The sequence below is a fragment of the Manis pentadactyla genome, chromosome 3 (genome assembly GCF_030020395.1).
Source record: "Manis pentadactyla isolate mManPen7 chromosome 3, mManPen7.hap1, whole genome shotgun sequence".
Lineage (NCBI taxonomy): Eukaryota > Metazoa > Chordata > Mammalia > Pholidota > Manidae > Manis > Manis pentadactyla.
The window spans coordinates 203016080-203144290 of record NC_080021.1 but is presented as its reverse complement, the minus strand read 5'-3'; the positions used below and the strand labels follow the sequence as shown (position 1 = coordinate 203144290).

General features: G+C 45.3%; 1 protein-coding gene and 1 long non-coding RNA gene across 2 annotated transcripts; one reads left to right on the top strand and one right to left on the bottom strand.

Moving 5' to 3' along the window:
* Positions 1–5135: 5135 nt before the first annotated feature.
* LOC130683197 (uncharacterized) lies at positions 5136–7082 on the bottom strand. The gene is made up of 2 exons (XR_008996813.1): positions 5629–7082; positions 5136–5388 (listed from the first exon to the last, which is right to left on the bottom strand). It is a non-coding gene; the product is annotated as an uncharacterized LOC130683197 (long non-coding RNA).
* A 27267-nt stretch (positions 7083–34349) lies between these two features.
* Positions 34350–95811, top strand: TNC (tenascin C). Its single transcript, XM_057498977.1, has 27 exons — positions 34350–34876; positions 37395–38804; positions 40109–40372; positions 41355–41470; positions 42215–42371; positions 45730–45999; positions 46780–46965; positions 47199–47288; positions 48606–48869; positions 56505–56777; positions 57312–57584; positions 58211–58483; positions 61026–61298; positions 63470–63742; positions 71052–71324; positions 72873–73145; positions 77447–77569; positions 78695–78838; positions 81399–81518; positions 83137–83280; positions 83966–84096; positions 87314–87446; positions 89043–89194; positions 89872–89968; positions 90840–91001; positions 93199–93362; positions 95118–95811. Exons 1-27 carry the CDS (start codon positions 34420–34422, stop codon positions 95226–95228), a joined length of 6606 nt encoding a protein of 2201 aa, XP_057354960.1. The 5' UTR covers positions 34350–34419; the 3' UTR covers positions 95229–95811.
* Positions 95812–128211: the final 32400 nt, after the last annotated feature.

The following is a 128211-nucleotide window of genomic DNA, read 5'->3' as shown; positions in this document are numbered from 1 at the left end:
GCAATACTATACTAGCTCAGAGGAGCTACTGGTAGAATACACTTCAAAGCAAGCACCACTCAGCTGGTCTTCCACAGTGCAGCTGTCTCACTGATTCATCCTGGCCCCCACCCCCTCCTGTCCATGGGGATCATCAAGGCTTCACCATAATTTCCTTATAAAGTATTTTCATGAGGGAAATCTTCTATCATCTGCCTCAAACGATGAGTCATGCATCTACCGTAACTAAGAGCACTCCCCATATATCATTCATCTGCAAGTCGAGTCCGGTCCTGGCCTGGGCAGGTGTTCCAAGGAATTTGGAAAGACTTTGCACATCCCCTGTGGAGACCTTCCTCTCAGACAGTGTCTGAAAGACTTGCTTAGTGTCACACTATGGGGCTCCTTTGGTCCCTGGATCTCACAGCCCCATCTGGTGAGGACACACGGGAAATGGAAACCTGAGAGACGCTGAAGAGAGAGAGACAGAACTTGCAGATAACCCACAAAAGCAGGCAAGGATCATGGTGCCTGACATGGGTCCACTTGTTCCCCTTACTCATCTTCTGATGTCTTTTCTAAGTAGAAGCAGCCCAGTCCGTGTGAAGGATTTTTTTGAGCAATAAAACTTTTCTGATTTTTGTGGGTCTTACAGAAATCTAGACAAGTTGATTCCTCCATGTGAACCATCATTCCAAGAACAAGTGGATCTGGATTTTAGCCCCAGCTGACCACAGGTCACTGTAGGCAATCAGGCAACTGCACTGGCCTCCTTTTATCTCCCACTTGAACACGACGAGCTTTTAGCTCCTTTCAACTTGACAAAGTGTGCTGGGGATGAGTCCTCCAAGTTACAGATGAGCAGCTACCCAGATAAGCCTGACACTTACGAGAGTCAGACTGACTCTGGAATGATAAGGACGTAATGTTTAAGTCCAGTTTTACTCCTCTCTCTGGGCTAAATCACTCAACACTTTAAAGCTCCCACATCAAAAAGCCACTTCAAAACTGTCAGGCTAATGGTGGAGTTTGCAGCTCCCTCCAACTTCCTTTTCTTTCCCTGTCTTCCAGCTCATATCTAAAAAAGTCATATTACAGAAGCTGCAACCAGAAGATACTTGAAAATCTAGAGAGACAGAATTACCATTTTTAAGGTTCTGTTGTGCACAGGCAGAGGCTGAGTCCTATTTAGTCCTTGGGTCAGTTTCCTGTGGCTGCTGGGACAAATTAGCACAAACTTAGTGGCTTAAAACAACAGAAGTTTATTCTCTTACTGCTGGAGGGCAGAGTCCAAAATGAGTGTTATGGGGATAAATCAAGTTGTCCACAGGGCTGGCTCCTTCTGGAGGCTCCAGGGAAGACTCTGTTCCTTGCCTCTTCAACGTTGGGTAGCTGCCAGCAGTCCTTGGCTTGTGGCCACCTCACTTCAGTCTCTGCTCCCTGATCACGTTGCCTTCTCTCCCAGAGTCAAATCTCCCCCTGGCTCCCTCTTACAAAGCCACTTGGAATTACATCCAGAATAATCTCCCTATGCCACAGTCCTTAACTTGATCACATCTGCAAAATGCCTTTTGCCATGTAAAGCAACAGTCACAGGTTTTGGGGATAAGAAGGTGGTGATCTTGGAGGACTTTATTCAGCCTACCATAGCCCCCCTGTTGACTGGATCAAGTGAGTAGTCTCACTCCCATTTTACAGGCAAAGGCACAGATGGGGGACATGGGAGTGAAGGAATTTGAAACATTTCATGTGCTAATAAATGACAGAGCTGGGATTAAACCCAAGTCTATCTAGTTTCAGGTCACTGGCTTCCTCTGTTATACCACTGTATATCCTCTTAAGTATGATAAAATAAAACACTCTTTGTAGATGGTTTCCACCCTGGAAACCAAAGAACCCAGTGTTTGGCATATGGAGACCTTCTGTCATACCCCACATTGGCTGCATGACTTTAACAAGCTTCTTGACTTCTCCTCGCCTCAATTTCCCCAACTGTAATACTCAAGGAGCCTTTTGTGGGGACTGAAATCATGCTAATGCCTTGTAATGTTATTAGCAAGTGTGAGTGGGTATATTTGCCACCACTCCTGCTTGGGGAAGGCCTGGGGTCAGGAAGGAATAGAGGCAAGGCTGCCCAATCAGGACAAAGGCCAGCCCCAAGGAGGAAAGTAATTCCCACACCTCTGTGTCACCAGCCCCTCAACCTCTAGCCATGCCGAGGGAAATTCCAGCTCAGGGACAGGTGATACCATCCAGGTTACTCCAAATAGGAGAATTTTCCAGCATGACCTGAAAAAATAGAATGTGCAAAGATTTGGGAACAGTGGGAGGGCAGGGCCTTAAAGCCCACTATTAAATAGATAGCCAAATGTAGTTCACTTTACAAAGGACATCAATAACTCTCCCAGATAAATAATCTCTCAGACCAACACTAAACATCCCTTCAGAAAAATCCTCATTTCAGTGAGCTCACGTATGTGGGTGATTTGCAGTGCATGGCAGGGTGGGGGAGAAATCTGTGAATGATCTCTGAGTAAATAGATGAACCAGGACACTCAGTTGGGTTAACCTGGGACTCTCAAGGCCTGTAAAAAAAAGAAGCTCTATATTTTTCATATGCTTATACATTTTTTTAAATTAACCCTTTTGATCTCACTGAGTACATTTCTAGAACATAGCTCTGAGACTGTCTTTTCCATCATTTAAAGATGAAAAAATAAAGGGCCAGAGTAAGTCACTTGCCTATAGTAGCCAATGGCACCATTTTGAGATTAGAGTGTGACAAGCATGAACATTTCACCAATTGTATTTCCTTTAGTCCTAAAATACCTCTAAGAAGTATTGACTATTATGCCCATTTTACAAATGAGGGACCTATAACAAGGATGTAATTTTCCCAAGGTCCCATTCCTTTTCTAACTAGTTAGTAGTTTAATTAGGACGGGAGCCATCTCCATGCCAGGTACCTTCACTGTTCCAGCATTAGCACACACAGAGATAAGATACCAAACCCTGCTAGCCTCCGCAGACTTCATGCACAGACTCTGTAATTACTCATGGTGGTTCACGTGAGTCCAAGAATGCCACCTTTGCCTTTGCGCAATTGTTAAATTAAATACATATGGAAGCACCCCTCTCCCCAAATAATAGGAAGTTGGAGACAGAGTCTACAAACTGGGTTTGGATTATCTTGCTGCCTTCTTACTAATGTGACCTAGACAATTTACTTAACCTCTTTGTATCTCAAAATCCCCATTTTCAAAATGGGAATAGTGATAGTATCTACCTAATAGACTCATTGTAAAGAACTTTAATACATGCAAACATTTTTTAATTTGCCCAAATAGTAGGGGCTACTCAATAAATGTGCATCACTGTTATCCATCATTGTCCACAAAAAAAATCTAAGTATAAACAAGGAGAGAAATAAGGAAAAGGGATAAATTAAACTTCCTCACAAGTCTCTAACTCACCTATGGCAAATCAGTCAAAGATATTCAATCTGTATTGACTTCAACATTGTGTATTCCCCTCTGTGAACTGCATAAGCCTGAGATGGTTTGACTCACCTACGTTCGTCACTGCAGCCTGGGCTCGGCCCAGTAAATATGGCCAAAGCCACTTCCCCAGCCCTCTGTAGGAATGCACAGCTCCAGACCTTCCAGCTTAGCACTGGTCACTGCTGATCTTTCGAACTCTCCCTCTTCTCCTTTGGCCTCCAGCTAAGAGGTAGTCTTTAGAAAGTATTAGTAGACAAGACAGTGCCAGGTGGCTTCAACTCTCTTAGCCGTGCTAACTCCTGCAGAAATACTTTAGATAAAAGCTAGGGCTCATGCTCCTGTAAGCACAATATAACTGTGCCAAGTGTGAGCTTTTGACTGGGATTTGGGGGGGAAGAAATGATAGGTCATCATTTAAAAAGTCTGCAGAAGTCCTCACAGTTTACTGAGCACTTTCTCTTCCACTCTCTTACTTAATCTTCAAACTAACTCTGCGAGGTAGTAGACGGAGGGATTTTTATCTGTCTCACAAATGAGGAGTGTGAGCTTCAGGTTCATGATTTCCTCAAAGTAATTCACCTTGTAATTCATAATTTCCTCAAAGTAATTCATCTTGTAAATGGTCAAGCTGACTAAACCCAAAAGGACTTGTGCCAATCTTACACCTTTTCCACCTTTTCCGTCTTTCAGCCAATCAGCTGTCAGTCAGTCATTTCAAGGGTACACTGATTGACTTCCTGTTGCTCTGGGATGGAAACCAAGGGCCTTGTCCTCAAGTAGCTGTCACAGACCCACTGGGGAAATGGGTGAGTAAATCAGTGATAACAATAACAATAAAGGCTCTAAACATCTAATAAATCATTTCAAGAAGGTTTATTGTTTACCCCCAAAATCTACTATAGATCTGTGTATTCCAGAAGCTGTAATATGTAGGAATGGTGTTCAAACTAATTAATATGTAGGTAACAAGATGCTGGCTATAAACAGACCTGTTAATAAGCAGATGAAAAGGTACAGTGCCTACCCTCGAAGTGTCCACAGTCTACTGGGGTCAGCCAGCAAGTGTGCAATGTGCTAACAAAGTCTGGATGAGCGTGGAGGAGGGGCCCTTCTCTCTAAATGTAAAGTTATGGAAACTTTCTTAGAAGTACTATAAAGTAAATCTCAAAAATAATACAGAAATTTGCCATGTGGGAGGAGGATTATTCTAGGGATAGGAAATTGAATGTGCAAAGGTTCAGAGTCCTCTAAATAATTTCTTTGAATAAGTTGCTAAGATCCTTAGGGACTGCTCGTTCGCCAACCAGGACACTGAGAGCCAGGAAAAGGAAGGGAATCGTCCAAGGGCACCAGCCAGTTGGTGCAGCATCAGGACTTGAACACACTCTGAACCAAGCTCTTTCCACCCTGCTGTGCTGACCAGACAATCTACTTATTGGTTGATTACGCAGCTGACTTGCCCTATTCCACCAGGCAGGGAAGCTCTCCTCTATCTTGCCACTCATTCAGTGGTGCCTTTGAGCTTTTCTGTCCTTTGTCATCTAGAAAACTGTAAAGAGATGAAGAAGGAGAACACTGAATGAAGACTTGCAGACATCAAGTTGGGGAACCTTGACCCTAAACAAATGCATCTAATTGAATCACTGGCCCAGTGTGTTGGATGAGAACCACTTCATTGCTTTGGGAGAGATTTCTGGCAATTACAGAGCCACATGGGACTTTCAGAGTGGAGTTAGCACATTAGATGAATCCCAGGAAGAGGAGGTTGAGAGTGGTGAAGGAGTAGGTAAGCAGGGGTGGGGAGCAAGGGGTCCCCTGGAGAGTGGGGGCCAACTTCTCAAAGAAATGGTGCTAGGCTTCCTCAGATAGGGCTAGTTCTGGTCACTACTCCACTCACTGGCTGATCTATCTGGAAAATAAAAAGAACATTACATATAACAGACCTTCAAGGAAAGGAGAATGATCTCACCTGCGGGAAAACCCCATGTTCCCTCAGGCCCCCAAACCACAGCCTCCACTAGCAACCCAGGAGGTAGGATTACAAACAAGCAGCAACAAGATCCACAAAACCTCATCTCTGGCTGAGAACTCCATGCAGAGGTGGTGTTTACAAGTATTCACTTTGCCCTTGTGTGCAAAAAGTGCTTACAGGAATGGGAAGGACACAGCCGTAAGAGATCAGATGCCAAGAGGTGCAGCTCCTGCTAAAGAGGAGGAGGAATTGTTATTAAACATCCTCTGCTGTGATGTCTAGTGTGGGCTGGTTGCTCCGTTCTGACTGGAATGACTCTCTGTGTGGAAAGCAGCCAGGGTGGCCTTGGGCAAGTCATTTCTTGGGCTGTGTTAGACACGATAATCTAGTTTCCTTCTCGTGTTCTATGGGTGAAAAAGCAATGATTTAATTATACACCACAGCATATCAACCATTCACTCATTCCTCCATTGCTGCATTCATTCATTAAACATTTACTGAATTTCTACAATACCCAAGGCTCTGTGCTAAGCACAGAAAAATCAGGTGTGATCCCTGCCTTCTGCAAGCCTAGACTGTAGGAGGAAAAATTAGGGATACATATGTATGATTATACCACAGAGAGATAAGAAATGTCCTAACAGAGTTATCAGTTGCTATGGTTTATGGAAGCACTGCTTGTGGGAGAAATCTGGGAAGCTCCATCAAGAAGTTGGGTTATTCCTAGAAGAAACCATATTTATTACCCAGTTTTCCAAGCTTTGTTTCTCTTATCTCAGTTAAATACACACATAATTGCCAGTATATGTTCATTATATATTATATGTACATGTCATCTTCATGCTATGTGACATGTATTATATACTATTCTAGCATTTTATTCCACAAACCAGGAGAGAAGCTCGGTAGGCTTTGAAAAGCCAAGAGGCATGGGAGTGTTCACTACTAGTTGAAAGACACAGCCTCGTGCTACTGCAATATGCTTTGGCTAAAACACAGAATTAAAAACTTCCAAAACAATCAACATTTGGATCAGCCAAAATGGTTCAAAAGTTCAAATGAGCTGTTTTATGACATGACTATTTATGGACTTTCTTGCTGTCTGGGAGGGATCACATAAGCAGAGAATCCTAGAATGCCAGAGCCAGAGGGACCCGAGGAATGACCTAATCTTGTCCCACTTTTTCCAGGAGGAGAAACTGAGGCCCACAGCAATAATAATAAGTGTGGGGATGATACCATTCACTATTGAAAATAAGTGGATAATTAACACCCCCTTACTAGTAGTTAATTAAAAAGCTCTCCTAATTACTTCTATGGAACAAAAACTTTATTTTCTGTGGCCAAATATGGCAATGATTTTTATACAAGTAGTGTTGTAATCAAAGAGGGCATAAACCATCACATAAATACCATCTTACAGTACTCCTGGGCAGAGATGTGGAATAGAAAGAACTCTGGGGCCCAGTGTTGCATTCTGAACACTTCCCAGGTGTATTCTCTCAGTGGAATCATTTTATTTCTCTGGACCTCAGTTTCTTCATCTGTAAAAAGGGGACAACTCTTGGGCCTATCCCACATGATAGTTGCAAGGATGTAATGAAATAATGTCTGTAAAGTGTCTTACACAGCACCTAACATAGACTTAATAATGGAGGGTCCAGCCATAGCTTTTTTACATAGATTGCATGATGCCTCATTGCCCTTCACTATCACAAAACTGTCATGTGCTATGACAAGTTTAAGCATGGGTGCCATGCCCTCGCTTCTGCCCACTCCTTCAAATGCCTGTGTGGTGTGTGTGCCCTGCGGATACTCAACGCATGCTAACCACCAAACGAATGGATGACTCAGAGCTTGGAGAGAATCCACAGCAGGCTGGAGAGCAAAAGCATAGCTTATGTCTCCCAAAGATTAAGTTGTTTTAGCCCCTTTTTCTTTCTTGTGGTGGATACCTTTCAGCATTGAAAAGAAACCCGAGACCTTTCCCCCGGAGGGCAGTTTAGAAGAATGAACCACGCACAGGCACGAACAGTATCAAAAAGCTGCTCCCCTGTAGGGCACCGGGGCTGGGGCTGCTGGGACAGTGACGCCTCCAGGCAGCTGGGCACGGCTTGCTCCCGCAGAAAAGCAGCAGGGCGCTCTGTGCTCCTAGCGCCGTCCCCACCTGCTGGGAACTAATCCTGGGTTATCTCTCTGCTGGCCCAGAGAAACCCAACACGCCCCCAGCTTTTGAAGGTCTTTATCTCCTCTTTCCAGGAACTCGGTTCAGCCCCTTTAGTTTCTGGGAAGTGCCACTGAGCAGCTGCTGCCCGGAGCCCTGGCGAGTCCTGGGTAGCATTTCCAGCCCGCCCCGAGTGGCAGATGCAGAGATGCAGATCCTGTTAGAAAATACGTTTGGGGATCAAATCAGAAATCACACTTCACTAACGGCTGCTCTGAGTCGGTACAGGAGGCAAGGGAAGCAGGAATTCCTACTTTCGCCTAAATTGTATGCAAATGGGTCCCTTTCCTGGCAAAGAGCAGGGAGTGAGTAGCCTTTCAGGAGCTAACCCTGTTCCGCTGGGAGGGCTGTGCCTTTAATTCACCAACTGAAAAAGTGGGAAAGGATGTCTGGAGGCGAGGCGTCCCATTACAGAGGAAAGAGCTCACTATATAAGCCAGGCAAAGCTGGCTGCTCTGGCCACAGGCTGCCTACTGTCCCACGCGCTCCCGCGCAGACCCACACACACCAGCCCCTCCTGCGCACAAAGACGGTGAGGGCGCGGAGTGACGCTGGGGGGCAGCGCACGTGGGGGCCCCGCCGCTGCTCACCTCCAGGTACCCAGTCCGTGGAGCTGCTGGTTCACTCAAGGATCTAGGTCTCTCCCAACTCCGGAAAGGTAAGTCTGTTGCACCCCTATCACCAAAGATATTATGATACACTGTTTGCATTCCTAGTACCAAATGAATTGTAGTTTCATAATATTAAAACTTTTGCTTCATCTTGGCTGCTGGCAAAGTGGGGTATTTGTTTTAATCAGATGCACCTTGACTGTTTTCTACTTCCCTCCCTCCAGTCTGGTAGAGTTTTGTCTGTTTGTTTTAGTTCTATGAGTAGTCACACATGGAAGGAACTTCTTGTCAAGTTTTTATCTCTGCTGTTCTTCAGAGGAAAGTAAGAATTTTCTCTTACTCCCTGCCTGGCTGATTCACCTGTGAATACTTTTGTTTTTGGCTTAGGGAAGTAGAGTCTGAAAGTAAAGTTTGTTCATGGTCTTATTTGGGGGAGATTGATAGAGGATTGTAGAGAGAACATTTTACATCTAAGCAGCCCTTACCTTACAGTCTACAAATGAGTTTTGTATCCATCCCCTCATTCCGCAACAATCGCCCTGTATTCAGTCATCTAAAGGGGTGAGGACTGGGGGCCAGAAAAGAGCAGGTGACTCCTAGGGACAGATGACCAACTACAGACCCCAGGATGGGAATGCTGGACACCAGCTTCTGTTTGGAAGGGCATGGGGACCCCCTGATCCTCAGTCTGGATATATGTCCATGGTTGGGGTGCTTAGAGCCAGCAGTTTCCCATATCTTTCTAGAATCATCTCTCCCTCTTCACCTGTCATTCCAGAAAGCCCTGAGAAACAATTTCCCCCAGGAATGGGAAATGCCGCCTGGCAGAGTAGACAAGGCGTAGGGTTCCTCTCTCCCATCAGAATGCCAAGGGAGCCAGAAGCTCAGGTGTTGAAACTTGGGGTCACTTTGGCATCCCCACCACCACCATCAAAGATGTGACCCTGATGAGAATATGTAACCTCTCTGAGCCTCAGTTTCTACCTCTCTAAAATGGGGACAATACCCACCGTTGTCAGTATGAGCAGCAAACAGGGTATAAAGGGTTTGGATGAATGAGTGTTCCACCAACTGGAACCACCTTGGAAGTTCAAAGAGGCATTCAGCCAGTCTTGAATTGTTTCTCCCACCGTCCTCACCCCCCATCCCTACTCCCCTTCTTTTTAATCTCACCGGGTCTGAGGTGTCTCACCAGGCTGGCAGGTCAGAGCCTTGGCTGTCTTTTACAACCATGAGGTCTCGTGCTGGCACCAGTGGGGAGAAAGGGGAGCAGCCTGAGGCTGGATGCAAATGTCGGGTTCTGATCCCAGAGTGCGTGAGGTTTTGAGTTTGGGCATTTGCAGATTCTAAAGCTGTCGACTATAAAGCACGATGCTGCCGGGGAACTCTGGAAATGCTTTCTGTCCAGAGGCAGAGCAGGACAGGGAGCGCCACTTGAAGAATGAATGCCTCTTTTTCATGTATTTGTGGACCTTTTTTTCCATTTTTTATGGAGCTTTCCCTTATGTGCTTTAGAAATAAAACCTGCCACCCGCCACAGCCAGCTGCCCACCTTGTCCTGTGATATGGGAAGCCCAGCTCAGGACTGGGGGAAGGTTTGTTCAGTGTGAAAGAAACTTGGGGAAAGTTTGCTGGCATTGCGTGCATCTGTCCCCTTTGCAGGGGGGTAAGCGAGTGTACTCTGACCCTGTGCATTTCAAGGAGGGGTGGCATTTGAGGGGAGAAAAGGGGGCTTAATATGAATATTCTCTGGTTTGCTCTGTAGGGATTGGATAAGAGTTGGAAAAGGTGTTACTAAGCTCTACAGTCTTTTAAGGTTTTTTCCTCTGTTCTGTTTTAAAAACCTAGCTTCCTCATCTCATCTTTCACTCACTGCCCCCTGCAAAGAAGTCACTGGTCTTCCAGCCCTCAGCTTTGTCAACCACGTAAAGAGGATGACAGTCTGTATCTCCAGGGCTCTTGTGACATTCAAATGAGATAATGCCCGGCAAACTCTTGACATACAGTAAGGGCTTTTCTTGGTCTTCCTGCTTATCAGTTCACAAGGACTTATCCAAAACCAGTGTTCTAAGACGGTGGCTTTCAAACTTATTTCTGGTAGTGGAAATAGTCACTAAATCAAATTGAGAGCAGAATCCCAATATGTGACACGGTAAATGGGGGCTGCTCTGGTTGAAGTGGCGGAGGACAGTCCAAAACTCACCCCATTGCTCTCAGCCTCTGGAGCTTTTCTGCAGAAACTTGAATGACACAAAACACAGTTAAAATGGAAATCAGAAAGTGAGGCAGTGAGTGATCAGGCTTCCGTTTTGCATCTCAACAGCCCATTGCCCCTCCGACTCCCCACCTGCAGTGAGTGTCAGAGTAATAAATACCCTGAGTGGTACAGTAGACAGGTATATATGTAGAAAGTTTAAAAGACCTAATGAAGGATGCTTATTTTAATTAATCTTAATGGTAACAATAGCCAAAATATACAGAAACCCTACTCTAATCTGTAAATTCTTTGTGCGCATCATCTCACTAAACGTCCACAATGGCTCTGAGAAGGGAAACATGCCTATTGGACAAACACATAGCTTCAAGAACAGAGAGGAGGAGACAGTTCTCCGGAGTCCTAGAACTCAGAGTGATGGAGCCAGTTTTCAGACACAGGTCTCCGTGACCCTCAGATCAGAAGCACAGTCTACCATGTTCCTTTTGTACGTTGCTGCTTCTTGCACTGCCTTTAGAAGGAAAAAGCTTCCTTTCTCCCTAAATCTGCCCCTCCAGCCAGACTGCGGCCACCCATAAATACAGTGGTAGACTGATCATATAACCAGAATGGAATTTGGAAAGGGAATTCAAGCTGACGGAATGAAAAACATACCCCCCTTAATCCTACCCTTTCTAACGCTCACAATGAACTAAGGGCATCTATTCTCTGCTCTCCCTGGATTTCTATAGACATACAGCCATGTTTTCTTATGGGAAAGAACATCTAGCTGGTATAAAGCACAAGTACTTCCATACTGAAGTCACTTCAGTCTGAAAAGTAGAAAGTAGGTGAACATATAGTTGATTCTAAATACACAATCCCTTTGTGATGATAAAACATACACGCACACAGTAGTTACTGTTGAGGGCTAACTGTGTGTCACCTATGTGATAGAAGGGTTTACCTGTGGCTTCTCATCTATTTCTCACTCTAACACTGTAACTTATAAATTACCAGCTTTATTTTATGGACAAAGAAACCAAAGCCCAAGGAAGTTAAGTGACTCACCTGAGGGCTTTCCATAAGTGAGGAGCAGAGTTGGCTTTGAATCCAAACTTTGACTAAAGCCCTACTCTTCTTGTCACTATGCTGCATTGCCTCCAAAGTCAGCCTGGGCTGGCCTTCTATAGAACCTTGAATGATGTCTTTCAGTGATTGGCCAGGATGGTTGGAAAACCCCCATCCGGCATTGGTGTCTATTGATTTTATGGGATAGCCGGCATATTCCATTTTTCAGTGTTCAGGAAAGGTCAGCTCATGGTGGTGCAGTTCTCTGCCTGGAAACAGAGAAGTTCAAGTTTCAGCCCTGGGAGAGAATGACACCAGAGGTAGAAGTCAGGTCATTACTGCTGATCTTCATTCCAGAAAAGCAGGCACATGCTTCACAGGGCTGTACAGATGGGAGCTCTGAATGGAAAAGCAGGGCTCTCCCTGTACCTGCACGCTCTCTGAGAGCCAGATGAGCTAAGCACCAGGCTTTAAAAGGGCTGTTTGAGAGACAAAGTAAAAAGTGGTATGCCCAGCCTTGGGGCAGTGAATCCCAGGACGACCGGAAAAAGACTGTAGGCTCTGACCACAGATACTCCTGAAGTCTCAGAGATGAAAGTTATGGTTCAATCACCTCTCACTTTGAGGAGATCTCAGGGAATCCCCTTGAATCTAATCCCAGGCCAGTCTGAACACTATCAACATATGGGAAACATTAGATGAAAGCTCCTTTCCAAGGAGGAAAAACCCCTCAACTCCCGTGACCTCCAGGCACTAATTCCATCCAACACAAAGACAGCAGTGACCTTACCTACCATAAAGGACCTTACATACCTTGTGACTTCTTGGTAGAGGACAAGAGTCTACGTGCCTCCCTGATTCCAACACTGGTGACCAGGCTGAACTTTCAGTTATGCCCTTAAGCCTAGGAACCCTTTTTCTATTTCCTTCTCCCTTGTCTCATATTTCTGGCCTCTATTTAAGTTCAGCAACAACCTAGTTCAACACTATCATTGCTCCCTTTGAACCTGCCCCCCAGCTTGGAATAAGAGCAAAATGCCCACACTGAAAGCAGATTGTGAATGGAAAATCCCTTCTGTGTGTATTTTTAGTCTATGTGTGAGTGGAAATGAAAAAAGAAAAAACCATTTTGTGCCAACCTGTCTCAGATTTTTGAAACTCCTGAAATGTACAGGTCTTTAACTCTTCAGCCATGGTAGCTCAAATAGCTTCTTTGGGTCCTTTAATCCTCCCCAAATACCCTATGTCAAGAGCCAGAGGTATTTTGTAAACTGTGAAAGATAAAGCTTTACTTCAGAATTAACCCCTGACCGACTCTTACCCTGGAAGAGGTGAGTTGGCTATTACTAACTTCTACATGAACATGCCCAAAAGGGTCTTCTAGGAGGGGCCGAAGGGATGATGGTAATAGCTAACATTTATTGAAAACTCTATGATCGTTATGCCATTTAATCATCAACCATTGCCCCCCTCATTCAAACACAGGGAACCTGAGGCTGATAGAGTTTAAGTAGTTTCCCCAACACCATGCCAGTTAGTGATTGCTGGAGCCAGAACTCAAACCCAGGTTCAAGCCCTCAGCAAGTGGTTATAGCCATTAGGGTAAAAGCAAGATATGCTCAGAACCATAATTCCCTTCATCTTCTGATCATAGAGGGCTAGACACAGCAAAGCTAGTCCTCCAAAGCTCGTCTCTAAGACCCTGATGTGCTCTCAGCAGAGCTGCCACCGTTGCCATCTCCAGCTTGCTCCTCCGCGTTGCCCTTCTGGAGGAAACCGCAATGAAGTGATTAGTGTATAATTCCTAGTGTGATATGCTTCCTCTACGGGGCTCTAAGCTGCAGGAGGGCCAAGCCTGATCCACAGCCCACCTCTCCCACCAGCCTGAGACTGAAGCGGGGACGCCCATAAGCGTAGGCAGCAAGTGCGGCCTGGGCGAAGTGGTGCCTACTCTGCAGGCTGGTTTAAATAATCCTCTTTCCGGTTCCCATTGAGCCTTCCACCTCTCGCACTGACCACCATGTATCATAATCACTCTGGCGAGTGCCTCCCCTGCCCCGCGGGACTGCACACCATCAAGGACGAGAGCATCAGGGAGGCAGGCACTGTGTCTGCTGGAGCTCGTTTTCCCCAAGGCCTAGCCACCTGCCAGCCGGGATCAGGCCCTCCGTAAGTTACTGTGGAAGAAACTCTCTGTTGTTCCAAAGGAAATGGAACACCAGCGCACCGCTTTGCTTCTAAACTGCGTTCTATGGTTTATGAAGCACTTCCACAGGCAAGATAAATTTTTACTAAGTAGGATGGTCATAAATTTAGAAATGAATAAAATAACTTTTTTGTATGTCACTCTCAGATCATCCCAGCAGCTCCACCTTATTTTACAGATGAGAAAATTGAGGCTTAGAAGTGTTGTCACTTACACAAAATAGGAAGTGGTGGCGTTCGGCATCTTCCCCAGGCCCAACTCCCAGAGCTGTGCTTCTTTCACTGTTCCACTCAGCACTCAGTTACTGTTCCCATTTTTTCAGATAAGGAAAGAGGTTAGAGACAGCAGGTTCCTTGCTAGAGGAATATTTATACTTGTAAAGGGTAGTTCAGGAAAAAAGGCAATGCTTAACACAAATAAGAGAATCGCCAATGGTGGACTGCAGACAAGGGGCTACTCTGGAGGAACAGGAAAGCTTGAATTTCATCTCCTAGGAATGTGTTCAGGGTAAAACCATACTTGGGAGGTGGGGAAAAAAGATGGCAGAGACTACATATTAGATGCAAGTTAGTGTATTTTTGTTCAAAACCGTAAGCCGACAAATGCAGCATAAGGAAATCCTGGCTAATAGTGCACAGGGAAACTTTGCTAGGCATGCAGTACATGAACGTATGCAACCTCACTGCAGAAGGGGCACGCCACAGCCAGGACAGGAGAGCCTAGAGCAACACTGCTCTCTCTGCCAGCCAGAGAGCCTGGGAAGGCTGCACCCAGTGTAGGCCCCAAGTTACAAAATAACAGCGATGACAAAATAATAATAAAGCATGGTAGTACATCCAGACAAGAAAGCCGTGACTTTCCTCCTATGGAAGGGACTGTCTGAGAGAGGCAAATGCCTAAGGAGAGTGAATGCTACAGAGGGAACCCACCTCTTGGGGGGCGCAGGAGGTCAGAATCAGCTCATGTTGGGCAGATGCATCTTCGGTGCTGCCCCCAAGGGAAGTGGTCTGCTCTCTGAGGCACTTATGCCCTGGGTCTTGGGATGGTCATACACCAGTAGTTTGATGGAGAGACGTCACAGTAGTGTGTTCTAACTTATAGGTAGATTGTTTAAAAAAAAAAAGCAACTCCCTACAACCCAAAAAATGTTGAAACTAATGGACTCATTGCAGTCTCTAAACCAGGGGCTTAGAGACTAGATTGAAAGGTCTCTGAGGTTATTTGGGGGCTGCCATGGAGAGATGGGGAGACCAGCCAGGGGCTCCACTCAACCTTATTTCAATAAAGCCCCTCCACCTTTATCTGTTTTGTGCACTGAGCTTCCTCATGAAATGTCATTTGATGAAAGAGTTCTGTGGAAAAAAAAATGGTTTTATAAATTGCTGGCCTAGTTTAACTCTCCTCATTTTAAAGATGGTGAAACTGAGACTTAGAGAAGGCAGATGTCTTTCTAAGATCTCATGCCAGTTGGCAACAGGGTCAGAACGGAATCTGAGGCCTTCTGACTCTGGCTCTTGGAAGCCAGGGACAATATAAAAAATGTCAGAGTTGATACTCTTAAAAAAGGAAAAATTAACAGTAGCTTTCGCACACAGTTGAGCCAAGGAGCCCTCCGTATTAGTTATCTATTATTATGTAACAAATTACCACAAAATTTGGAGGCTTAAAACAACACATTTATCTTAAAGTTTCCACAGGTCAGGAAATAAGAACATAATTTAGCTGGATTTCTACTTCCTGGTCTCTCTCATAAGGCTATAGTTTTGGCCATGTGGGGGTCTCATCTGGAGGGTCAACTGGGGAATGATTAACCTCTAAGCTTGCTTATGTGACTGTGAACTGGATTCAGTTCCTGAGGACTGTTGTCCTAAGTCACCCTCAGTTCCTTGCCACATGGGCCCTTCTGACATGGCTGTTTGCTTCACTGAAGCCAGCAAGAGAGAAAGAGCCTGCAAGCAAGACAGACATTGCAACCCTGTGCGGCCTGACTGTGGAAGTGGCCCCCTATCACCGTAGCCATAGTCTGTTGGTTAGAAGCAAGCCACTAGGCCACTTCACTCTCAAGGGTGGCAATGTGAATCGCAGGGGGCAGTATCACTGGGACACGTCTTAGAGTTTGTCTGCTGCTGCCTCCAACAACCAAACGTCACCAGTTTCTGACAACTTCTTATCAATGACCAGTTCACCCAACCCACCTGCACTTCTGTTGATGAGGAATCAATACCTATGGTAGCTACTACGGCAGACTGTCTTATTTAACCTTCCCATCCACTTAGAGGTGGAGCCAAGTGTTGGCATTAGTTCAGTAAGGAGCCATAGCTTCTCTTGAACATCCCAGAGCAGGATCTTCCAAGACAGTGATTTCAAATGTACTGCATTCAAAGACAAGACATTCAAAGTGACCAAACTGAAAGCCATGCATTCCCCCCGCCTCCCTAACCTATTCTTCTCTGAGAAGATACAATAAAGACTAAAATCTAGGGTTAAGTCCTTCTCCCTTTCTGCCTTTTCCTTACTATCCCACCATATACCAGCTCTTGGACTTGGCTGCATTGACAAGTACAATGCCTCCTAAATCAGTTCACTGCCTCCCCCAACTCCCTAGATCAGGTCATAGCATCTCAAAGATGGAGCACTGCAACAAGGGACCCCCAGGCTGCATCTCACCAGCCCTCCCCTTCAGTCTATCCCTCAACCTTGGGTTACAGAAGTCAGCATTCCTAGGCTGAAATATTTTCAAATAGTTCTCTTCCGACCATAGTAAAAATTTAAATTCCCAGCCTGGCAGTCCACTTTTTTCATGATCTGGCTCCTGGTCTCCAAACAGACCTTGTACTTCAGCTGTAATTCATGATCTCCACTCTAACCATTTCATGCTTTTAAATGCCTCGGCAAATGCCATTCCCTCTTTCCTAGAGTGCCTGTCCCTGTGTTATTTCCCTACTCATATTCTTCTTCCAAAATTCAGCTCAGGAGCCACCTCCTGTATGTAGATGAAACTCCTCTTATCTTTTCATTCCATCCCACCCCATATTTTTCTCTGTCATCACCCTTATCATCCTGAAATTGCCTGCCTGCTCATATATCAACTCCTCCTGCCAGTGAGGTCCTTGAAAGGAGAATTTGTATTGGGTTCATCTGAAATTGAGCATGATTGGAATGAAATTAATCTTCAACAGCAGACAGGAATCCTTGCTGTGTCCCCAATTTGGACTTCCCCTTCCTCATCAGAGTTCATTCAGAAAGACCAGAACTTGAAGTTGTTCCCATGCTTTGCCCTCTAAGCTCTTAATTGTGCAGAGTGATGGCATAATATGGGACAGGAAGAAGCCAACCCAGTCCTGGGACAGGAAATTGCCTCGGGACACAGACTTCAAGGAACCATCTTGCTTTCAGAGGTGGCTCCCAGGACCAAAGCAGGCATTGCCTGGGATTTTGAAAAACCAGCACCAAGAACAGAGGAGGACTGTCTTGGGATTTGAGGCTGAGTTACAAGTGATTGGAAAGTCTGGAGGTTTTAATAAGGATGAGTCTACAACTAGCAGCAGAAAGGAAAGGGCTCAAGGGAGGGATGGAGTCAAAGGACTCTCCATTTTAGGACATGGAGAAATTCACAGCCCTGAGAATGAACTGGAACTTGGTTAAGAGTATGGCTTTAACACCAGAAAATTCTGGATTCAAAAGCTTGCTGTTTGCAATGTGATCTTAGCCAAGTTACTTAACTTCTGTAAGTCTTGTTTTCCTGGTCCATATTAAAGGAAAAATAGTAGCATCTACTTCGTAAGGTTATGTGATGAAATGACACAATGCAGGTGCATTGCTTAACACAGAAACTGGCACTAGGGATAAATGTTTCATTGTCCCATGGTTGCTTCCTGTTGGTGAAATGGTTCTTCGGTAATAAGACTCCATTAGATGAGCAGTTCCCCAAAGTGTGTCCTGTGGAACAGCATTCTCATGAGATACACCTAAAAAAAGTGTTCTGTGGCCCAAAGAGGGGAATGCTTGGCACCGTGTCCTGTTCCTGGAAATTCATAGCTTATATGTCCACTCAGTACATAGTTCTAAGAGCTGGAGAAACAGTAGGAAACAAGACATGTAAGATCCTTTTATTCACAGAGCTTACATTATGGTAGAAGGTACGTGACAAAAAGGAACCAAACTTATAATGAAAATTCAGGTAGATATTTTCTGAGAACACAGTAAGGAAACAGGCAATCACTGGTGCTGGGGAAGGGTGCTTTTTTAAGTAGGGTGAGACATAGAGATGACAACTGAGCAGAGATCTGAATGAAATGAGGAAATGACCCTCTGTAGGCTAGGTTAGGAGTTTGGATTTTATTCTGAGTGTGATTAGAAGCCATGAGGGATTTGGGGTAGAAGGGTGCATGATCTGAGAAGTCCTGTAGCAGTTCATCTACTCACCTTTGTTTAACCCAGTATCCCCAAAGTTATTTGACCACAGATACCATTTTCCCAGGACATGTACCTAAAAACATTTTGAAATATAGTCTGGTAAATTCTGCACGAGAGCGTAAGACTTCAATGATTTTAAAAGAGCTGTAAACTTGCTCTCCCTCACCTAGACCTACAGTTAAAAGCTAAAGAAGCCTCTTGGGCTGAAACAGGCATGCTCAGAACAGGAAAACCTAACTCTAGAGGTAGAGACAAGCAGGGTGTCACCCTAATTAGCAACTCTTTTTGGCTAAGATAATTAATGAGCACAGCTCGCTTTCAGCGGACTCTGGAATCCCATCTCAGGCCAAAGGAAACTTGCCAGCATCTGCTGCAAAGCTACCGAGTGTTTGCAAACAGTACACCTTGGCTTAAGCATTCTCCAGAAGGGAAGTGTCTAAAACTTGAGGTCCAGCCAAAGGCTCGAGGAGAAAGACAGGTCACATATTTCTGTACTTACACATGGGTGGCCACCTGATTGCTGCTGAAGGCCTAGGAAATGGAAGGTGAAGGTGTCTGCTTGGGCTCTGACCTGTCTTGCTAAACAGTGCTCATTTAAGTTTTCGCCTTATTTGAACTACTGGGAGTTGCTTGATGAGTCAGTCCAGCATAGTAGGAAAAGCACACATTTGAGAGTCACAGACTGGGGTCCAAGAGCTAGCTTGTCCTTGTAAGCCAGTTGCTGAACCTCCCTGAGCCTTGATTTAACGTCCAGATAAGATGGTATTACTTATCCCACCAGCTTGTCATGACCAACAACAAGATAAGTGATAGCACATATGAAAAGCATCTAGTGTGTAAGACTTGGCACAAGTAACTATATGGTAGGCTCTCCACAAAATATTAGTTTCCTTCCTGTCCAGTTTGATCTCTATTTGGTTTTAAATAGTAGCTGTCATTTGTTAACTACCATATTCCTGGAAGGATCCGCAAATTACTGGGTGGCAGACTATTTTTGTAAGTGTTAGTGGAACACAGCCATGCTCATTCATTTATGTCATATCTGTGACTACTTTCTCTAATAGTACAGTTGAGTATTTGTGACGTAGACAGACCATCTAGCTGCAAAACCCAAAATATTTACTATTGGTTCACTTCAGAAAAGTGTATTGACTCTTGCCATTCAGTGTGCTAAATTTATACACAACCTAGCAAGATAGATATTATTATGCTTACACATATAGAGAGATGAGAGCAGAAATAACAGCTCACCTACTAAGTCCCCTCCCAAAAACATAATGCTGAACTCTATAACTGAAGGAACCTTCAAAGAATGAGAGAAGAGTTACTCGTTTGTATGATTCATCCTCAGTTTACCCCCGACTACCTCCGACTTTTATCTCTCAGGCTAACTTTCTTGACTTTCCTGCTATATGCTGAACTAAATCTTTCTAGAAAGGATTTCCCTTCCCCTTTTCTTTCTTTGTTAATATAGGTCCTTTCTTTCATACATGAAAATTGTAATTTCTAGGTCCTCTAAAAGGCTCTCAGGCCTAATTTCTTGGAGGCCATCCTTTTGTTTTTAGATAGTGCATAGCAACAGGTCCAATTTTCCAGAAAAAAAAAAAAAGAGACTTTTTAAGCTCCTCTGTCTGTCTGATGCTTCTCACTTTATCTTTGTCTCAGTCACTCACTTTCTTTCTAGGCCAGAGTAGGCTGTTTCCAGGCACTTTAAAGATTTGCCTGAGACCGATATTGTAGCTCATCTGGCTTTGTGCCTCCCCTCAAGTTCAGTTCAAAACTGTAAATAAAATGCATACAGGTACCCCAGCTCCCCATCACCACCATCCCAAGGGGCTATGTTTCAGGAACCCACGACTCACTTGCGTCAACTATGTTGGATTTTCCTCTGATATTTATTGCATAAATACTCATTCTTTAAACTGAAAAATGAATCTCGCTTCAAAAGATAGCTTGGTGTAGCAGAAAGAGCAGACGGTTTGGAATTATATGACTGGGTTCTTAATTCTGAGTCAGCTACTGACTGGCAAGGTATTTAACCTTCTCAAGCCTTCAGTTCTCTTAACAGTAAAATATGAACAATTCTTCCTGACTCATAAGGTTGGCAGCACAAATAAGTGGTATCCACAGAATGCCAGGGACAGAATAAATGTTAAACTATTTGCCTCGGTCTTGGTTTATATCACTAGAGCCTCCGTCCTGGAACTTCCCACTTTTCAGAGACTTGATCATAACTAGGTGGATCATTATTCCCATCTACTATGTAAGGAAATGAAAGGGGAAAGGGTCGAGTTTTTTTTTCCAAATCTGCACTCAACCCACCCCGCCCTTGTGTGCCATCAAACCTAATCCTGTAATGTACTTCAAATGCTAAATAATCCAGTAAATTTGGGAAAGAGTCTACAGATTTTCCCCTTCTTGGCACTTTCCAGGGAACACAAACACATTAAAGACCCTGGAAAATCCTGCAGTAAAGAAAGCTCTGTGATTTGTTTGGTTTAAAATAACATTTGGTTTGAAATAGCATTTTACAAACATGTTTAATGAAGAAATCTTTTTTCCCTTGCATTAATGCCTGTTAACATGTTGTCAATTGTACTTTAGAAAATGCTACTTCTTAAAGTCACACAGCTATTGAACCCAAGTCAAGGGTTAGAAATATCTCTATTTGTCAGGCTCACGTGCAGCTTCTCCTCCTGTCTGTGTAAGTCATAAAGGTCTTTCATTGCCAGTAGTTGTTCTGGACCCTGACCACTGGCCCTTTTAAGCAGTCCTTTTAACTTAGTCTTGGAAACTACCCGGTGACATCCTTAAAGGATGGCAGCAAAGCTGATGGTTAGGAATGGGATTTCTGACTCATGAGTCAGTCCACCTGAATTACATTCCTGCTCTCCCTTCTAGCTGTGTGACTTTGTGCTGTGTGGGCCTCAGTTTCTTCATGCACAAACTGAAAAAATAAAATAAAGGTAGCTACCTCAGAGGCCTTGGTGAGGATTCAATGAGAGGACCACACAAGATAGGTAAAGCGGTTCCTGGCACAGATGTGTTCAATTACTTACTAGTTATGGTAGCATTTGAATGGCCCTATTTTGAGAAAGGGCAAGTAGACAGTGAGCAAATGTTTGCCTTGCCTAGGATCGTACCAACGAGTCACTGGAGTTGGTTTTCCCTGATAGTCCAGTTTCCAGCTTCCAGTCTTAGAGACTCGTTTTCATTTCAAGAATCAACTTCTATCAAAATATATCAAACTTTACTGAATTTGACTCATTCAGGCTTTTATAATTGTCAGAGACCCCATTTGGGTCCTTCTGACACAGGCCTCAGTCAAGCAGCATTCCATTCACTTGAGTATCAGCACATTGGGTTGGAAAAGATTGCCAAAGCTATCAGGTCTTGCTGTACCAAGTTTTGGTACACTCGCCAACACTCCTTCACTTCTGTACCCCTGGCAGACTTTGCTAATAATCCATCACAGCACCTTTTCCCCTTAATTCCAAAATGTGGCCATGGAATCTTTCTCAACGCAGCTCCAGGTAGCTTTATCAGCTAAAGCTGACACATAAACAGAAATTTAATTGCCATCCCAAACCTCATAATCAAGTTTGCACCAACTGTCCAATAGTATTGCCGGTTTTTAATACGACCAATGTAATGGCATTTCCTAACAGAGGAGGACATGAAGGAAAGAAAAGGAGAGAAATGGAGAACAGACACTAACATTTGGTTAGCATTTAATATTAATATGCCAAACATTTATAACTCCATTATTCCATTCACTGTCTTCAAGAACCCTGGGAAGATTCCTATTTTACAGTTGAAGAAGCCACAGTTTAGATAAGTTATAGGACTTTTTCCAAGGCTCCCTAGCAGGTAAGAAGAATTTGTTCTCAGTTCTTTCTGAGTCTAAAGGCTATGTGCTTCTCTCTCCCATCACAGCACCTCCTTAGGAGTTTTAAAAATCTTTCAAGGCAACCTATCTGGCATTAGGTGGCTGATAACATGTCATAGGGCCCTTTTCAGAAGGTCTCCTATTTAGGGTTGAGTTATGAGTCAGTCTATAACCTGTCCTTCCTAGATAAATCTCTTTAATTTCTGTACCTTGGCTCAAGAGCTCAAAAACCACCTCCCAATACTTGTGAAAGAGACAATTTGATTTCTTGAAATTCTGGATCAGGGTAAAACAGAGGAGCTCATTGAGATACGAATTTAAATCTATGTTTGAAACAATTTTCCAGAATTTTACAGGACACTATATATTGCTGCCCCTTGGTCAGACCCACTTTTTCTTTTCTTTTCTGTCTAGGCAAGAAATCGAAGAGAGAAAGCAAGTGCTCTGCAGAATTTTTATTTCAGAAATTGAAACCAGACCACCCTAGGGCAGTTTGTGGTCTGAATATATCAATGGATCTAGTCATATTTCATCTGAGCTTTTCTTAGGTATACAAAACCACAAATATGAATCTCATTATTGTGTCTGGATGGAAATATTTTATGGATTAAGATTTGTGGGCTCAATTCGGTTGGTAAGGAAACTTCTGTTTGGGGGATGGGCGGGAGGAAGCCACAGAGCTCCACCAGGACTCAAGCCAGACAAGCAAAGAAAGAAACGGTCAGTGTTCGGGGGGGGTTTTGTACTTAATATTGGCCACCTGACTTGGATCTAAAATGAAATCCAAAGTGAAGGTTAGCAGAAATCTTGCCCAATTAGCAATGGCCCACAGGTCACTAGAACCAAAGAGACTCTAGGATTGGAGCCACACACTCTTGCTCATTTTACAGGAGGATGGATGTGACTTTGCCCAAGGTCACACAGCTAGGGGCTCATCGGGGTTCATCTCCTAGCTCTTCAAACTACTGTACTTTCTACTGCACGGCCCCATGAGTGCCTCAAATCTCCAAAACTTGAAAATAAGTCATCAACAGTCAAAATTCAAAAGGAGAGAGAGTGACCTAAGTGTAACCAACAATAAACACTGCAATGAAACTGGAGGGATCCCTGGCTAATAACCCATGACACTTCCTTCACACTGAAACCAGTTTCACACTGAATATCCCACAGGCCTGGCCAAATCCACCTCCTACCAAAGGTCCAATTGAGTTTAATTTGGTCATACAGAAAGCTGGTCAAAGCAGACAGTCCTGGGCTTTCCAGAACCCTTGATGTGTGGACTAGAATCTACTGGCAAGCAGCTTGATACATCTTGACTTAGAAGAGATCACAGGAGAACTAATTACATTAGAGCCATTAGGGAAATTTGTTCATCCATTAATTCCACTAATCTGAGCCCCTATTATGTGTAAGTTCAAATCAAGAAATATTTTCTGCTTTATTTTATTAAAATATAAATATATTGTGCATTCACTCTGTTTAGACTCAGAACCTGGCATAGAGTAGTAAAAGATGAGTGACTCAGGTACAGTCCCTGCCCTCATAGAGCTTACAGTCTACATCCACTCTAGATGTATGAAGTCTGACCGCTTATAGTCTAACATAAATACAAGATAGAATTTGCTTATTGCTCTGAAAGAGGAAGATATATACATACATATATATACAAAGTAAAGTCAGCCAAAATAGTTTTTAGAATGACATATGATGGAAATAATATCAAATTAAATTGTACTCAGAGATTCCAAGAGGGAAAAAGTTACCTAAGAAAACTTCTAATAATAGATTTTTTTAAACTTTATCTTGAAGGACAGATTGGCCCACTTGGAGATTGCAGAAGGGCTTTTTTGTAGCCTTCAAGGCATCTGGAATCCTCTCCCAATAATAACTGAGCATCATCGCCTTATCTGTGTTACTATGCTTCAACTCCATAGCATTCACAGGCTGTCTAGCATTGTAAGGCCGTAATTCCAGGGCATTGATAGTATTCCCTTTTAAGTCAGGTGTTTGAAAGTTATACAGACAGAGCTTGGGTCTTGTCTTGAAACATAACTCCTTTCCTTCTCCCTGCAGCACAGAAAGCTATATAAGATGGTGGTTCAGAGCTGTTACTTTGGACTCAGATGGACCTGGGTTCAAATCCCGACTCCACTACTTAATAGATATCTAAACTTGCACAAGCCACTTAATTGTTCTATGCTGCATCTGCATAGGTATTATAGAGGCTCTTAACAGAGAAGCTCTCCGAGATCCCATTGCTGATAATTATTGCTCATCTGCAAAATTGGAGTAAAGATACTGCCTCATATCACTGTGAGAATTTAAAATTGGAGATTTACAATGCTTAGCACAAACTCTGAAAAAGTAAGCAATCAATGAGTGACAGTTGAGGATATCTTTATATCTTTTGTTGTTATTATTATGATTTCAACCTCTTCCCAATCTTCCAAGGCCTCTTCAGTCACTATTTGATGATTCTAAGCCCTTCATCCTCCAGGAAGCCCTCTGTGAACTTCCAAGCCCTCTGTGACACTTTTTTTCTCAGCTCCTTCACCTGGACCAATACTGCTTCTGAACTTTGCTTGTGTATGCTTCTAGTTTCTGAGATATCTGGAAGCAGAGAATAGGTCCTTACTCTGCCTTGTCACCTCAGCACCCCACACATTGTGCAGCCCATTGTCAGTAAACAGCAAACATTTTTTGAAAGAATCTTAATATTTATATCCTTGCTGTCAGCTTGGCAGTGCGCACCATGTCCCCAAACTGCAGTGACACCTAAGGATATCACAAGCACTAAATCCACAATACACAGATTTAAAGTCAACTGCACTTTGTGACCTTTCAGGAGGAAATTATAAGTTTTATGATTAGAACATGCCTATCTTCTTCATTGTTCTTCCCCTTGTGCTTAGGGCTTGGCACATGGTAGGTCTTAATGAGTATGTACTGAAAAGGTGAATATCTGGATGGATGGATGGATGGATGGATGGATGGATGGATGGATGGATGGATGGGTGAAAAATTGAGAAACACTTCAGGACCAAGAAACCTGGGGCTCTCTAACATCCCATTGCTGATATTTCTCTCTGGGGACCTTTACTATGACCTCAGCCTAAGATTACTAGAAGCCTTTCATATGCACTTATTTTTGAAGGCCTCCCAGTGGCCTGGGGGAAGAGATAGACTTCGATCAAATCCACCAACCTAGAGACAGAATCTCTGGGTCTTAAGTATCAGCTTCTCCACTAATTAGCTGGTGACCCTCTCTCAGTGTTTTCAGTTATTCTCTTTGATGTCATGTACTATCTCTTAGTCGGATGTGGCTGCCCGGAGTGATATATTGATTAACAGTTCTGAAGGGGGGCTCCACAGAAGTGTGTAGGTATTGGTTAGCACTAGCAGTATGTGGGGGTGAGGGGCACACATTCACCACCTCTACACTCAGTGACCTTCCACAATTGCTTCTAAGCCCTGCCCACGTTTGATTTTGAGTCTATGGCCTGATATCTGTCAGTGTCTATGGAAAGTGCCGAGAAGCTAAGCCAAATGTTTCCCGTTAGGAGCAGCATCTTGAAAGGCTAAACCACAGGCAGCCTGTTCTGGAGAAAGCCCTGGCAGAGCAACACGGACACCATCCCAGTAGCAGCACCGCCTCTTGGCCAGGGTACTGACCTCCCAGAAAAGAGCCCCACCCCAGTCTCATGGACTTGCTTTTCTTGCTGCTGAAAGAGAATACAGGCTAGGAAGAAAACCAGAACTATAGCACAGCCTCCTCCCATCCCTTAAGAGTTCAGAGTACCCTTGTCACTTGGCCAAGCAAGACACTGAGAATTATAGACTTCCATGAAAAAGCAAGAGGGAGCAAGAGGGGCAAAATCCCAAAATTTCCTTAGGAATCCCTCATTTTCAGAGATTAGCCTTCCATTGACTGCCTTCTGCAAATAAGACATAAAATCATCACACAATAGCAACACACACCAGTTACTAAAATCTCCCTCCTGTTAGGTACCATCCTAAATATTTCCACATATTACCTCATTTCATCTCATTTTCTCCCACTTGCAGTTGGAAGAACTTTGTTGTGGGGTTGATACTATTGTTGCCATTTTACAAATAAAGTTGAGGCTCAGAGAGGCAATGTTACATATCCAGGGTCACAGCTGCTGGGTGGAACCATATGAAGTTGCCCCTATCCAACCATTTTTGACCTACGAAAATGGCAATTCCATACAGTTCAAACTAGTAGCAAGTGACAGACCCAGGATCCAATAGTATCTGACTGATTCTAGAGCAGATATTCTCGAACACTGCACAGCCCATCCTTGGAGATCTGTCAGTTGTAGCATTTATCATTCTTCCCCGTAAGTATCTGTTTCCATGTCTGTGCTTTACTGGACTGTGAATTCATTAAGAGCAAGATCTGTATCCATTACGGGTCTCTGAAACACCTCCACCTGGTCTTAGCATTCATTCAACTCATGTCTGTTGAATACAAGAATGAATGGCTTCAAAGATGAATTAATTCTCAGGGCTCTGGGATGGCTGCTGGCACTATGAGCTTCCTAACTGGGCCTCAGTTAAGCCACCATGCTACCTAAATGGATAAATATTTTTTTAATGCTGGAATTCAAACATCTAGGGCATGGAGGGGCTTTGGCTTAGCAGCCAGAATTTTTTCAGTTCGTTTAAGACAGGTTGTGCTGGACTCACTCAAATGTAAGGATCGGCTGTCCTTGGAAAAAACCCACACTTAAGGCTCTTTCCTGGCTCCTTTTTCTTCCTGACACATTCCAAGAAGGAATTTATGGATGTTGGGAAGAACAAGGAGTGAGGAATTTCTAGAACCTTTAAGAACGCCCATGTAAGCAACTCCATGCTTAACTGACTGTGCACAATAAAATTCTCTTGCCTGTAAGCAAGAAGAAAAATATGGTATGAATTGCCTCGTGTGTTGCCAAAATGATGTGGAAAGAAATTCAATTTCATTTCTAAATAGTAGGAATCCTCCTTCTTCCCCCAAACCTAGGATATCTCAGTACATGCCTAAGTCAACAAGATAAATATATTCCGTAAGTTACTAAAAATAAAATCATAAGTAACTAACTCTGAAATATGATTCTAGCCAATTGGAAGTCTTATCTTTATCTAAAAGTGAAATTGTTTATTCTCCAGCTGTGACCAAGGAAAAATTAAAAGACTTGATTCCTTCATCTAGCAATGGTCTTTGTCTCACAGTGAGGTGCCTAAAAATAACTAAGTTTATTCCATGCTGCTTCCAAAAGGTCAGCTACCAAACAGCTCTACTCAAGAAGAAAAAAAAGGAAGTTTTGGTAATAAGCCGAGAGGCATCTTAAAGAATAAAATTATTAACCAAAAAGCCCTTGGGACATGGCTGCCATGGTACTGACCATTTCCTCACCTGTTAAATGAAGTGTCAGAGTCATGTTCTGAATAAAAATCTGTAATGCCAAAATCTGGAGAACCCTACACAGGCAACATCTCATACTAAAGAAATTAAAACAAGAATATTTTATCTTTCATCAATAATGAAGCCCTAACATTTTAACACCCTCCACAACTATAAAAAAAAAATTTTTTTTAAGGCTTCAGGACTATTGTTGTCTGTTAAAAAAAAAATTTTTTTTGTAGGGGGCAGTCATCATATATGTGCAAGGTATTTAGAAACCAAGGGACTAAATACAGAAGCCTGTGTGTTGCCTAGTCCTCTCCACAGGTGGCGCTCTGAGCAGTTAGGCACCTAGCCTCAGATACGACATTGCTTCCTGGGCTCAGTACCCATTAAAAGCCTCACTGACCTTTAATGCTGTCCTCACTGTGGTTCTGCCAACTCTGTGCACCCCTTCCTCTCCACTCCCCTCATGTCTTTCACACCCCAGCAGAGCTAGACCTTCAGCATTCTAGACATGCTACCCCACCTGTGCCCCTGTCAGGCAGCCACAGAGGGGAGCTGCTATTGTCACTGTCATCTTTATTTTCCTTGTCACCCATGCATACCAACTCCCTTGCCTTTTCTCATGCTGTTCCCTCCATAGGCTTCAAATTCTACCTTCCCACTACAGTTGTATCCATCCACTTTTCAGAATGCCACCCCTCCTTCAGGTCCATGTCAGATGGCATTTTTCTCAAGCCCTGTAAAAGGAAATATAACCTACCTTAATAGACTTAGGTGAGCCAATCTCTTTTATCACCTATCTGATTATTCTAGTGATGATGTATCTTTCTGATTCTCCCGTCCCTTCTAGATGCAAAGTTTTCTCTCTGATGTATTCTCTATTTGATGAGTGTTTTTATTGCTCCTATTACCATTAGCTACCATGTATAAAGCACCTAGTATATGCTAGGAGTTCAACATACATCTTAACATACATGTTCTCATTTCGTTCCACCTTCCCAAAACACTATGAAATAGATCTATGTAGAGCTATGTAGGAGATGAGGCAAGTAAGACTCAAAGAGGAAAGTAAATGTCCACAGGTAGCAGCTACTAAGTGGGAGAGCTGTATTCTGACACAGGTCTGTTTCTCTCCAAAGACCAGGCTCTTTTGCGCACACCCAAGTGCTTCATCAGCAGAATTTTTTATATTGCTGAAGTAAATGCACTGAGTCACCTCAAAAACTCTGCAGCAAAGGAATGCAGGGTCAACAGAAGAAGCAGAGTCATCAATTATCTTTGACAATTTGTACCATCTCCCAAGAGAAGGGTGAGACAGAGCAGGACAAGATATTAGGCAGGGCCAGAATGGTTCCTGGGGTTACTTTGGTTTGATTTGAGGAGAAGCAGCTCATGGAGAATGTGGGACCCTAAGGTATGCAGAGAAAGGAAGAAGAGACAGTTCCTATCCCATAGGAAGAATGTGGGGAAAGGCTAACCTTCAGTGAATGACCTTTCAGCTTTGAGGAGGACAGTAGACACAAGGACCATCTCTCACTTGTACCCCGGTATGTATGAACATGTAGTGTTTAAAAATGCAATGGAAATGACAGTGCACATACATATTCATTTATGTTTAGGTGAGTTACTGAAAAAACACCATCTTCTCTCCCTAGTCTCCTGGCACCTGTATCAAAGATATTTACCCATTTGCATTAGACATAAGAGAGTCTCAGCAATAGCATAACTTTCGTATAGACTCTCTCACCTCTCTGAGCTTCGGTCTCCTTATCTGCTAATACCATACCACTAAGCAACCCTCTAAACTAGTACTGCTCAATAGAACTTCCTGCAATGACGGAAATATTCTTCATCTGCACTGTCTGATGTTATAGCCAGTAGCTACATGTCACTAAAAACAATTGAAATGTGGGTGTTACAACTGAGGATGCAATTTTTAATTATACTTAATTTGAATTCATTAATTTTGATGACCACTTGTGGCTCATGGCTACCATATTAGACAGCACAGCTCTAGACTGGTGAATTTTAAGTTTTCTGTCTCATGGGGAAATCTTTACAGTAGATTTTTTTTTCTCCAGATTAATTATGTTTTGAGAAGTTAATGGACTGGAGTGGAGACACCTAAAGAGTTTCACAAAAACAACGAACAGCCATTCATTTGGCTCTAAAAATTACTTTTGCTAAAGATAGAAAACAAAGTCTGACCTACATGTGCGTTTTTCTTCACATGCTGAGTGAGGGCACAGAGCAGGGCAACATATTTAGCTTGGAAATAGCCTCCTTGTCCTACATGTGTGACCCCAACAGCCTATGTACTGAGCCAATACAAAGACTATGACCCTTCTAGCTGCCCTCCTTTGCAAACATTGACTTACCAGGTCTGTTAATCTCACAATAGATAGATAGATAGATAGATAGATAGATAGATAGATAGATAGATAGATAGATAGATAGATAGATAGATAGATAGATGATAGATAGATAGATAGATAGATAGATAGATAGATAGATAGATAGATAGATATAGATAGATGATAGAGAGAGAGAGAGATGATAGAGATATTATCTGTATTATCGATATCTAACCCATATCTGTAGTCTCCCAGAACATACTTGCCTGGGAACACTGAGAGAGAAAAGTTGCTGCTTCACCACGGAGCTCTTACCCTTGCTTAAAAAACAGACCTGCAAATGCCAAATATTTCAAGAGTTAGGAGAAAGAAATCCTGGGCAAAATGGTAATTGAAGTCCATACCTTTCACTGCAGAAGCTGCCCTTTATTGCACTCTTCCTGCTGCCAGACTGTGCCATCCCTAGGACAGCTTGTTTTAGGCACTTTTCACAATAACCCTACAAGGACGCTCATCCCATTTTAATGCAGACATGACTCCGGCCCACCATAGCATAGTACCTTGCCCAAGGAAGAGGAAGTGACTGAACAGTGCCTCAAACCCAAGACTGTTTGTCTACAAACACACTATTCTATTTACATTTCAGCACCTTGGAGCTTGCTATGGTCTCAGAGAAGCCCTTTCTATTGGATAATTCCAACTAGAAAAGTATTTCTCCTGTTGTGCTGAAATTTGCCTTCTTGTACCCAATCCTCCTCCCCACTCCCAACATACACGTGTAACACAGCACTTGTTCTGTCCTTGGGGGCCGCAAGGGACAAGCCCTATCTCCCCAGGGTTTATGCGTGGTAGTCCTGCTCCTCTTAAAACTGGCTTTTTTGGACTACAGGATAAATACCCACAGGCGAGCACTCCTTCCCCCTACAAGATATTTTCCAGACGTTTTCTTGCCTGCTCCCTACCTATAAAGCTAAAAATCTGCTTGTGCTTTAAAGAATCCAATAGAATAAATTGTTCATTCCAAAATTTTTAAAGCCCTACCGTCAGAACATGACCCTTCATGTCTAACCTAGATACCAGAAACTGGAATCTAAAGTAATTATCCCTAGGTCTATCCTCAGAGGACACATTAACCAGTTGTCTGCATGAGAATGTTTTACATTCTTAAAGGTTATTATTTGCTCCCTGTCTTTTTCCTCTCTGGTGTAAATATTTCCAGTTCTAGTAAATTTATCTTCATAAGGTTTAATTCCTCACCCATCAGTGATTTCTTCAGTGCCTCTTTGATCTGGATTCAAATTACTCTTGAGTTTAAGACTGGATTCAGTGGGGAGGTGAAGCTCAAACTTAAGCAAATGGAAGCTATTATTGTGGACTCACACTAAGTTTTGTTCCTAAGCGTGTAACAAAATAATGGCTATGTTTTAACATGTGCCTACTGTGGGCCTGATACCATGCCGGCTGTTTTCTGTACAGATCTCAAATCCCTAATTCCCTCTGGAAGGATTTTGACTCCCATATTACAAACGAGGTCATAGATTGGAGAGAATAAATAGGGAGTGAGTGTGTTAAACCCAGGTGTGTCTAATTCCAAAGTGCAGGCATTTTTCGACATAATGGGTCTTTTCCAACGTACAAAACATCGGCCTGCCTTCAGTTTACCCCAACAATGAGAAATACAAACTTCCGTGAATCACAATTTCTCCCTCCAAACAGCACAACATTTGGCTGTGACAGTACACAGTGAAAGACTCACTAAACCCATACTGTGGTCATTGTTACCTGAGACTCACTGCCTCGGAGTCTCAACCAGCAACTCCAGTGGCCTTTCAGATGGAAATTTAAGTCATTTAGCAACACACACAGAAGTGTTGGATAAAAGTCCAAAAGCATTTCAAGCTTGGCCCGTGGCCCTTCCTCATAAAAAAAAAAACAAAAAAAAAAAACTAAGAATTGATGGGAAGAGGGTGGGAAGGAGGGACTTTGTGGAAGGCAAAGAGAGTTAAAGAAATTGCAGTGGGTGTGCAATCAATAAATATTTGTCCGGTAAACAAATAAGATGGGCTACGCTGGTTTGAAAGAGAACTTGGCAAGTTCTCGTCTTCATAATAATTTTCATTCACTAGGCTTGTCTACGTCACACATCCACAAATCCCTATTTAGGAAACCAATCTGAATGAGAAAGCATACTCAAAAGAATTTTTTTGTTTTAGCTTTAGTTTTGTTTTGTGTCCTGCCTAACCATGGAGTAGATGTCCTAAGTAGATGTTACATGTATGTAGTTGGTAAAATATCAACTATGGATATAATTAGATGTGGTGGGAGTATGGATAGAAAGTTCTTGATTAAATGCATAGTGGGTGCTTTCTAGGTCCCCAGACCCATACTCAGTCCTATAGGCATACTTGTCAGGTCAGTTTTCCCTGCCACAATCCCTCTCCAGATTTTGCAGAGACTCTCTGTCTTCATGAAGGAGGCAATCATTTGGGATCATGTTAATGAATTCTATCGTTGGGATAAGAGCTTCCTGGAAAAAGAAGTTAGGAAACCTCTTACAAGATAAGCAATCCAAATACTGCATCTAATTGAATAAATAGTCAACTTAGAATGCGCAAGTGTAAGAATAGCATTGGCATGGGAAAACGTGTGTTTGTGAAAGGACTGATCTCAACTGTTTTCACAAATTACATTCACATGTATTTCCTAATTACAGAGGACTGTGAATCATTTCATACCCTGTATAGATCATTCTCACATGCATACCAGGCATGTTTTAGTCAATATTATAACAACCTAAAGTTTAACCATGTCTTCCTATATTTACTCAGGAATTTCTCAAGTGCCTTTGACAATTCCCCTTTCCTCTGCTTACCTGATTGCCCAAACAGGTAAACAGCCCCAAGACAGAGGCATAAGACTACTCGGCAAAGGAGGAACTGCCTCACAATGGCATGTTCTCCTCCATACTCTGAACCTAGTCCTTTTCACTCGTAAGGGCCATCCTTTCCAACAAGCCATGCAGTACCAATATTTTGAAAATTCTTTTTATTTTTCTCAAACTCCAAAAGCAGTTATAATCTATACCACAAAATAAATAATTTGCATTCTCCCGCTTTGCTCCTTAAGGATTGGATGGACAATCCCATTTTCTTCTTAATTCTACTGTTAAGCCCTCTGAAGGTAGGCACTTGGTCTTACATTTATTTCCTTTCATCCACAGAACTCTGATCTTGGTGGAAAACTTGGTGTATTAATTTGCCTGGACTGCCATAACAAAATACCACAGACTAGGTGGCTTCAACAGCAATAATTTATTTTCTCATATGTTGTGGAGGCTTAGACATCCCAGATCAAGGTGCTGGGAAATTCAGTTCTATTGAGTCCTCTCTTCTTGGATTATAGGTGGCTGCCTTCTCACCATGTCCTCACATGATCTTTCCTCTATATGAGAGAGAGAGAGAGAGAGAGAGATCTGGTGTCTCTTCCTCTTCTCTTAAGGCCATCGATACTAACACATTAGGGCCCCATCCTACCCTACCAGGTTAGGGCTTCACCACATGAATTTGGCAGGGGAGAGAGGACATGATTCAGTCCACAGCATTCAGGAAGAAAAATGTTAAGTACTTGTTCATTGGAGAAGACATTCTTTCTGAGTCATACTTTGCCCTGGATCATAATTTGGACAACTGGTTCAGGAACATTCTCACAGACTCTTCTAAAAACTTGACTTTTCAAGGTTTTAGAAATAAATCAAGGAGAAGAGAAACTGAGGTTCAGAGAGGTAGGATACAATTCCAACACACACAATAGTAAGAAGCTCAGCTGGAATTAAAACTCAGTTTGCTTTCTGGAGTCGTTCATTTTAACCTCTGCTTCCCCTAGCAGAGGAGAACCAGCAGATGGTGTTAACCTCAGATTGGAGGGCAAATAATAAGAGGGAGGGGTTACTAAAGGTCTGCTGGGACCATGACATTTGTATCACTGTGACCCAGCGTGCTCATCTAGTAAATCTCATAATTATATGGGTGATGTCTACTTAATGTTTTTACATACACCATTATGTGAATGTAATTAGCCACTGTGATCTTCATTGTACAGAAAGTGAAATCAGACAAAGAAAAGTGATATGACTTCCTCAAAGGCCCAGAGCTGGAGCTGAGAGCCAAACCCCCATCTGGTCTGTCTTATTCCAGAGTTTTACCCTTTCCTCTAGACCCTGCTGTCTCCCCATATTTTCAGAAGTTGACTAGTGAGTGAAATCATCCCTTTAAGATGGCAAAATTCTTTTATTAGAGACCATTTTATGTTTAACACTACAGTGCATACTAAAGGAACATCAGAAAAGCTTCAAACACAGGAGATATAAAATCAAAATTCCCTTGGAACTGCAGGTATTTAGTAGATTCAAGTAGCAGTAGAGACTAACAAGCTTGTTCTTTTCCATTGTTTACTCGTAGAAGAGAAGTCTTTCAAGATCAGGGACAACTGTTTGGAGTCTATTCTGTGCTTCCAGATCCCCAATTCTGCTCGAAAGTGAGACATCCTAGGACCCCAGAACCCCAGAAACATTCAGCCAAACCCGCCTCCGCCATGGGGGCCGTGACTCCGCTGTTGGCGGGCCTCTTCCTAGCTTTGCTCGCTCTCCCTACAGAAGGGGGGGTCCTCAAGAAAGTCATCCGGCACAAGCGACAGAGTCAGGTGAACGTCACCCTGCCAGAGGAAAACCAGCCAGTGGTGTTCAACCACGTCTACAACATCAAGCTGCCTGTAGGGTCCCAGTGCTCGGTGGACCTGGAATCAGCCAGTGGGGAGAAGGACTTGGCTCCAGCGTCAGAGCCCAGAGAAAGCTTCCAGGAGCACACCGTAGACAGGGAAAACCAGATCGTCTTCACGCACCGCATCAACATCCCCCGCCGGGCCTGTGGCTGTGCCCCGGCTCCGGACGTCAAGGAGCTTCTGCGCAGGCTGGAGGAGCTGGAGAACCTGGTGTCGTCCCTGCGGGAGCAGTGCACGGCAGGAGCAGGCTGCTGTCTCCAACCTGCTGAAGGTACAAGCCGGTGGCGGGCCCAGCCCCTCCCTGTGCAAATGGGAGAAATGATGAGCCCAGCAGGGTCCATCAGCTGTTTCCGAAGTGGGTTCCCGGCAGAACTAGCCTCACGAGGTTGTGCGTTAAAAGGAGGTTTTATGGTCAAATAAACGAGAAGTACGTAACCATCTCTGCTCTTGGAGAGTCTTGGTGACAAATGTTTTTCAGAGGCCTCTGAGAAGTCTGGCTCTGAAAAACCCTGTTGCACTTTAATTACAATTTTCTAAAATTTACTTGACCATGAAATCTACCCATTCTCAACCCCAAAGCCTATGAACATATAATGAAATTCCAAAGATGACTCTCTGAAAGATCCTGATATGTGATATAGCCCCATCACCTCACTGTACAAATAGGGGCACTCAAGTCCAGAGGAGGATAGGATTCTTCAAGGTCCTGCCCTAAGTGGCTGATAGAGGGCTTAAACCACAGTATTCCACACTCTAGTATTCTTACAAAGGTACGGCACTGCCTGTGATGATACAAAGGCTGTGGGAATTGGGAAAAATATTCCAGTTTAATGCCGATAATGCTGATGATCAAATTGAGCCCCCTTTACGTAGCAGGCACTGTAATTCATTATCTCATTTGATCCTCCCATCAACCCTTCGAAATAAGGTTGAACACTCCCATTGCACAGATCTGAGAACTCAGACCCAAAGAAGTTAACCAGCTGGCACAAAAATGACACAAAGGGCGACGAGAGATGGGCGCTTTGAATGTACCTGTGTGTCTCCAGCACTCACACTCTCCCAGTGATCCCCTGTCTCCAGGAATATTCTTTTCTTAGGAATTTTGCAACTTTGGAATTATGTCCTCATCTCCATTTCCTAAGGCTGATAGAGCCACAGGAGTTTTCAGTAGCTTCAAAACAAAGATGAAAATCACTATTTCTGCCACTCAGAAAAAAATTACCAGAAATTACTTCAACAAATTATTTCAAGAATAGACCTAGTCAGCATAAGGGGAGAGTACTTTAGGACATGCTCTGGGTTTCTGAGGCAAAAAAAAAGTCTTTTTATGTACAAATCAGTTAATCTTTCACTCTGTCAGCTCTCTGGCAGAATGCAGATAGGAGTTACACAGTAGCATTAATGCTAAAGAAGGGGTTGAGATAATTGTTTAGTGCAATGCTGTCCAATAGAGAAAGTGTACCATACTTGTAGTCTTAACTTATCTAATAGTCACATTAAAAAAATGAAAGAGAAAGTGGTAAAAATAATTTAAATCACCTACTTTATTTAACCCAATATAACCAAATTATCCATTTTTCAGCCTAGAATCAACACAAAAATTACTAATAGATATTTTAGATTCTTTTCTTTTAGACGAAGTCTTTGAGATCCAGGGTGTATTTTGCACTTACAGCACATCTCACTTCAAACTAGGCACAATTCAGTTGTGTCCAGTGGTACCATATTCAACAGCATAGATTTACATTCTAACTTTTCAAACCAACTTTTTTTTAATTGTCTCCCCTCTGGCTGTCAGGAAGGAGATAAACTATGTTAATACAACTGTATTCAGATGCAGAGAAAATGGAGTGAGCTTTGCCCCTCTCCAGGGAGACTACACCAGTTACTCCTGCAAGTTGAGCCAAGATATTACATAGACTTCAAAGAGCTGGAGTCGTGTCAGCACTGACCATGTTTCTCAGCATCACCCACCCCTACAGCCTTCAAGATAGGAAAAAAGAAAAAAGATAGAGGCACAGGAATTGTATGAGAATGAAATCAAATTGAAGTTTGTCCTGACAGAGTTAGAAAGCCACTCCTTAGTCACCTCATTTCAATTATGAGAAAGTAGAAAGTTTTGGCCACATAAACCGACATACCAACTTGAGTCAACCCAAAACACTTTTCAAGAAAACAACAGTAGATTCTTCATGTCCTCATTTAACTCTGATATACCCAGGGAAGTAGGCTATTGGATCAAATGAAGAAACTGAGCTCCAGAAAGTCTAATGTGGTTGAATTCCCAAATGCAGCACCACTGTTAAACCAAAGAGTCAGAACTGAGTTCAGTTCAACAGCTACTCCTTGAGAAATAGTTACCCCCTTATGTACCTGACCTTGACTAGGTAACGGGAGAAAGAACATCATAGCCCAGCATAATGCATTTCACAAGTGGTCATTCATAATCATCGGGGTCATGGGAATACTTGAAAATTTGGTGAAAACTGTGGATCCTTTCCCTGGGGGTGGAAACACAAACATGCACACACACACAACGACACACATGAACACACAATCTTGGCACTTGAGTCTACAATTTCGGAGAGCACAGGTTAAGAATTCCTACTTGCACGAATTCATTTTGCATCCCATCTGATTCCACACACTAGGCAAATGGTCTCCAAGCCAGATAGGACCTGAGAGTACATCCCATGCTCTGACTGACTGAATCTAGTTTTTGCAAATAGAACCAAGAAGCTGGTCTGCTTGTGCACAACTGAGAGCCTTTGTTCTTTCCATTGCAGGTCGCCTGGACACCAGGCCCTTCTGCAGTGGCCGTGGCAACTTTAGCACAGAAGGATGTGGCTGTGTTTGTGAACCTGGCTGGAAAGGCCCCAACTGCTCTGAGCCTGAATGTCCAGGCAACTGTCACCTGCGAGGCCAGTGCCTCGCTGGACAATGCATCTGTGATGAGGGCTTCTCTGGGGAAGACTGCAGCCAGCTGGCCTGCCCCAGTGACTGCAATGACCAGGGCAAGTGCTTGGACGGGGTCTGCGTGTGTTTCGAAGGTTATGCAGGGGCTGACTGCAGCCAGGAGGTCTGCCCGGTGCCCTGCAGCGAGGAGCACGGCCAGTGCGTGGATGGCCGGTGCGTGTGCCACGATGGCTTCGCGGGTGACGACTGCCGCGAGCCCCTGTGCCTCAACAACTGCCACAACCGTGGGCGGTGCGTTGAGAATGAGTGTGTGTGCGACGAGGGCTTCACTGGCGAAGACTGCGGCGAGCTCATCTGCCCCAACGACTGTTTTGACCGCGGCCGCTGCGTCAACGGCTCCTGCTTCTGTGAGGAAGGCTTCACAGGCGAGGACTGCAGCCAGCTCACCTGCCCGAACGCCTGCAGCGGCCAGGGCCGGTGCCAGGTGGGCCAGTGCGTGTGCGACGAGGGCTTTGCGGGCGCGGACTGCAGCGAGAAGAGGTGTCCTGCTGATTGTCACCACCGCGGTCACTGCACTGACGGGCAGTGTGAGTGTGATGATGGCTTCACAGGAGCCGACTGCAGTGAGCTCCAGTGTCCCAACGGCTGCAGTGGCCATGGCCACTGCGTGAACGGGCAGTGTGTGTGTGACGAGGGCCACACTGGGGAGGATTGCAGCCAGCTGCGGTGCCCCAACGACTGTAACAGCCGGGGCCGCTGTGTGCAGGGCAGGTGTGTGTGTGAGCAAGGCTTTCAGGGCTATGACTGCAGTGACATGAGCTGCCCCAGTGACTGCCACCAGCATGGCCGCTGTGTGAACGGCATGTGCGTCTGTGACGACGGCTACACAGGTGAAGACTGCCGGGACCGGCGATGTCCCAGGGATTGCAGCAGCCGGGGCCGCTGTGTGGATGGGCAGTGTATGTGTGAGGATGGCTTCACTGGCCCCGACTGTTCAGAGCTCTCCTGCCCCAGTGACTGCCACGGCCAGGGCCGCTGCGTGGATGGCCAGTGCGTGTGTCATGATGGCTTCACGGGCAAAGACTGCAAGGAAAGAAGGTGCCCCAGCGACTGTCACGGCCAGGGCCGCTGTGAGGACGGCCAGTGTATCTGTCACGAGGGCTTCACTGGCCCGGACTGTGGGCAGCGCTCCTGCCCCAATGACTGCAGTAACTGGGGGCAGTGCGTCACCGGCCGCTGCATTTGCAGTGAGGGCCACACTGGGGAAGACTGCTCTGAGGGTAGGTACCAGTGCCCCAGGGGGCTGATCACAGCCATGACTTCATGCACACACAGTTCTCCAATACTTTGTGTCATATTAAAAACACATGCATGCACACTGATTCTTTGAAGGGGCCCTGGTCATACACCTGTTACAGGGTTACCTACTTGAAGGCTCAGTGGCTCAGAGAGGTTATGAGATTGTCCCAAGGACACACAGCTAATACATCACAGAGATGGTATTTGAGTGTGCCTAACTGGCCTACGCTGAGTTTAACACCCAGTGCCTAAGTTGAAGTAGATGAAATGATAACCTTCCTTTTGCTAAACATCTACCTTCTTTCCTACTCCCCTGAGACCCCGTAATAAACTAAATCCCTCTATTTGGATGGAAGTAAAAATTCACCTAAATTGAGTGGACAGTGAGGTTACATAAAACAAACTTGTAAATGCACACTCCACAAAAACTGAATGATAATCACCTGTGACACAGACCCCCACAGACCCCCCTCTTGAATCATCTTCATTACTGTCTTTGATCCCCAGGATTGCAAGCTCTTTAGAGGAGCACCATCCTAACAGCACAAGCCACGGTATACAGTAAGCACTCAGTAAACATGGAGTGAAAACACAGCAAAGAACGATAATGTTCGTGTTTAATGAGGATCTTCTTCGTAATTCTCCCATCCACCCATATTAGACTTGTCATAATGGAGAATTTCTGCCCCCTGGCTAAAGTATTGGGAGAGAAAGAATAGATCGATGGCTCTGTGTTTAACACAGCCAAAGCAGGGAAGCCTGGTTGGAAAGAACACCAGGCTGGCAGGGAGGAGATGTGAGTCCCAGATTTGATGAAATAAGCAATGTTAGGCAAGTCCCTGTGCCTTGCTCACATGTGGAAAGTGGGAGTTGGGCCACATAAGCCTAAACCCTTCCAGTGCTAAGGGTGTATGACTTGAAGTTCAGAGCAGGGAGCCAGGCTCAGGATGCACTTTCCCATACAAATGGCCTGAATCTGAACTAAGGCCCAGGGAGTGGAGAAGTCAGAGCAACCAGGTCACAGAGAACCCTGAAGGCCTCTCTGCAGCCCTGGAACTTTAGCCTCAAGGCCACCAAAGTCTTTAAAGTTGGGTCATAATAGGGGGTCCTTGACGAGTTCTGCATTTTAGAAAATGAGGCTGGATTTCAGGCCTCTGAGACTGGCAGTAGAAGAGACAGGCCAAGGGGAACAAGCAAATGTTCATTCAACAAACGTTCTAGTTTAGAGTATAGAGTACCTTACCGACACTATCTGACCCACGCTGTCCTTTCTTATTCCTGCCAGTGTCCCCTCCCAAAGAACTCATCGTGACCGAAGTGACAGAAGAGACCGTAAACCTGGCCTGGGACAATGAGATGCGGGTCACCGAGTACCTCGTCATATACACACCCACCCACGAGGATGGCCTGGAGATGCAGTTCCGTGTCCCTGGGGACCAGACGTCCACCACCATCCAGGAGCTGGAGCCCGGCGTGGAGTACTTCATCCGTGTGTTCGCCATCCTGGAGAACAAGAAGAGCATCCCCGTCAGCGCCAGGGTGGCCACTTGTGAGTGCGCGGCCTCAGCTGCCCTCCACTTGCCCAGGGCAGGGCCTGCCACCATGAGTTACCACCGCATCTGTGCCCCGTATCTCTTAGCTGTCCTTGCAGAGCTACACCAGTTAAGACACTAGAATCTAATCCCTAGAAGCCCACTGAATATATTTTTAAAGAAACTTTTCATGTATTAACTCATGTAACTCACAATAACTGTTGAGGTAGGAGCTATTGTTAACTCATTTCACAGATGAGGAAACTCAGGCTGAGTTTGAGCATCTCACCCCAAATTACACAGTCAGTAAGTGGTGGAAACAGGATCTAAGCCCGGCAGTTTTGCAGATTTATGCTCTTAATGACTCTGTTCTACCACTACCTTTCTATGGAGCTCTCTCTCTTTCTACACTGTTTTTTAAAAAGTGGAAATATTAAGGCTTAAGTTACTCCTCTAGGAGTCCAATAACATTATAACCATCTTTCTACCTAAAAAGCAACTTGTGGCTCAAAACTGGTCCTTTTTGCTTAGTAATAATAACATTGGCTGCCATGTATTAAACTTGTGCTACATGCCAGGAGCCATACCCAACATTCTGTAGAATATATCATTCAGTCCTCAAAACATTCCCAAAGGCAGGCTTACTTACCTCCTTCTCCTGAATATAGATACTGAGGTGTGGGACATTTTGTGCAATTTGCCCAAGCACACAAAACTGTAACAGTGGAGCTTACATTCTAGCCCAAGTCTGTTTGATTCCAAACCTTGTGTACATAATAGGTTTAACCACAGGTGAAACTGCCAACATTAAAGCATATGGTTGGTCCTAAAATTAATTTTCATACAACCTCACAGTAGAGAGCATCCTGGAAGAACGCTTAAATAGACTCTAGCTGGGATGGGGTCACGTATCCACCGTTGGGGTTTAGTGGAGTCGTGGCTATGTCGGCCCACCACACATACAGCCATCCTTCCTTCCTCTCTTGTTCTTCCTGACAGACTTGCCAGCACCTGAAGGCCTAAAATTCAAGTCCATCAAGGAGACATCTGTGGAAGTGGAGTGGGATCCTCTGGACATTGCTTTTGAAACGTGGGAGATTATCTTCCGGAATATGGTAAGGAGCAGGCTTATTTCCGTGCAGGGATCTGAAAGATGGTCACAGGGCTCTATAGACTTTTGTATTTACTTTCTTTCCTTCGCTTTTGGTGGGAGACAAAGCCTGTTTAGCCCCTGTGTGTTTGCATATGTGTTTTCAGTGATTGTTATAAGTCAATAAGCATAGCACTTAGGGCTAAGATCTTAGACAAATACATGTTAAGTCATCTCTGAGTCCTGAATGTTCCCTGTAATCTTGCAAATCTCGTCTCAGAAGCAAAGTAGAGAATGAATGGTCTCGGTCTCAAAATACTTCTAGGTATGTCTGAGATTGAGTATCCCCTCTCTCTGGGCCTAAAAGAAGATGTGAGGCAGGGAAGTGGGTTCCTGAATTTAAGCCCAGCCTCTACCCACGAACTAGTTGTGGGGACAACCACCTGATGTCTGTGATGCTAGCTTCTTAGTCCATCAAAGGAGGGATTGAGTTAGTGGCTCCAGAATCGCTTCAGCTCTCCATTCTGTCACTTGAGTTGAGTGTCAAAGGAGTGAAGAGAGGGGTTTACAAGAGAGAGAAACGAACTTGAGAAATGTCCTTAGCATCTCTGTATCCTTAGCACCCACCATACTGATCTGATGCCTGGTAAATGCTCAGTGACTTCCTAAAAATATGAAAGAGGAGGGAATGAATGTAGAATGAATGAATCACATAAATGAAGAGGCTGGAACCTCCTTTAGGTCTCACCAAGGTGCTCCTATCCTGCAGAATAAAGAAGATGAGGGAGAGATCACCAAAAGCCTGCGGAGGCCAGAGACCACCTACCGGCAAACTGGCCTTGCCCCGGGGCAGGAGTACGAGATATCTCTGCACATCGTGAAAAACAATACCCGGGGCCCAGGTCTGAAAAGGGTAACAACCACCCGTGAGTATCACCTTTCCTACCACTGACACAATGCTAAAGCCAATTGTATTCTGGTTGATAATATTACCTCTTATATACCATCTGTATCCATGAGCTTTTGCTATATAAAAAAGCAAGTCCAAACTTACCGGTTTAAGACAATAATTGTGCACACTGGTGACTTGGGGTTGGCCTCAGCTGGGCAATTCTTCTGTCCTTGACTGGGCTCACTGACGCCTCTGTGTGGGCTGAGGGCCAGCTAACTGAGGGGGGCCTCAGCCAGAATGGTGTCTCTCTGCTGCACATGGTCTCTCAACCTCTACGATGTTCACCTGGGACTCTCACATGGCAGCTGAGCTGACTCAGGACTGGCACCATATTGCTCCTGTCAAAGCAAAGCACAAGGCCAGTCCGGATTTAAGGGGAGGGGAAACGGGTCCATCTCTTGATGAGAGGAGCTTCAAAGTGACATTTCAAAGGGACACAGATACAGACAGATAAATGCATGAGACCATTGCAAATAATCTACCACATCATCTAATTTAATACTGTACCTGTCGTGTGAAAGAAGTAGGGCAAATATTAATGTTATTATTTTTCAAGAGTAGAAACTGAGGCTTAGAGAATCTAAATCAATTTGGTGAACACCATGTGGTGAATATAACCAGAGTCACAGTTTTAAGCCAGCGTCTGGTTTTGTGACTTGAGACCCCGTACTGGTAGCACTGACTAGGCCCTGGTTTCTGTGGAAAGGTGATTCCATGTCTTCCACAGAAACCCAAGTAAAATATCACCAGTACTATAGATGTCAGAACTTCTTGGGGGAAGAATAGGATTTGGCACTGCTAGATCATTTGGTGGGAGAAAAAGTCTGAATTTGGAGTTGTTCTACCAGGAAGCAAATTTTTTTAAAGCAAGTAAACAAATAAAAGTATTTTGCTTGCCATTTATGAAAGCCTCTCTATCTTCTTCAAGTTAGCATATGAGCCAACTCTTTAAGGAATTAACTCTTCTTGGCAGGGGGTTATTGGAAAGTTAAATCTGTTGACTAATGACAAGGCAGAACATCTTGTATTTAAATATTTGCACATTTTGCCTAGCTCAGAGCCAATTCATAGGATTGTCTCCTTTATAAGTGTTTTCCATCATCCAAACAACATCCCTCTGTGGTAGGTAGAAGGCAGGTACCAACAGGAAAAAAATCCAAAGATCATCAGAAAGGCAAAGAACAGATAAAGCAAATGCTTATTTGCTATAGAGAAGGCTCACCGAAACTGCAATAGACATTTCTTTTATCTGCCCTTCCTTTTTAATCCAAATTTTGGGATTAGCTGCTTTATTTTCTTTTTATTGCAGGACAAACATCCCAACATTTACAAAAGCACATAAATATCAACATTGAGAGGCAGATATTTACCTGTTCATTTGGCTGATACCTGAACTTTTTCCAGGTTTAAAGGACCTTAAAGTTTTGGTGCCAAAACCTTTTTGGCTCTCCATTTACAGGTTGTATCACAGTCATTTCTGGCATATGAATGGTTTTGAGAAACATCCTCATTTACAGGAGAAAGAGCCTGGGCTTTGGACCCAAACAGTCCTGAGTCCGAATTCTAGCTTCACCACTCACCATCACCTGGAGCAAGTCCACTTCCTTAAGCCTCTGATCCACCATCTGGAAAATGGGTTTATAGTATCCTCCCTATGGGGTTGTCATGACAGTTAAGACATAAATGATAAAGATGTGCTTGGCACATGGGAAGCCAAAGGCACCGTTCCTCTTCTCTAATCACGGAATCCCAGGTTCTTTAATGGAAGGCCTGCTGAGGAAGGCAGCAGGTATGGTAGGGGTGCTTGCTCACACCTGTAAGAACACAGGATAGGTGGGCCTCACTGTTCAACAGCACCATTTCCATTGCACATTTTATGGGTCCATTGTCCGTGAGCTGAGACTGATGTACCAACACCTAAAATTCAAAACATAGACTGTAGGAGGCTCATAATTAGCCACGAATTCGTCTTCCTTCTCATTCCCTGTATAAAGTTAAGTTCCTTTCATCTCATCCGGTTTCCTCAATCAATGCTGAAAACAGAAACTTGACTATTTTTAAAAACGAAGAAAGAAAGAAACATTGGCTAGATGCCTTCACAGCTTAATCTGATGCACTTACTAAGTGCCTGGTATGTTTTAATGCTTGCATTGAAATTATTTACATAATTAGAAAAGAGAAAAGAGTTGAGATATAAATGACAAAACCTTATGCTATGCCAAGGACTTCAAGAGTTCAAAGATCCACTCTCTAAATGAATGAATGACCCTATCTAAAGTGAAAACTAGTTTGAATAAACTGTAGGAAAAATGTGTGCTACAGAACAATGTGAAAAGTAAAATAGTAGGATGTTCTTATTTTTAATTGTGGTAAGAGCACTCAACACAAAATCTCCCCTCTTAGGTTTTCAGGTGTACAATACAGTACTGTTAACTGTAGGCATGGTGTTGTACGGCAGATCTCCAGAACTTAAACATCTTGCATAACAGAAACTTCATACCCATACAGAAGGGAATGTGTGTTTACCTGACTGCAACAGGGTCAAAGAAGACTTTTGTTGGGAAGTGACACATAAGTGAGATTTTGAGGGATGAATAGGAAAATTTTAGAAGGCGGTGGATGGGGAGCAATCTCAGCAAGAAGAAACAAAGGAACAGCCAGTGGAAAAGCTAGGAGGTAAGAAACAGTAGGATGTGCTCTCAGAGCCCTGAGCAGCCTGCTGGCAAAGCACGAAACACAAGGGTGGATGGGGCAGGAGGGGAATGACAGGGCAGGAGGAAGCCTGAGAGGAGGACACAAAGACAGGCAAGCCTTGAGGTAGCCATGACTTTCCTACCTGAATTCTTTTCATCAAACTCACTTCCGTATGCTACTGTCATTGATCTCATTCAGCAGCAGAATTCTAATAGAGAAGTTATTGACCATCCAGGGAGTATTGCCTAAGTAAAACACCAGAGGGACTACGTCAATGTCTTTTAAATGAAGTAGCCCCTAAGCAAGTTTCTTCAATTTATGAGAACAGCAATGATAATAATAACAGAGTAATGTCCATTTGTCATGTAACTCTGTGTTCTTGCTCTGTGCTTGATGCTTTGCAAGCTTTACCTCCTTCACTGTTTGAAAAGACAACACACCCTATAAGGGAGCTGTCATCATCCCTACTTATGGCTTGTTGAACAGGAAAATGAAGCTCAGAGAGCTAAAATACAGTCAAGTGGTCAGTATATGCCTACATGTACACAAATGGATCCGGAGGCTGCAAATCCTCTCTCTGCTCAGCCCCTGGCACTGGTCACAAACTCTGACACCACTCTGTCCTCTGCCCATCCCAGGCTTGGATGCCCCCAGCCAGATAGAGGTGAAAGATGTCACGGACACCACTGCTCTGGTCACCTGGTCCAAGCCGTTGGCTGAGATCGACAGCATCGAACTCTCCTATGGGATCAAAGATGTGCCGGGCGACCGGACCACCATTGATCTCACACACGATGAGAACCAATACTCCATCGGGAACCTGAAGCCAGACACTGAGTACGAGGTGTCCCTCATCTCCCGCAGGGCTGACATGTCCAGCAATCCGGCCAAAGAGACCTTCACAACAGGTAATGGGCCTTCCCCTATTAACAGCACCAGAAAAGAAAAGAATGCAAGACTTTCACCCCAGTCCATGTTGGGGTGTCTTCCAGCTCCTTTTACAGTAGGAAAATGAAAGGGAGTTTTCATTCCTTTAAATTTTATTTTAAAATATTGTAGCAGTTGATTAATTTTTCAAAGAAAAAATACACCCTAAATAACCTTCCAAAGCAAAACATATGTAAATATATTTGCATACATAGAAGGTGCTAGTCTCTCAGACAAAAGTTTTGATTAAAATAAAACTCAAAATTTTTAATAATAATATACAGAACACGGAAAACATGAATTACAAAGTTGTATCCTTCCTCTTTGCCTGTGGTGTTCTTTTAGAAGCACCAAACGGTTAGTCATTCACTCAATAAATATTTTTTCAGAGCTCAGTAAGCACCCTATGAGTTACAAGAAATACAGTGATGAACACAACAGACCAGTTCTTCAACTCACAGAGATTATATAGTTGTTTCTTTTTACTATCTATAGTATAGTTTTCTAAGCACAACATCTGAGGCAAACATGAATGACTAAAGTATCACACACATTAACATTTGAGAAAGGTGTCAGGTACATAGTCTTTGTTTAGATTTGTTCACCAGCTTCTGACCTTGTCATGAAACAAGGGCGTCAGGGCAGTTCGGTCATGCTTCTCCTATGGCAGTCGCCTTTCCCGTCTCAGCTGGAATTGTCAGACTCCTGCACCCCTGGTGCCTGCTGTTGCCTACACAAATGTCCCTCCGTCTCCCACACAGGCCTGGACGCCCCAAGGAACCTCCGCCGCATCTCCCAGACAGACACCAGCATCACCCTGGAATGGAAGAACGGCAAGGCCGCCGGCGACACTTACAGAATCAAGTACGCACCCATCTCCGGAGGGGACCACGCTGAGGTTGAGGTGCCAAGGAGTCCCCACGCCACAACCAAAACCACGCTCACTGGTGAGCTCCACATCCCAGACCCAGGCAGCCCCAGAGGACGTATCCCCATTGAGCAGCTCTCCAGAGAGAGAAGAAAAGTGCAGCTCCCAGCCCCCCCTCTCACTTGCACATCAGTGAGTCAGTCTGTAGAATGTTCCAGACACGGAGAAATCATGGTCTCAGGGCCACGTTCATGATCCTCAGACAGTCTTTCTGGTTTGGAGCTAAAGTTCAACCTGCATATTCTCTCTTAGGTCTGAGGCCAGGAACTGAATATGGGATTGGAGTGTCTGCTGTAAAGGGAGACAAGGAGAGCGACCCAGCCACCATCAACGTGGCCACAGGTGAGGTGCTCCTGGCCTCCCACCACCCCAGGGCTGGCACCAGGAGACACAGCGGGGCCCAGAGGCAGAAGACCTACTTAAAAAGAAAGAGTAGACGGCCAGAGAGGAAAGGCACCCCTATGATCCTCTAGTGCAGGTGTTGAATTCGGAAGTCGCAGCACGCCACGTCCAAACGCTCATGCTGCTCTCTTCATCCAGGGAGGGAAATGGGCGTTTTTTTAGGAACAATTGGAACCAGACTTTATTAAGAAATCTACAAACTTTTAAAGTTGGTAACCCACCCCACTTTTTAAATGAACCATTGACTAATCAAAAACACATGTAGGGGGTTTTCTCCTAGAAAACACCTAATTTTTATTGTACACCCTCAGAGTACAGATTGTCAGTGGCAGGAGCATAGCTCAAGGCAGACTTTGCTCTTACCATTGGGTCCTGCAGCTCTAGATTCTGGGTGAGATTGGTGAGGGGCCATGTGACTGAAGTCACTGTTTCTTCCTTAAATTTTTTCTCTGGAAAATTCATAAAAAGGAAAACTCTTCCCCCTGCGTCTCCTCCAACTTCCTCACCTCCCCCAGGTGCTGTGAAGAAAAGGGGTAATTGTCAACTCACATGCTGTTGTGGACATGGTAGTATGATTCCCTGAGCCCTGTTTCGGCCCATGGTAACAGTTGGGTAACTGCACAACAATATCACATGGAGGAAACTGACATAGATACATTCTATCAAATTTATTCAGATGTCCCCAGTTTTACATGCACTCATTTGTATATGTGTATATTTACCTCTGAACAGTTTTATCAGGTAGAGTTTTGAATCCACTACTACAGTCAAGACTCAGGAAGTTTCCACCGCTACAATCCTCCTTGCTATCCTTCGGTAGGAGCCACAAGCACCTCCCTCCCTCCCCCTCTCCCTAATCCTTGGAAATCTTGAGTCTGTTCTTCATTGCCATAATTATGTCATTTCAAAAATGTTATATCAAGAAATCATACAGGATGCAACCTTTAGAGATTGACTTTTTCAGTGAGCATAATTCTCTTGAGATCCATCCAAGATTGTTGTATCAGTAGTCAGTTCTTTTTAAATGATTTTAATTGAGTCACATTTCATGGTATAGATATATCACTATACTTTTTAATCTTCCAAAAATCCAATGAGGTAAGTACAACAGCATCTCACAAAGATGAAAACCAAGATTCAGGTGAGTCACCTAAAGCCACCCAGCCCCTCTGCCGCCCAGAAGCAGGGGACTCTGAGTCCCAGGAGCAGCCCTGCCTTGCAGCCTCAGGAGTAGCCATCTCTCTGTTCTCCTTCCAGACATAGATGCACCCAGGGGCCTTCGGGTTTCTGAAACTACGGACACGAACCTGACCCTGCTCTGGAGGGCACCATTGGCCAAGTTTGACCGTTACCGCCTCAACTACAGCTTTCCTTCAGGCCAGCCAGTGGAGGTGCCGCTTCCCAGGGACACCACCTCCTATGTGCTGAGAGACCTGCAGCCGGGGCAGGAATACACCATCCTCCTCACAGCGGAGAAGGGCAGGCACAAGAGCAAGCCGGCGCGTGTGAAGGCAGCCACAGGTGAGGTCGGCCTCTGTGCTCCCTCCACACCCTCTGTGGGTTCTGACCCATTGACCAGGTTGTCTTCATGTGAGCAAACCAGATGGAGATGCACGCAACTTTCTTACACATGAGTCCTCTGAAAGAGCTACTTGCTTATCTTTTCCACTCACCATCTGGCTCAGCAAAGTACCCTGGCTGGGCAATCCATGGTGTTTTTTAAACATTTCTTCCTAGGAGAACTTAAAGCATCATGGTTTATGTTTGTCTGTGGTTCTTTTTTTTTTTTTTTTTTTTTTTTAGTTTTGTGCATTTCATAGACTCTTTTAAATTGTCTTGCTTTTACCCCCTCTTGTGCCTAAAAATTAACTTTTCATTTTATTTCTTTTCAAGACCACCAAGATGTTGGTAATAATTCTTTGGTTATTTCCCCTTAAATGCTTTTCTTCCAGGTCTTTTGTTTTCTTCTAAGGTAACCTAAAAAGTTGCAGATGGTCCTTTGAGCCTTCCACAGCATGCTTCTGATTTTCTCTGGTCTCTTGGTCATTAAGAGAGCTTTGCTTTTCCGTGACGGATTAAAGCTGACCTCCAGTGTCCTTTCTAGCTCAGTTCGCTCATTCTTGTACTGCTGTCATGTTTCCTCAGTAAATAGACAGTTAAAAAAATATATATCAATCAGTTCTTCCTGTATGAAAAATATTCACATATAACTTTGGCCCCAAAATATTCAAGAGGTATAGGTAGAAAATGTTAATTCTTCAGGATCTGACAAGTAATCATCTTTAGTTTCAATTTAATTAGTAAGTATGTATTGAGAACCTACTGAATACATTGTCGTGTGCCAATATTCGAGGGAAAAGTAGGTCAAGTACTTAGCATTGTTATTTTGACTCAGGTGCTCCTGCTCATGCTCCTTGGGGAAGACTAGGTACTTGGAATATCAGACAGAACTCAATCAAGGACAGTGAGTGATCGGGGGCATCAGGAGCAACCAGAGAAAGCATCATGGCAGAGACATTACTCTAGCTGAATCATGATAAGCAGGAAAAAAGGGGTTGTAATGATGGACAAACCTGAAAATGCCTTGGAAAGTCTTTGTTATTTATGAATACCTCCACCTGCACACAGCTGAAATCTCAACAGTGATCTTGGTTCCCTCTCTCATAAAATAAATCTGAGGTTAGGCAGTTCAGGGATGGCTTAGCAGTTCCAAATTATCAGGCACTCATGTTCCTTTTGCCTTTCTGTTTCACCATTCTTAGTCCTTGGCTTCCATTCTCAGAGACACCTCCATGTCACAATATAGCTGCTGCCGTACAGCCTTCACATCTATGTTCAGCAGCATGAAGTAGGAAGAATGAAACCAAAAAGGAGTACCTTCCAGATGAGTCTCTCTGGGAACCTCACCAATGACCTACTCATATTTCACTGACCACCCCTAGTTAACAGTAAGTCTAGGAAAGGTAAAGGTAGTCTTCTGGTTGAGCATGCTGCTGCTCACATGAAATTGTAGCTGTTCGTAAGGAAGAGAGAGAATGGCTATTTGGTAAACAAAGAGCAGCCTCTTGAGAGAGTTTAAGTGAAACAATTCTGTTGACTCTGTGCATGGACTGCTTTTCACTGAGCTATGAAATGATCAAGGATGCTTAGGAGGGGCAGCTTAATCATAGATAAGGGAGGGGCAGGAAGAAAGAAATCTATGGCAGAGATCTGAATGTTCCAGCTTTATAAACATGAGCTTGTTGTAAGGTGTCAAAGGACAACAAGTGAATCAGAAAAACAAAAGACAGGGAATTTCTTCTTTCTCTTTCTCTCTTTACTTTCCCCTGATTTGACAAATGCTATATCAAAGAGACTTTTCTATCTCCACCCAATCATTTTCCCCTCTGGCTGTAGCCACATTTACTCCTATCTCCAGTGGGGAAGCCCCAGGCCTCAGGAGCTCAGGGAGATTCAAGCTTTCAAATGAATCACATGCTGGAATTACCTTGCTCTCAATACAGGTCCCATTTTGGCATCCCAAGGACTCAGTTCTCTCATTTTCCCAGCCATGCATCCTTAGAACTGTTCAAAAGAAATCTCATTGTATATTTAAAGACATTCTTCATTACAGGGGAAATGTGCAAAATCCTTTTTTGGCTCTTTCCCCATCGTCCCTAGAATATTTCTCTCTCTGGCTTTCTCCATAGAATTATTTTATTTTACTAAAAGTGAAGTGGACTTTTCTTTCTTTCTCTTGAGTTCTATCTTCCCAAGACTCCTACATTTACGTAATCAACAGTATACTACACCTAAGCTCTGTGCTAAGTTTTGGGGATACTAGAGCAATTAAGAAAGAACTGTGCTTCCAAGGAATTCCATGTTCAGTGAACAGACTGCCAGATACCAGCACAATACCCCATATGCTATAATTGGGGGTGTAAAGGGTGCAGCAGGAGCACAGGATGCCTTCTGGACATCAGGAAAGTCTTAAAATGGGAGGAAGCTTTTGGACAGATACGTAAGAGGCAAACAGAACTGTGCTGTGGAGCATGTAAACTGGAGGCACAGAGACCTGGGCTTGGCAAACATATGAGAAGAAAAAAGAAACAGGGAAACTTAGAGATCTTGGGTCAGTGTACCTTGTGGCTGTGAGTCCTGAAATGGCAAAGGGCTAATGGTTCAAATCTCTGAAGGAAGGGACTCCCGGTTCTGCCTCATTAGATTCGTAGCAGAAGTCTGAAGAGGGCCACTCATTGTCTGTGGGTTTCATGGAGATGTGGAATTGGCTGCACAAGAGCATTTTTCCCAGGGAATTCTAGGGCTCTAGCCATGGAATTGAGCCTGACTGCAAGGCTTTTTCTTGATGTAGCACCAAATTAACATTGTGCATGACCTAGCTGTCCATCACAGCGAACACAGAATCCAAAGGCCCTCCCACAGGCTCCGTGGCCCTAAGGAATCCCTCCCTCTGGTCTCTCTGACCTCACTATCACCATTTGTCCCCTTGGTGGGACAGCCTTGCTTTCTCCTGTTCCTTAAGTGCCAAACCCACTCCTCCCTCAGGGCCTCTGCACCTGCTTTTCCTGCTGCCTAGATGCCACTCTGTCCCAGTTCTTCACACGGCATCTCTCATTTCCTTCAGTTCAAGTGTCACACCTCTGGCCACCAATCTAAAATGGGCCCCTCATCCTGATTTACCCATTCCTGCTCCTCCTGAGCAACTCATGACGCTTGTCTAACTTGATATTATTCAGTAGTCGGTTTATGTATCATGCCTGCCTCCTACTAACGACCAAAATGTAAAGACTCTGTCTCCTTTATCCAAATCTGCATCCCCAGTGACTTGAACACAGCTGAGCATACAGCACGGGCTTCATGAGCATTCGGTGACCCCAGCTACTCCAGAGGCAGTACTTCCGTGGAATCCTCTAGTCCTTTCCTTTCACCACTACATTGAGAACCCAAATTCTCTCCCTTAAGGACTGATAGAAGGGAAGTCATTCTTTGGCAGTCTTCAGTTAAGCTTACTCTAGAGAAAAAGAAAGGAAAGAAAAAAAAAAAGGGAGGCTGGGAGGTTGCAAGGGAGGGAGGGATAAAAGGAAGGAAGGGAGATGGGGGTGGGGAGAGGGACAGACGGGCTATCGCTGTTAGCACTGAAGAAAGTAAGTGCGTGCCGGACCTGTCCCCTCTGTGCCTCTCTCTCTCTCTCTCTGTCTGCATTTCTGTTCTGATAAACTCAACGAAACCTTGCTTAAAATGGAGGCCATGAATTTTCTGTGAGCAGTAAGGAACATAAAGAAGGGAGAATATGTACACACACAAGGCCAGTAAAGCGTCTTTCATACCAGCATAAGACTCAACAGGGATGTCCTAGTGATTGTTGTCAGTTTGGAAATCAGAAAGGTGGAATTTTGTTTTTAGCTGCAGTTGCAAGTAATAGAGAACATTCTGCTCTCATTTCATTTTTATTTTCTCCTGGAGCAAACTGAAATTTACTCAAATATTTATCCACCCAACAAATACTCATTTCTTACCTGCTGTGGGTTAGGGAATACTGGCGTATAGAACAGAAAGACGCAAGCCCTCCTCTCAAGACATGATGTACTTGGCAATGAGAAGAGGAGAACCAGCACCAAAACTGTAGGAAATGCAGCTTAGTCTGTTTCAGAGGGAAGCATGGGAAGCCACAGGAGCACAGAGATTCCTACGCATTCCAGACCTGAGCAAGAGGGATGAAGGGTATCGGAGAAGGCTTTTTGAAAGAGGCGATACTTGGCTGAGTCCTGACAAAGGAAAGGGAGTGGGGCAAGTGGAGAAGGGAGTGATGACATTTCCAGCAGGAGGAACAGCAAGTGAAAAGCTCAAAGGCATGAGAAACTTCACATTAGTGAAGCACAAACTATACAGCCCTGCTGTATGATGGTGCCGGAGAACGGCAGGGCGTAAGGTTAGGGGCCATCTCCGAGGACAGCAAATATCATGCTGAGGGGCTTGGCCTTCGTTCTTGATAGTGATGTCATTGAAAAGTTTTAAGGCAGGCAAGGCTTTTCATTGTAATTATCTTAATTTAATCTACCCTTTGGGGTTGGCAGGCTTGAATTTGGCCATCCACCTGCTGTGGGAGAATCACTCTCCGAACACTAGAAGTAGATTTCTCATTAGGTAACATATGGTAATGACCATCTACTAGGTGATGGATGGTGGAAATCTAAAGATTTAAAGTTGGCACTGTTGGAAATTCCTCCGGGCCAGCTGGTCAACCCACCATAAGCACAAAATTGGGATTTCAAAATTCTGATTTCCCAGGCCCACTGACATTGTTCAGAGGGTAGATGCCAGTGCACAGCTGGAAGAACAAGACAACAGCCTTTTCATAAAGAAATGCCAAGAAATTCAGTGTGAAACTATGCAATGGAAACACTGGACTTTCTGGTGCTCTGAGCCCACAAGTATGTCACTTGCTGTTGAAATATAGAGTCTGCATTTATGTGACACCTCTTGGTCCCCCCCTCAGCTATTGTCTGCTGTATTTTTACTCACATTATTCCCCCTCTTTTCATAACTCTTACCCCTTTCCCTTTAGTTTATCTACTCATCTTATTCATTGAAGTTACACCTTTTACTTATTTAACATTTGTTTAGTAGGGGGAATTCTGTGGGGCACCAATGACACCCATTACAGAAACTGTCTTAGCACTGCTCTCACTAAATGTACAAACTGATGCTCTTTCTTGATTTTGCCTATCAAAAAAAAAGGTGGAAGAAGAGCCAAAAATTTTGGTGGAAGTATTATCACCACGATTTTTACTATTTTCTGAGCAACGTGACATTATGTGAAAATTATTCTACTGACTGTAGAACAGAGGAAGAAGGATGTGAGGGGCCTTGTATAATAGTATCCGTGGCATCAAAAGGCTGATTCAAAGAGAAAAAAGATGGTTCTCATCAGGAAGAGACATTTTCCATTGTGAGTCTCCTCCTCTCCTCTCTCCATCCTTTTCTTTTTAGGAGAGCCAGGGAGAGGCTTCTATTTAGAGATACAGTGAGAAGACAGAGCTCCTGGCTCACACCAGGAGGGGACAAGAGAGCCCCTCCATCCATTTTTACTGCAACAGGTTAATAGAAAATCTGTGATCACCTCCTTCCTGCCCCAGTTAGGTAACTTTCCCTGCATCTCTTGCAATGTGGTATCTGAAATTTCTTCCATGGAGAAAAAAAAAAAAAGTTTTATGTCAGAATTAGAGAGACAGCTTAAAAGGCAATTACCTGAGGAGGACAGACAGGAACTTGATTCATATAATGGGGCAAATGGTCAATGTCAGCTAAGTTTCCTGACAAGCAGTTTTGACCGCTGGATGGGGGATAAGAAGGGGAGTTTACTGGCCGTAGGATCCATTTCCTTGCCCTTACAGCTTGCTCAGATCGGTTTTCGTCCTGCTTCTCTCTACACATGATGGCCGCTGGACATCTAAAAAGTATTTGAAAAGGTTAAGGGAACAATTGTTCTGTGTGGAGCACTGTTCCTGGCCTCACAAGGGCCAGTGGGTTTAAGAATGGCTGCCTCTCCCTTTCTTTCCCCAGAACTAGATGCATCACTGAGTTTCGGGTCCTCTCTTATCAAGACCATATTTGTTTGGTTAGGAACTGCTATGGGGCTTTGGGTGTGAGCGTCAGGACATGAACTGGGTCAGATGAGGAGTACATAGAATGTAGTCCAAGATCAGGTATCGCAAACGTTTTCTGGAAAGGGCCAGACAGCAAATATTTTAGACTTGTCAGGACACATGGTTTCTGCCTGGACTACTCCACTCAGCCTTTGCAGCACGAAAGCAGCCAACATCCCCATAACTGAACAAGCGGGGCTGCGTCCAAATAAAACTTTATTCATGGCATCACCATCTGAATTTCATCTGTATTTTCATATGGCATGAAGTATTCTTCCGTGGATTTCTCCCCAACCACTTAAAAATGTACAAACTGCTGTCAGCAAGCTCATTACCAAAAGAGGCAGCCAGCCAGATTTGACCCCCTCAGATTGGAGTTTTGCAGACGCCTGTTGTAGATCAAACAAGATTTGAAGGAGTATAAGCTTTCTCGATATGAAACATTTACGAAGAACTTGGAAAAGTCTGCATTAAATAGATTCTTGCAAAGATGCATTTTTCCCTCTGAAAGGATTTCTACAGTCCAATTGCAAGCTGATTTTCAAATCAGAAACCTGCTTTAATGGACGCATAGGGCTCATTTGAAACTAGCAGTCAATGTGAGGCATAAACAGAGAAACAGTTTGTTCTTTTAAATGAGTTCAAGGCAGTGCTTATGCTGTAATTTACAGGATCCATTTACAGAGAAAATCCTTTCTTCCAAGGTCATGCAAAGTCCATTTAAGCTCAGCCCTGGGCAAATTATCACCTTGAAGCCATATTCAGACAAGTGAGGTTTTACTGTACTTTGTGTATTCAGGAGATGGATGCAGATGACACATTCAATTTGAATAGAGCTTAATAAACTGTTTCTTCCCCGGGCCTCGGTCTTTCCCTCTATCCAGTAAAGGACAGCTTTGCAAAACCCCATTGCCTTCCTCAGCTCAGCCTTACTTGTACTGTGTTAATTTATTTCTGGTCTTTCTGAAGTGGCCTCTGTAAACTGATTTGAGCCCTGGAAACTGACACAAATCCCAACATAAAGAGACTATACAACAGGCACTCCAGAGGAGATGGAGGGAGCATGAGAAGGCAGGGAATCTAAGGGGAGCCAATTTTCTCAAAATACCAAAGGCTGGACAGCTCAGACCAAGAACCCTGAGAACAGCCCAGGACTGTCCCCTCTGATCTCCCGCTTACGATGGGAACGGGACAAGCTTCCCAGAGTGGAACTGAGGCCCGAAGCCTCACTAGCATAGATGTGCAGTTTTCCAAATCCATATGACACTGGTCAACAGGAAAATACCATTTCCAAAAGACAAACCCAAATAGGCTACAAGACAAAATAAGTACTATATGGACTTTTCTGTTGGTGTTGTGACAGCAACAGCGCCGCTCAGGGATGCCGTGAGAGAATGGGCCTCAGGCCCCACGGCCTTTCAGCCTGGGCCGCCAGTTACCCTTCCTGGGCTCCCAGGAGGAAAGCAACTTGAGAAATGGTTGAACTGACCCCATCTCTGTCATTATTCAGACGCCATCCCTGAGCTGGAAAACCTCTCCGTGACTGAGGCTGGCTGGGATGGCCTCAGACTCGACTGGACCGCAGCTGACCAAGCCTATGAGCACTTTGTCGTTCAGGTGCAGGAGGCCAACAGAGTGGAGGCAGCCCAGAACCTCACCGTGCCTGGCAGCCTGCGGGCCGTGCACGTCCCTGGCCTCAAGGCCGCCACCCCGTATAGAGTTACCATCTATGGGGTGATCCGGGGCCATAGAACACCAGTGCTTTCTGCTGACGCCTCCACAGGTACCTCTTACCTTTCTGTCCATAGATTCTCTTTCTCCCAACAATAGGAAACTGCCTGAGGATAGTCAGACAGCTCACTTTTGAATGGACTTATTCTGCCCCAAGTTACAGCACTATGGTGTCCAATAATGGGAAGCCATCAGGCTGCACAACACCAAGGGCAGCTTTCACGCTGCCAGCCACGGCAGCAACACCCTTCGGGACTGGGCAGAGCCCTGGGGGTGGGCTCCCTCCTGGTCAAGGATGTTTAAGGCATTATATTTAAAAGGAAAAGCTAAATGACAAATTAATTTTTGTCATTTTTCTCCTGGTCTACTGAAGGTTAGGACAAATCCTTAATAAAGTAAGGTAACAAGTATTTTCCTACAACTCACCCTCTTCGCTCTAGTTCTCACATCTAGGAAGCTGTGTGTGCATGTTTATCTAAAGAAAGTCAATTTTTTCAAAGTGATATAAAGCCTGTTCTTGTGTTAAGGATTCCCTGGATCTTGATGTGTGATTTGATCATTAAACTACTTCTTTATCCTCCTCCAGGGGAAACCCCCAATTTGGGAGAGGTCACGGTGTCCAAGGTGGGCTGGGATGCCCTCAGGCTCGACTGGACTGCTCCACCAGGAGCCTATGAACAGTTTTTCATTCATGTGCAGGAGGCTGACACAGTAGAGGCAGCCCAGAACCTCACAGTCCCAGGAGGGCAGAGGTCTGTGGACTTACCTGGACTCAAAACAGCTACTCGTTATAACATCACCATCCACGGGGTCACCCAGGACTTCAGCACAACCCCTCTCTCTGTTGAGGTCTTAACAGGTATTTCTGACTAGTTCATTCATCAACTTCCTCTCATTGTCTATGCCCAGGAAGGACCAGAACTCTTCCCTGCTCTGAACTGGCTTCAGCCCCTACCACAAGTTTTTAGTAACTTGGCAGTTCTGTATCCTTAGGCAGAATATTGGTGGTCCATCCCCACTTCCACCCAAATGTCATGTCCCTCATTGGACCAGTCCTAGTTGTAGCACGGTAGCCAATTCCATGGAAAATTCCACCTATTCTTCCTTTACAAAAGGGAGTGAGAGGTGACTTTTCCTCCAAAACAAGTTTCAGTCAGAATATCTAAGAAGTTGGAAAGCACAATTTGCAAGTGGAAAAAAATAGTTGGCCTGAGCTCATTTTAAGAACACATCAAAGGACTCCCCAAAGCTGCCTTGCTACGTCAAGAATGGAATATGCGAACAATTCCTAGACTATCTTTCATTCCCAAAGGCCAAATAGAAAAACTGTGGCTTTTGTGCCAATAGAGCGTGCTCAATATCGACTGTAAATCATGCATCTCACTGGACAACTCATCCCAGCCTTAGCCAAAATGCCATCTTACCTGAATCCCAGCATGCAGTTGCTTTTTTTTAGTAACTTGGCCATTTTGTATCCTTATGCAGAGGAGGTTCCAGATCTGGGAAACCTCACAGTGAACAAGGTTAGCTGGGATGCCCTCATCCTGGACTGGACAGCCCCCGATGGCATCCATGATCAGTTTGTTGTTGAGGTCCAGGAGGGTGACCGGGCAGGGGAAGCTCGGAGTCTCACAGTTCCTGGCAACCTGCGCTCTGTGGAAATCCCAGGCCTCAGGGCTGGAACCCCTTACACTATCAGCCTGCACGGCGAGGTCAGGGGCCGCCGCACTCGACCCCTTGCTGTGGAGGTCATCACAGGTATCTGACCCTCCTCCCAGACCAGGAATGTCATAGAGCCAGCCTGTCTTTGGAATAGAAAACATTCGCCATGTGTCAGGGTCCTACCTCAGGGTGGCTGACAGGCAGCAGCGACACAGGCTCTAAGTCAGGGAGGGCAGGAGTGGAATTCCACCTTTCTGGCTGAATATCCTTGGGTGTGTCAGTTTACATCTCTGAGCCTTCTTTTCTCATCTTCAAATCAGAGTTAATACCCCTGCCTCAAAACACTGTCATGAGCAAGAAATGAGAGCATGTAGGAAAGCGCTCAGCAAAGTGAATGCTTTCCTGTCCAATTTCAAATCCTCAGCCTTCAAAATATAATAACTTTTGAACAGCAAATAGCAGAATTTATCAGAAAGCAACATATCATAATAAAAAATAGCATAAACAGTAGGCCTGTGGCACAAGAATAAGGTCAGAACTTTCTAGAGAAATCATTAGTAGCCTCAGAGTCACTAAGTGCCAACCAACTTGTAGTCGGATCGCTACAGAATAACCTTTGATATGAGCTAATTGTCATCCACTGACATTATCCAAGTCTCTTCTCTTCTTAACAGACACTCAAAGTGGAGACATTTCCAAGAAAGGACAGCCACATTTGACTTCAATGTTTTCCATTCAGTTTAGAGAAGAAGAACCATTCATCTCAATTTGTCCCCTGAAAATATGTTGCTCCATCTGTTGTAGAAAACTCTGCTCTTCACCAGGTTTATAGAAACAGCTTTAAAAGGGGCTCCAGGCAAATGGGCCAGATATTTGATAATAGTGTTTTTTTTTGCTGGGCCCCAAGCCCCATGGCCTTCTCTACATATCCTGTGTTTTGATAATGCCACCCAAGTAACCTAATTCAACCAAGATGTTTTTCTTGTTCATACATACCAAACAAATTCAGTTCCTGCTAGAAACTACACAGAATTCCAAAACTAAGAAATGCGATGTTGCAATCCACCGAAGCTGGCCAGGTTATCATTGTCCTGTGTTTCCTGGAGTACCTTCAAACCAAACAAGAGCAAATGGGGCCTTTGAGACCTGTGTGATCTGGGTGCAGGACACAAATAGTCTTTATCTGTAGTTTACAAATTTGTTTTAGCAGCAGAACCTCTTTTGCACCTGAAACCTTACAAGGAATCCCACTAGCTGATAGATGAAAAAACAGCTGTTCTTGGAAAGCTGGGAAGGAGGAGGGGGCTGCCGGCATCCATGTCCCCAACGCAGTTCTTCCACAAAAGCACCAATTCTATATGGAACGTGATCTAAATACAGCCCCTCTAAAAGGGTTGAGTTTGCGCAGACTCTCACGTTACACTGATTCCTGAGACCCCTGAGGATAAATACCTTGCACCTTTTTTTGTCTGAAATCCCTGCAGATATGTTCCTGTCCAATTACAAATCCATGGGCACCTCAGCCTTAAAAAGAGAGTCTGAGAGATTGCATTTAACCCCGAGAAGCATCCCACCAAGCAGTGGGTTTTTCCATATCTGGAATCCAGACTTGCTAAATCAGCAATAATAACTACCTTGGATTTCCTTCCTACATTGTAGAAAAATAAATAGTGGACCGTGCTCTGCACCATTTACTGAGCAAAACATAATCACTTTTAATTAAAACTGGGTGCTCATTTCACGCAAACGGCCTTGCTTCATGACACAGCCATTCCTCATTCAGGCACAAAGTACTAACAGAACAAGGTGGGAGGGCAAGAACCAAGCCAAGAATTCAGTGCAGAACCTTTGATCCCATAAAGTTAAGAGACATCCAGAGAGAAAATATCAGACATGTCCAGACCCAAGACAGCATGCCCTTGATAAACCCAGTCAGATAGCACGTGACCAGCAATGAGATGATCTCTCCAATGTCCAGCAATGAAATGAAGCACGTAATTCTCTCCAAAATGACAGAATTCCCAAGGGGAAATGTCTAAACAATGACATGTTTGTTAGGCTGTCACATGTTGGGCACTTGCTAAGTGCTGATCCTCAAAGGCTTATAAATAGTAACATTCAATTATCACACATTTATCCAATGGAATGGTACTGTCACCTCCTTTTAAAGATGAGGAGAGTGAGGCTCAGAGATATGCTAGTCAACATGCCCAAGATTTTGCAGCTAGCAAATAGCATCGGAATTCTAACCAAGGCCCTGCTGCCTCCAAAGCCTGTACTTCTAACCGTTCCTTCTCCTACCCTGACCCACAGTCCCACCTTTTCCAATTGCCCTTTAGGCACTGGTGGTGCCCGCTCAGAGACCTCCTGGGGGGTTGTGCGATGGCCCAGATGGCATTACCATCGCAAGGATAAACAATGCACATGTTTCCAAGCTGACCATTGTCAGCTCTTGATGAAAGCTGTGGCCCAATTCCCGCAGTTCAGACTGGAAATGCCCAGAGACCAAGCATGACCACACATGCACACAGAATTCTCTTCCCACCCTCTCTCTCTCGTCTAGAGTCGGACTGTGGGGCCTTTGGTTTCCTCATTCCTGGTTTGCAGAACTGACAAACACTTCTCTGTCCTTCCTCAGAGGAGCTCCCTCAGCTGGGAGACTTAGCTGTGACTGAGACTGGCTGGGATGGCCTCAGACTCGACTGGACCACAGCTGACCAAGCCTATGAGCACTTTGTCATTCAGGTGCAGGAGGCCAACAGAGTGGAGGCAGCCCAGAACCTCACAGTGCCCGGCAGCCTGCGGACCGTGCACGTCCCTGGCCTCAAGGCCGCCACCCCATATAGAGTTACCATCTATGGGGTGATCCAGGGCCATAGAACACCAGTGCTCTCTGCTGACGCCTCCACAGGTACCTTCCTCTCCACTGTCAGTGTCCTCTCGCCAAGGTCCCCCGCTTCCTCTCCAAGAGACTGTGCGCGGCGTCAGCTTCCCTCCTAAGTTCTTCCCATGTGCCCCTTAGCTGCTGGTGAGCATGCTGAGACCTCCCTATGGGCTCGGGTGCCTTTACCATGTTGAGAATGAATGTACACATGTTGCCTTTTCTGACCTCCAGCCTCTCCGACACTTTACTGTCCAATCGTACAACTGCATCTCTTTTGAATGATGGCATCTGTTTAGAAGACAGCCTGCTGGTTTTAATTCTCTTCTCCAGTAGTTGGCTATAACTAAAAGCCAACCCTTCCCCCGTGTGGGTTCTGATGAAGCACAGATTATTTACTTCACAGTGTCCTTTTGCTAGTTGGAAATGATGCTTTACCATCCCAAATCCCTCAAGGGTATGAGCGCTGTGGCTCTTGCATTTAAAAGAAATGTCTTAATTTAGATGTTTCTTTAAAATGCATAGAGTATAATAAGAGAACTGAATTACCCTCCTCTGGGCAATTGTCTCAGATACTGAGTCATTATTAGAACATCAAATTAGCAAATAGCTAAACCAAAAAGAAAAAAAATCACACAGTTATGACTGGAGACAGGACCAAAGAAGAAAAAGCCATGCATTAGCAGCAGAACACACAGCAGCATTTGAAGCAAGGAATGTCCTAGGCTATGAATGTCAGAGCTCTGATGCTCCTTTTGCTCTTGTAATCAAGAGTTGCTTCCTGGAGTTTTGGCCTTTGCATGGCTCGCTCCCAGCCCAGACTCAGGAGGGCGCATTATGTTTTACTGATCACTCCGCAGAGTGAAGAGGCAGTCAGTATTTCCCCAGCCTTCCCCAGCACTGTTGCCCATTGCTCAGCTTCCTATGTGCCTCCATGGGTGTGAAGCTCAGTAGAGGCATTGTTATTTGGTTTTGCATACGCCTTCCCATTTTCAGATAATGATTGCAACCAAATTTCATTCAAACCTATATATCCTAGTTGATTCTAGCAAAAGCATAGCTGTACACTTTAACCTTAATCATTTCAGTAACTCTCACTGAGATACATGTGTAACACAGACAGCTGCTACATGAACCGTGAGCCTGGATGCCTAGAAATTGCAGCTGAGGCTGCCCTAGAAGAACTCAGGGCTCTTATAGCCAATATCCACAAACCATCCCTTCCCAGAAGGTACAGAAATTGTCCTCCACTTCTGATCTTCCCTGCAGATCTTGCGATCTGTATGTCCTTAGTATTTCTGTGTGTTCTTTTTCATGATAACAGCTCATCAGATTCTTGCTTCTGATGAGTTGGTACGAAGGGAGGAAGGGCCACAGTTCCATCTGATCTGTCTCACCAAACCTGGTGGGATGGGAAAGCCTACTTCTTCCTTGCTAGGAAGAAGGTACTAGCTTCTCACACCCTGCTTCTGCCAGCAAACTGCACGTTTCATTCCTGTTGCTCAGAAAAGCCCTGGTAGGTCCACCTCTAAAACAAACTGTTATTTCTTGACCAGCCGGGGTTGCCTGACTGCCTCGCCTTGGCTCAGCTCTCTTGGTTGGCAATGCAGTACTAGCCTTCCTGGCCCACATAGAAACAGTAAAGAGAGGAAAAACTATTTTAACAGAATATAAGAATGGCTGGCCCTTGTCAGAAGTAGGAAGAAAATACCAAGAATTACTCAAGGTACCACCTTGAAGGGTAATGGTGAGTCTCCATATGAATGAATGGGAGCTCCCTAAAGCAAAGGATGCCTGCAAGAAGAAGCCAAGTAACCCTGGTCTCCTGAATGCAATTCAAGAGACTGATGGCTGCCAGCATCCTATCTTTGACTGATGGCCAGGGACTGCAGTGGGGATCCTGGAAGTATCCAGGATTAGGCTGTCCCTGCTGTGATCATTCAGCATATGTTCTCACACACAGGATCTCTGCCAGCCTGATCACAGGGCAGCTCCAGAGCTGAGAAATCTAATTGCCAAGCCTTCTTTTTCATATTTTTCCCTCCCACTGGCACTGACTGGTAATACTGCTTCATTTCACCATAACCCTGACCTATCAGATCTTTTGAGCCAGCTATGGTCCTATTAACCTCAACCCAACAGCACAAGCCAGGTGATTGACATATTTATTTGTTTCTTCTCTCCTACCTCTCCTTTTGCAGCTGGAGAACCTGAAGTTGGAAACTTAAATGTTTCCAGCGTAACTCCTGAAAGCTTCAATCTCTCCTGGACAGCTACCGATGGAGCCTTCGAGACTTTTACCATTGAAATTGTTGATTTCAATAGGTTCCTAGAGACGATGGAATATAATATCTCTGGTGCTGAACGAACTGCCCACATCTCAGGGCTACGGCCCAATAATGATTTTATTATCTACCTCTCTGGAGTCGCTCCCAGCATCCGGACTAAAACCATCAGTGCCACAGCCACCACAGGTACCTCCACGTTCTCCCCTTTCTAACACCCTCTCTCCAGAATCTTCTTTGCAGGTTCTCACGCACTGAAGCATGAGCCACAGTTCACTCACTCCTCCGGGAGGCTCAGCTGGAGCGCTATTTAACATAACTGTCTTCCAGGAGCAGCTCAAATAGTGGATTTCCATTCAGCCCCTTGACTGGCTTACCGCTGACCAGGACATTTGCAGTGGAAACACAGTTTTGGTCTAGATTGCCATGTGGAATCTGGAGGAAAAAATTCTCCCCTTCAGTTACTAAAAGCCACCGTGATAATTGTCCTTGACTTGGAAAGATGTCTACTTCAGTCACAGAAGTCTTAAACATTTTATTTTGTGTTACCTTAGTGTGTTGGTCTTCCTGGTACCTTTCACCTCTGAATACCCAAATACCCAATGATTTAATGAAGTCGTGGTGGCACTGTTACTGATTTATTTTTTTTAACTAGGAGAGTGATGAAAACGAGCAGATTACTCATCAGATGAGTGCAGGAGGGAGAAAGGCCATCCAGACCACCCCCATCTCAATGCTACTTCCAGGAAAAAAGACCAGAGCATGTCTCGCCCCCAGAACAGTGAATGGATGAAAGCAGAGTAGTCATGTTTAAACAAGGAGCTTGGTCAACCAAAGAGCGAACAGCTCTTGCTTTAAATTTGTGGTATCTTGACATACGTGCCAGGGGAGATGCTCTCTGGCGTGCAGCAAAAGAGAATTCTGCATCAATTTAGAAAGGAGAGCCTTGTCCATGTAAAAGAGCATTCTTAGCACATTTTGGACATACCTCTTCTTGACAGATAAAATGAGACATCACAAACTGAAAAACGAGATTATTTGTGTGGGAGAGTTTCTTCTTATCATTCAGAAAAAACGGAGTCCACATTCTGGAGAATTCAAGAAAAGCGTTGATATTATAGCATAAACATTATCTATCATGTAAGTCACCCACAGCTGAGGGAGGGCTGTCCTCATTCCACATGAGATCAGCGCGGTCTAGTTCTCAGCTCTTCCAGGTTTAAGGACCCAAAGCCGAGGGGAGAAAATCCATCAGCCAGAGATATTTGTTTCTCATGGTTCAAATTGGTTTTCAACAAAGGACAAGTTCTTTCACCAGAGGGTAAAGTCTAAAACTATGGATTTAGTCTTACATGTTTTGATTTTGACCCCATAATAGTGTTTCAAACTGATACACTTTCATATTTTCTTCCTTCTTTTTTTAGTAGCTGAACGTCTCCTTAGGCACCTCACTATCTCAAATATGCCCCGGGGCAGTGTGTCCATCTCTGGAAAGCACAGGAGTCTGCCTTTGGTAGCTGTCCTACGGAAGTTAGGGATTCTGGGCTGACCGGAGGGCAGTGCACTCAGACCCCCATGTCCGCACAACCATGGGTATTTCCCGCGACGGGTTCTTCATTCTCCGTTGGCCTTCCTCTGAGGGCGTTCCAGAACTCACTTGCCACCCATCTTTCATCCCCTCACTTCTACCCCATCCTTGTCAGATTCGATAGGGCCACCTACCTAAGTCAGAACATTAAGGCTTTTTCAGAAATACTCTCACCCCAAATTAAGGAATTTCAAAGTCAACTTCTTTTTCCTAAATATCCACTCACATCTGGAGTTGTTCTGTTTGTTTGTATAGTTAACCTGACTTGCTTTGGTTGATTTCTAATTCATCCTCTCATCTGATCTTAAATAATCACTTCCAGTTCCACCTATTTTCATCCGCCTGTGGTCTTTCTAATCAAAGTTTGCCTATGTCATATTCAAAGAGATGTGCGCATGCTGTTCTGGTCCCTTGGTCCAGAATGATGTACGTTCTCTTTCTCTCCACCATGATTTTAAATGGTGGTGCTGTTAGCATGCAGAGAAGAGACCCCTAAAGCATGCTCCAAGACCCACAGGAGGGGCCCCAGTGGTCTCATCTTGTTCTTGAGACTTTTATTGGCCTGCATTCCCTACAAGCAGACTGCTCTTTTCTGACAGTTACTCTATCAAGCATGTTTGTCATCCACTGAAATCTCAGACAAAGTGTCAGAGTCTTCCTTTCATCTGTCATCTTGTCCAAATCTTGATGCATGTGGTGAACATTCAGAGCATTAAATTTTTTAAAACATCTGTCTTTCCTGCAGGCAGACAGCATGTCAAACAACTGTTTCAAAGGGTTAGAAGTGGCGGGAGAAAAATGTCCCTTGCTTGCATGGAACGCTGACTGTAGCCTAACTACCATTCTCTTTCTGAGCATTTCCTTGCCTCTCGCTTTTCAGCTGGGGTGCACCCTTTGGGAAACAGCTGGAGGTCAAGCTGACCTTGAGAATCTAGGTCTCATTCTGCATGGTGCATGTGTTAGCACAGCCCATCTTTGTCTGGTAGCATGAGAACAGTCCTAAAATGCATCCTTAATTTGAGAGACTGCTTCCAGAACAAAATATGGAGAGAGAGCAAACCAACTCCTCTTTGGAGGATTTTACCTTGTGTGTAGTTGAAGTAATTTGCCAATGTTGTGGCTAAAAATCATGGTATCATTAACTTCTCAAACTAAGTAAGAAATCCCTTGCTATGTTTTAAGGCTATATCCGGCTTCTGGGCCAGATCCTTTTTCTTCCTTGGAGACTTTATGGCATCGGCTGTGCCATGCAGTTATCCCATTCAGGGTGATCCAGATGAGCGCTTTCTTTCCTCCAAATCCTGGAGCTGCAGCAGAGCAACTGTCAAGTCCTTGGAAGAAATCGTCTGCTTCTTCCCAGCCCCAACGCGTGATCCTAGTGTCTCAGGCCTCCAGGACTGTGGCCTCTTTCTAAAATATACAGTCTGAGTTGAACTTATTTAAATGTTAGTATTCTTTGGTAAAAATGCATTTAAGAGGCCAGACCCTATACAGCATCCCAGTTGAAACTCGCAGCACAGGCCCTACATTAAAAATGAGTCGCTCTCAACTCTGATTGTTTAGACTTTAAGGGGCAGGAGAAACTTAACCTCAGTGGAACCATCATCTTTCCAAATCATCCAATAAGTGAAAATTACCCATTTCCTAATCTGAAAAGTAAAGTTTTCCTCTAACTTCCCATACACCATTTTTACCTTTACAGTATTTTGGATGAGATACAGATTTTCCTACGGTGTATACCTGTGGCTTTCTAAGCAATATGGAGAATTTCTCTTGTATGAGTATTAGCATTTAAGTTATACAATCAAAAGAAGACTAAAGGAAACCCCAAAGTAGCATTTTCTAAGGCATGCTCAGTGGAACACCAGCTCCTTGAGATGTCTGAAGAATATTCCACAGAAAGGGCATCCATTGATCAGTAAGTTAATGAAATGCTGAGCTAAACAAAATTAAGTAGATTTCTTTCAAGACCAGCATTTCAGGGCCTTTAAATTGCTAGCATGCTGTGTGAGTCTTTAGGGTGACATGGAATACTCAGTGTTTACCATGCATAACTCATTATAAAGCTATGAAGTCTTCTCTTGGAGCATCTTATCAGAGCTAGTGTGCCATTACAGACCTTAGAAAATGCACCCTTAATACTCTTTATGTTAATCCTATCTACTGCTCTAATAGCTTGTTCACTTTTCTTTATTCATGACTAGCAAATGGTCATGTCTAGACTTAAAAAGAATGCAAATCCATGCCTGCTGAGAAAGCAATATATTCTCTAGCATTACAGTCAATGCAGATGTAGACACTGCCTAATATACTAGCTTTCTGCAAATATTTGGAGGGATTGGTACTTTCACATGGTCTATGGCTACATTCTGGAGAAATCCACTGCTTGCTCTAACAATATCTCTCTCTCTCTGCCCATATTCCTTCCCTTCAGAGCCAGAGGCACAACTGGGCACGCTAATTCTTAGCAATATTACTCCTGACAGCTTCAACGTGTCGTGGACCACTGGTGCTGGGCCTTTTGCAAAGATTGTTATCAATGTTAGTGATTCTCACTCGCTCCATGAGTCCCAGCAATTCACAGTCTCAGGAGACACCCAGCACACACACGTCACAGGCTTGGTGGAGAACACTGGCTATGACGTTAGTGTGGCAGGGACCACCTGGGCTGGGGACCCCACCAGAGTCCTCACTGCCTTTGTCGTGACAGGTACTCATTCAAAGGTTCTTGCTTGTCTGTTTGGAATTCTGAGGTTGGGGGAGGAGGGGAAAGTGATAGGTATTCAGTGGAAAGGGAAATTCAACCCCCAAGACAGTCTTTACTCCATATGTACACATCTAAGTGAAGAGAGCAGGTGCTGTTGCAAAGAGGGGTATTCCACAGACACTTTGAGGAAATGGAGACCATGTGCTCAACAACTGTACAAAGCTTCCAAGGATTTCTGTGCCCAGTTCTACAGACTATCTGATCCACAGTTTGGAAATTCTGGCTAAAGAGTAAGTTCTAAGTTAGTAACAGCCTCGGCAGGAATTTTGTCCACAGATGATGCTAGATAAGGCACTCCATAAACTCCCTGCTGCAGAAATATAATAATTTATCTTTTCCTTCTAAAAAATACTTAATAAAATTGACATCTACAACAGATTAATGAAGGTTCAGCTTAGGATGGCAGATAAATCCCAAGCTTAATTAAACCTTAACCATTTATTGAACTTGACTTCTAAATTCTCTTTGAATTACATAAAAAGATGGCTTTCTGTTTCTGCCCTGAGGTTGTCCTAAATCAATGGCAAAGTCTGTGAATTTTGTCGATTCATCAAATCTGTAGCCTGAAAAACCTCTGAAAATATTTGGAAGTCTCTTGCCTTCCACTAATGATAGTTTTCAGGACAGCAACCTTGACATCTGATTCTCACATTAAACCAGGCCTCTCCCAGGGTGTAAATTGTTGTAAATTAGATATGTTAATAAATTCAATTAAATATTTAATTCCAGGCAGTGTGGCATCCTAGAAGAATGAGGATTTTGAGATCAGGCCTGAGTAGTTTCTAATCCTCTTCCACATCTTTTTAGGTGTATAGCCTTGGCCGGTTCTTTACTGTTCCGAACCCCAATGTCCTTATGTGTGAAGAGAGAATGCCCACAGTTGCCTCTGGCAACCTTGTCTCAGGGATAAAATGGACATGATGAAATTTAACTACCTGGCATCCAACTGGCATTTTGCTTTCTGCTATCTCCCAACAGTATGAGGAAAGTAGTGTTTTTAAAAGTAAGCCACAAGCTTAGTTAGAAACAATAGACCTATGCAATCATGCCTTTCCTATTATTTTAAAGAGAACACTGGGCGAGTACTAACGTGAGATCAAAATGCGGTTATATTTTCTGTCCAGTTATCTACTGTGAGTTCAGTCATTCAGACAAGTCTTCAAATGCAGAACATGGTCATTTCTTAGTGGTAATGTGGAGGGGGGCTCCCATTCTCACGCATTTACTGCCCAGGAGGGGAGGAATAGCCCCGCAGATTGTCAGGCCCTCACTTGTAGCAGGACCTCCCACAGAACAGAGCAAAGAAAGGGAGGCTGGGAGAGGCTGGTCTTGGGAATCCTAGATCCAGTTAGGCATTGTTTTAGCTAATCCTTGAAGTGAAAAGACCCTGCATTTTAAAAGAAGCATACTTTGAAAAAGAAAGAAAAAAACTGAACATGAAGAGCTATAAACAACAAGCCCTTGATAGACTAATTAGCCTGCACGCCCTCCTTTTCATCAGAACTGGCTGCTTTGATGTTGTGGAGGTGCAAAGAGGCCAGCTATCAAAGAGAGGCACCACTTATCTAAACAAAACTCAACAACAGAATTTGAGCCCCTTGTCTTGCAGACTAAGAAGCCCACAGTACATGTGATTTCATCTTTGCCTTTGATAGTTATGATTTGGGGGAGATACTTATGTGTTTTGTGTTTTTTTTCTAAAAGCCTCAAAACAAACACCAAGTGTATCCAAATAATAAGGGGAAGTGCAATCCACAACACAACTTAAATTTCTGCTTAGGGGATAAGGACATTCATCCACTTGCTCATTCAGTCACCAAACACTTCTTTTTAAAATGTTTTTCTATATCCTGTGGATTGGACGCTGAGTATTAGTTAAGGTCATTTATCTCTTTGAAAGTTTCAGTTTAGCTGCAGTGGAAAAGAAGGCCCTAAAGTAGATGAGCTAAAGTAGCCTTGGCCATGGAATTCCCCCATGCCCCCTCTGCCAGAAAATAAATACATTCACTATTACTATGTTTTGTTTTACTAGAAAGGAGATACTGGACCTTCTCCACCAATCCTGCTTATGTCTTAAGACTTGTCAGCATTGATGAGCTTGACTGATTGAACGGACGTTGACTTGGGGTCAGAGCACTGAACTTGAGTCAGATGACCTGTGCTAGATCCCATCTCAGCCACCTAGTAGATAGGTGATCTTAGATAAGTCGTTGACCTCTCTGTTCCCTTAGATGTCTTGAGGATGAGGGGACAAGTAGCTATATCTATTTTACAATGACATTGTGAGGATTAAATAGGATAATAGATGTGAAGTCTTGTTAGTTGCGAAGTATTGACAGAAACTTGGCTGATATAAGCTCACTTCTTTTAAGATTCCTGATGTGTGGAAAGGCCGCCAGGAACCCAAGAAGAGTGCCTAGGCCACAGATCTTTGGTGCATGAATGAACAAATGATGATGGCAGAACTTACTGCAGAACCAGATGTGTCCTTATCTCCTACCTTTATCCAGGAAAATAAATAAGAGAACAAGCAAATCTTAGTAATCCTTACTGGGCCATATCCATAATTTGTTAATTTTGATACATGAAAAATCTTACCTCCTCCCTTTAATTGCAGCTTGTGAGAATGTATTCCACTAATTGGCCTCATCAGCTTGATTCAAAATGTGAACTAGAAGTGGAATAGAAACATATGAACTGTACTGAAAAGGAAGTATATTTGAAAAAAAAAAAACTGACATTTTTCAAGACCAGAAGACAGTGGGAAGTAGAGAAAGGGTTCAAACCCAACACAAGATATCCAGTTATATTGGAAAAAGTCTTGGCTTTTGGAGTGAGACCCAGCCAAAAACCTTGCTCTATCGCATACTAGCGCTGAGACTTTGGCCAAGTCAATCAACCTCTTCGGAGCTCAGTTTTCGTATCTGCATAGTGGGAATAATTCTATCTTCTCAGCTTGTCAAAGAGATTTACACAAGATAACATCATCTGGCTTCCACTATGCTCTTACTAAATATTCATTTTCTGAGCATATAACAATTTAATGATTGACTGGGTATCTATCACTGGTCGTGGAGACTTGTGCTATCCCAGTAGAATCAGTGCTGCTAACCTGAGTTATTTTCACTCCTCCCTTCTTTCAGAGGCCCTGCCCCTTCTGGAAAACCTAACCATTTCCGACATTAATCCCTACGGGTTCACAGTTTCCTGGATGGCATCGGAGAATGCCTTTGACAGCTTCCTAGTAACGGTGATGGATTCTGGGAAGCTTCTGGACCCCCAAGAATTCACACTTTCAGGAACCCAGAGGAAGCTGGAGCTTAGAGGCCTCATAACTGGCATTGGCTATGAGGTTATGGTCTCTGGCTTCATCCAAGGGCATCAGACCAAGCCCTTGAGGGCTGAGATTGTTACAGGTATTTTTCTTCAAGTGAGCCATTTTCTCTTTTTCTTGGTTTCTTTCCATGTAATCCATCTACCAGATCACCATGGCTTTAACATCCTTGTCCATGTTTTCTACTTAATCCACAGATGTGGCCTGTTCTTTTATGTTTCCCCAACTCTATTCCTGGTCTTCCCCCGACCCACCCCAGAAATGAGAAGGCCGAAATGTTTCCACCTGATGTCCTAAATCCTTTAGACCGTGTCTTGTTCCTAGCTCTTGTGTGCTTCCTCCACATCACCTTCCCCTGTGTCCATCCTGCCTGGTCCCCAGCTACGTTTCAGCCTTCTCAAATATACCAATGAGTATATTTTGGAAACTTACTTACAGCATTTGCCATCTCAGAATCTCAACTGTGATCTTGATATACTTCCAGGTGGGCTTGTCATTGGAAAACCATAAACTTATTATATTGGTAAATACTAATATCATAGAGATTCTTCAACACAGACTAAATCCATAATTTTCTCAAGACTAAACATTCTTAGTGAAATATAGCATTAAAAACTTTAACAATCAAAAATCTGTGTTTCCCAGCGTCGTCCTAGAGATTACTAGCTCTGCAGAATATTCAAAGGCCCTCCTTGGTAAAGAAGTTTCATGTTCAAGTAAGTTTTGGAAACAGAGTTAAACACAGTTCAACAGGGTCTTTGACCACAAGGCTTTACAGAATATCCTAATGCACATATTTCTCACCAAGAAGGGCTACCCAGGCAGTATTTCTCAAGCTTATTTGACAATGGATACCTTTTAAGGAAGAGGATCAAACAGGAGTAACTTGCTCTGCGTACACTTTAGGAAACTCAGTTCTAAATTTGCCTTGACTTTGAGTTTTGTCTAGTTAAGGCAATCTGAGATGATACCTGAGTCCAGAGAATATAGCACAAGAGGTTCCAAGCCTCCATTCTACCATCTGAACACTTCTCTGATGGTTAAAAAAAGCAAGCAAGCAAGAAAGTCAAGGGAAGGAGCTTGCTTTGGTAAAACAGCTCCAAGAAAAAAGCAATAAGACCGTAACACTTACAACATTTTTAAAGCCATTTTGCTTAGGATCAAGGGAAGTGTAATCAGCAGTATCATGATGGGCAGCTCTGCAGATCATTAATGCTGGTTTATTTGTCTTTTCAAAAAGAAAAGAAAAAGTCTCACAGAGGATGGGCACTCAGCCATTGGAACACAGAGAGCAAATGTAAATAAGTTACTGGCTTTGAACTTGTTTAGTAATGCATGCAAGGGGCCAATGCTGAGTCCAGATGTGGATTTATAGAATTGCTTTTAGACACAACTCACATAGGGCAAGCATCCACTTGGCTTGTATTGAATGTGTCAACCCCATCTTTCCCTCTCTTTAGACCTACTCGACTTGTTCGTGTTGCATCATTTTATTTTCGGTATCTCAGGACACTTCTAGCTCTGAGAGCCGGGGCATCACTGCATACTGATAACCCCCACTGGAGAGAAGGCTGCACGGTCTGATAATGATGCTGTCTCTCTCCTCCTTCCACCATTTCTCCCCGTCTAGAAGCCGAGCCAGAAGTTGACAACCTTCTGGTTTCCGATGCCACTCCAGACGGTTTCCGTCTGTCCTGGACAGCTGATGAAGGGGTCTTCGACAGTTTTGTTCTCAAAGTCAGAGATACCAAAAAGCAGTCTGAGCCACTGGAAATAACCCTTCTTGCCCCCGAACGTACCAGGGACATAACAGGTCTCAAAGAGGCCACTGAATACGAAATTGAACTCTATGGAACAAGCAGTGGAAGGCGATCCCAGCCAATCAGTGCCATAGCAACAACAGGTATGTGCATGAAAAGGACAGAACAGGGGAAAGTCATGACTCAGGAAGGCTCCTCAAAGGGCCCAGAAATTATGAGAGCTTCGGACATTGACAGGCTTGCATTCAGATCCAGGCTCTTCCTCTTACAGAGACTGTGTGACCATGGACAACTTGGCCAAGTCTTTATGCAAAAAGAGTGTGATGCTATTCACTTAACAGGGCAGTAAGGATTGAATGAGATAATTCTTGGAAAGCCCATAGCAGAGGGCCTGGCACATAGCAAAGGCTCAGCAAATGAGAGCTGTTAACATTCTCATAATTGTCCTGAATACATCATCATCATTACAATTATCGAATTTTTCACAATTCCAAAGACCCTTCCTTCCACCTAGTATCTCATCATTTTTTATCCAGAGGTAAACTTTCTTATTCTTTGGCAAAGTGTTTGAACTACACTATGCAGGAGATCATGGGGGGGAGGGGGTACCCCATAAAGGTTAAAATTTATAAAATGCTTGTGTGAATCATCAGTACCGTGTCTGGGAGGAGCAAAGGGGGAAGCCGGCAAGGTTAACAGGCTGCTCCTCATGAAGCTCGCTTGTTGTATCTGATTCTCAGAGCAACTCATTTGAGTTCTTTTCAAGGAGGTAAAGATGGTTAATAATAGAAATCTTCATATTAATAATACTGACAGGACTTTAGAGAGAAAAGGGAAGACCTAAAGCAGGTAGAGTGGAAACCAGAGAGATCAGAAACAGAATTCACAACAGACAACAGCTTCAAAGAGGAACCAGAGGGCGAAGCAAAGAGGACCTCTTGAGAAATGAGGGAGCCCAGGGCCTACTGTTCGTGCAGGAAGAATGTGAGGCCCAGAAAGGTGAAGGGATTTACACAACCAGACTTGGGATAGAACCCAAACACTAACTTAGTTTAATACTATTAAATATAAGTGGGCTGGACGGCAGATAACCAGTGACTGTACATACTTGCCATCTCTGGCAGACACAGAGCGGAACATTAGCCAAAACCCCCTCTGTGTCCACAGATGGGTGTTTTATCATGTCAACCTTCGAGACCTAATGAGCTCCAAGAATCCATATTTAGAAATCATAATGAGTATTTGTAGACGTGGAGGAAATGCTGAAATCCAGGCAGCAATTCAGTCAGAGGAAAAACCCTGCTTCTTATTAACTCGGACACCCTATCCCCGGGATGCGGGGGTCCTTGTCTCCTCCTCGCTGTGGCGGCCCATAAAACAACTCGAGATCAGACGCAGAGCCTGGTTTTGACCTTGGTTTATAAACACTGCTTTTCAAAGTTTACTTCTGATCACTGATTTTGTTTTGCTGATCTTTTTTCTAGAGACCCTGCAGTTCTAAAGCAAAACAGAGAATGAATAATCATGAGGTGTTTTTTTTTTTAAGAACAAAAGGAGAGGCAGATCCTGTTTTTTGGAAAGCCCTGTCTTTGAGTTCCCCTTCTGGGGCCTTGCCTTTCATGGACAAAGAGGCATGTGTGTATGTGTGTCTGCACGCCTGAGCCCCAGCCCTTGGAGAGGACAGGACACAGCAGACACTGACTTTTCACCTGCACCTCATCAGCTTTATGCGGTTTCTCTTTTGCTTTCTCTTCTCCTTTCCTCCCTTGCACAGTTGTAAACCCTTCCCTGAGATGTTCGATTGCTCTTTTTCCTTATAAAGCTGCTCAGGTTCTCCTCTCCCTCCCTGAGCACAAGCTGCCAGCCCTGAGGGCCCCGAGGCAGAGAGGGTGGTTAGAGGCAGCCCAGCCTCGGGGGTAACCCTGTGGCCTCTGGGAAGATTTCTCAGAGTCAAATCCTTGCTCTACCTCTTACCAGCTGTGTGACCTTGGGCAGGTCTCCTTTCCTCTCTGAGCCTCTGTCCCCTGGTTTAATGAGATCATGAGTGTCGAGCGTTCAGCTTCCTTCCTTGCCCATTATAACAATATTACCTATTATTATGTTTGGGTGATTTAACATAAATTTTTTTTAATGTGCCACTTGGTTTACAATTCAAGAATTTTAAAAAAGATACACAGTGAAATCTCTGCTCTACTGTGTCCCTGCCACTCAGCTGCTCTATCTAGAGGCAGCCCCTCTTACCACTTTGTTCTGTATTATTCCAGAAATACTCTATACAGATAGACAAAATTAGACATTAACCTGTGTTCTTCTTTTACTTTTTTTTCTGGCACAATGGTTAACATACCTTGGTGCGTGTGTTGGGGTTGGGAGGCTATATGTGTTTCTTGCTTATTAATAGATCTCAGAGATAATCTCATAAACCTTATTTATTTAAGTATTCCCCTACTGGTTGAAGCCCTCCTCAGCCTTCCTGAGAGTTTTTAGCAATTTGAGATATTTCTCGAATGGAGTTTTTATTGAAAACCAAGAGTCCACTTGGAAAGAGAGCCCGAGGTATTGCTTGCCTGGGTCTTCCCAGTTTTTCACTAGGTATGAATTAGTTGTTCTGTGAGGCTCTACCTTCAGGTTCCCATCGACCATCTCCCCTGCTGTAGGGCTGAAGACTTAGGGCCTCTATGTTTGGTGGAAAGAGACAAATAATCTTCCACCCCTAGGAGGGTCTGTTGTCTGAAAATATCAGACCCTTCGACCCTGGGATTCCACTGCTACAGTACCATTCCTTCCGGGCACTTCCTACATGGCCATCTTCCTACTGCTGCTTTAGCAAGCACAGCCCTCAGGAGTGCATAATGGACCAAGTTATTGACTCTTAGGGTTTCTGAGACAGAGCAGATCATGGCCCATTTTGCAGATCAGAAAACTGGGATCTATAGAAAGAATCTATGGCCACACCTTCCAAAATGTGCCAGAACCTGTGCTAGTGAGGTTCACAGTCACAGTGGAGCAGGCTAGCAGCAGGAGAGCTGAGTGCCTGAACTCACCCACCCCACTGGGGTTTTCGCTCAACTGGCCTCCTCCAGCTCTGTCCTGAGGGCTACCTCAAAATCCAGGGTGGTTCTTGGAGGGAAAAGTCACATGGGAAAGGAAATAAAGAGAGGCTGATCATGTTTACTGAATTCTTACCGTGGGCCAGATGCTGTGCTAAGGTTTTATACCCATTGTCTTTGCTAATCCTCAGAACATTCCTGTAGGTGGGCACCGCCTCTCCCGCCGGACAGGGGGAGCAGCTGAGGCTCACAGAGGTGGGGGGACCTGCCGCCCAGGTCGCCCAGCCTCTCTGTGGTGTTTGGACAGCCACAGTCTCCCAGGCTCTCGCCACACCCTCGTGCTTTCCAAAGCTTTCCAGGGAGAGAACAAAACCCCCAGGCGGCCAGAGTCTGGGGAGAGGGTGCTACCAGGCCACGGGAGAAAGCGTAGGAGGAGAGAAAGCAAACAGAAACGGAGAGGGGAGAAACCTCCCCCAGAGCGGGCTGCGGCCTTCAGAACTTAATGGTCAGCCAGGCCGGAGAGGGGAGACGATGAGGAAGCGAGCTCCCCGGGGGGACCTGAAAATCGTTTCCTGAGCTATCTGGTTCAGCATGGTCAGCTGAAGAGAGCAAACAGCTAAGCCAAAAAACACACAGAGAAAAGCCAAAGGAAACTAGGTTTGGGGGAAGGTATTTGTACAGCAGAACCTGTCTCCTGGGCATGGCTTTCCCCACAGGTAGTCCCCGTGTCCATGGGTGTTTGCTTTGGTGAGGGGCCTGAGGTTGATCCCCTGGCTCTGGACCCCCATCCAGTTCTGGGAACGGGTCTTTCGAGGTCAGTTTCTATGTGCACATTATTTCCAGGATCCCTGGGCTGTACTTGGCTCTGCTGCCCAGCCCTGGGACCCAGAAAGGTCACACCACAGGCATGTTTATTGGAGAACCAAGCCTCAGTTTATTCCTCTGTGAAATGGCAATGACCACCCCTTCTTCAGGTTTTCTAAATGAGGGTTAATCCTTATAAATTGCAAAAACCTGTGCAAGTCAAGTATTGGTGTTTAATAAAAGGAACTAGAAAGTGAAGCTATGAGATGATGCTAAAAATAAAAACTTAAAGGAGGGCGTGATCCAAGCTGTGAAACCACTCACCTTCACTTCCTTAGAAGTCAGCTGCTCTGTTAACATTCTCCTTGGATGAAACCAAATGGCCACTCTCTCTGATGGGCTCTAGACCTGAAGGAAAGAACAATTGTTTCTCTCAAGTCACAACTTGATCACAGATCACCGCATTCTCCACCCTAAAAGCTTGGCTTGGACACAGACTCTAGGGACTACGATTCCTTACCCAGGAAGAATCATTATTGAGCAATATAGTTAACTGTTTTTGGGTTTCTTCTGTGCTCTCTCCTTGATAGCCATGGGCTCCCCGAAGGAAATCATTTTCTCAGACATCACTGAGAACTCGGCCACTGTCAGCTGGCTCGCACCCACTACCCAGGTGGAGAGCTTCCGGATTACCTACGTGCCCATTGCAGGAGGTAGGGGGCTCAAAGAGGGGAAGGGGAGAGGAATCTGGAGGGGGATGGGGTGAAATAGTGAGGAGATCGCGATCATTCCCATCCTCCTAAACATTATGACCAAAGAAAATGACTTCCTTATATCTGAGACCATCTGCACAGACTTCATTTGTAAAGAGCTATGAGAGCCTTGGGGAAAACTACCTTGTAAAGGGTCATTTTACGAAGACCCTTTCCAGCCTTGAAAGTCTAATGTTCTAGGAGAAATAGATTCCCAATACTGTTTTCACACAACAACAGGAGACTAAAAGCATTGACCTTTTCCTCTTTGAGCACACGTCTCTGAAAAGCTGGTCTTGCCCTGGATATATGTCAGGTTTTGCCCTTTGTTCCCCAAATCTGTCCTCACCTGTGTGAAGTGGGGAGTTATGACTTAGTAGAGTTTAGAGCTCTAGTTCAGAGCACATGGACTATGCTAGAGACCAGGGTGGCGAAGCAGAGTCAAATCTGTCTAGACATTCTGGCAGACAGTGAGCCCCCCGTTAGTGGAAGTGTGTACAGAGAAGGTGGTTGATAACCTCTCTAGAGGAATGCTATAGCATCTCTAGGGGGTGTTTGACCAGCTAATGTGCAAGCCCCTCACCAGCCCTCAAGTTCTAAGAAATAGAAATTTTGGACTTTTTAAATAAATATGGAGTATAAACTTGTTCATGACCATCTTCTTTTCTTAAATAGTAGAATATCTGCTAATAAGAAAGTCTGTATCCCCAAGCTAAGACAGTGGGTTAAATAGATCAGATATACATAGTGAGCTTCCCATATTCTTTGTGGGAAAAATAAATAAATAAAATGTGCACCACATGCCAGCTCCATACTGAACGGAAACTTGCCATTTTTAGCACATTGTGACTTCATGTGTTTTCCTCTCCTGGCTCGCTTTTTGGCATCTGCACAGATGGAAAAAGCATTATACAAAAAGTAAGACCTCTTCTCTTATGCCAGAGGATAGGAGCAAATGAGAAGAAGTCAAGAAAGTGGTATTGGATGAAGATACCGCTTCATTTCCAAAATGGATACACCCATTCTTAGGGCAACAGTGAGTTTCAGTGAGGTTCATGGTTCCCGCCTTTACTGCCTCTGTTCCAGGTACACCCTCAGTGATAACGGTGGGTGGAACTGAGCCCCAGACCAGGCTGGTGAGGCTCCTGCCTGGCACCGAGTACCTCGTCAGCATCATCGCCATGAAGGGCTTCGAGGAAAGCGAACCCATCTCAGGATCGTTCACCACAGGTGCTTTTCTCACCTTCAGCGTTATTGCCCATGGTGCGGCAGCTGGAAACAAAGTGTGTTATTTAGGAAATCCTAGGGGGAAGGGGACCGACCGGATTCAGAGCATAAGGAGCCTCATTTCTGGCCCCTCCGTGCCCTGGGGTCACATGAAAGAGCTCAGATGTGGGGGTCATACTGACCTGGGCTGAAACACCAAGTCTATCACTTCTAATACATGAGCTGCCAGTGAATTTCTCTAGGGTCTAGTTTGCATCTCTGTAAAATGGGTACAGTTCTGCGGCTTGCGCAGAGTGTGTAAGAATCACCCAAAACAATGCATGTAAAGCATCTGTAAATGTAAATGACTGTACACATTGATCTACCTCCTTCCCTTCCCTACCTGGTGCCTGGGACCATGGCAAGGGTCCTTCCAAGCAGTTGTTCTCGTGAACATGTAACAGTGACAGCTATAAAGTAACTACTCCTGTTTGGGCAGCTGCTGTATTCCAGGCAGTGTTACTAAACCCTTTGCATTTAAAACTTTTAAATGGCTATTATCATTCCAATTTTACAGAAGAAACAACAGAGACCCAGGGAAATCAATACCTTGGCCAAAGCCACATAGCGAGTGAGTGCTGGAAGCAAAGTTGAACTTCGGTCAGTCTTGCTACAAACTCTGTTCTTCTAAAATAAAGGATTTTCCAATTATAAACTGATTTGTACAGCACACTGTAAGGAGGGAGAAATAATGAATTGCATGGAAGGACAATGAAGTGGAAATTTTCTGTTTAGGCAGCTGTGTCTCTAAACAATTTATCCTTTGATATATGAGCAATTATCCAGGCTAATCCATTATGGGATCCAAAGAATGGGCCTCACAGGAAATTTTTTAAATATCCTAATCTAAGAGTTGATAATGTGCAATTAAAACATCCCATCTGAACCCAGAGTTCTGCCTGCCCTGCCACCCAGACCCTTATTTCCCCCATAGAAATCTTTCATTCATGGATTTTCTGCAACAACAGATTGCAAAAGCTGGATGTGTTTCCTCCCAAGGCCCCATTGTCCTCGATAAAGGAGATTCTGCACAGGCATGATGAGACAGGAAGGAACTTGAAGTAGCTGATGGGAGCTCCCAAAATCACTCCGCCACCCCCTGACTCTCCGGCCAGGCATTTCATCTCTCACCTTCATCATTAAAATGAGCCGATGAGAGCTGCCCTCCATCCTCTCAGGACTGTTGTCCCAGAGTAATTGAGTGGTAGCAGTGGTCAGTTAAATGGGCCGGGGTCCCATGGATACCATCTTTCTTAGTATGAGTCATTTGGAAATCATATTTTAGACTCCAAATAGCTTCACTAGTCATGTTAATAACAGCTGCATTTACTGAGCTGCCCCTTGCACACTTCACATTCATTGTCTAATTCATCCTTACAACAGCCGCCCTCTGACAACTGAAAAAAATAAGGTTTCATGAAGAGAAATGACCCAAGAGCACTAGACAGGGAAGCCAGGGTGGAACCGGGGCCACCAGCCTCTGGAGCCAGGCTCCATAGTGTCCAGAAGCCACTTAGTCAGAGCTATCACTCATCGCCCAGAAAAGCCTTGGGCAGCCTTTACTCTCTAAGTCTGTTTTTATAAGTTCCTTCCCTGGAGAAAGGAATGTGAACTATAATGATAACCTTTGTCATGTGTTCAGCCTTCTGCAGTTTATACAGCACCTTTCCACCTATAATATCATGTGAAAACCAAAGGATGAAACCAGACAGAATTATTGTCCCCATTATACAGGTGGGGAAATAGAGACCCAAGGTGACCCGGCCAGCAAGAGAAGGAGTCATGACCCAAACCCAGGTCATCCTGGCTCTAAACTCGGGACTTGGAACTGTCCGTGCAATGGACAGTGTTACCAGGAGTCCAAGAGCAGCATAGACAGGACAGCAGCTGTGCTCTGATGTCCTGTCCTATGATCTATCTCTTCAACACATCACCACCTTTCTTTGCAGCTCTGGATGGCCCATCTGGCCTGATGACAGCCAACATCACCAGCTCGGGAGCCTTGGCCACATGGCAGCCAGCCATTGCCCCTGTGGACAGTTACGTCATCTCCTACACAGGGGAGAAAGGATAGTGTCCAGAAGCCACTTAGTCAGAGCTATCACTCATCGCCCAGAAAAGCCTTGGGCAGCCTTTACTCTCTAAGTCTGTTTTTATAAGTTCCTTCCCTGGAGAAAGGAATGTGAACTATAATGATAACCTTTGTCATGTGTTCAGCCTTCTGCAGTTTATACAGCACCTTTCCACCTATAATATCATGTGAAAACCAAAGGATGAAACCAGACAGAATTATTGTCCCCATTATACAGGTGGGGAAATAGAGACCCAAGGTGACCCGGCCAGCAAGAGAAGGAGTCATGACCCAAACCCAGGTCATCCTGGCTCTAAACTCGGGACTTGGAACTGTCCGTGCAATGGACAGTGTTACCAGGAGTCCAAGAGCAGCATAGACAGGACAGCAGCTGTGCTCTGATGTCCTGTCCTATGATCTATCTCTTCAACACATCACCACCTTTCTTTGCAGCTCTGGATGGCCCATCTGGCCTGATGACAGCCAACATCACCAGCTCGGGAGCCTTGGCCACATGGCAGCCAGCCATTGCCCCTGTGGACAGTTACGTCATCTCCTACACAGGGGAGAAAGGTAAGGTTGTGCCCAAGACCCTCCCAGCTCCTGTCCTGCTGTTCTCCCTACCCATCACCCTCTGCTTGTTGTCAACCGAAAGAGCATCAACATTGTGGTTACATCAGGGGAGGCCAGTAGGCTGCTTGAAGAAGAATGAAAGCATCTCCAGCCTGCCCACGTTCCCCCAGCCTACCTGCTCTCCTGCAGGTCTCTCTGCCTGTCAGCATGAGCCACCCTTTCTAGGCAGCAGCTCTCATCTCCTGGAAAGGAGTCCAGAATCTAAAATCTTAAACAGGCTACTTCCTGTGGTGCCAGAGAGCCCTGGCTTCTCAGGACCCATGGAGGTGGCCAGGTGCAGCAAATTTGATGGAGAAATCAGGAATTACTTTTCTTATCTCTACAACCCTCTGTGCTCATTTACTTAGCAGATTAAACACGTATTTGGGGTACCAGCAAACCACAGCCACCAGAAGGTAAAATCAAATACAAATAAGGGAGAGGACAAAGAGAGATTCCTTTTTAAAGAGCAAAGCCATACCTTTGTAATGAGTTACTTTAGAAAATATTGTACTATTTAAATCCCAAATCATATGTAAATTTCATATTCTATGATTCAGTATTGCTTTACTCTCAGTGACAATATGAGAGGACACCTTAATCTGTGCCCAGGACCTCTGGAAATCTTAATTCAACCATGGCGTCTACCTACAAGTTAGTTCTCTGTGAGGTTAAAGTGAGTTGCTGGGGGAACGGAGAGAAGGGATTTGGGGAGTTATTCTTTTTACTCTTCAATTCTTAAATATTTCCTATGAGCAACCTCTTCTGACTCAGGAAAGATGACATTATGTCACCAAAAATAGATCAGGGTATATAGTTCATGGGATTTATGGAAACTGTGGATGCAGGCTATAAAAGGGCCTGGTCCAAGAAGAGGGGGTGTTTCATGGATAATGAGTAGGGTGACTAACTGGCCCCAATTTGCCTGGGACTTTCCTAGTTCTAGCACTCAATGTCCCACACTCTGGGCAACCTCCCAGCCCCTGGCAAGCCAGGTTGGTTGGTCACCTGTGATCAGGAAACAAACACATACCGCTAGGACATCACCGCCAGGCCTGACCCAGTGGGCCTAAAAGGCAAACTAGACTCTGGTCTGTCTGCTATGGCCCACTGTTCCTGATCCCCCAGCCTAATGATTTGACAATATTTGGCAAAGAATAAAAAGATGTGTGGGTAAATGAAAAAAAAAAAAAAAAAGGTGGTGGCAGCGAACAAGCAATGGGACAAATTAAACTTGGGTAGCCCAGGCCTCGGAGAGGTTACCTCTCGCTGGTTCCTGTGCCCCAGGGGCAGAGCTGTTCCTGCCAGCACCCTGTGGAAAAAAACCTCCTGACCCCCAGTTCCCCTGCTGGTTTGGTGCCTAGAAAAACCCACTCTCTGTATGATAAATCCTTTTGTATATGAGGTGAGTTCTCAAGAGAGAGAAAGGGGAGTGAGTGATTTCAGAAATCAGACCTGCTTTTCTGCAGGGTCACTGAAAGTTTCTGCATTAGAAGTAGGTGTGCGCGCTTTGTGCCAAGTCCGCGGAAGGCTCGGACAGGGAGAGGCGACCGCCTCAGTGTGTGTATTTCATGTTTAGTGCCAGAAATCACACGCACGGTGTCCGGGAACATGGTGGAGTATGCTCTGACAGACCTCGAGCCTGCCACGGAATACACGCTGAGGATCTTTGCAGAGAAGGGGCCCCAGAAGAGTTCAATCATCTCTACCAAGTTCACAACAGGTACAGAGACACCAAGAGCTGGAAGGCGCCCACCCACAGCCTCCACCTTAAACGGCCACCCGCCCCAGCTGTTCCTTAAGGCAGATCCCTGCAACGTGATGATGTCAGCATTGGCTAAATTCGCCAGTGCCCCCTCAGTCAGGACCTTAAGAAACACACCATTTCCTTTTGAACTGAAATGACCCTGTCCTCTCATGGACTAGGAAACAGTTTTAAAAGGAAGGCTTTTTAAGTGGAAAACCAGTCCCCACTGGCCTGAAACCCAATATTTAATGATCCATGTTCTAGACAAGGAAATATTTTTAAGAGAAAGATTTTTTAGGCAAGTTTTCCTAGATGTCCATTGAGTTTTGTATACATTGAGATCTTTTTACAAACTGCAGCAAGGGGGGAAATGGAGGAAATGCCTTCTCAGTAGGGGTGAGCCCCCATATCAGCTATTCATCTGTCCTCTTATTTAGGAGCAAGGGATGTTGGGAATTATATTCACAACTCTGTCTTTCTCTCCAAATCCAAACAAGGCCAATCAAGACCCCCTCTTTTACAGATGGGGAAGTTTCTGCCCTGGGTCATGTAGCACAGTGGTAGGGAAAGGACTCGAACTCAGGCCTCCTGATACCCAGCTAGGGAAAATTTGTCCTACAATTGCTGACTTATTTGATATTAAATGACTTACCTTCTCCAGACCTTGATCCTCCAAGAGACTGGACTGCTGCTGAAGTTCAGTCAGAAACTGCCCTCCTCACCTGGCGACCCCCCAGGGCATCTGTCACCGGTTACCTATTGGTGTATGAATCCGTGGACGGTACAGTCAAGGTATCTTAACATATAAACACCCCTCCCGCTCAACTGCTGGTTAACATGTTCACATGATCCTCAGCGTAGGGAAGAATTAACACTGGTGCTGTTCCTCTACCCCCGTGCAACTGAGGAGTTGAAAAAAAACAAATTAAGAAGGACTGGACACTATGCCAGACCTTTTGAATATGAATTATATGCTCCCGCCTCCCTGTCTCATTTTAACCAAACTCCAGTTCTACTAGCCAGCCAAGGTCGAGAACCACTGTTCACAAGACTTGAGGACATTTCTGGGACTGGACTTTTGGTCCTTTAATGTTCACTGGGCAAAGGCCAACCACGTCTTCTGCATCACAGGTGACATCATTCCATCATACTTTGAAATATATATCACTATGTCCTTATGACATTAAGTTAGTCCCATTTATAGCAACTGTTATTGATATTCTCTGCCTGTGAACTTTTTTCTTTTACTTTTCAATTTGAAATAACTTTAGCCCTTCACGCAAGTGAAAAGGAATTTTCACAACTTCACCTTCTCAATTTGTTACTGAATTTTTAATTTCGGCCATCACACTTTATAATTCCAAGATCTTCTATGTGCTCCCTGCATAGTCATCCTTTTCTAGTGTATGATTGTGTTTTTGGTTATCATCGTCTCTTTATCTCTAAGAATATATGTTATTGGTATTTTATTCTAATGACCTGCAAAGGGTTTCTCTCAAGTTCTTTTTTCTGTTTTGCTGCTCTTGTTCGGTTTGCTTTGGCTAGAGTCTTTATCTTTCATGTTGGAGACTTCTGCCCAATGTCTGATGGTCCTTCGGAACTGGAGCCAAGAAGGCAACAGCTGGTTGGGAGTCCCAGCTGCACACGCAGGGCTCGTCCACGGTGGGGCTCACCAGAGAGTGATTAGGCCGGTACCCAGCGATTCTGCCAAGAGTTTCGCTGCAATATCAGCACTGCAAGACTTTTCTCTTGAGCTAATCCATCTCGTCCAGGCCCTCCAAGCCAGGCTGCCAGGAGCCCAGCTGGAGACAGAGCCCAGGCCCCCGCTGTGTACAGACCCTCACTCCTGTTTCCAGCACAGCCCCTCGGCCCCTCCTGCCGCTGGGCCGCCTGGATCTGAATGCAGTCTCCTTTCTGGCTCTGCCTCTCCATAGCATAAACCTCAGCCTGCCACCTGGGCTGGAAAGACAGTCCTCCAGACTGCTGGGGGATGGGGAGAGCTGCGGATCTGTTTCTTACACACAGCTCTGAGACAGACTTTTGTTCAGTCGTGCCCCACCCTGGCCTCCGAAAGCATCTTGGCTTTTGTACACATTCCTTTCCTGAACTTGCTGGGCTCAGTGGCATTCATGAGCCAGCCTCTGACTGGCCCTGCCCACGTAGCTGGTTAGCCCCCAGCTTTCTCCATTCTGCCCCTCAGCGTCACTACACCACATTCTCCCTGTCATGCCCACTACTGTCTCCTCTGCCATTTCCCTCATCCTTGTGGGTTTTACATTATATCCCTTTATTCTCATTTTAGCAACTGTCAGAAGCAAGTAGAGATAAAATGGCATGTTCAGTCTGCCACATTTAACCAGAAGTAGACACACATTTCTAGTTACTCTCATAGTCCTTAGAGTTGGTATAACAACGAACTAACTTACTGTGTGAATGGACGCAAGTCCCTTATCCTCTCTAGGTGTCAGTGTTCACACTTGGAGAGTGAGTGCATCAGACTCTCCCAGATTCTAAGGCCCCTTCCTGGTCAGACATTCTAGGATTCAGTGTTTGCCTGAAGTCACAAGTCTCATTTCAATCTACCCTAATTGCTGGGAAGACAGCTTTGCACAGCAGCCTTTGGAGCTAATAAGTAACTGTATCCCCAGGCAATTAAATGAACCCAGCTGTGTATCTGATCCTTCTCCAAGGACTGGATCTCAGGGCCACACAAACGGCAGTGGGTCACTGATACCGAATGGATGCTCGTCTCAGTTTACTCCCCTGCTTGTTCAGTCCCCAGCTCCTTATGTTTCATTCAAGAAAACCAACCTGGTATAGGAGGAAAAGGTCCAGGGTAGAGAGGATATAAGACCATCCTTTGCCATCAACAAATTATGGAGCAAGAGTAAGTCTCTTAGTTTCTCTGAAACTCAATCCTCCACTGGGAGTGTGGATAACATCACCTGCCCAGTTGTAAAAATGCAAGAGAACCTTCTAGAGGCCTCCACAGTGACTCATTACTGCCTAAACCCAGTTGGCTGTGTTTGCAGGTTGTACAGAACACTGTTGTGTTTGGTTTGCTAAGAATGTAGGTTGAACTCCAATTCCAGGTACAAAGGTCATCTATTGGCCAAAGGTCATCATCTGCTAAAAGGTGATTTCACAGGCATTGGAAGCTCAAAAAAGGGCTTGAAAAGAAAAGGGTTTCCTACAAACTGAAACCAATCGCCTTCTCTGGACAGCAGCAGTCACAAACTGCAGGTGTAGTTAGAACTGGCCTCACAGCAGCTGTGCACATCTGCCCATCCTGGATATCTCTGTTGTTAAAAGGAGACATACTGGGTCAGCTCAAGCCTTTATCATGCTATGCCTACTCATCATGCCTAATCATCTCCTGACTTAAAAGATCTCCAAAACCATACATCAGAATCATCTGGGGGAGCATCTTAAATGTGTTCCTTGCTGGGACCCACTTCTGGCTTTTATGATCCAATCAGTCTGGGATGGAGCCCAGGAATTGTATTATTTTAAAGCTTCCCAGAGGGCCATGAAAAAGAGCCATATTAGGAGCCACTGATACAACTGATCTCAAAGTCTAAACCTTTTGCCCTTTGTGTGATTCATCCTGCCACCAGATTAAGCTAGGTTCATATCATTCACTTGTTCAAAAACCTTTCAGGAATCTCCATTCCTTCTAATGTAAACTTCAAATGCCATGGCTTGGCCTTCTGTAATCTGGTCTTTGCCCACCATTTCCATCACTCCCCACCCCCAAAACAAGTATATTATAGCCTCTTCAGCTTAATGTAAGTTGCTCTGCCCCTTCTGGCCCCAGGACCTTTGTGTATACTGCCCTTTCCCCATCTCTGACCCCACCAGAAGTAAGCATGGAGCCTGGTGCAGAAGGGGAGTCCATGAATTCTGACTGAATGAAGAAATGAAAAGATGGGTGAATGAATGAATGTGTCATCTATACCCTGAGGATTTATAAGGCCAAAAACTATTATGTTCTTCCTTCTGCTCTTAGGAAGTCATTGTGGGTCCAGATACCACCTCCTACAGCCTGGCAGAGCTGAGCCCATCCACTCACTACACAGCCAAGATCCAGGCATTGAACGGGCCTCTGAGGAGCAGGCTGGTTCAGACCTTCTTTACCACAAGTAAGGACTCAGGAAGCAGCTGGGCCTTAAGATCAAACTTTGTGAGATCACACCAACCGTCCACTTCCCATCTGACTGCTACTTAAAACTTTTCCACCAAATCTCTGAAAAGAATCAGTTCCCTGCTACTACCTGGAAGCCTGAGGAATATGGGTGCAGGAGATTTTGGGAGGTAAAAGGGAAGGAGAGTCAGTGGTGAGAACATTGGATCCAATCCCCATCTCCACTTGCTCTGTGGGACTTAGGAAAGTTACTACCATTCTACAAGCCTCAGTTCCTTCATCTGTACAGTGGGATCACTAACCATCCCTTCTTCACAAGGACCCAGAGTATGGCCCTTTGTCTGGGCTCATTATAAACTCTGTGTCCCTTTCCTTCTCCTTCAGCATGTCAGCATTTACAAAGGCTGTCAGTATCCAAAGATCACAAACAGTCCTCCCACCAAGCTCGGGCAGTGGGCCAAGGCTGTCATGCCCGGTTTTCAGGTGGGGAAACAGAGGCTCCCAGAGCCTAAGTGACCTGCTCAAGGCTGTGCCGTGGGTCAGGTCCAGGACCAGGGAGCACCCCACGCCCACCCCCGGCTGCCTTGTTCAGATGGCAAACGTGCAAGTCATTCCATTGGTGAATAAGAGAGGGGCATCCATTGTTCCAGAAGGGAGGAGTCGGCCTTCGGAGAGCCCGAACCTGGGCTACACAGTGCCCCCCAGGCTGCCTCCTGCCCATCATTACGTGTCACTCAGGTCACTCTGCACCCCTGCTGAGGGCGGTGCAGAGGCAAAGGTGCCTCTCTGCCAGGTGCTGGGAGCACAAAAATAGGAGGGGGCCCTACAGATGCTTTCAGACTAGGGCCATGAAATAACCAACAGGACACTCATGACATAGCCTCAGGTGAGGTCATATATGGTGAGGAGGTCCGCTGAAAGGAGAGAACTGCTAGGACCGCCCGTTCTCCATCCCACCTGCTAAACACAGCCCCACAGTCATCCATTTCTATCAAGGTTTTTATTTCTCACATCACATTATTGCCCTTGGACATCCCTCAGGCCTCCTTGTATTTTATCCTTCTGAGAGTCCCAGGCTCGGAGCAGCTAAATGACATTCCCAGCATTCCAAGGCAAGGAAGTAGCAAGTTCAGGACTAAAACCCTGGTCTTTGGCTTCAGAATCTTCCAGAGAGACTTGAGATGCATCCAGCTTAATAGGTTGCCCTGCTCCACAGTGAGCCATCCACTGGGTGCTACAGAACCAGGCCCCTGTCAGTACCTGGGCGTTCATCAGGGGCTGTCTGGCTGCTCTGGGTAGATCGGGGTCAGCCTGGCACATGCTCCTCACAGTGCTGAGCTCTCCCCTTTCTGATATCATTGGCATCTTCCATCAATTAGAAGACCAAGGTGGGTGCCTTATATCCATAGCCTCTAAGCCTCATTGCACCCCCAAACAAGAGGTTTTATCCCCATCTAGCATGTGAGGGAGCAGAGCCTCACACAGCTTGAGTTGCTTGCCCATGGGCCTCTAGCCAATAAATAGCAGAGCTGCCATTTGAAAGCTCCTGCCCTGGTCCTCCTGCTCTGAGCCGCCCTTCCTTCTGATCCCGCAGTTGGACTCCTGTACCCGTTCCCCAGAGACTGCTCCCAAGCAATGCTGAATGGAGACACCACCTCTGGCCTCTACACCATCTATCTGAATGGCGACAAGGCCCAGCCTCTGGAAGTCTTCTGTGACATGACCTCAGATGGGGGTGGATGGATCGTGAGTATCATCACCTAAATGGACTCCAGAAGCTCTCAGGCCCGGGAGCTGTGGGGAGAGGGCTCAGCATTGGCTGCGAGAGGTGGAGGCCCTCCCCGTGGACTCAGACACCATCATGCGTGAGGTTCTGCAAGACAGTGCCTGTCACATGGAGACACTCAGGAATTATCTCTTAAGGGAATGGGAAAGAAGCTGGGGATAAAAAAGAGGTGAAAATAATTCTCTTGTAATTTATCTCATTGGGGGTCCTCAACTATGTGATGCATAAACTGACAGCAGTCATGGAGCCTGTTGTGTATGCTAATTAGCATCTGCTATCTACCAGGCCGGTGCTAAGAGTTTACGTGAGTTATTTCAACCCCATTACCATGCCAGCTGGTAGTATTTTTTTTTAATATCCTACCCCAGAGGGGTGCATTTGTTACAAGTAATGAGCCTACTTGGGCACATCATTATCCCCAAAGCTGGGTGGTATATTTAATCCCTGCCTTTCAGGTGAGATCACCAAGGCGCAGAGGTGGGAGGTGACCGGCCCAGGGTTTAATGGCAAAGTAGTGACAGACAGAGCTGGGACTGGTGCTTTTCCCACGTCTGATGTTCTTCCTCTCAGAAAGATGCCTTCCATCTCGTTCCTGCAATAGCTAGAAGGCATCTAGATTCATTGGTTATGTTTATAGGTGTTCCTGAGACGCAAAAATGGACGTGAGGATTTCTATCGAAACTGGAAAGCCTATGCTGCTGGGTTTGGGGACCGCAGAGAAGAATTCTGGCTTGGTAATGCAACTTGCATGTTTGGGTCCCAAACGCCCATTTCAGCTCTTCTTGTCATTTGTCCTAACCCACAGTGACCTATGGAAAAAAAATGGATTAGAAGGAAATAATAACTCTGATAGTTGACACAGAATATCAAATTTTCAATGGAAATGATTTAAAATTCTCTAGGTCATTAAATATAAAAATCTGGTCAAGAGAGAGCCAACAGCCAGACTGAAGACACTCACTGAATCATTTATAGAAATCACCCTCCCAGGCATTATTAACTGTTTCTGTCCTGGCCTCCAGATGCCAGGAGTTCCAGATGGGCTCCTTGTAGTAATAACCTAGAAGCCTCGTGGCACCCCTGCAAGGCACACAAAATTCCCATCTTGTGTACAGGAAAATAGAGCCTCAGAAGGTTGAGTTGTGTGCACATAGGACAGTAAGCATTTGGGCTGCAATTTGAAACATGCCAAGTGGGCGCTGCACTGCCATCATCCATCCATCCAGGCAACTCTACCCAACCTACCTGCAGAGGGCGCTGTTCTAGGCCCCAGTGTTTGGGCTGGGAACTTCCACCTGCTATCCATTGCTTTCCACTTGTAGGGAGCTTTGGAGTTTAAACGGTGCTTTCTCCACTTTATGTCCTTTGATCTTCACAATACACTAGGAAGCTGGCAGGGCAAAGATGTCAATGTGATTTTTACGCCAGGCTCAGAAACATATATTTTGCCTGGGCTGCACCAGCAAGTAGCAGATCAAGCTGCCAGCCCAGGTCTGTGGGACACAAACCTCTTTAGAGGACACCCAGCCGCTGCTCAGACAGGGTGGGGTAGGAATGGCCTCAGGCTCTTGTGCATCTTTGGCAATGTTTACCTGTCGTCCACAGGGCTGGACAACCTGAACAAAATCACAGCCCAGGGTCAGTATGAGCTCCGGGTGGACCTGCGGGACCACGGGAAGACAGCCTACGCCGTCTACGACAAGTTCAGTGTGGGAGACGCCAAGACGCGCTACAAGCTGAAGGTGGAGGGCTACAGTGGTACAGCAGGTACTGGGCAGCCACACTCGGGACCCGTGAACCACAGAAACCTTCCACTTAATTCCTCCATTCATCTTTGCTTCCTGCATTAGTCCAGCCAGTTACTGGATCAACAAATGGCTGAATCCCCACTAGGTGCTAATCCAGAAGAACAAGTTAGGTAGATACTTTGGTCACCAAAACATAAAGTAGAGGCTGGGAATCCGAAAAAACATGTCTTTTCCTTATCCATTTTTAGATCTCTTTTATAGGCTGATAGAAAAACTGTCTCTTAGAGGCCTTAATGTTCACCCAAGCCAGTGCTTCTCAACTTACATTTGACCCTCCCCGCCCCCGGGCATCCTGTTAACGTGCGGGTGCCGATCGATCGCAGGGGTGCTGTGTTTCTTACTAAGTCCCCAGAGATGCCGCTGGCACTGGCCTGTGGGGAGCACTCTGGGTAGCCGGCAGTCCGCTCCATCACCGGCTGCCTGAATCTCTCCCAAGACCTCCTGCCACAGGGTCATCAGCCTCAGCGGGCATACCGCCATGTCCGGACACTCACCACCTGTCAGGCGGCCCTTTGATTCCTTGTCTGCTACCTAACCTGGTCCGGGTCTTGAAAACTGACGCGTGGATTTCTGAATTTATTCATGGAAAAAGAAATAAGGAAACGATATGCCTGCATCCTCGTTTACAGGTGTTTTCCACACATCACCCCCATTTAATTCTCACAAAAACCTTTCCAGGAAGACATTGCATTCATTCAGATGAGGAAACAGGCTCAGAAACATTCAGTGATTTCCCCTCCGGTGAAAGCCTGCAAGGAGGTGGCCCCGGTGCGAGCCTGGCCGTGTGCTTGGAGGCTCAGGCCTGAGAGTGGGACCACCCCCTGCCGCCCCTGCCCACTTCGGAGTGGCTTCCGGTTATGTTTAGGTAAACAGAGAAGACATATGCTACAGCACATTTCCATCTTCTCTGAGCTCTGAAAGAAAACATCTGTAACAAGAAAAGTCTACAAATAAAGATTTGCCAAAAGCCGGCTCAGTCTAAGGAGAGACCAAACTCTTAAGAGATCATTCTGGTGGTAATGAAGAGAGAGACCCAAGGGCAAAAATTGTTTTCATTCTTGTGTCGTTCAGAGAATCCTGACATTTTATTACCTGGCCATAAATACCTCTTTGGACAAGATGGCTTTGGGCGAGAGAAGGATATTGTTACAGGGCAAACAAAGCCTGGGCAGCAGGAATGTGGCCTCCACCCAATTCTCTCTGCATTTCCAGAGTCCTTTCACTAAGATAACCCTTGTAAGGCTGTGAGCCAGCCCTCCACAGGAGGCAACTTGTTTCCTCAATGTTGCGTGCCATCCTCAAGCTCTCTGTAGCTTCATCAGTTAAGAAGACATCTGAGTCCCTTTGACAACCTTCTTTAAAATATCAGGGTAGAATGTTCAGCATCTTGAAACGTTTGTGCACTGGGTTGGGAGGGAGGGGACACAGGAAGAAAGGGCACTTAAATGCTCTTAAAATTCAATGTATAAAATTACAAACTAGACACCAAATAGTACTAGATATAAATAGGCTCCTTGTGTTTGAATCGAACAACACTGGTCCCATAAAACAGTGAAAAATAATTGTATCATGCACAAGCTATTTGGTGGCAATCAATTTCTAAAGGGTTTGTTGGTAAGTATGGCCATAAATACTTGTATGTGGGAAAACAACACACAGTATTATATAGAGATTTCATACCCTACTCTGAGTGCCTTTACATAAAGGAAAACAAAAATATATAAAAATAACACCAATTGTAACGATTTGCACGCCACTCTACCTGCTTAGCATCCACCTTCATACTCACTGTCCCAACAGCACTCTGAGGTGGAGAGGATCGATGTGCTTACCCCCATTTTACAGATGAGAAAACAGGTTCAGCAAGAGGCTTGACTTGTGCAAGGTCACTCCAGGGAGTGAAGAGATGGGACTTGAAGCTGGAGCCCCCAAAGCCACCCAGAGCCCTCTTTCCACCACATTGCGCTGCTTCTAGCAGAAGTGAATCCTCAGCCTGACACTTAAGTCCCGTCCAGTCCCGTGTGTGATCCTGACGCTGGATTCACTGTAAAGGCCAGCCCACCCCAGGACTTCCCACTGCCACCCCCGGTTCTGCCCTTCACAGCCCACGAGGCAGTGTAGCTGGGATTTCTCAGGTCCGCACCTCTCTCCCCCAGGTGACTCTATGGCCTACCACAACGGCAGATCCTTCTCCACCTTCGACAAGGACACAGACTCAGCCATCACCAACTGCGCCCTGTCCTACAAGGGGGCTTTCTGGTACAAGAACTGTCACCGTGTCAACCTCATGGGGAGATATGGGGACAATAACCATAGTCAGGTGAGTGGACTGTGAGGGCCCCGGGCAGGGCTTGGGAAGTTGGTTGCGGGTAACGGGGGCAGTTCAGCCCCTCTGTCCTGGCTGAGGCTAAAAGGCAGGAACCTCAAGTAGGTGACAACCTGTCTTTCCCCAGCACAGCCAAGAGAAAGCTCAGTGCCACCGCAGGTCAGGCACAATCCTAGCAACAGCCCGGTTAACCGACCCATGAAGTTCCTGGGGAGATGAACCGCAGAGGGAAAGCAGATGACAGTGGAGGCTGCCTGGGGGAAGCCGGGGTGGAAGCAGGCGTTCTTTCCATCTTACATGTTGTGTCAGCTACGCTTTCCTCTCTGGCGCTGTCATGTCACCTTTATTGCCTTGTGCAATATGGAGTCCTTCAGAAAAAAAAAAGCTACATGCCAAAAAGGAAGCTTTTCTTTCCATCCTTCCATCCAATTTTTGAAAGAGGAGATGATGTAAAAGGCCACAAAGGAGTCAGGGATTCCGGTCCCACATCTGGCTCTGCTCCTGCCACTGTGTGGCCTCTGTGAAGTCACCTTCTGCCCCTGACTTCAGTCTCCTCCACAGTACAAGGAGGGCTTGCTTCCAGCTCTGAATCTCAGAGGGAGATTGGGGCTGAGGAAGGCAGCACAAGGACCAGGCCGGGGGAATGCAGTGCCTCGCTGTCACTGAACAATTACGTACACATCTGCCTGTGACGTGAGCCAGCCATTCTCAAATCCCACCTCCTTGTCAGACTCAGAGACTGCCTAGTATCAGTGAATGCCAAAATTTCGAATCAAATAAAGCATTTCTATTTTTTTCCATCCTTTCACCAGCCATTAACTTCTCCATGGATATGTCCTCTCACATCCTAAAGAGGAGGGGTCAGCACATAGGGTAGTGGCCTCATAAGGGCATTCCCTGAAGTTGACCCCCTCCCTCAGTGGGATAAGGGGCCTTGTGGGGTTCAGTAGGCAGACTCTAACCTCTGTAGACACTGCTAAGGAGTTAAGTATGAAACTAGGAGGCCCAGACCCAAATCTAGTCTCTTCTTAAGGAAAATCTTTGGCCCAAATTCCAAGGATATTTCTCCTTACTTGAGATTAGGGAAGTAATATTTACTGAGGACCTATATGGCCCAGCACTGTGATAGCTCCTTTGCAAACTCATTTAATCTTCATAGCATCCGTTCAAGGTTGGCATTATCAGACCTTAAGGGAGAAAAAAAAGGGCAGTGAAATTGAGGCCCAGAAAGGTTTGATAACTTGTTCAAGACCACTTATTGCTCAAGGAAGGGCACTCAGATTTAACCCTATTAGGTCAACTTGGAAAACGTGTGTTCTACCTCCATTCTTTCTGCATTCCATATAAACCCCTATTAAAATACTCCATAGGAATCCTGTGAATTGTAGGCTCCCCTACATATAGCTACTCAATTCTGTGGCCTCTGATCATGACCTGAACTCCTTCAGCACCTATTTCTAACGATGGCAAATTTCATCAGCCACTGTTTGGTTTCAAGATGGCAGGTCAGACTCAGTGCCAACTCAGGTGACTTCTGACTAAAGTAAAAAAAAAAATGGGAGTCAGATTCAGCCAGCCACTGGGAAGTTTTCACCATACAGATTAATAGACTGATAAGCCAGACACGGCTGTCAACTTCCAAAAGGTCAAGTTCAAACAGAACTCATTTTGTTCTGTCAACTAAACAGCAGTGGTCCGTGAACACCTTGCCTACTGGAAACCAACTTGGAGGTCTTCTCTTTCTTACAGGGCGTTAACTGGTTCCACTGGAAGGGCCACGAATATTCAATCCAGTTTGCTGAGATGAAGTTGAGACCCAGCAGCTTCCGCAATCTCGAAGGCAGGCGCAAACGGGCATAAATTCCAGGGACAGCTGGGTGAGAGAGGAGTAGGGTCCAGAGAAAGAAGAGAATTTTACCAAAGTATGAGTATAACCAGCCCAACCATCAAGCCCCAGCTGGACATTTGGCAGCAGTGGAAGTTGACCGTGGGTCATCGGGGCCAATGGCAGAAGCACGGGGCTCACCCTCTGTGATTGCTTCCTTCGCACCAAAGACCACAGTCTCCAACTGTTTTGTTGTTTGAATCAGCAAGTCTTCCAGTGGCAACATCACAGTGGTTTTCCTTCTCTTGGGCGGCTCTGGGAAGGGGAGAGGGGCAGGCTGTACAGTGGTAGTTTGTTTTAGTACCAGCTGTATTTTACATGAAGCTGTATAATTAATTGTCATTATTTTTGTTAGCAGTGATTCAATGTGTGTCATTGGAAGGCGTCCCTTTTTCTACATTTCATGCCACAGAAACCAGAAAAGCAATACTGTTTCCTTTTCTAAGGATATGATTAATATTATTAATATAATAATAATGAGGATGAAAACTAAGGATTTGTAAAGAGATCTTCCTTCCCAAAACACATCCGGACAGTACCTGATTGTATTTTTTTTTTTTAAATAAAAGCACAAGTACTTTTGAATTTGGCTTTGCTCTGCCTTCACTGTTGATCCTGAACTACCCCGAAGCTCACGTATTTGAACAGAGGAAGGAACGTGGGGAAGGAAGGCAAGGAGGGAGGGTGGTCAAGTGGCAGGGAGCTGAAAGGCTAAAGAGAGGAAACACTTTTTGAACAAAGTTGACCAAGGTGGGGAAGAACTTACAGCTTGAGATTCAGCTTCTTGTTCAACATTTCCAAGTATAAAAGTTTATGGCTCAGAAGATACTTTTATGCCCATTTTATAATGTAACCTCCTAAAAATTCTATGCTATGGGTAAAAGGTTAAAAATCCCCAGAGATCAACTGCTTGAGTTCAAATCATGACTACCCCATTCTCCAGTTCCCCGATGGCTCCATGCATCGGTTCAGTAGAGCAGGAATACTCGCACGGCTTAATTTCATAGCGTTTCTGTGAAAAATAAGTGATATCCATTTGGAGGCCCTTTGCGCAGTGCCTGGAATATATTATGTGCTAATAGACGTGAGCTGTCGCTCGTATACCTTATACAGGATGGGCTGGAGTTCATAGAAGCGCGATGACTTGCTCGTGGCTGCTCACCCGGTTAATGACAGAGCCAGGATTTCAACTCAGACCTTCCGACCTCAGGGGTCTCGCTCTGCCCCCAGCCTGATGGGAAAGCTCTCCTTCCCCGAGGAAATGTGTGCCGTGGTGACCTAGTACCCGTGGCCGGGGAGGGGGAAGGGCAAGTTCAACTGGAGCCTTCTCAGGCCCCCACAGTCCTCAAGATTCAGAACTGGAAAGAACGTCTGTTGGGAATATCTCTCTCTCTTCTGCAAAGCCCCCTAAAAGGCCCGGCGTCCCCCCGTCCCAGCCTGGACACCTCTCGTGACGGAGGGAACCACCACCCAGCACCGCAGATCTGTTGGCACTCGGCAACTGTGAGGCAGAACCACACAGCGCACATTTCTCCCTGAAAACGAGGGTGAGTGGGAAGAGGGACAATTCCCCGTTCATTCTCTCAGGGATTTTCAGCGAATTTACTTATTTAATGAAAATGTTTGGGCTGATAGGCCTCATTCAGATGGAATGTGACGGCTTAGAAGTGAGGATCAGAGGAATTTATGGCTCCGGCCAGATCCTTTGCTGCTGAGTTTATCTTGCTTTTAATAAATGCTGTCGTGTTATATACACAATTTGCTGTTCCAGATCATAAGACATGTTGCCTGCCGTTCAGCCATAGCAACACTCGCCTTGCTGTGTAAACCCGAACAAACTGGCTCTCTGGAAACGACCAAGCCTCAACTGGGAGGCTTAACCCTCTGCTGGCGGCTGACCTGGGAGAGTCTGAACCCAGTCCTGTGCCCTCACAAGAAAGGGGAGTATAACTAAGCTGGTATGGTATTCCCCAGAAACCACACAAAAATCGAATTCTGATTTCTAAGAAGCCCAGGAAACAGGAGTCCTTAATCTTGGCCTCAGGGAGGTTGCCCATGCCTTCAAATGGGGACGTGAAGGAAGAAAGGCCATGCCCATGACACCCAAGGCTTCACAGCTGGTTTCAAACTGCCTACACCCTGTGAGCCCTGGTGGAAAAGTTTGAGCTCACTATTTCTCAAACGTGTCCCTTAGTTGCCTACCTGTGGCTTTGTTTAAGCAACCTTCTCCGCTGTGAACGTGTCCTGAAATTCTGTCCACCTGCCAGTCCAAGCCCACGTCAGCCGTGCCCCCCACCCCCACGCCCTCAAGCCGTCAGGAGCTCCTCCCCAAGGATTCGCTTGCAGGTGCTCGACCTTCCCCTGGTCCCTCCCCAACTGCTGCCCCCCTTCTCCTGCTCTGAATCTCTCAAGGCCACCCTGGAGGAACTTTATCAGTGGACTCCCATGCCCTCAGGTTTCCAATTGGGTATCAAAATGGGCAACATTCGGACACTGAAGGAAGGAGACTGGGGGTGTCGGGGACAGGGTGAGTCAGGCTACCCGCTCTCCAGCCTCACGGTAGGCTGACTGTTTCCCTCAGAACAGAGTCACAGCGCCTGTCCGTTGACCCCGCCCCACAACTCTCTCCTCAGGTTTCAGGAAACTGCTCACCCCACTTGCCCCTTAAGGCCTAAGTCAGTGGCTGCTGCATCTGGAGAACAGCCGGCACTTGGGGTTCCCCTCCACCCTGCCCAAGCCTTTAGAAATAGTCCCTCTGCTTAAGATTTCCTCAGGACCCTGCTGGGCCTGCCCACTCCCGGGACACCTGGGCACTCAGCACCACTGTGAGAGCTGCCTGCTCACCTTGCCTGTCTTCCTGTGGTAGCCACGGCACATGACTTGAGCTTTACCCGTTGGATTATCCACAAAGGGACTTCTAGCCTTGAGCAAGGAATGCAAACCAAAGACCCTGTCAGGCTGGTTGCCCACTACGCCCACCATCACAATATCAGCGTACACGGCCCCATCTTTGGGGACTAAGATCAAATTCTACCTTCTCCCCTTCTTACCCCCTCCCAAGCCATTCTCCTTCCCATAATGCCTTGCCAGCTGCAAGTATGGTGAGGGGGTATGTGCACACGTGGGGGTGTGCTCCTTGTGGGCTGTGTTGGTGGTCTCTGCTCCTAAATCTTGGTTTCCCTTTTCATTTAAAAGTCAGTACCGGTATCCTCCACTTTTCAAAGGTTTGCACTATGCCACTTGGCTTTTCCCAAAGACCTATGTTTATACCAATGTTTGCTAACCTAAAAGAAATCCAGAGAGGATTTTCATTTTAATGAAAAAAGGCAAAAAGTAAAAACAGCATTCAGTGGGGTATTACAGGGAGCTGTCAGAGAGGCAGCATGCACCCTGCGCAGTGAGAGTGGCACCACCAACTCCCCCAGGAGCCACACCCTCGTCTCAGCATCAAGCCGCTGTTGCCCTGGACTGCATCTGGGAGCATCTGCACTGGGTCTGCATGTAGTTTGTGTATCCGGTAGCAAGATATGTCTTAATGTATCAGAAAAGCCTAAGAGAGGTGATTTTTAGGTCTGGGAATGCTCAAAAAATTTTCCGTATAAATTACTGGTAATTGCTTGTTTGCTTTACAATTCAGCTTCTGAAAAGTTTCATAGGAAAGCTCGACTTTCAGATGGCAGGGGGAACCTGTACTGACCACATCCGCCCCCCTATGCCCAGCACTAAGGGAACCCGGGAACTACAGGCCCCACCCTCGTGCAGCCTCCATGGCAGGGAGAGGGCTGGCGGCAGCCGCTGCATCAGACAAGTGAACGTAGAGGTGCAAACTCAGGACTTGCTTTGGAGGCAAATACAAGACGCTATGAGAACGTCTAACAAGGACCTGACCGGAAAGGCTCCCTGAGAAGGAGCAACCGAATCGTGATCAAACCGTAAGTAGGAGCTCACCAGTGAGGGAGGCAGTGGGGACAGGCGGCAGAGTATCTCTACAGGCCCCGAGGCTGCCCGGCTGTGGAGAAAGCAAGCCAGAGGCACGGGAGTAAGGGAGCCCCAGCTGCAGCAGGTTCTTTGGGTCCAGAATAAGGATCTTAATCTTTTTTCTAAATGCAGTGAGAAGCTGCTAAGGAATTTTAAGCAGGGGAGTATGATGATCATACCTAGTTTTTTAAACCATTTTTTAAATGAGATCATCCTATAACTTACATTTTTTATTGAAATATAGTTGATATGCACTATTATATTAGTTTCAAGTATACAACATAGTGGTGCAACAGTTACCTACATTATTAGATGCTCACCCCAACTAATGTACTTACTGTCAATGTAGAAAGATGTTACAGAACTACTATCTCTATGCTGTACTTTCATCCCTGTGACTGATTTATATTATGATTGAGATTTTGTGCCTCTGTATCTCCTTCACTATTTCACCCATGCACCCCAACACCCACCCCACCCATTAAACCATCTCTTGGATGCAGGCAGAATCTTTTTTGATTCAGGCCAGGAGGGGCAAGGAGGGAGAGGCCTGGGAGTCAGGTTGAAAGGTGATAGGTGTGCCTACGTGTGGTGTCATGGTCAAGGGAGCAAATGGTTCTGAGAGATGGTAGAAAGTAAAACTATAGGATGTGGGGTCACAGAGAGCTTCTCCATGTCCAGACCCCAATTCCTGAGCTGCTGTCAATTCCTACAGGGGATCTTTCCTAGACATGGGTGTCAATTTCAATAGGCCAGCCTAGTTAGGTGTGTGGGAACTGGACTCAAAGCCCTGTTAACTCCAGGACCCAGTTAGTCTGCAGGGTCCTGGAGCACTAGGGCATTGCTCCTTGGAATTTGGGCCTCTTGGAGGGAATCAGGGGACACCCCCTGATTACTGAAAGTTACTGTGGTTTGCATGAGGATCATGGAGGTGCCACGGGGAGGCTATGGCTGAATGCAAAAGGTGAAGGGGGTGGTAGGGCTTGGCCTCGAAGGCCTGGGTCCTCTGAGAGCAGCTGGAATTTGTTAGAGGTATTTAGGGCAGAAGTGACATAACCAGACATAATTAGTAAGCGTTTGCCCCTTCTCCTGTGTCCTCTGGCCTGGGGAGGGTGCTGGGAATCCTCACCTGTGCGCCCAGCAAGGATTGGGGCCGGTGCGATATACTGGTGGCCAGCAGAGGGCTCACTCCCTTCATCCTTCTCCCTCCCCAGCGAGCCCCACAAATGAATTCAGAGCTCAGAACGCAAGCAGGAAAAAGCTCTTCTCTTGAGAATCACTCCAATTCCACCAAGACTAGAAAATAGATTTCAGTATGTTGCAGAAAGGAAACACACATACACAGTCAGAATAAATAGTTCCCATGTTAGAAGCCCACTACATTTGCAGTTACAGTACAGAAACTGTTTCAGAGCAGTGAAATGGCTTAACCCCGGTTCCCTTGGCCTTGAAGTGCCTGCACACACAGGGACTAAAACAGGGCTTCTGGCCCCCTAAGCCACACACTACCTTGGGGAGCATCTATCTGCATACTGATTCCTTTATCCATTCTTCCATCTGGTATACTCGAAACACCTGCCATTTGCTGGTTCTCTCATACAACATTTCACAGTTTGCAAAGCTTATGTGATCATACCAACTTCCTTAAAATAACCATCTGTATAGCCATAGCTGAGCTTGAATCCCAAGCCTTCCAATACTGAATGATCTTGATCTAGTCACTTAATTTTTCTGAGTAGTCCTAAAAATGAGAATGAAGAAGACATTCCCTGTTGAAAGTTTGTGATGATAAAAGAGAAAACAGAGAATTCCTGGCCTGGAGAAAATGCCAGCACAGGAAGTTTCCTTCTCAGTCAAAAAGACATTGTCCAAAACTGAACAACTGGGTAAAAATACTTAAGTTGACCAGCAGGTGGCAGTCGCAGTCTGTCCCAGCTTTAGGAGGGTGCTGCGTGTGGCACTCCTTGCACACGTGTGGATGTGAACAGGAGCACAGACACCTTTGGAAAAACACCTTCTTTGCTTTCCTTCTAATCCCTCTTGCCCTGTGCGGTTCAAATCCTGCGCAGGAGCAGCAGGACACGGCAGACGGCCTATTTGGTGCTTTGTCTCCCACTCAGCTGTGCAAAATCTGTCAACAACCACAAGCCCTCTTGCTTATTATCCCTTTTGAGTGTACAGTGTGGAGAGGGGTAGGGCTGTGGGGGGGCAGGGAGGGAGGATTTTGAGCCCACGTGTCCAGTCGCTGCTCAGATCCTCCAGGGACCACCTAGCAAGGATCACCATCTTCTCTATCACATCTAACAGCTTCACTGCATTCATGTCCAAACACTAATTTACTTTTGTTCCTAAGTCCTTTCTGTTAGTAGAGAAGGGCAAGCTCACACGTTTTCTACTGTCCTGTGCTTGTTCTTCTGGCTCGTCCCCGGCCCCTCAGCAACCTAACTTCTATTCTCCTTCCCCACTGCTGAACTTTCCAGCACAGTATGAGTGAGGCTCACCTAGACAGCAGGACCTGCTCCGTTGTCATAGCTATTTTGCATTCTCTTCCCCGTAAGAGCCTGGTTTAGCTGGCAATTCTCTAATTATCTTGAGCAGCTTGGGGAACACTGAGAAAAGGTTGAGGGCCCTGTGTACCCACCACTTACTTCCTGGAGCCAGTCTATACCCCAAAGATTCCTGGAGTGATCATCTTGCAATGCTGAGTCATGTCTCATTCTGCTGCTCAAAACCCTCTAAAGCATGCCCTCTGCCTTAGCACAAAGCCCGAGATGTTACAGTGGCCTCGGAAGCCGTGAGTGATCTGCCCCTTGATGCTTCTCTGCTGCTAAGCCCTCTCTGCACTGCTTATGCTCTAGGCACACTGGCCTCCCTGCTGTTCCTCAAACCCAGCAGGCTCCCTCCCACTTCCAGCCCCCACCTCCCGCTAGAAGGCTCCTCCCCACCCCACACCTGGCTGGCTCCCTTTCTCACTTCCTTCAGGCATCCCCCAAAATCACCTTCTCAATGAGACATTCCCTCACCATCCCACATGCATGCATGCACACACGTGCAATCCTGCATGCACACTTGTACACACACACACAAGCCCTCCCATCCCCAGGACTCTCTTTTTCTCCAGAGCACATATTTCCACCTGACGTCCTACTGGTTAACCTATTTATGTGTATGAGTTCTAGAAGTCAAGCTCTGTGACAACGGGTACTTTATATATGTTCCGCCCCAACCGCTGAATCTCCAGCATCTAGAATGGAGCCTGTTCTATTGTTTCTCCATCACTACATCTTAACTGCATACATGACCAGACCTAGGAGGACATGCAGTCAGTCCTTATTAGCCCCACCTTATTTTCTGTTTAATTTGTGGCATGCCAACTCTGTTTCTAGGTCACCATTTTAAGTGGAAACAAACTCAAAGAAGTAATTTTCCCAAAGTTGCCATGCAGCCAGTGTGGATTCAAATTCATTCCCTGCTCACTCACATCATTACCACAACAGGTCAGAACCTAACAGTGTCATTTAAAGGAATTGCTCCGTGGAGAGCCCCAAGCAGCAGCCTCTCCTTGGGAAGGGATGGGCTGTGGGCTGAGATTTGTCATACAGCCAAGGAGGAAGAAATCCAATGGGACATTTAGAGAGAAAAAGACCATAAATGTCAGTCATTTCAAAGACGTAGCATGGTATATGTCCAACCGAAATCACTTCTCCGGGGACTTTCCACATACAAGGTCTCTTGGACAGCATTCTCCCAATTTTGGACAGGGGCCCCACACTGAGAACTATCATTTCTCAAGGGTTGATGGGAAGTGAGCAAAATTAGTGACCTCTCAAGTCTTTTATTTACATGCATGAATTTGAAATGGTTACTAACGTGATAAGGAGATGACAGAGACAGAGAAAGAAGGAGACAGGGGAGCTGGGGGTGCAGTGGCGGAGAGAGACAGAGACAGTAAGCCATAGAGAGACAGAAAGGAGATAGAGACAGAGACAGAAGCAAAAAGAGAGACAGAGGCACAATTTCCCAGGTATGGCACAATTTCCCGACCTGGATTCAACCTGTTTGTGGCTTCAAGAGCTTCTCCTAATCCACCTCCACTTTCCAATGTAAAATGAGGCCTGGATTATCCTAGAGCATTGAGCTTCTCTGTGTATGCATTTCTCTGTCACCAAGGCCTTCTAAGCAGTTAGCAGAGGAGAGAGGAGCAGGCCCCAGAATGTGAAAAGGCTTCCATCTACACAGTAGTCCCAGCTCAGCAGAGGCTGAGGGCCACCTGGACACCTTTCAGGTGAGAAAACAGGAGAAGAAACAAAAGCCGAGTGTTTACCGGGTAACTGTTCCTCTGCCCAGAGCCCTTCCTCTGGGGAACAGGCTGGGGAGGAGCCAGACTTGCAAGTTATTAAAAAAAAAAAAAAATCCCTAAGTCTTTTAAAAACTCTACGGTTAATTAGTTTCTCCAAAGCAAGCTCCTTACAGAAAAAGAAATCTGCAGTCCCAATCGTGACCTGCTGCCAGAGAATCTCACTGCCTCCTGGGCAAGGACATTCTGGTAGAGAATGCCTAGGGCCGACTTTCTAAACCTACCTGGGAAGCTACAGGAGGCTTGCGGGAAGACACAGCCTCAGGAAAGGAGACCTGAACTGAGAAGAGACGTCATGTGATCACGCAATCGCCACTTAATCCTTTTTTTCCACTTAACCAAGAGCATTCACATGGAATTTAAATGACTTCGTGTACATCATATAATGTATGTTTTTAACACTACGGTTTAAAATTGATTACCACACTAGACATGGAGTCAGGAGATGCCTCCCTGGCCAGACTGTGGGTGTGTTGGGAGGAGGAGTCCTTTCTTGGCAAACTCTCATCCGAGCAGCACCTGGCAAGGGAGGTGGCAAGATGCTCAATCACTAAACCAATGGTTGGGTGGTTTCGAGCTCAGGCTCTGCTACAGAGCTAGTGCTGTGACCTTGGGGAAGTCACGTAACTTCTCTGGGCTTCCAGTTTTTGACATCTATAAATCATAGTAATAACATGGATGATTGTAATAAATACTAAATGTGTATAAAGTGTCCCAGAGAGTGCCTGGTATATAGTAGGTGCTCAGTGAATGGTATACCCCTTCTAATCCCTAGAACCATACTTTACATAAAGTAAATGGTCAATAAATATTTGCCTGGTTGATCAGTAGTTGTAACTAATATGAATGCTTTCAGTTAATTCAGGAGGAAACACAGACAGGTAAGGTCATGTGCCCTGTGTCCAATAGCTGCTACCTGGAAGAGTTGTGGACAGAAGCAGGGAAGGAAATCTAAAATGTAAGTGTATCTATGCTAACTGTGAGAGGCCACCAACATGCACATTCATCTATCACTTACACTCTGATTTCTACTTGGCATTTCAGCTCTTCTGAAAGTCCCCAGATCTTCTAGAGGATTCACAGAAGATTCACACTTTTCATTAGTAAAGGTGGACTTATAGACACAGTAAACTGTGCTCCAAGTCATTTATACTTAAAGGAACTGCATAACACATTCCTACTGCTCCTAGGCTCCCCCCACCCCCCATCCCCAAAGAGTTTATTTCTGCAAATGAGTGTGTATTTGATGCTGTGTTCAGCAGGTGAAATACATGTCATGCATTATGTTCCCTTAATGCCTTCACTGCAAGGAAAGTTAAGAATAAGGTCATTGTCCACTCACTCCAATCACTGTGGCTCAGGTCTATGGCATAATCTATTTTCTAGTTCCTTCCACTGGCCTCTGTTCTCTTTTTCATCCCAAAGGTCCAATTTTACTTTCTGTTTAATCCATAAACCATCGCTAATAGGTAAGATAGAATATTAACAACCTGAAATTGCAAAGAGATTCCCAATTTGGACTTCCCTGGTGTGAAAACAAGAACTGATATCTCTTCCTTGGATTCACTGTCTTCAAATGATTGATGATGATAAAAAATAATAACATCAAACACTTAAAATAGCCCTGATGTGCCAGGCACTGTTATAAGTACTTCCCATGTAGGAAACTCATTTTCATCTTCATGCCCTTTGAGGTCAGTATTATCACTATGCCCATTATACAGAGGAGGAAACTGCAGCCCAGAAAGGTTAGGTGACTTCCAAACTACACTATTGAGGAGGAGCTTCATTAAATGCCATTAGAATTAAAATGGAATTAAATAGAATTAAAATAGCTTTAATTTAGAACCTCATCATCGGGACCCAAGAAGACAGCTGTGATTATAATGAATACATTGCAAATGCTATCTGTGGAGCCAGCCCACGCAGTGCAGACGCTGAGATGCTGATTGTAATGATTAGGAGGAAATTCAATTTGCCTTCCACCGTTTAAGTTCCAGGAAGACCTGCAGAGCCTGACTACAGCAACACAAAAGCCAAGAGGTTAGTTATTGGTGTAATTGGGTTGGAAAGAGAAAAGCCCTCAGGTAAAGTGGCACAAACCGTAACATGTGCGAGGCAGACACATCACTCTGCAAGCTCTTCCTGACCTAATGCCTTTCCTGCGGTGTGGAGAACTGAGACAGGGATTGTGAAGTCACTGCGCAGGGAAATCCTGCAGCCCCAGGTCCTGCCTGCAGTCTGAAGGGTGACTCACGCTGTGTTCAGGTGAGCTGGTCCCGCTGAGTGGGTCTGGTGGAGAGGGGCTGCTCTTCCCTGTGGCTCAGAAAACTATGGTCAGTGGAAGGTACCATCCTGCTGTTCTGCATTCCAGAGTCTCCAGAATTCTGGGACCACCCTGGGCTGTACTGCATTTTGGCCAAAACTCAAAACGACCCTTTTTCCAAGTTCTAGAATCCCATCACCATCAGGTTTTGGAATGAACAACAGCTGGTGGAAATGGCACCTTCATTGAGGTGTGCACGGATGTCATCGCTTCTCCTACCCTTTAACGACATCATCAGTGTGATCACACAGAGGGAAGTGGAACCCAGATATAGGGAAGTGCCCTTAAAATGGCAAAGTAGTTCCAGGAGGTACATCTTGTCCATTCCTGAAAGAGCCTCCTGCCAGACCAACACTGTCTGCAGAAACAACTCTGGACCTTCTGGCCTGCTGCTCCTAAGCACCCATTTCCTGCTACCTGGTACTTTCTGCTAATTGCTTACTTGGCTGCTATGCCTGACCTGACATCTGCTACGCCAGCCCCTGATCATCAGCCAGAGCTTTAGCACTCCTTTGCTGCCTGCTTCCTGGACTGACGCTGGCCTCCCACCCTCTTCCCTAATGACTCCAGCCCCAGTCTGGTGCCAGTCCAACACCCAGACACAGGCATGGGCTGGTAGGTTTTAAGCTATGCTGGCTAGGTGGCCAGAGAAAAGTCACAGAAAGAACAGTATCAGGGGATGGAGTGACCCAGGGAGGCGCCTTCAGAGAGAATGAACTGGACAGCGAGCACCGGCAGCTCTTCCCTTCCTCCCTCCTGCTCCTGCTCACGCCTTCCCTCCTGCATCCTGGGATCACCTCCTAAGCTCGGTCAGGCTTCAGGCCTGCTAAGCAGCGGTGGAAGCTCACGGTGGTTATAGTGAGAATCCAAAGTTCTATATACAATCAAGGCAGTGAGGTCTGCATGAGCCAGATGGTGCTTGGGCTGTGGAAACGGGCTTTAGATATCAGACTCCACTGCCTGGGTAGTCCTGGCAGAGCAGCCCAGCCTGGGAATCCCTCCAGGTGACAGTGGGGCTGGGGACCTGGCCTCACTGGGGTGAGGTGGAGTCTCAGGGCCTCCGCTAAGCCAGCTAAGGTTTGGGGAAGGAATTGGGACAGGCAGGGAAGCGATGCTGAGGCAGAAGGCTGCTCACCAAAATGAGGCCAGCAGGGAAGCCACAGGGTGACGTTCTGACTCAGCCCTTATGCAAGGGCCCAGAACTTGTCTCTAGTGCATTGGATACGGCATGAAAATAACCGCGGCTTTTCCTGGGTGCTGCCTATGTTCAATCTGCTAAGCAGTTTTCATAATGATCTCACTTATTTTTCAAAACAGCCATGTAAGTCATTCTCCCCATTTTATAGATGGGAAGAGTGAGCCGGCTAATCACTAGGACTAGGACTCTAATCCAGAGTCACTGGATTCCAGATTCCATGCTCTGGCCAACCTCCTCCAGGGTCAGCGGTACTAAAGCCCAGGCTCCAGGTCAACAAGTGGCCCTGCAGATGTCAGTTTGATGGCTGCAGGTGGGAGGGGCTGGGAGAGGTAGGAAACGGATTCTCGGTGTCCAAACGCACACAGGCATGTGTTCACCAGCATCATCGGGGGAGAGATACTCCCTGCGCGCTGGACTCAGAGCAGCAGCAGCCATGTCCTCTGTGGTTACACCGCAGCCGTCCTTCCATTCAGCAGGAACGTTCGACGTCACCTACTTTCATGGCCTAAAGGGAAAAACCCCTGGATGGGGTGGGCAGGAGCTTAGTTCCTTTTTGTTGAGAAGAGAAACCATGGTCATGCTCTTATCTGCAGACCTCACGTCCATTTATAAAGTATATTCTAGTGCTTGAAATCTCAATGCCGAAGATGTGCAGAACAAGCCATGTGACCCCCATTTCCGAGAACAGCACAGAGGTTCAGGGGTCTTGGGACAGGGTGTTAGAAATACCAGCCACTGGCCATGGAGCCAGGAATGCCTGCATACCCAAGCCCTGCCCCGGATTGGCTCCCTGCTCACCTTGGACATGCACCATGCAGCCCATGTACTGGAGAGGCAGGAGCCCCAAGAAGGAGCAGGCTGACTCCCTGAAAAACTCCAGGGAGCAGAGATCAAGCCCTTCGGTCGTGCCATTCCATGATGTGGGCAAGCAATACAACTGTATAGCGTTGGGCCGTGGAGTGCGTGGCGCTGACTGTTGCAGAGTCAGCCAACCCTGGCTAATGCAGTCCCTCTGCAAGGAACACAGCTTTTTCCTCTGACCTCAGTCCTGCGGATTCAGCATCATTTGGAGCTTCCATCTGGAGCTGTCCCAGCGGACTTCACTAACTGCATTTTCTTTGGTTTCTGTGATGTCTGTTCTTGCCCCAGTCCTTGCCCAGGGCCCTTCTTCCTCACCCCAGAAATCAGTGAGATGCCAGAGCCATACACTGCTCAGCTCTCCTCCCTGTCAGAGAAGAGCCAGCCTCATACCATAACCCAAAAGCCAGAACAAGGGGCTCCGGCGCTGGTCACAGGTCACGCAGTACTGACCTTAGTGTGGTTTCTCATTCACCGTGTCACCCGAGTACATTTCCTCAGCTCCCTGGCCCAGCTTTCCCATCTCAAGAATTCTAGGGTTGGCCTCCCTGATACCAAAGCACCCTGCTAACAACTGTAGGATTTTAATATACAGACTCAAGGCCCAAGAGAGAAGGATGTGGGTTAATTAGTCAAAGCTGTGGGATAATTAATGAGGGTGATTTCCCAAGACTCGAAGGGAAAAAAGATTTCGTTGAAGGGGAGAGAATTGTCAAAGCTGATGTCACATTTATGAAGGCAAGAGATCAGACCACTTTCATTTTGGCAAATCCCACTGTCTGAGAGGTAGCAGAGGAGAACAGAGAGGCCATAGATTCTGGAATTGGATAGACCCGGGTTCAAATTTCCCCTTTCCTCTGAACTGCCTGTGTGGGCAGAAACTGTAAGTTTGGGTAGGGAATTCCCTTTACTCTCCTCTTCCTGGGGTGAGGGAGGGGGTTGGTTTGGAAAAGCAGGGGAGGGATGGAGGCTTTCATTCATTCAAGTATCTCTTCATTTATCCCAATAGTATGTGTCAGGCAGTGTCAATACAGAAGTGAAAAAAACATAGACCCTGACCTCAAGGAACTCATAGTCTAGGTGGAAAGACAGACACATGCTCAAGTTATTGATCCCCTGGTGTGATAACTGCCTCATACAAGAAAGCCAGTACTTCTAGTTCTAGAAGCATGCTATGGAGAAAGATCCATGGGTGCCCATGGGAAAATGGCCAGAAATGTCCACTGACATTCTGTTTAGAAATTTAAAAATTAGGTTAAAAAAAGTCTATCCATAGGAGAGCAAATAAAATGTAAATAACTAGTTATTTAACTAGCAGATATATAACGAGAATCACTAACATGTAATCTCATGAAAATGGAGCAAAAAAATGCAGTTATCAAATTATACATACAGTTGGGTGCCATTTGATTAGACTTCAAACACACCCAAAATATTTTGTATTTTTCATGGATGTGTGCATTTGTATGTATAAAAGTTAGTATTATTTTTTTTAATGGACCAGGAGAGTCCACCTCACATCAAGGAACCAGGTTGCTTCTGGGGAAGGTAAGAAGAAGATGGGTCCAGGGGTTAGTGGTCAAAGGGGACAGTTAATTCCCTATGTAATGTTTTACTCATGTTCAAAAAGACTAGAAACAAATATAACAAAACCTTAGCATTTGTTAATTTGGGTAGTGTTAATATGTGTGATACTATTCTTTATACTTCTCTGTGTATTTTTAATTTCTCTAAGTAAAACTAACAAAAGTATAGCAATGCCCTGGACAAAGCATGATGAAACTGTCCTTCCCTAAAGAAGCCTAACTTGCCCTTGGAGTGACCATGAGAAGGTCATGACCAGAAGGCAGGAGTAAGGCTGGGAGGAGTTAGCCAGCGGTGGGGGGCATCGTGCAGAGTGGGGTTAATCATGCTAATACTGGGGATCAGCTTGAAACTTTGGTTTGAAGAAATGCAGACCTATTTTTCACTCTTGGATTCACCCCTTACTAACATAACAAGGTCACAAAAGTACTCATGCATCAACTCTGAAATGTATGGCATTTTCTAATGAATCTAGTTCTTTGTGCTAGTTACAGATAATTTTATCTGGATGCTTTAAATTCTACATAATGTATGCTTAATTTAAGTCAATAATTTCAACAGACCCTTTAGCAGCATCTCGGTCTCCCTAGGAGAAAAAGGTCCCATCTCTAAAATGATGGTTTTCTGCCTGCCATCCCCAGTTCCTCTCCAAGATGGTTCCTGGGTGTGGCTTAGGCAACCTTATGACGGAAGGGAAACGTGGGGCCTGAGGCAGAAAGCCAGCTGGGTGTTGGTGTCGGAAGTAACATTGTTGATCTGCTGTATTGCAGACTGAGCCACTGGTGCTTGCAACTCAAGGGAAGACTTGAGGTCTGCAGTGTTTTTCTCTCTCTTCCTGGAGCAAAGTCGGAGTGCCCCCTGACTAACTCGGCATTCCCACTTCTAGACCTTTCTGAGGTCTGGCAGTGGATGCATTCACGCTCAGCCCACATGGTTCATTATCTCTGCAGCCTTCTCTACAAAACTGCCTTGGTCCTGCTGTCATGAACTTTCTAGCCGGCAGCGCACCCCGTTACCCAGCTGTCCGCAGCCCGCAGGGGCCAGGGGCAGTGGACAGGGCCAAACCCCCAGGCCTCCCTTGGCCTCACGGATGTCACAATGCCCCATTTATTTTGAGATGGCTGCCCTGACATTGGTGAAGTGGCTTTACCTGGCAGCTCCCCAAGCAGAGAGTAGAAGCAAAAACCTCCCTCTGTCCTGAGTATTTCTTTCAATTATCTAGAATACTTCCCTTTTCTTGGTCAGCTACCCACACAGAATGGTTCAATCCCCCCCCAAGGCTTCTTTCCATAAATTCCTAGGCTAGTGTGATGGTTAATTTTGTGTGTCAATATGGCTAGATTTTTGATCAAACATGTCTGGATGTTGCTGTGAAGGTATTTTTCAGAAGTATTTAAATCAGTGCCCAGTGAGTGGAGCAGATTGCCCTCCATAATACAGGTGGGCTTCCGGCAATCAGTTAAAGGACTTAAGGCAAAGACCGACCTCCCTGGAGGAACAGGGAATTCTGCCAGCAGACTGCCTTCCCACTCGAGCCGCAGCACCAGGTCTCCCTCGGGTCTCCTGCCTGCTGGTCATCTTTTTCTTCTCTATAAGGCCCAGTTTGCAAGGCTATGGTCTTACTAAGGAGGTCAAATACCTATGCTCTGGATAATGTACCCAAAGGAAGTAGGAGGCTGCAAGGCTACCATGGCTAAAGAGGAAAAACTTGAATTTGTTATTATAAATTTTTATCACCATTATCCATGTGATCTTGGACGAGTCTTTTCACATCGCCGAGCTTCTATTTGTCTCACGAAGTTGCTCAACTAATCAACATATTACTGTTATCATTATTGGTCATGCTTGTGTTTGGAGCATCTACCATGCCCCAGTCACAGAGCAATGTTTAATAGGAATTGTGAGTGCAGGGTCTGGAGGTTCCTCGGGCTGGGGGGTCAGGTGACAAAGTCCACACTCAGGGGCCACGGTTGACATTGTTCAGGGTGGATGTGTCCCAGAAAAAGTTTTAGATGGCAGAACCGTGGCTGGGTAATATGATCAGGTGGAAGGCAGAGCTGGGGACTAGCGTGTGGTCGGCTATGACAGGACCAGTGGGAGCACAGTTGACAGACAGGGAGAAATGGTGCTACTTCTTCCTACGTCTCTTGCCCCAAATGAGGTGATTTTGGTGTGTCTTTGATCCGAGAAAACACCTGTGCTGCAGCCAGCCTCATCTTCTGCCCTGCCAGGTATGGCGCGAATGTTCTAGCAACTTCACCCATGGAGTCCAAGAAGGATGGGAAATTCCCCTGGAAGCCCAGAATGAACTGAGGCCAAACCCTGGGCTTTTTCTGAGCAAACATTTTGAGAGAAACCGAAGTGGTGATGATGTGGAAGAGCAAGGGGGCTGTCCCCTTGCACAGAGGCAAGGCTGCTGAAGACACAGGGAATAGTACCGATGAATCATTGCCAGTCCTCTCCCTGAGAGCATCCGTTCGTGCCGACCCAATAAATACCGGATCTCCGAAAGCGCTGACAAGTCACCCACTGGGCTGGGAGTTAGAGATGGCTTCCGAAATTGGTGGGAGGAGAAAGCGGGGAGTGGAGACACGGAGGCGTATCCCCCTTCCAGAATTCATGCTCCTCCTTTTGGTAAGATCATTTCCTACTCTTTCAGAGTGTGGGTGATTCTAGAATCTAGATGAATGATGCCTGGAATCCCAGCCTTTCCGACCCTCTGGTGTGGGTGGGAATTCATGTCCCTCTATGACTTCTGCCCTTTGGCAGCAGAGCAGAGTGTGCTGGAGGCCGGAGGAGCAGGTGCCTTGCTTTTGGTTATTATCAGCGAGGAGACACTAGGTCTTTGGAGGGCTGCTTCAGACAGAATCTAGGGTGAACAGAGCGTTAAAAGGGGCGATGGTCCATTCATGTGTTGACCATGGTGGTGGAGCCACAAACCTACACGTGATCCAATGAACGGCACTAAAGACCCAGGGAGAAATAATATCAGTGGATTGTATCAATCTCAGCATCCTGGTCTCAGTACTCCCTCCTGCTATAGTTTTGTAAGACATTACCACTGGGAGAAACTGGATAAAGGGTACACAAAATCTCTCTGTATCATTGCTTTTATAAAAACCAGGTTTATTGAGATCTGATTCACATGCCACACAATCCATTCACATAAAGTGTACAGGTCAGCAGCTTGCAGCATAAGGCACGGAGGTGTGTATCCATCAGCACAATTTTAGAATATTTTAATTATCCCCCAAAAGAAACCCTGCATCCTTTACCTCTCACTCCCTAACCCCCACCCCCATACCCCAAACCCTAGGCAATCATTAATCTACATTCTGTCTCTATAGATTTGCCTGTTTGGGATATTTCATACAATAGTTGGTCCTTTGTGACTGATTTTTTTCACTTAACATTTATGGTAGCATGTATCAATATTTCATTTCTTTCTATTGATGAACAATATTCCACTGTATGGATATACTACATTTTATTTATCTATTCATCAGTTGGTGGACATTTCTGTTGTTTCTACATTTTGGCTATAATGGATAATACTCCAATAAATATTCTTGTACAAGTTTTGGTGTGGACATATATTTCTGTTCTCTTGAGTGTATACCTAAACAACGGAATTACTGAATCACATGGTAACCATGTGTTTCATCTTTTGACAAACTACAGGACTGTTTCCAAAACAGCTACACCATTTTACATTCCCACCAGCAGTATGAGGGTTCCAATTTCTCCATTTCCTCATGGACACTTATTATTTTCTGTTTTTTTATAAACTATAACTGTCCTAGTGGGTGTGAAGTGGTATCTCAAGGTGGTTTTGATCTGTACTTCCCTGGTGGTTACTGCGGGTGTGCATCTTTTCACATGCTTATTGCCCATTTGTATGTTTTCTTTGGAGAAATGTCTACTCAAATCCTTTGCCCACTTTTTTAGATGTTTATCTTTTTATTATTGATCTGTGTTGCATTTCTTACAATTGCATGTGAATCTACAATTATCTCAATACAAGTTTTAATTTTTTTAAAAGAAAGGATATTAGGGGAAAAAATGCAAGGGAATTTAGGGGGAAAAAGGCAACAAAATTTCACTGAAGAGGATACCTAGATGGCAAGCAAGCACATGCAAGATGTTCAATATCATTCGCCATTAGGGAAAGGTAAGTCAAAACCACAATGAGATGTAACTACATACCTATCCAACTGACCACAAAGTGCTAAAACCAAAGGTTAGGAGAAACTGTATCACTCATACATTGCTGGTGAGTGATGTAAAATAGTACAGCCACTCTGGAAAAAACAGTCTGACAGTTTCTTATAAAAAATAAACATGCAACTCCACACAATACCTCAGTCCTGTGCATTTACCCAGAGAAATGAAGACTTACATTCACACAAAAGCCTGTGCAAGGTTGTTCATAGAAGTTTTATTTGTGATAGCCAGAAACCAGAAACACCACAGGTGTCCTGCCATCGGTGAATGGTGAAACAAATCTCTTGTCCCTCTCTGCCACAGAGCACTACTCTACCAGAGAAAAGAACTGACTACTGATAAGCTGCACAAATGGCGTGAGTCTCCAGAGAATTAACCTGAAGGAAAAACACAATCTCAGAAGGTTAGATTGTATCATTCCATTTATGCATCATTTTTGAAAAATGATAGAAATTATAGAAATGGAGCGCAGATTAGTGGTTGCCAAGAGTCAGGGATGGCTGGGGTACAAGGAGCTGTGACTATAAAAGGGTAACACCTGGAGAGGGATCTACGGAATGTTCTGGATCTTGATTATACCAAGACGTCAGCATCCTGGTTGTGATACACTACTTTAGTTCTGCAAGATGTTACCAATGGGCAAAGTGGCAGATCCAGTAATTCACCAGATCTCTTGCATCTCTCTGTGTCATTCCTTACAACAGCGAATCTACACTTATCTTGAAAAGTTTAACTGTAAAAGAGAAAAGGCAATACCTTCATGATGGTACTTAGAGTTCCACCAATTATTCATTGTGTGAATTGGACAAATAAACATTGTCAGTTTTCCCACCTGTAATAGGGGGATAATATCTACTCACACGACTGTGGGAAGGGTCAAATGAAAATAAAAGGGAAAAGAACTTGTAACTAACAAAGCAAGCATTAGTCCTACTACTGTTACTGGAGAATTCTCTGTCCTCAGAGATGCCTCCATGTCGGAAATGGCCCCGCTCATCACCATTTCACTTCTGCACTGGTGACGTAGCCCTGAGAAAGGTCCCAGACTGCGCTGATTCATACTCGGGCAGGAGCACACACGTGCTTTCAAGGACTCGATGTGGGAAGAAGCAGGCCCAGATCTGGGCACCCATCAAGGCCTCTCGGAGAGGAGGGGCAGGAGGGAGGCCCCACTGGAATCAGGTCGTAAGGCTGCTGGACTTCCGGCACCTACAAGCAGGAGCTTCTGATCCACCTGCTCGAGCGTAAATTTACTTTTAATGCTGTGATCTTGAGAAGGCTGCTTCTCCTCCCTGCCTGCTGACCGGGGATAAGCACACCTCCTTGGCAAAGCTGGCATGTGGGCCTCTCGGGACATCACTCAGGGTTTCCCGGATTCCAGACCTTGCTGCCTCCCATCCTCACCTCTAACAAATTCGCTTGACGCCACAGTTGTCCTGTATTTACTGTTGTTCCATCAAATCAACCCCCTTCTCTACTTAAATTACCTTATTTGTTAAAGGAAACACAAGCAGACGTACATTTGTTCACCTTTTAACATTTTGAAAGAGCATATTTCTTCCACTCAATGGTGTATGATGGTTATTTAGTAGAATTATTTTTCTTTCTTAATGGACTATATAAAAATGATGTGTTTATAATCAGCAATATTTCAGATTCTACTAACTATGGAATGTCACTTCCTCAACTGGAAAACCGGGGGTGCTTATTCAAAACAGAAGGAACCCTTTAAATAAATACATTTTATTAAATTACATTTTAATTAAATTTCAACATAATTAAATTTCAATGTGCTGACTTGGGCTGCCTGCAAATATTTATAGCCTGAGGCCTACTACTGATCTATTTAAAAAGGGAAATTTAGCAAGCAAAGAGGGCTCCCAACGACTTACCAGCACCAAACTGGTAAGATCTTCCCGATGCAACATAGTATCTAATTCCATGTTACTCACAGTCATGCTCTGCAGCATCTAAAACTATCTCCATTAGCAGCGAGTGTCTGCCTTTAAGAGCACTGGGGCAACAGCAGTGAGTACCTAGCAGACAAGCCCTGCGTCGCTGCTTCTGGGACTTGGGGAGTGAGGGGGCCAAGGGCAGGCAGCCCTGAGATGTGCCATTTGGCAGGCAGATTATGTCAAGCTGGAAACAATCAAGGCCCAAAAGACTCAGGAGGAAACTTTGACCCCACCCCCACCCCCACTGCAAAATAGAATTTAGATGGAAGACCACGCCAGGAAGAGAGCGTCACCATAGATAACTACATTATAATATAACCTAGAGGTACAGCACGGAGGAAGGTGGCAGACCCTGCAGGATTCTTCCCTCTGCCCCGTTGTTTCTGTGTGGCCCGGCAAACATCTGCTGGCCGAGCATTTACTCTTTCATATTCCTGGTTGCTTTCTTTCCCTTTGGAGTCCCAGCCTCCTACCCTCTTCTCTTTAGTGCAGGGTGACATGATCCCTCAATGTCCCGACTGTCTGCAATCTCATGCCTATGGATCCCCCAGATGGATGTCATTAAACTTTGGTATTTTTCTTCTGTGTTATGTCAGTTTGACTCTTAGACCAGAGAGAAGAATCTTGAAAGGTAGAAGAAAATTCTTCCTTGTCAACAAAAGGATACACCTGCCATCCCTAGGAGACTAGGAGAGTACAGTATGAGAGTGGATAGAGCCTCAAAATTAAATATTGAGTGAAGGAAGAAGAAACAGAATGAGATATATTTAACAGCATCCTATGTGTAAATTAAAAGCTTATACATTCACCATAAACACTACACACTTTCAAAAATACCTATATCCTCATGGGGCAGGGGTTGAGGAGGTGGGAAAGAGGACCAAGGGTGCAGGGAAGAAAAATAACACTAATAAACTAGAAATAAAACAAGAGAGGCTATTTGGACCAATGAGGATACTGTGCCCTGAGATGAATTATTCAAGTAACTCAACTATCCATATAAAAACATGTAAATATAAATGTAAAGCTCCCATTAGTATCACACAGGTATATACTGGGTACTCATGAATAGCAATTGCCTGCCTTTAGGGTGACCAACAAAGGCTGTCAGGAATATCTTCAAGAATTCCAAGTGATGTTAAGTTCCCAGTGACTCTCCCTATGTAGGTGTCAGATGCGTCCCCTTAGCAGACCCTGGCGTTAGTCATGGTTCCCCAGCTCCTGCCGCCACGTACACACATCCCAGAATCCTCTAATCAGGATGACCCCACCACCAGTAATCACCCATCCCCACCACCATGGAGCCAAACTGACTCCCTGAAACAGACTCACAGACTCTCATGAGTTGACCCAGGTGGACACTATTTATGGATTGGGTCCTTCCATCCCATTGTACAGATGGGAAACTGAGGCCAGAGGGGGCAGAGACTTGACAGAATCACACAGTGACTAGAACAGGGTTGTTTTTCTTCCAGGTGCACTTACATCCTCCCCCTCCTCCATGCACAATCTGTCATGCCCTTTGTCTGACCTATCAATTCAAACTAGTGACAAGGCCATTGAGATAGAATTTCCATCCTTGATGGGGCAGATATTCATGTCTAGTGTGCTGCTCACCAGCCACCGGGAGCCAGACATCAGGAGGCCAGGAAATTACTGCAAGGGCAAAGAGTGCCCTGGCAGAGGGGGCATAAGTGATAGCAGCCAGTGGTTTCATTTCGTACTGCCACTATCACTCCAGATGATCTATTACCTGGAAGATGAATGATCTGGAAGAAGAAAGCCGGGTCTGTGGGCTGCCTAGCACCTTTGCCTCAGAGAGAGAGTGGGTGGCAGATGCAGCCAGAGAGGTGGTCAGAGTGCAGTGTGGGGGGTCATGAGCCATTTTGTGAGAATTGTCTCATATTCCCCAAGCACATACTATTCTCTCCTGTTTTACAGATACTAAGAGACTCAGGGATGCTAAGTAACTTGCCTAAATGCACAAAGCCAGTAAGGCACTGCAAAGGAATTTCAGCAGGGTGTCTGTCCAGAGCCTCAGTCCCTCCCCTGCACTGCCTCCTTCGACCCAAGAAGAAAATGAGACGTGCCGTGGAGGTTTAGAGAAAAGAGAGCTAAGGTCTGAAGCAGGGAGTTGGAGAATCCAGGAGAATTTCATGTGCCTCCATCACCTGATACAGGTCTTAAAAGAGGGGAATGATTTCAATAAATGGACGGGCAGAGGGCGTTTCAGGTGGAGGGACACACAGCGGGGCATCGGGCTAGGAAGGCACAGCGCGCACTGGGGGCGCCACACGGTGGCTGGGTTAGAGTCTCAGATGGGTGACGCTGAACGGGGATGGGTCAGTGTGAAGGACGGCTCCGTGCAGATGGAATGAAGTGCTGGCTCTCAGGCAGAGGGGTCTGTGGGCACCGCAGCGAGCACTGCAGAGTTCATGGAAGGATTTTAGGGTGGAGCGTGGGTGCAGCAGTTCCCTATCCTCCCCAGAACACAGGCTGAAGGTCAAATTGACTTTTGAGCCCTAACCCTGCCATGAAATAGCTGTAAGCTTGGGCAAGAGGCTTATCCTCCTAGGTAACACTTAGATCAGGCCTGGCACATAGTAAATGCTCAATGTGAGTTAGCAATGGTGATGAATGATGATGATGATGGAGAAGAGGAAGAAGAAGGTAGTAATGATGAAACAAAGAAGGAGCGGGGTGAAGAACTTGCTGAAATGTAAAGGGGAGGGTGGCTCCACGAGTCAGGACTTACTGAAGAATCAGGAGTCTGTGCAGCCAGTAGGATTCTGAGGACAGATCTGCAGACAGTCAGGAATCTCTCCCTGGCCAAGACTTTTGTCTTCTGCTTTGTATGTTCTGTAATAGCACCTTGCTGGATGTATAAAAAACAACATAATCACATATTGAGACCCCCCCAACATGCTAATCACCAGGCTAGGTGCGAGAGATCCTAATGAATTAGATCCCATCCCTGCCCTCAAAGGGTTTGCAGTCCGGGTGGGTGCAGGGACCTGCCCACAGAAAACCCGACCAGCCTGACTGCCAGGCTGAGCTTTAGGTCAGGAGCTGGAGGCTGGGCGACGGGGCGTGCAGAGGTGGGGAGGAGGTGGGGGTGGTGACAAGAGGACACTTCTGAAGGGGTCATCCAGGAAGACAGAGGCTTTGGCTCACTGAATCTGGGGGAAAAAATAGAAAACCAAGGTGGAAAGAACAGAAATTGGGCAGTTCCAGGGTTCTCAGTAAGGAAAAGAACCAATCATTTTAACCATGCCTTAGAATGAATGTACTCCCAGTTTCCATCTTTGTCTCTTTTTCTCAGGATTCAAAGTCCTGAAGGTCCAGGCTTCGGTTTCAAGAAGGCAGGACATCAGGGATTTCCATCATGGTAACAGGTTTATTTCCAGAAAGCAAATCCAACCAGAACTGCTTGGAGTGTGGAAAAGATACAGATTATCAAAAAAGAAATAAATAGTGACTATAGCTCAGGCCGACACAGCCAGTTTACTGCCGAGTCTCCTCTGACTTGGTTCAAAGAGGCCAAGTGCCCGGCTGAGAACCCTCCTGCCTCTCCCCAGACGTCCTTGCAACTGGAAGTAGTTGTAAGATCCACTTCTGGCCAATGAGATGTAGGCAGAATCCAAAGGGTGAAGCTCCTGGGTAGCCTCTTGGGAAAAAAATATCCCCAACTGGCAGTTGGTCCTTCCTTTCTTTGCACTTAAAAACAGTTCTGATGCCCAGAGGAGCAGCCACTCTGTCACCTGAAACTGAAAGCAATATTCTCAGGCTGCAAATGGGAAGGAAGAAGAAGGAGCCTGGGTCCTTGATGACTTTGTAAAACTACTCACTGTATAGTGGAGACAGATTGAAACTCAACCAGAACCCAAATTACAATTCGTCTGTTGAGTGCTTGTAGAAGAGGGTTGGGGCTCTACTGTCAAATGATGCAAACCAAGAAGCCTGGCCCGACCCCAGAATAAATCACGATTTCCCCATTTTATAGGTTTGTGGTTCACAGCAGTCACCACATTATTTGTGCCACTGTCTGTGTAGTGCTGGTGCCCACCACCAGATTCCGAGCTTTGCAGGGGTCCAGTTGATATCTATGTTTCTATACCCATGCCCATCTATCATCTGTCCTCTGTCTAAGGTCATTGTATCCCTGGTCAGCACAGTGTCCTGTCTAACACAGGTCTTCAAATCTTTGCTAAGTTAAGTAAATGAATACATGAATGAATGAACTGAATGATAGCCGTGAGTCGAACCCTCATGTGCAGGCTCCTCCATCACCTTTATTTCTACTAAGAGTACCACATGAGTAAACAAACTGGGGATTCCTCAGTTCTTTAGAAAAAGCACAGACACCTCTGAAGATTCAGGGGCTGCCTACTCAATGTGGTGCCTCTCCAGGGACTCCCTCTGAGCACCGCCTGGCCTCTCGGGACGCACACAGATTCTAAGAGCATGTCTGTTTTCCCCTTCAGGGGAGCTTCGGTGGAGAAGAACTTGGTCCCCCCTGAAGTCTAGGGATCACATGGGGTGTGATCACTGAGGTCATGCTTGTGCCACTTCCCTGATGGACCTTCGGACTGTCCCCCACCCCCAGCTGTTGGGGCCCAGGGGTCAGTGGCAGAAAGCAAGCCTTTTCGCAGCTCTGAATCGGGGCTGCTTAGGTATCACATACTGGCAAAGCCGCATCAAAGGCTGGAGGTGGGTTGCCGGGCTGACACTGAAAGTCCTCAGGAGCCACTGCTAGGGAGGCACAGGGCTCCTGAGGCAGCCACCGCCTTCCTGGCGGACCAGGTACTTTCCTGAAGAGAACACATCATTCAGCTCTTCCTGTGCTTTTACTGTAAACTCTTGGTTTATTACGCACCTAAGAGGAAGGACAGAGGCAAAGGAAAGACAGACAGAAACGGAGACACAGGGGAGGTTTGATCTGGAAACAGCCCAGCAAATAGCAACAGATCCTTACATGTTCAGAGCATGAGTGACAAGCCCCCATTTGAGAGGCAGAGGCCGAGGCCCAGAGCGGGACAGTAATGGCCTGAATCCCAGGCAGCTGAGAGGGTGGGGATGAAAATCCAAGCCTCCTGATGCTTTGCTCCATGCTTTTTCCACACATCCAAATAAGCACTCTTCCTGAGATCCTTCTAGAATCCAGGGCCCTCAGGCTAACCCTCCAGAAGGAAGGGAGGCAGCTCTGTGTACTAAGGACCAAGCAGTTCATGGCATAAAGGCGCCCTGAGCTGCCATCTGTTCTACTGGGTGCCGGTCACTGCACCAGGCATCTTAGAAAACCCTGAGATGAAAGAGCCTGCAGCTGCACTCTCACAGAGCTCCCATCCACTGGGGAGACATGCAGCTCACGCTAGGTCAGCTCAGAGCAGGGTTAGGGGCACACAGGTAAAGGACCCCAGGGTCTGGATGGGAGAAGTGAGGTAGGCTGGGAATCAGTACAAGTTTTCTGGCCTTTGGGGTGAGCATGTGCTCACTGGAAGAAAACAGGTCACCACCAGCAGAAGGACAAGCACAGCAAAGGCCTCAAGGTGGGGAAGTATGTGGTGTGATCCAGGTGAGTCACCCCTGGGGCTGAGGCTTAGCTTGTTTGTAAGGGACAGTTGCACAGAACTGACTAGGAAGGTAATTCCAACCAGCTGTGAAACCCCCAAAGGCCTCGCTCCTGTCTGGGTGCCCAGCATAAGGCCACTGAATGAATGGCAGGGGGGCTTGATTATAACATCTTTGGGCCTTAATGAAGCTTTAAAAATGACTACCTGGCAGTTTGTGCAGAAGTCCCTCCTAAAGTCCCCCTAAAGCAGTACCTGTCAAAACCCCACACTCTGAAGCAAAGAAATTCTGTTAAGACTTGAGGACAGGAGGCCGACATGACCCCATCATTCACCTACAGGCTTTATGAAGGGCTTACCATTCATTCTTCTAGAGGATAAAGAGATCAAAGAATTGGGGTCTTTTCAGAGAAAGGATTTGTGGGGATGCTCTGCTTTTCTTCACCCCCAGCCCATCACAGGGGAGAAGAGGGTGTGCACTTTCCTCCATCTCAAATGAAGAAGCCACACAGGGAGCTTGACCTTTGGCCCCTGGAGTGCAAAGGTTTTGAACTCTAGTAGAGAAAGGAACTACTACCTGCTGAACCCTTCAAATCTCAACTCATTTTACTCTTTGTATGTCTAAAGTTGAACATAACTAGAGCCATTCAGAATATATCTTTTTCACTCATCACAGAGATTCACAGCTGTGCATAGATCTAGTTGATTCCGTTTTAACTGCCATACGAGATGCCGTCACATTTCACTCATGTGTTTTCTGCTTTATCTTTTTTTGTAAAACACAGAAGGAATGCATGATCAATACAGAATACTTGGACTATACACAAGTGGATTTTTTAAAAGTCTATTACACAGAACAGTGATGCAGACAAATCAGTGTGGCTGCAGCATGGAGGCTGGATGGGTAAGGCAGAAATAGGAGACCAAATCCTTGTTTGAGATCACAACAACCTAGTCACACAAGTGATGACTTGGAGCCAGGATTCAGAGCCCAATGCCTCCTGCTGCAAACGCCAAGCTTTTGCTCACAATGTCATGCAATCTATTTTGGCAATAGAGTACCTGTCGAGACATCAAGTAGGGTATCTGTTGAAGGGATGGATTTAGAATTTATGCCAGCTTCTATTTAGAAATAGGATAAGAAATCACTTAGGTAAATGCTTTTAAGGCTCCCTGAATTATGTAAAGGGACGTGATACTGTGGAGCAAGAGGAGTCAGGAACAGATCTTGCATTAATGTTACTTCTGTAGACCAACTGCATACAAAGCCGCTCAGAAAGAGAGCAGCCAGTTTATATGAGTACAGGGCAGATCTGGGAGAAAAGCAGCAAGAGGATGCGGTTGCTGCTCACGGAGATTCAAAGTTAGAAAGAGCAGCTGGGGGTACATGGTAAGGACAGGAAGACCCACACCTAATCAGAGGATCAAGGAAAGGTAACAGACACCAGAAATAAAGTTGCCTATAGGAAAAGGAGACACAGGCTTGGAAACATGTTTCAAGTTACCACAGGGAGATCTGGTTCGGGTACAGCACGCCGGCTGAGTGAAGTGAGGTGGGCAAAAATGCCTAGGCTTTGTGGGTGCCATTGAAGACAACAATTACTCTGGAGACCAAGTAAGATTTGCAGCCTGGCAAGGACCTGGACCAGTAAACCCATGACTGCCGAGAGCTAAAACAGCCCCAGGGCTCTGCAGGGCTGATCCACAACAGCGCCACTGTGTGGCAGGGAGGAGCAGTGCTCAGAACCCCACTTCCCAGGCTTGAAATTTTAAAGGGAACTAATTCCCTTTGAACTAAGTAAGTTGCTAAGCTTCCTGGAAAATCTGGAGAAGCGGTAGAAGTCTGAAAAAAAATGAAATACTATTTGTCCTTTTAGTGAGCCTGTGGGTTCACAAGCAATAATGAGTATGACCTTATTCCTATCCTGAGCAGGTTATAGGGAATTTCACATACTTGCCCCAGTGTGTATTTCAAAAGTCAAGAAGAAGGGAATGTCATTGCCTAAAATTATCCCCACCCACAGCCAAAAATAGCTTTAAAAAATAAAAAAATACAAGGTTATTTAGTAATTTTTGTGCAATTTCATGCATGTGTCATTCAGTCAACACTATTTGTCACATTCTTGGATTATTTGATTCTTGAAATCAAAAAGTGGAAAGCAGCAGAGGAAAAAAAATTGGAAGCATTTTAGCCTTTAGGATTTCCCAATATTAATGTAACTCACTTCTAAGATGTTTAACCATTTTGCACAGTTAGACATAAATTCTGCTCAGGTGGAAGAAATAAGACCACTAAACACTATTAAAGTTCTCATTTCTTCTTATTTCTTTTGCCTTCTGCCCTCCAGTCACCAGCAGTTGATATAAATTATTTAGAGTGGAAATCTAATATCCTTGACCCTTGAACAGCACAGGTCTGAATTCTGCAGACCCACTTATATGAGGATGTTTTTCCCAATAAATATATTGGGAAATTGGGGGGGGTGGGATTTGTGACAATTTCAAAAAACACTTTCTCTTCTCTAACTTACTTTGTTGTAAGAATACAGAATATAATACATACATGAAATATGTGCTAATTGGCCATATATGCTATCAGTAAGGCTTCTAGGCAACAGCAGGCTCTTAGTAGTTAAGTTTTGGAAGATTCAAAAGTTACACATGGATTTTCTACTATGTGGAGGGAAGGGGGTGGTCAAAGTCCCTAATTCCTGCATTATTGAAGGGTCAGCTGTATTTATGTTGTTGGAGCCCATTGTGGCTAATCTACAAATCCCAAATATCTTACTTTACTCAGACAGAGTATAGTAGAATGGGATTTGTGCAACTGAGTGTGATTTTTTTGCTCAGCAGTTGTGATGAGCTCTGTGACCTGGGGCAAGTGACTTTAACTCTTACAGTTTGTAGTGGGTACAATCACGTAGACTTCATATAAGAGCCAGCATGGGGAATTACATGAGATAACATTTACTAGAACACGGTGGGCACAAAATAAATAGATAATGGATGCAGGAGATGTGCTCTGTATCTGCTCCTGCATCTTCTCATTCCTCTGACTCCACCCTGGAAAATCCAACATGGATGAGGGATGATGGGCAGCTGTGGCAAGCATTCCTAAGCCTTCCTCCTAGGTATGCTGTCCACAGGCAAACCCAGCACCCACAGAGCCCTGGGGAACTGGGATCCGAGTTGGGGTCCTCCAGCCACATCCCCAGTGCTGTGTTAGGCCAGGGTGCTCCAAGATAAGTGGAGATTCCCCACTGTCTATACCTCTGCCTCCAGCAATCCCATAAAGCTAAGTAGCCCCAGGATTTAAATTGTGTAGTGGGCTGATTATTTTAATCTATGTTAAAATCAATAGAGACATTTGAAAAATTGAGAGGTATTCTCAGATTCCATGCATCTGAACTGTTTCCTAAGCATGTACATATCCATGATCTCTTTTGATCTTTCCAGATTCGGTAGACAGATACAGGTATCCCACCTTTGCAGGTGAAAAAACTAGTCAAAAGGTGAATCATTTTACGCATGGTCACAAAATTAATAAGTCATAGAGTTCAAGGCAAACCCAGAGGGTTGTTCTTTGCAGAGACCCATTGGATCAAGGGCATACTTAGGTCATACATCCATCCACGGACCTGGGTATCAGCTGTGCTACTTAGTGCGCAGCCATTGTGTCCTGTCATATGCCCCACAGATCATCTGTCCCATCTCACTGCTGAGAGCACTTACTTGTAGCTGTAAGATTATTAAAGAAATGTGAGGGGTGGGGTCAGGGGGAAATAGAAGTAATCACAAGCCTTTTCATTCAGACTTCACATTAATACCTAGCACAAATGACACCCTCCCAACTCTGTAGTGGTTTTTGCCAGTGCTTTTCTGAGCCACGAAGAGAAAGGAAAGTCCCAAGGACTAAGTCTTTGCTTTCTTGGTCCTTCTTTGAAGCCGATCTACTCAATCCCCTGGTACATGCTAAGAGAAAGCACTGTTCAGATGTTATTTCACCTAAAATTATAACAATAACTATTTTGATGAACAGGAAAGCATCTCAAACATCTTCATGAAGAAAAGTATTTTAAACATGGAAAACCATTAAAATGAAATAAGCCATAAATACTGCATGTCTATGCGTGTGTGTCTCTATGCTTTTCTTCTCTCTATGCTGACGAATCTTGCAGCTCCAACTGTATTCCACTTGCACGCACACTCCTGGGTCAGAGGACAGTAAATCCTTCCATTGCCTGAATTCTATTTACTGAGTGCAGCGTGGGGACGTCATGACTAAGGAGTCTGATGCTGCAAACAAACTGCTGCTTCAAAAGTTCCTCCTGGTCTTTTTGTATGCATTATCAGCTCCATGCTTTATGATGGTCCCCTCCTCTGTAAAAGCAGACGGGCCCTGGAGGACTGCCAGTTCCCCCAAGTGACCTCCATTTATTAGGCAGAGTGGGTTTTTACCTGTCACATAAGGGAGAACACCATCTTGAGAGAGTCTGAGAAAGGAAACGTTGAAGGTGACATTTACAGGGCCTGCGGATCTGGATTTGAGTGTTTTAGGCAAACCTTTGTCCTAATGGTTTAGGATTGAAGGACACAGAAAGGCTAGAGTCCTGAGGGGACTGTTCATGAGTAAACAGTTGTCTGATAAGCAAGAGGGTTTGCAGCTGAGCAACCCCTTGTCTGGCGAAGGGTGATGTTTGTCCAAATGAGCGTCCAGTTGTCCTAAGCGGCATAAATGGGTTTCATCACATGCTTGGAGTTGGCAATGAAGTTATTTACTGGTTGATAGTTTTATCTTCCATGGCAAGAATTTTCTGGAACAAATGGTAATGTCATATTGGGCCTCAGCTCCGGATCCTGATCACTGAGCTCTACGAGCGCAGGTATTTCCAGTCGCACTGGAAACCAGAGCGTGAACCAAGAGAGGGAAGACAGCACCATATCCTCACAGAGCCCTGCTCCCATGCAGGAAAATGATCCGTGCTGAGAATATTCCATGGAGAGAAATGCCAACTGTGCACAGAGACTGAGCTGTCTTAGAGAACTAATATTTGTGTTACTATGAGAGTAGGAGTATGTGTTTGAATGGGGGGAGAGGGTGGTGTGGATGGGTGGAATCAAAAAAAATCATTTTCCAACTCTCGCTGGCAACAATAATTTAATAATCACCAAGCTGGAGGAGGGTGTGTGTGGTTAAACCCCCAAGGGGACACTTGGCAATGTCTGGGGACATTTTTGGTTGTGTCAGCCGGGAGAGAGGGCCACGGGGACCTTAGTGAGCAGCTGGGAATGCCGCTCAGCATCTTACAAAGCACAGGACAGCCCTGTCCCTGCCTGTAACAAAGGGTCATCCGGCCCCAGAGCATCCAGAGCGTGGAGGGAAGAAACCCTGAGCTATAGTAGAATGACGATTCACTCTGAGGACATACCAAGGATAAGGGGAGAGGCAGCAACCAGAAGACAGGACAGCAGGGACAGGGACCATGCAGGGACTCTCTGGGAAAAGAGTCCACTTAAAAAGAGGCTTGGAAACATATTTTACATATGTCTTTGGTGGTTCCACATTGTAGTGACGCATTCCCCCACATCATTAAATACTCTTTCAAAACATGGCTTTTAACAATATAATAATACCCTCACATATGCCTGTACTATAACTTTTTGACTATTTCCTTACATTGTTACAGCCAGAGTATTTCTAATTTTCTGGTGATGTCAGTAATAGAACAATGAGCACTTGAGTACGCAGATATTTGGAAACATCAGATTGTTTCCTTAACTTCTTAAACATAAATTGTTACATGAAAGAATGTACACATTTTGTGTCTTTTGATACATGTTGCCAAACTGGCTTCCTGAAAGATTGTTCCATACACACTTCCACCAGCAATGATAGGGAACTGCTGGAGGTCTATTTCAACCTTTATGCTAAAGGCTCAGTCACTATCATAGGAGTTATTTCGACCTGACATTTCCTATTCCTTCTTCCAAAGAACATATGTCTTTACAAACATCGTGTTACTGAATATGGATAACTCAACCTTCCCACATCTCAATTCACTTTTGCGAAATTATTGGAAGTAGTTGCAAGTCAAGAAAGCAATTATCTTCCTAAATCACATCATAGAAATGTGAGCATTTTGGTGTTAATCAATGTCAAGTGATTCCATTTGAAAGAAAAGGGACGGCTTAATAAGCATCTAAGATACCTCCCCCACTTCCTGCTTTCAAATTGGGAAAAGTAAGATCTAGAGAAAGGACAAGATTGTCCGTCTCACAGAGTCAGGGAAAACTGAAGCCACGATCCGAGTTCTTTATTCTCGGTCTCGTACTGTTGCTGCTGAGTCCAGCTCCAAAAGATAAAAAAAACAATTTTTTAAAGATAGCTCAACATGTGACATTCTTACAGATAAGGAACTTGAGCTCAGAGAAATTAAGTATCTTACTTTCAGGGACACACGTGAGAAGTGACAGGGCTGGATCCTAAACAGTGTTACCTGACTGGACTAGTTGGTATGGGCATCCGGTTAGATCTCTCATGGTCCAGACAGTGAACAGCCTAAGGTCACTTACCCACAGGAAGGCCTCCACAGGGTGGCCACCGTGGTTACTGAGTACTGGAAATGCCACTAGTTCAAACTGAGATGCGCTGGTAAGTGTAAATTCCCACTAAATTTTGGAGACTTGCTCTGAAAACAGGAATGTGAAATATCCCGTTAGTGACTTTTTACATTGATTATATGATTGGGTTAAATAAAATATTAAAATGAATCTCTCCCTTTTCTTTTGCTTTATTTACTGTGGCTACCAGAAATCTAAGAATTTCCATATGGCTCCCATTATGTTTCTATGGGATAGACCAGAACTATACTACTTGCTAATTCTGGAATCAAGGCATCTTTGACTAT

Excerpts from the sequence above, each read along its gene's own strand:
- TNC (XM_057498977.1), top strand. The coding sequence starts at position 34,420 with ATGGGGGCCGTGACTCCGCTGTTGGCGGGCCTCTTCCTAGCTTTGCTC. Across the intron at positions 40,373-41,354 it reads CAGCGCCAGGGTGGCCACTT|ACTTGCCAGCACCTGAAGGC; the intron begins GTGAGTGCGCGG and ends TCTTCCTGACAG. Across the intron at positions 89,195-89,871 it reads CAGATGGGGGTGGATGGATC|GTGTTCCTGAGACGCAAAAA; the intron begins GTGAGTATCATC and ends TTATGTTTATAG.